Genomic DNA, 135709 nt, shown 5'->3' on the forward strand with positions numbered 1-135709 from the left:
ATACAACATGTCATCCTGTTGAAATTATCTCATACAAACAAAAATAGTTTTAACGGTAGACCTACTAAAATCCGATAACATCTTACTATAGAAGTTTATGCTGCACCAGGCCACCCTCCTGATCTTATAACAAAGGCTTTTTCAGAGCTGTCAGAGTTGGACTGTGCTGGGGACCTCAACTGTATAGACCCTCACATTGTCATCACATCATAGATTACCTGGTGAAAATAATAATCCTTCTAAACGAGCACAAACAACAATTGATACATGTGATGAGTTAGGTTACATGGACCTATGGCGAACACTTAATCCTAATAACAAAGAATTCACAATCTTCTCGGCAGTGCACAAAACCAGTTCCAGAACAGATTATCTGTTTGCTCCAAAAACAATGTTGTACTCTGTCCTGGCCTGCGATATCAGGAGTGTTACAATATCGGACCATGCTCCCGTTTATTTAAAATTTACACATGGGGAATGTTCAAAAAGATGGCGATTTACAGTAATACACATCTGTTAAATGACCCACATTTTATTTCTTATTTCCAAACTGAGTTCCAGATATTTTATACTAGTAATAATACACCAGAGATATCCCCATCCATTTTATGGGAGATGTGTAATACTCACGTGGCTTACTGTAATAATTCCCAATGAAAAAAGCAAAAAACATAAGTGTCTAGAGAGGAACAACGGAAACTAGAAAATTTCCTCTGGGAAATTTTGAGAGAGCCACGGAAGCTACAGCCGGTTTTGCCATCTCTGTCAATATGGGAATCAAACCCACGATCTTAAGGTCAAGACAGAACTGATCAGACAGACATGATCATCATCTTTCTATAAGCACTGATATGGAGGAGCTGAGAACAGTTTCAAGAGCTGGTTCTACAGTCTGTGTGTGTGTGTGTGTGTGTGTGTGTGTGTGTGTGTGTGTGTGTGTGTGTGTGTGTGTGTGTGACTGACTTGACACATGTTATGAGCTGCATCCTGTGTCAGTCTGATTTAGCGTGTGTCTGTTTATAAACATCAGGTGGATTGTTTATGAAGTTAAGGAGCTCTGACCTGAGGATCGGAGGTTTTCTGTTTTTTACACTCAAAACTCAAATTTTATTGATCGAGTCTGACTGTTAGCCTATACTATAATCCTATGGCGGCCGTTATTACAAATGGTAAATGTTCTCCTACTTTGCACCGGGAAGGGGCACACGGGAAGGATGCCCCCTGTTGCCATAGCTGTTTGCGATTGCAACTGAGCCGCTCGCAGAAACCATAAGAACTCATCCTATTCATGGCATATCAATTAATCAAAGGCAGCATGGAATCTCGTTTTATGCGGACAATGTTTCATTGTTTATTACAAGAAATATCTGTTGCCTCAGTTCTTAATGTTATCAATCAATTTAGTGAATTGTCCGGATATAAAATACATTTTTAATAAATCAGAGGCAATGCCATTGAGCCAAGTACATCACACTCTACCCCCTGGGTTGTCACCCTTTAGATGGGCTACACAAGGCTTTGTCTATCTTGTTACTCCTGTGCTTCAAAACAAACACAAAATCAACTTCCTCTTTACCACTCTCAACTCTGGGAAAAGTCTCTCTGATCAAGATGAATTTTTGCCCAGATTACTTTATAAGAGACAGTGAATAATTGGTTACAAATATTTATCTGGAATCATAAGAGACCACGACTTAAATTTGCAAAGTTGCAATTACATTACATCAGGGAGGGATGGCAGCCCCTATAAATTTCCAACTAGCTTCTCATTTTCGGTATCTGGTAGACTGGATACGGAATGACCCAGACTCCATCTGGCTAGATATTGAAGCATTCAGTCTGGGTAAGCCACTAGCAGTGGCTAGTCTCCCTTTCATTCTGAATTGGAAAGATTCAGAGGTTGCAGATGGTAATTTGATTGTTAAATTTACTTTAAAGGCTTGAGATATGATTAAAAAATGGGAAAAAAGAACTAATGTGCTTTAGCCAGTCACCCTAATACTAAGAAATACAGATTTTCCTCCAGGGATGATAGATAATGGGTTTTCTCTGTGGGAAAATGCAGGTATATTAAGACTTTGAAAGACTTATTTGAAGCTGATAGAATGATGTCATTTGATCAGTTAAGGTTGAAATATAATCTACCTCGAACAAACTTTTTTAGGTTCCTGCAAGTTTGAAGTTTTATTCAGAATCAGACTGGGTGTAGGCTACATTTAACTTGGAAATGTCACTAATTGAACAATTACTGTGTCATTGCCATGCTATGAACATATGTGTGTTAAAGGGATAGTTCACCCAAAATTCAAATTTCACTCATTATCTACTCACCCTCATGTCGACTAAGGGCTGGGAGAAGTTTCAGAGTTATCCATGCCTTCTCTGAGTTACAGTGGGGCTCCGTGCAGCACTGCATGTCCATATGGCGGTTGCGAACGGACACCACTTTTCTTCGTCCAAAAAGACACACCAAAAACCATCCAAATACCTCCACACAACTGGCGCAAATCGCACGAGATTTGGACGGACCAGGAAGAGGAGCTTTCGCTACAAATAAGCTTGAAATATAGACTTATTTAATTTTTATCAGAACAATATCTCATGTTGGGGCTTCAATACAAGGCGGACATACAGACGAGCACTATGGAGGTACTTGGATGGTTTTTGGTGTGTCTTTTTGGACGAAAAAAAGTGGTGTCCGTTCGCAACCGTCAGGACATGCAGTGCTGCACGGAGCCCCGCTGTAACTCAGAGAAGGCACGGAGGACTCTGAAACTTCTCCCAGCCCTTAGTCGACATGAGGGTGAGTAGATAATGAGTGAAATTTGAATTTTGGGTGAACTATCCCTTTAAAGCAGAAGTAAGCGATCCGGTCGTTTTGGCTAACTTCCTCTCAGCATATGGAGTTAGCAGTCCCCGCCCTCGTCCCTACGTCACCACATGCACGCGCATCCCTTGGCTGCACACACAGAGAGGACCGCCCCTTCATGCCGTTCTCTCTCCTCATTGGATAAAGGTTGTAGGATACAAGGAAAGTTTTCTCCTCAGCTTACAGCAGAGCAGAGTGACTGACAGACCCGTGTTTGAGACCAAACACTCTATATAAGTGATTGCTGTCAGAAGATATAACTATTTAAGACTTATATTAACACAAACATTCCGCTTACTTCTGCTTTAGGAGATTAGTTAGCTACCTATATACTATATGGACCTGTGCCCACATTCAGGATTTTGGGGTAAAAGTGTAGTCTCAAAGTTAAATAATAAATGAAAAGCTGTAATATGTAATGTGACGAATGTTTAAATAACAATATGTTAAAAAAAAAAAAAAAAAATCTGATAACAATACCCAGCTATCAACACAGTCCGAAAATCGCAATGGTGGCCATAGGCTACTGTATACAAGTCAGTGCCTGTTGCAGTGTGCGGTGAACCGAGGGTGTTTTGCCTTTCCGCTCATTTCTCTTCTCTTCACAATGAAGCACAAAGCCGTTAGTAAGTGAACTGCTTCCCGGCTGCTTTTCTAAAGGCAGAGGGGGCACGGCAGCAAACAACAGGCACCGGCGTTCAACTCCCGATTCCAACAGGAAGTGCTGAGGGGTTGCTATGCAGCTCTGCTCCCCATCTGCAAGAACTCTGAGTTGCCTGTTAACAAATGATGTGTGGTGAGGGCAGTATGGCAAACTGTTTGAGCAGCCACTCCAGAAGCTCTACAGTCAGAATAGATCAAGGGCGGGATGAAACAGAGAATGAGAGAGCGTGATAGTTTGTCCTTGGCTGCAAAGTGGTGTTAAGTTCATGGCCTCGTCTCCATCCTTTCTCTTTGGGTACCTTGTTCACATTTCACCTTTTCTACCTGTGTCTGTTTCTGATTTCATTTCTGCTGCTTTTCCTGTGCCAACGACTTCCTTCTTGCTTTGTCATTTCCTTCTCTCTGTTCTCATTCACCCCTCTTTCCCTTCCTGACCTGCTGTTTCGCAATCCATTATTGCTACTTCAGCTAAGGGGCTTATGTTTTCACAAATTGTTTGTTTGTTTGCCAGCAGGATTACAAGAAAAGACACTAAAACCATTTGCACCAAACTTGGTGAAGGGACAAGGCACAGGCCAGAGTAGAACAGAACCGGTTCTGGTATTGGTATAGTTTTTAATCCCTTTCCTGAGCATTGTAAAATAGAGACTTTTTAAATAGTTTCATCAAGTTGATCAAATGTGCATTATTTAAAATAGGTTGATATGGATTTTAAGACCTGAGGAAAAGGATTGGTTGGGTCGTTACTGCACTTGCTTAAAGCAGAAGTGAGCAGAATATTTGTGTTAATATAAGTCTTTTCTTTCCTTGTATCCTACAACCTTTATCCAATGAGGAGAGAGAACGGCATAAAGGGGCAGTCCTCTCTGTGTGTGCAGCCAAGGGATGCGCGTGAATGTGGTGATGTAGGGACGAGGGCGGGGACTGCTAACTCCATCGGCTGACAAGAAGTTAGTTTATTGTTGTCACAGTACCAGAATAGAGACCCCACATTTTAAATGGATAAATACTTTCCAATATGTAGGGAAATCTAGGGTGTAACAATAGGAATTATTGTTAGGAACCTTTGTTTAGTTCAGTGACACACGGACATGTTTTGGAGTGACACCACCTGAGTTACCAGACTGAGCTGAATTACACGCTTAAATTTAATAAAGTTTGTAACCCAGCAGGGTTAAACAGTAAGAATAGTGTGCGCTCCTTGTGAAGAAGTAACAGACTTTAACATAGGGAACAATATTAGGAAGCCGCTAAATAATTAAGCCAATTATTAAATTAAATATTTTACACATTTGTTCTGTCCTGTGGGAGTCATCTGTAATATTCCATCCCTCCACTAGATGTCCTTGGACCTTCTTCCTGTTTCTGTATTAACCTGCTCATGTGTTTTTCATTCTCAGTTACCTGTGTTAGGCCCACTTACACACCTGCTCTTCTCTCCTCATCTGTCCTCTTTTACTTCTACCAGTCAATTTCACTACTTGGAGTGCATTTGTTCACAATGACAAACTTCACTAAAAACTGTTTGGAAAACAATCAACACTTCCTCTCCTCAACAACCTTGGGGACATGGGGGAGGAAATGCATCATCAAACAAACCTGTGAGTGAGGATGGAGGATACATAGTGGTCAGTCCTGAGGATACTGAAATATTTCACAGGACAACTGAAAAAGTTGACTTTTTGGTGGTAAAAGAGGAAAAGTCAAAAGATAATTATAGCTGCTGCGCAGCAATGGTCAGGGCAAGGCAATTTTAAGCAAAATTAGGAAATTTTTAAAGTGAAGGTTCCAAAGCTGTAGCACATATGGATGATTTGTTATGAATTTTCAAAGTTTTGAAAGAGGCTTGCGGTAATGCCACCATCAGACCTATTGTTGAGGACATCTGGCATTTTGATGAGTCATCATCCTTGCTGGGTCTTGAACCCACATCCTCTCACACAGAACCAGTTCCTAACTCACTGAGCTAATTGTCTGGAAGTGAGACTACTAAGGTAGTCATCAGCCAGGCAGCAGTTGTCAATGCAGATTTCAAAAATTGTCAAAATGTCAGAAATACTGTCATCTAAACAAAAATCTGATAATACATAAATTGCATCCGGATAGCTTGGAAATGTTGGTGATTTGTTTTTAACAATAAGTGTTTTGCTTCATAAGAGAAAATATGATGTTTAAAATTGCCACTCTTACATTGACTGCAGTTATTCCTATGAGAGCAGAATTCAAAATGTTCTCAAAAATTCAGTTTTTGAGATAAAACAAACTTCATCAACCAAATGTTTTCATGCACTGTAGGCTCAATTTTTGATGAATCAAAAATCTGTGTGAATCGTTTGTGTAGGACAGTCTGAAGATGCTCTCAAGCAAGTTTGGTGTCAATTGAGCAAAAATTGTGGGAGGAGATAGGTAAGTTTTTGAAAAAAGTGATGGACTCCATAATTTGTAATGAGTTTAATCAGCAGTATTGGGGCTACATTTTGTTGAAAGTTTCAAAACTGTAGCATGTCCTGTTGGTTTGGTATTCAAAATGTTTGAATTTAAAAGCTTATTGGTGATGTGATGTGCTGTGACGTACTGATTATCTACCACGGCTTAGCTAGTGGCACAACTTCAGAATGATAGAATAGATCATTGCTGATGAAAGGTTGAAGCTCTGTGTTTGTTCAATTTGAATTTGGAACAGTCCAGTGGGAAATGAGCCAAACTCTAGAAACAAATTTCAAATTGCTGTTTGTTTAAAATAAATACAAAGTCAATATCGGATCAGAAATTGCACCTTTAAATCCTGACAATCAACATTTTATCAATGACTCCATCCTTTACTCCTCTACTGATTAACACAGTGGTACACCCACCAAAGCTCTTTGATAACTGAGATTAAAATAAACACCAGATGAAATGCAAGATGCGTCCTGACATTTAGACAACAGATACAGTTAACTTCAAGTAGTGAGAGGAGGAACGGAGACCTTGTAGCATCAAGACACTGAGTTGGGACACAGGTTGTGTGAGTTTTCCTCCAGTGAGATCAACTAAAGAAAATCAATGTATACTGTAGCTCACTTGTTATCAACTCACAAATCCTTCAGTTCATTGTCCACTGTTGCTTCCAAACCCCTGCATCTTCTCCTCCTCTTCTCCCTCTCCTCCTGGCCCTCCGCTTCATTTCACCTTCTTGTCCACCCCTCAACCTCTCCTTCCGCCGCCATTCTGGCACGGTGTGATGTATTTGTTTACAGCACAACTCCTCCCCATATGCCACCACAGTATTTTCATCTCCTCCTCTTCCACCACACTGAAGCCAGTGTTTCAACTTGCCTTCCTGTCGCCAACAAAGCATCTCCTCTCTTTGTTGGTGCCTCCTTTTAGAGAGGGAGGCCGGCCTCCATGTTAATTGTGCATTCGTTAGCATTCGCCTGCCGCAACTTACTGACTTAACTCCTTAAACTGTAGCTGAAGTGGTGTGTGTGTGTGTGTGTGTGTGTGTTTGTGTGTGTGTGTGTGTAAGTGTGCGTGAGCAATGTAAACAATATTGTTTATTAACATTCCCCATCATGTTTTGCCCACTACTAAGATTTTTTTAAGTTCAGTAAAGATAAACAGCCTCACAAACTAAACTCTAACATTAACCCTAACCCTACAACTCTGTGAGGCTATTCTTTGGCATAGACGGGTCAGCTTTATTTATTGCCTTTAAACACAAACAACAGATGGGGCAGACTGGAAAGTCCTTATTTTTTCTATTTATTTTGTCACAAGCAACTGGGTAATTAAAAAGTAAGGTAACTCCAATAAGTGAGGTAAGCAGCTATACCAGATTATCCTCTGAGCAAAATGTCAAAAATGTGGAAAAAAGGCTGCGTGCCACTGTTGCAGTGTTAAACCTGGCTAAATGGCACTGGTTAGCTTTTTGAAAGAAATTTGAAAAAGTGGGGTATTGCCATTCATTGCTACAGCAGGACAACACACTTGCAACCCCTCTCAACATCCATTACTTTCCATTATGTATAAGTGCAACGCTACGCAACGTGCGTATTGGGCGAACCGGTAGCCTACTGCTGTCAAGCCAGGAGAAATGCCAAGTACACAGTCACCAGCAAAGAAAAAGGATATCTGAGTGACGCACTGACCACATTTATTTTGTAAAGTCTATGTTTTTGTTTGTTTGTTTGTTTTTTAGGAAAATTTTACAGACTCCACCTTTAAATTATTGCACATTAAAAAAAATGGATAATGGGTTAATATTCTCCCAAATTTACCCATGGCTCAAAGTTACTTTTGATACCTTTAAATCAGTAAAAGAACCTTTAACCATTTTTCAACTCAACTTACACGGTCTCTTGGTCACCTCACCTCTGCACTCTCATAGCTATCTATCTCCTCCCTCATCATTCTGGCTGTTGGATTAAATGCCTGTTAAAATAAGCGGGTAGTTAAACTCATAGCATCAACTATAGTAATTAAGGTCAAGGGCTGAGAACTTTTCACAAGCTACTTACTTAGTAACATTTTACAGAGCATTAATGTACCTGGATTGCAGTTGTTAGGTTCAAACCATGATGAAGAACTTCTCAGCTGCAGAGGGTGATCACAGCAAAACTACAAAATTCAATGCATTCCCTCTTTAGGTGTAGACAAAAGCAGGGAATTTGAGAATCTGTCATAGCCGTCACTTCCCTGTGCCTCCTCCTCCTCATTCATGTCGGCATGCCTCTGTGTGTGTGTGTGTGTGTGTGTGTGTGTGTGTGTGTGTGGGACTTCACTCTCCACACCTGTTGTCAATCACGATGTCAAACTCACTGTTCAAATACCCCCGCTGTCTCTACACTCAGGGTGTTCATTGTGAAACATTTGTGACAGTGCGTTCCCTCAAACCAGTCTCCGCCTGCATAAACTGGTGTGTACTAGAGCAAATTTAATGTTTGCACACGAACAGATCTCTGACTGTCAACAATGGAAAACCACACGCATATAAACATTTCCAGAAGTGAATACCTGCTACATATCTCATACAAATCAAATCAAATTAATAAAACAAATCATGATATACGTAGTTTTTACAGAATAAAATTGAAGTGAGATGATGAATCTGAGGCTCAGGCAGACAAAGAATTGGTTCAGGCAAAATAAAGGTAAGTCACAACAACAGCAACAGATGAACTAGATGACTGAATGATTTGCTGAACCGGGGAGTGGAGGGAAAATATAGAGTAGTTAGCACAATACGCAGCAGCTTTTGGAGTTGTAGAACTGATGAGTTGCAGTGTGAGTTGGCGAGAGCAAGCACCGAAGGACAAACACACTTATGGTGCGTTGTAATTGGAAGTCGGGCTCCAAGTTGGAATTTCAATCTGGATCTGGATCATTTTGTATTGAATTTAATTAAGATACAATACTATCACATTACCATACTTTATCAGATTGCGTCATATTGTATTACACAACAATGTTCTATATTGTTATGAAGGATGGGAGGATATGTCTGTTACTCTGACTGTATGTGCGGTGTGTTTTATGTTTGATGCCTTTGAAAACGAGTAAGATTATTATTATTTGTTCAAATAATGGTTTGTGAGACTGTGATGTTTTAGCAAGTCTTTTTTTTTTTCACTTTTTTCCCCTTTGTTTTCACCCAGGAATTCAAAAATTTGAATTGAGCAATTTAACTATTTCAAAATACATGTGTGTAGAACTGTAACATTTTGCTAAATGGGTCACACACCTGCAGTTTTTACTGGGTTTCCTCTCACCCCAGAGTATAAATTGTAGCTAATAGTACTCAGTTAACTCCTTTGAAGTAGAGGCGGTTAGTGGGTGGGAGGTGTCAAATTACCACAGGGCAGGTGAAAACAGACTGTGACCTGAATCCTGTCTGTCCACATTTTAGACAATTAAGTCAATTACAATTCCCAGCTCAACCAAACGTAGACATATAAAATATATAATAATAATAATAATAATATAATAGGCTGAATATTTTATGACATATTTGGATACACGCATACCTCTATTCCTTTCTGTTATTTGATACATTTCCTTATACATCCTGATGCTGTAACGTTAAGTTTATGCAGTTTCTACATTACAGTTGCAATATCTAAGTGATATTGATTATTAAGTTGCAGTGTCTTTTCAGGGGATGAGAAATCCAGTGTAAAGGCTTTATTACATTGCAGTTAGGTACTGTTTACTTACATGTAAGACAAGTTTAACACGTGTGTGAGGAAGCTGAGTAATTCTCTTTTCTGTTTACTTTAGCTTCAAGCGTGAGCTCTCTTGGTCTTGTCGCACTTTTACATCTGCCTATACCTGAGTCAAGGTGGGTTGCGCCATGGTGGGTTTGCGCATGCGCACGCGCACGTCCTCCTCCGTTCATCAGTACGATATAATAAGGGCAGGTCGGAGAGCGGAGCCTGGTTTAGTGTACAGTATCTGGACCGGACCGAGGCGGCTGGAAGCTCATATGTAAGGAGAGGAGATGGGGGACAAAGAGAAAAAGAAGAAGGATAAAAACTCGCCTAACAGCGACAGAGTCACTCTGAAAAAAGAAATTGGACTCTTAAGCGCCTGTGCTATTATCATCGGTGAGTGTGTGACAGCTTTTGATGTAAAGTGTGTGTTCATGAAGAGCCGGTCGATGCGGTGTACAGTACATACAGTACAGTTACAAGTGGAAACGTGTCTGCGCAGACAGTTGGTGGAATAACTGCAGTCGCTGGCAGATTTGCAGTTTCCTCTGTGGCTTTGTTTAAGTTACAGTTTCACGGCACACTATGAGAGTCTGCCACAGCAGGAGTCAGTTTTAGTTCGGGTCCAGGTCTGACTGTGAGGACGCTGAGGAATCACTTCACTTCACTGTCCTCACAGTTTATGAGCGATAGGTCGAAATCTGCCATAAAACAAACCGCCAAAAACGCACGGATGGTCCGTTTTACGCACGGATGCTCAACCTCTGATGTCTGAGCCCAGTTCGGACTTTTGGGTCGAAGGTAATGTGTGGAAACTGTTGCATCAGTCTCTGATGATCTGAATATGGACATGCCTACGTGGCTGGATCCTCATGTGTTGAACTTGAAAAGAGACAAAGCGCAGCCTCCATGTGGTCTCTGTAGGACAGTTAAGCGTGACGCTCTAACGCTGCCGGGGTTCATCATGGTTCAATTTCTCAAGTAGCGCTCTGAGTAAAGCAGAGCATTGATGCTTTTCCCTCCGTTTCACTCATCCTATAAACCCACCCAGAGTGAGAGTGGTCGCGTGCTGCAAGACAATTTACTGTAATACAGCCATTGTATGCAGAGAGTAGAAGACTGGGCAGGAAGTTGCGTGGTTGCACACGATTTCCTGTATAAATGTATAACTGTGACATGTTACGGAAACAACGAATCGAATCGAGAGTATATGCGCTTTATGAGCTGTTATAATCTGACACTGATACAGAGGATTCCCCAAAACTGCATCTGCCAGATTATAAATGGCCCCTGTGACCTGATACATCCAGCATCTGGTCTCTGTGTTTGTAAGGCACAGTGGGGAAGACTATTGACTTAATGCAATTACATGAATGTTGTCATCATGATGCAACAGGTTACTGTGTGACAGTCTGTTCTTGGACTTTGTTCATCATCACACTTACTTTTTACATTTCATAATAAACACGGAGTGATAAACTGCACCTTTTAAAAGCAGGGCAACTCTGCTATTACATTTCTGCAAAGCCTGGCTGAGTAAGAACAATACAGCAATCTTTGTACACCCTGACATGCCAAACACATTAACTACTCTCTGTAGTTACAACTGGAGATGCACATGTTTCTGACTTTTAAGCACCATCTTGTTTCAGCTTGTATGACTGTGTGGTCATACAACAGCAGAGTCACAAGACAGACATTGTTAGTCCAAAGCTAGATGTCATGGGGCATCAGGAATGTGCCACTGAAAACATAAAAGTATTTCCATAGGTCTCTCCACTGTGCCTCTGTCGATGGGATCACAAAATGATAAGGTTATAAACCACAAGTAGGCGGACCCCTGCAATCTGGTAATCGAAGCCAGATGTGGGTTGTTGTGGCCTATAGAACTGGTGTTTCCTGCTCACACAGCCTAAAGTTTCCATACTGGATTTATGTTGAATGTAAGAAAAAAGTAGAGAAAAATAACTCACTAGGGGCATTGCTAAACTCAAAGTAAACTTACTGTTCTGATAAGCCTCTGCAGTCTATCAGACAGCTTCAACTGTTAACTATTTGGTTCGTGTGAAATGAATGCTGAAATCACTCAGCTTAGTTGTGAGCACTTGCCAAGTATTTGGAGCACAGATGGAGTAAAGCCTGTGCAGTTAATACAACACAAACAACTTGAGTCATGCCACAACCCACCAGATACAGCCTACTCACATATCCAACACCCCGCACACCCCACTATTGAAGCTGACAGTGCACATGGCTGCTGCTGCTGCACTGCATGCAACTCTTTCTACTACTACTACTACTACTACTGTACCACCACCGCTGCTGCTGCTGCTGCTGCTGCTGCTGCTTACCTTTAAGACTCAACTCTAAATCAAATATATCAAATGACAATTATAATAATCTAAACTAAACACATAGCTGGCTTAGGAGGATTTGCCAATATGACTCAGAGGCACAGATAAAACAGTTCACCTTTGTTATGGTTTGGCTGGCCAAAGCAAACAGTAGCAAACAAGTAGTGGGCAAAGTCAGGCTGCAGGACCTGGTCAGCCAGATTAACTGGGGACAAACAGTTAGGCAAAGCAGACACAAGCATGGCTGCATTACAAAGTGGTAAGCAAAGCAGACAAACTGACTAGTGGAAACGTTACACTACAAGTACCTGGTGCTGATCAGTTTAGGGGAGTGGGAACAGGTGAGGTGGTTAGCTGGGAGGAGTCACGTGGCCGAAGAGCAGGAAAAGCCAGTGTTTCTAGTGTTTTTTGCAGGGGGCTGTAGCTGTAGAGTCTCCAATGACAGGACTGTTAATAATATGGAGGAGGATTTTCAGTAAATTCCTATATTATCCCAGCCCCACCTCCACTCAAACTTCACTCCAACAACCACTTCCATCATTCCCTGCCTTGTTAGACTTGTAGGACCGAGTGAACAGATAGAAAGATACTGTGTTTACCACCATAACATTTTACCACACAGACTTCCTTATAAAATGACATAACACTGGTTTTGTCTCATTTAGTCTCATACTGGAGGCGGATGGAGAGATCTTTCTACTCTTTTCCATGAATTGAATAAAATAGTGATTAGTCTTAGTCAGTGCAGGGAGGCTGAGAGGGTCAGTAGGACTCTGATTCACGCTTTCAGCTGTGATGCCAAACTTTATGACATAACAAACACAACATAGGCATTATGTAACCGCTCTGCATCTCACCACAGCCTCCACAATCAAATCTGACAGTGATAAATGCTCTGTCCGGACCTCCTCCTTTGCTGTGCATCATTAGGGAGCATTCAGAGTCGATTTAACGCGGAGGCTGCGATGGTGCGCCTCACTGGGTCTTTTTTTTTTTTTTTTTTTTTTTTACAGCTATTTAAGCTGTTACCGTGGACAGAGTCAAACTTTGTCCCAAAGTTGGCCAAAAGGATGAAAACACGCAGGACAGTGCAAAAACAAATTGTGCTTAGACAGCTGTTGTTAGTTTTTGTTTTTCTCTTTTCTTCTCAGGGATGATGACGTATGAGTGCCAGGATAGATTTGAACTCATGACATGGTGGCTTTTAAGTATGTAACCTCTGATCATCCCTGTTTAGGGGGACAGCTGAGACAGGACCCCAACAAGCCATGTTTCTACACAGGGTCCCGTTGACCTAACCAGTTCCATCTGAAATATAATAATAACTGTGTGTCATTACATACCCGGGACAAATTTTGATTGTTTGCTGTGTAATTTAGCTGTGACTTAAAATCATACAAGCAGCATAACGAGGTAAACACATTTTTCTGCACTGTCGGTTTCCCTCAACAACAACTGTCATAGGTCACTTAACTGCGTGGTCATCAGGGAGCCAATTAGGGGTCTTGGGTTTCTTTTTAATTAATTAGATAATTATCAGATGGCTTCACAGAATTTGGGCATCTTTGGATTTTTGGCAACAAAAGCTTAATTAGGCTGAAACAATCATCCTACTTAGACAACTACAACACTCTGATGCTTGATTGATGCTTTCTCCTTTAAGTCAGTTTGTTATTTGTTCAATTTATTATGATAAGACCTCAGTCACATATTTCAGTGTACACTGCATATGCATATTATCTGTACTCTGGGCATAGTGAAGCTTCTTTTTGCTCTCAGTGGAAAACAATGACTCATGCAGGTGCAGCGTTGGGGTTGCAGTGTCTAACTTAACAGTGCGAAACCTTTTCTTCTTTTTTTTTAACACAGACACATTAGGCGGTTTTACAGGTATGATGGTCTGTTGCTGGGAAACAGCAGTGATAAAATTGAACTATACTGTTATTTTAATGATCATTAAACTGTATAATTGCAAAGGGGTGACGTTAAAGAGATAAAACAAGGATTTAATTTGATGTTTCTATGCAGCAGCACAGGAATAATTGCTGGCTCTTGTCAGCAGGTTAAAAAGTTGAATGGAAATAAGTCAAGTAGAAGCACTGTAGTTGACACGTGTTTTCCTCCACTGAAACACAATACTGAGGAGAGAGAGCACAGCTTCAGGCTATGAGGCGTGTGTATGTTTTTTTCTGTACAAACATCTCCACATTCAAACCAAATGCCAGACCTGAATGCCAAAACTGGTTGTTTTCCAACTCAAAGAAAGGAGGGGAGGTCATTTTATTGAAGCTTTGGTCTTATAATTGTTGTAAATATATAATTGTTGTTTTTTCCACTTACACCACCTGTCTCTCTGATATAAGCATTCAGAGTTCAGTAGAAAAAAAATATCCACTAATATCTACCGTTTGGGTGTTTTGACCCCTGACCCTTAGCTTTTTTATAAGTGTGTTACAAGATCGTACAAGTTATAATTAAACAGTGGGTTATTTTTAGGTTGTACTATTCATTTAATAAAACAAAAGTCAGCTGAAGTGAATCCATAGAGATTTCATTTAAGTGGGTATGATGTTTTAACAAGCCTCTTGGGATTTCTTGGCTAATTTTGTTTTGTTTTTTCTTTATCAAACTACGGTACTATATTTGAGGAGTTGATGAGCCTCAGATAAAACAATAGATTTATTTAGTAGAATAATAATTGATTGGTTGATTGATTTATTGATGAAATGAAATGAAATTAAAGTATGATGGTTTAAATTGTAACAGCAGGTAGATTGAGTTGAGTAAAGATTGAGTTCTGTGAGTATTGAGTAGGGTTAAATTATGTATGACAAGTGTTAAATTACCTTAATCTTTGTTTTTCTCCTTAGGTAACATCATCGGCTCTGGGATATTCATCTCTCCTAAAGGAGTGTTGGAGCATGCAGGCTCAGTGGGACTGTCACTCATCGTCTGGGTCTGTGGAGGGGGGATCTGTGCCCTTGGGTCCTTGTGTTATGCGGAACTGGGTGTCACAATCCCAAAGTCTGGGGGAGACTATTCATACGTGACAGAAATCTTTGGAGGGCTGGTGGGGTAAGCACTATTTTTTGTCCAGTCCATATTTTTTCCACATAACGATATCCAGCCTCTCAGCACTAGAACTAACTTGGTATGAGTTGCGCTGCAACAATCCTGGATCCATACACAAGGACTGCCTGTCTAGAACCAGCTCTGACGGTCTTGTGACTTTCATGTGGTCATGTGACATGTCAGCTGATCACAGAGTGTCACTGTAAATCTGGGAAGGTCAAACATGCCCTGCACAGCATGCCTGGGGAAGCTTTAGCCTTGGTGGCTTTGTCCAGCCCAGTTGTTTGTACCTGTAAAACGGGCCATATTAAAAGTGTCACATTAATGGAACCAGAAAAAGACATGAAAATGAATGAAACAAACACCAATGAACCATAGAATTAATTGACCCAACCCTCCCAAAACTACAGGGAACTACACACTTGATTAGAAAGTTACAGTGAGCAAAGAAACTTTGAATTTTAGACTCCAATTGCTGACAGCAATAGAGATGTTATAAGTAATAGGTAATGCTGTGCAACACATATTTGTAAAACCACTGTCCATTATAACATTGCAGATATACCCTATTGTACCTATTTAATGGCACCTTCCTTCCTTCTTTGTGGTGGTACATCCCTCCGTAATATCATCCAGCTCACTTTATCCCACCATAAAGCATTAGGCATCACCAGAAAACAGCCTCTCCAACACTAATCGATGTCTTTAACACTGAAGTTTAAAAATCCACTTAATTAAACACCAAATTAAGTTGAACTCAGTATGGGTTTTGGATGCATATATTATTATAAACAAAAATCTGGCCTGGTCATAAGGGGCTCACATATGTCAAAAGAAAAAAAAAGAAAAAAAAACTTTTAAAAGCCATAGGGTTGTTGACAGTGAGTCACCTGAAGTGAATCCATAGAGCTTTAATTTAAGTGGTTATGATGTTTTAACAAGCCTCCTGGGATTTCTTGGCTAATTTTGTTGTTTTCTTTATCAAACCACATTAATCTATATACAGGTACTATATTTGAGGAATTGAGGAGGATCCTCAGATAAAACAATAGATTTCATTAGGAGAATAATAATTGATTAAGTGAGTGAAATGATAGTGTGATGGTTTAAATTTTAACAGTAGGTAGATTTTATTAGTGAAGTTTGAGCTCTGTGAGTAATGAGTAGAGTTGAATTATGTATGACAAGTGTTAAATGACTTTAACCCATAAGAACCCAGACCCATTTATCCTTGAAGGAAAATTAAGCGGGGTGAAACACAGACCAAGTGGAATGCATGGAACACATTTTTGAAGTTTTTTTTGAAATAGCGCCACCTATTGTCAGAGATCTGGAATGTTGCATATATGTCACATCGGGCGTTTTTGGTAACTTAAATTTTCACTTGAAAATAAATGGGCTTTACATTTTCTTTTGCTATGTAACACAAATTTGACCTTTTATTTGCATTTCCATAACATATATCAAAATTACAAATTTGCTGGTTACTATTAACACCTTTTTAAGACAAGTTTCACAACAAAAAAGGGCAAACACTATAGAAATGCGAATATTGCCTCATATTGAAGGCTTTAACCAGTTACTGAAGCCTTAAAAGCTGTGCAACCACAATTTTCTTTCCAACTACAAATACCTTGGCATCTGGATGGACAGTTGTCTTAATTTTAAGCACCATATCACCACCCTCATTGCTAAACTAAGAACAATACTGGGCTTTCGATACAGAAATAAGCACCGTTTCCCTACTCACCACAGGAAAAAAATTGGAGACACTATTTTTTCTCTGTTTTAGAGTATGGAGATGACATCTATGGAAGAGCTGCTAGTTCCACTTTGATTCCCCTGGATGCTGTTTACCACTCAGCTTTACATTTCATTTCCAATGATTCATATAATACCCATCACGGCACTCTTTATCAAAATGTCGGCTGGTCATTTCTGACAGTAAGGGGACAACAGCATTGTTTTTTATCCATTTTTAAAGCCCTGTCACAGTTATTGTCTCTTTATTTATCATCTCTGTTAACTATGAAATCACAAAACATTGGTACCCACTCACAGAACTGATAGTTGGGTCATATTCCATTCGTCAGAACTGAGCTGGGTAAAACGTCCTTCTCTCACAATGCACCACATGGGACCCTCTCTCCCATCACTACAGCAGTCCAGAACCCTTGTCTCAAACCTGGTTCATGACTGTTTGACTGTGTTAACTTTTCTTATTTGTTTCCTAATATTTTCTTATGTAAACTCTCATTCTTCTTTGCTGTATTTGTTGTTCTGTATACAACATCTATTGCACGTCTGATGGTCGTCAGTGCATCCTGAACACTGTATCCTATTTTGTTACAGAAAATACAGCAAAAAAGCATAATTACATTAATATGGGACCAGCATGGGATACTAAAATCTTGTTCATTTACTGAGAAGAGTGTCTCTGCTAAATCTGTGGTTCAATTTCCGGACTGATATATCATTTTATTAAATATTGATTGAATTTGACATTATTTTTATGTTAACATTTTTAAATTATGTTTTAAATTGAACAACATAGAGTATATTAATTCAAAATACCTGAATCACCTAATTTAATTGAGCAGTTCTTTCCCATTTTTCTCATTGTGACATAGGCGTCACATGGTATTTTTTCTGACTTTTTTAAGACTAAGGCCCGATGTGACGTATGTGTCACAGCAATATTTTCTTAAGTTGTTTTATATGAGTTTCTTCAAAAAATGAGGTCAGAACAGGTTTAGTACAACAAGGGACATGTTATAAAAGAATTTGCATTGTGAAATGGGTGGTGGCTTATTTTATTGACAGAAAGCAAGCTTTTTAAAAGTAGCTGCCTCTGTGAAATGTGCCAACTCTGCTGGCCACCATCTTGGAAATGTTGTCATGGATAGAGAGATTCACAGAGAGTCATGTGACTGCACCAGGATGTTGAGTAGATGTCACTTAGGGACTTCATGAGTTAAAAGTTCAACATAAATATGTGTAAGGGGCTTTCCAGGACACTTGAAGGCAGTGTGACACCCGTGTCACCGTGGGTCCTTATGGGTTAATCTTTGTTTTTTCCCCTGAGGTGACATCATCTGGTTTGTCACTTCCACCCACTGTATACTCTTTCAAAGTGACAGTCAACACACAAGAATGTGCTGTGACAGCTTCATCATATAACTTTCTATTTTTAAAGATAATTAATAAAGTGAAGGACTGTTTATTATCATGTGAGAAACCAGGAATCTCTTCTTTGTCTCTTTGTCTTCTGTAGCTTCCTGTTGTTGTGGAGTGCCGTACTCATCATGTACCCAACCACACTGGCCGTCATCGCACTCACCTTCTCCAATTACGTCTTGCAGCCAGCCTTCCTGGATTGCCTGCCTCCATACATCGCCACCAGACTCCTGGCCACCATTTGTATCCGTGAGTCACAAACAATTCGAAACCCTGTGAATTTTCTTTAAAATTTTAGTCCAAATTGTTGTATTTTTGTTGTTTTGTTTTGTTTTTAAGCTTTTCTACAGATGATTAGTGAATCAGGGTATCACAGCCTCACAGGCCTTTCTCTTTTGATTTTCTACACATCAACTGTGCAGGAGAGGATTTTTTTTCCAGGGCAAAGACGCGGACACTGGATGCTTCTTTTCATTGAATTTAAAGTCAGATGCCACAGAGTGACTCTTCAGGTCTTTCCAATTCTTTCAAGTGGGGAAAAAATGATATACATCCTTCCCTTTGAGGTTTCAGAGATGCACTCGTTTTTGTACCATATCAGCACAGAAATACTCACTGTAAATTCTATGTAACATCAAGTTTGGCCTTGCATGAAAGTTGTGAGATGAGAAGAACTGACACTCATCAGTGTACAGTATGTAATTCAGCCTGACAGCTCGAAATATTTGACTTTCGACTCGAGGAATGCAGCATTAAGGCGTTGATGCGGTCTCTGTTGTGCTACATTTGTGATGGCGAGGGGTACAGCTTACAATGTGAGGAATAACTTCAACTCGCTGCAAAAACAAAGCTCAGTGAAACTCCAAATAAGTCTAAACTAAAACAGCAAACTCACAAACCAACTTGACGGAGCACCATGAACCACAGTCACCAGCTGCAGTCTGAGACAGAGATGGAAGAATTGGAGATACGTAAATAATAATAATCTCCACAAGACCAAAAACTGTGATTGGTTGTGACAACGTGTGTAAACAGAGGGCGGGGATTGTGTGTAGCTGCAAGCAGACAAACATCTGAGAGAAGCATCAAAGCAGTGGAAAGATGCATCATAATCATAAAGTCTGGTCAGGATTTTCAAAATAAAATCAGAGTTGAAGAAGAATGCAGAGATTTGAGAGTGCCTTTGTGTCAAGGTAATCATATCCACAACTTATCGTGTGACGTTCGACTTTGGGGACACTCGTGACTCATATCGTGAATCATGATTCTACTGAAAGAGATTGTCAAATTTGTGTCATCTGATCTTTTGGCCATATCACCAACCCGACATTGGTCAGAGCCAATCAAACTGTTCATGAGTTTTCCGTCTTTGTACAAAGCTCAGCAAACCATGTCCTGGAGCTGTATAATATTCTGAGAGTGATGCCTCTCATCTTGTCTAAGATTACAATGTTGAACTATTCCTTTAAACAAACAAACAAATTAAATAACATGTATCATGTTGACGGTATGAAGCTTTGCTCAACATGTCCAACCTGACAAGCTGGTGGATTGCTGCAGTCTGCCAAGTTTTGACGGATCAGCTCTCCTGATTGACGAAAGAAAGTTTGCATTACATGCGAAGGATCACACGGGTGCACTGATACTCCGACTGCCTGGGTCAGGTTTCTCGTTGGCCACTTGCTGCCTCTGTCATCATCACATCTTGGTTCACAGTCACACACTTCACACTTTGCGTACGACACTTGGGTCACCTGACCATGTGACCTGACGGACTTCTAGTGAGGTAACATAAGAGCAAACATACTTAGTTTCCTATAGCAGCAATTACAAGCAACTGATCCTACCAGAGGGTCTAGGGTAGAAGGTCAGCGCAAACCGGCTGAATGTTGAATGATGTTAGATCACAAGGACTTGTTCAGACTATGAATGAAACAAAGGTCCCTGTCAAAGGAAATATATTCCTCCTAGTGAATAAGGCCTCTTCCCACCTGTTTCCACCTCTTCCCACCTGTTCCCACCTGGGTCTGTGACCATAGGGTAAGGAATACGCCGCAAAACGACAAAGGCTAAATCAAACTCTTCAATCCAGATCCAGTTTATTTAATCTCACAGCTTGAAGATGTTATCATACTGTGACAGTCCACAGTGTCCTGATGGCTGCCACTGTCATTTGATAATTGCTTATGAACGCTGCGCTCTATTTCCAGCCGCTGATCTGTGCCTTCCCTTGAAATGCTGGAGTAAAGCAATATGTATTTAAATAGCCAGTGGCAAACGCAGACTCTGGATGACAGGCCAGCCAGTTTGGTCTTGTCTGAACTGGTTGGAGAAAGGGAAAGACAGAACAGGCTGAGCTATCTATGCGTGCATGTGTCATGGGAGGGTGGGTGGGGGTGGTCGGGAGGGGGTTAGCATTTTCAGAGCGCACCTCCACTATTTTTGGAAACAGAATGTTACAATTGCCGCCCAGCCAGCGACTGTGTTTATGTGTTGTACTCTTGAGTGTTGGTACGAGTTTTTGTGTGTATGTGTGTCAGTATCAGTGTCAGACTACATAATGGTGCCAGCCTCTGAGGACGCCGCTAATGAGAGGGTGTGTCTACGCCATTGTGCATTGTTTTGCAGTGGTTACCGTGACGCTCCTGTCACTGAGCACCATGGAAACAGGAAATGGGCAGGACACCTTGCACATCAATGATGAGGGGATCCAATTGGCCAGATGACATTCTGGTTGGCTGGTTGATGTTTGCTATTGGCTGTTTGGTACCGCACCCCCCATCATCCTCCTCCTCCTCCCTGGTCCACAAGCATCACACTTCAGACCTTCAGTCACAGGGACATTGTGGTCTTCTCTGTGAGACCAACAGTTAAGCCAGCTCCAGTCTTTATATCTGAAACCTTCTCAGCGAAGAGCCTCCACAGAGATCTGGTACTGCTGGAGAAGATATTCCTCTGAATCCCAAAAGAGCAATGAGTGAAATAAGCTGATGGTCAAAAGTTTGCTAAGTATTTTCTCTGTAGCTCCATTGCCACCAAACACCATAAGCAGATGCATGGAAGCCATTTCTCTAACAAATCATTGGTTTTTGTGAGTTAACTTTTAGTGAACTTGCTATGCTGCCACTGCACATGTGGTGATGACTGTTGTAATCACCAACAGTCTTTTCTGAGAGCAGAGGATGGATAGATATTTTCAGTCAGAGGCTGCACGTTCCTTCAGCCTTAGGTTTACACAGCACTGAACGCAGCGAGTCGCAGCAGTGTATTGTGTTCACCATTAAAGGGATAGTTCACCCAAAATTCTAATTTCTACTCACCCTCATGTCGACTAAGGGCTGGGAGAAGTTTCAGAGTCCTCCGTGCCTTCTCTGAGTTGCAGCGGGGCTCCGTGCAGCACTGCATGTCCATATGACGGTTGAGAACGGGGCTCACTTTTCTTCGTCCAAAAAGACACACCAAAAAACATCCAAATACCTCCATAGTGCTCGTCTGTAATGTCCCTCTTGTATTGAAGCCAGCGTCAGTGCAAATCGCGCGAGATTTGGACGGACCAGGAAGAGTAGTGCTGGGAGCTTCCGCTACAAACAAGCTTAAAATACATATTTATTACATTTTTTTCAGAACAATTTTTCATGTTGGGGCTTCAATACAAGAGGGACATTACAGACGAGCACTATGGAGGTATTTGGATGTTTTTTGGTGTGTCTTTCTGGACGAAGAAAAGTGAGCCCCGTTCTCAACCGTCATATGGACATGCAGTGCTGCACGGAGCCCCGCTGTAACTCAGAGAAGGCATGGAGGACTCTGAAACTTCTCCCAGCCCATAGTCCACATGAGGGTGAGTAGATAATGAATGAAATTTGAATTTTGGGTGAACTATCCCTTTTACGGTCCTGAACAAACTCATGACGATGAGCCATGCAACATAAACTGAGGACACCATCAAGTCAAGTTCGTAAATTGTCCACAAACAATCAGGAAAAACTGGAGATCGGCGTTAAGTGTCGTGACTGTCAGAGATGAAATGTAAACTCCTTTCAGCACTTTGGACAATGTTTTTCTGAAACACTCAGGGAGATTAAGTGGATTAAATGTTGTTCTGCACTGCTGACTCTGACTGAGGCCTGTTATGTCAACTGAACTTCTCCCAGTGAAGGGTTTATGAATGTGAGTCAGCCTAGATATGTGTCCCCTCTCCTTCCTCCCCTGCAGGGAGTACTGCGTGAGAGTCACAAGTGGCCGAGGGGCGCGCGTGTGTGTCAGTGTGACTGTGTCTGTGAAAACCAGACAGGTCCAGTTGTGGGCTGGATGTGTTCATCTAAGAATAGGAGCACTGAACAGCCCAAAGTACTGTAACGCCTCCAAAACACCCATTTCAGTAGTTTTATAGAATAAACCCGTTTGTGTTGATCACTTTTACAAGACAGAAAACACACTATGCACACATAAAAAACAATAACACAATGAATGTATTGCTTCTTTGAAAACATGAAAGAGTGAAGCTGGTTTCATTGACTTGGGCATCATAGATTTCACATCAGACCCAACAACCATCAGAGGACTGACGTGTCAGTCACTTAATTATTACTGAGGAACAACATCAGCATCTGTTGTTCATTCCAGCACAGCAGGATGTTGGTTTGAGTCACCACAAATGTGTCCCACGTTATTGGTGGTACAGCAGCAGTAAAAAGAGAGAGCAGTCATGGGTTTCAGCCAATTGCTGTCCATGAGCATAAGGAGGTTGTGGTTTATGGTTGATTGGCACCCTACACTGGAAAACCTGTTTTAAGGTATTTTTGCTCCATGCACTTTTAACTTATTTTCAATTTTTTGTGTTTCTTTTTTTCTTCTAAAAACAATATTTTAAATTTTACAAAAGCTTTCCACGACTGACCAGAGAAGCTGAGTTTGCTTGACACACACGCGCACTGTATCATATCATTCCTTTGTTTTACAAGATTTGCCTCTGCTCCGCTTGTTATCATCAATGACTGAGAAAGTAAAAGACAATAAGTAAATGCACAGCAGAGACACGAAGGAAACAGTGTGCGGTATGCAGGCTAAGACCACATACAGACATCATGTGCAAATTAATTTAATTCAATGTTGGCAGATTCCTATGACCACGCTGGACTGGTTACTGTATATGGAGAGCTGCACAAAACTCATTTACAATTTGATTGAAGGATCATCGTCTGCCATCAGACTAAAAGCTGTGTGCTGTTATGAGAATCCTTTGCCTCATGCATCGAATAGGATTTTGATCTCATTACATCAAATCTTGTCTGTGTATGTACCATAGTAGCATGGCTTACATTAAAAACATAAAAAATGTCAATTATGGAGCTTTAGGTCATTAGTCAAAACATGTCTGTACACAGCTCTGTGAGAATCTGTCATTTGGGAATTATGGCAGTGAGCCTATTCAAGTTGACACTCTGGTTTGGTTCATGCCCCAGAGAAAAACTGTTAAGTGCAGTTAACTCTTGGAAAAAATGCAACACTGGGTGATTTACTTATTCATTTATCAGTTTTTGATGGGGGGGTTACTACCAGTTCAGTGATTCCAGTGACCAGATCCTGGCCTAGGAGGCGTTCCTGAGGTTAAAGCCCCCTGATAAATCTGTGCAGAGTTGGGATCAGCCTCCATTAAAAGCTAAAGCAGCAATAAGTTTAGTATTCTAGTGCTGAGGCGGCCCTCAATAGAAATCATGAGGCAGGACACAGATTTACCTGCGCTGTCACATTCAAAGCTCGCTGGCACCTCCTTCCTGTCAGACTCAACACAGAGGGAAGCTGGGGGAGGTGGTGGGGGGTCTGGGCTCCGCAGGAACACAGGAACGGAAATGCATGTGACACTCCTCTGGTAATGGACTATAAAACACAGTGGTGTTGTAGGGGGAGAGAAAGCTCTGCCCAGTGCCACCGAAAGCTCCTGCCAAAAATTCACACACGTGTGTGTATGTGAGTGTGCCCATGCCAGCGGAAGCAGTTTGTTCAGATTTTCTGTGGTGGGAGGGGATCCCGGTGATGGATGGTATTGTTGATAACACCTCCGACCATAGATGCTCTCTCTCTCTCTCACTCTCACACACACACACACACACACACACACACACACTGCTGTACCGATCCTGAAGGAGAGTGTTTTTGTGTAAAAACTAAGGCAGAGTGAAAGATAAGGAGAAAGTTTAGAAAAATATAGATTATATAAGATAAAAAGTGGGAAACAAGACAAAAGATAAGATACGGAAAACCGAGACTGGGTAAAGAAAGATGGCGAGTCACACACAACCCTCATTCTGAACCACTTTCTAATCTGAGTGCTTGTGTGAAGCACAGTGGGTGGATAAAGGCCAGAGCAGGGTTTTATATGTATTACACAAATTCCACCTCCTTTACTGTAATACTAAATACTGGCAGGTCACTGTAAAAACACAGACTATGCATTAATGTCACTTTTTATGGACATGCCCTGTCCTCACAGTTTAGTGGCAAGCAAGTGAATTGTGTTAGTGCAAGTTACAAGGTGTGTGTGTTTACACATCGACCACAATGTGCATGTTGTCATGGTGAATGTGGTCCTGATGATACTTACTGCAGCAGGGAACTACGCATCCTGGAGCAAAAACTCTGGGTTAGCATCTTTAAGGTCTCTGTCGTTGAGAAAGACTTCAACCTACCACAGCCTACAACTGGGCAGAAATGTTTGGATTTCATGTTAAAGCCAATTTCTTTGTTTGACGTTGATACTGACTGAGGAGAAACAACGACTAGAACCTATTGGTTCATTCACAGTATTATGTTGTTTATTAAGATTATTTAATTTGTGCATGAAAAATGATGATTAACTAACAGATCTATTGAAGGCTTCCAAAATCGTATTTCATATCTTTCAATGTTATATTTAACCCTGTATGTACCCTCATTGTGATGGTCAGCCACAATGTGAATACCAAGAGAGGTCTGAGTTAGCAAGAACTTTAACAGAAATTTAAAAAGATGCATTTTGCAAAAGGTGCTTTTTATACAAGTTAACTGCATATTTCTATTTATGGTTTTTCGGGGTGTGTTGTGTGGTGTAATGTGTACAGGAGAGCACACCCTATACTAACACTTTGCAAAAGTTTTCAAAAATGTTTTCACACATTACTTCTCTGTGCGAGCCAACTTACAATTCCTGTTGGGTTAAGCTCTCACTTGTGAGCTGCCACTTTAGTTTGAGGGCATCTAGAGAGCCACTTGCACTTGCTCCATTTGGCTCACTTGGAAATTGGCCAGCCCTTGTTATTGGTGGCACTTGCAAACACGCAAAACTGAGGGCCAGTGTGAGGGACAATGGCTTAGGGAGCGGTGTGTGGGGCAGAGGCACATACACACACACACACACACACACACTTTGAAAGTAGGAAACAGGAGGTAGGAAGCAGTGATGTTCTCTCTTTTACGTTCGTGCTGACACAAGAGGAATGTGTGAACAGTCAGAGGCCCGGGTGTGCAAGTCGACCATGAAGTGACAGGGTCAAAGGTCTGCTTTAGTTGTTGCTTTCTCAGTGCAGAATAATTGATAATTTATTGCAAAGAGGAATAATTACCTTGGCTATAAAAGTTCCTTGCAGAAATATTGAGTAACACAGGGTGAGTGTGTGTGTGTGTCACATCATGCTGCCAGGTGTGTTAGAGCGCCGCAAAGAATAATAGAAACCGGCACTCACATCTGAAAAAGTATGCAAAATGTATTGGGATAAGAAAGGACATGTGCTGTCCCACCATCTGGGATAGTTAGTGTGAAGTGTGAAGTGTGAAGTCTCATTTAATGTACGTAAGAAACTGGCCACTCAACTTATACTCCCAATTATAGATTATTGTGATGTTATATATCAAAGTGCCCATAAATCAGACCTTGCCTCACTCAACATAGCCTATAACAGACTCTGTAGATTTGTCCTTGGATGTCCTTTTCTTACTCATCACTGCACAATGTACACTAGACTCAACTGGCCAACATTGAACATGAGAAGACACATGCACTGGTTACAGCTGATATACAAATGCATTTATTTTAATTACCCATCCTATCTACAGCAGTATCTTATACCATATACAACAAGTTATCATATCAGACATTCATCGCAGCCCTTTTTTTCTGTTCCCAATGTCATTAAATCATTTGGTAGAAGAGCTTTTATGTTTAAAGCACCTGCAGATTGGAACAACCTTCCTGCTAATATCAGATCCAGTTCCTCTCTTGGTATTTTCAAGCATGCTTTGTCTTCTCATCTCATGGTGACCTGTTCCTGTTTTCACTGAAGACGCATTTCTGATTTGTTGATCTGTTACTTATCATTATATACTGTCTTTTTAGTCCCAGTGTTGACCTTTGTGGCCCTACTATGGTTGTTTTGTTTTGTTTTGTCCCAATGTAGTTACAATAACTGTGGTTTGTCCTTGTTTGTACTATTGTTCTTGTCTTTTGGTTTGCTTGTTTTGTTTGTTTATTTGTCTGTTTGTTTTTCTATATTGTTGAGAACATGTTTGTCTGTTGAATCTATGTTTGTCTATGTGTTTGGACCCCCTCGAAAACGAGATGATACATCTCAAGGGGTTTTATCCAAATAAACAAATTTCAATAAAGTGTATGTGAGCTATGACTAAGTGAAACTTGGAACAGATTGGTGGTGAATCAGGTCTGGCACTCCCCTTCCATAGTGGCAAACAAGAGTGAGCTCATGTTGCTCTGACTCTCGTCTCATCCATTTATTCCTCCTCTGCATCCACTGGGTGCAGAACAAGAAAAAGCCATAGAACTGATATTAACCATATCGTTCCAGCTGATCATTTACTAAATAAGTATATATTTTGTGCTCCAGTGTATTGGAGGCTGCCAGTTTAGCTACTTCTCAAGTATGTGTGTCTGTGTTTAACACAGAAATGGTTTAGGTGCTGTCTGTGGTGAAACTATCAGATGGTTAAACAAAAAAACACTACCAGGATCAAATCTAATCAGCCTTCGTTAAATGTTTACTTTCTGGCCTATACATGTTCTTTAGAATGTTTTGCAAATTTATCACCAGGAAAAAACAAAATATCAGATGGACAAAGATATTCAGACCCTTTGCTAGGACACCTGAAATTTAGCTCTGGGGCCTCTTCATGACTTTGAGTTGTTTCCACAACTTGATTAGAGGTAACCTGTTCATTGGATGATATAGAAAGGCACACACATGTCTATAGAAGGTTTCACCGCTACAATGGCCCTAACCCTATGAATAGGATCAGAGCAAAAAACAAGCCACAGTTTTAGACAAGTGGAAGAGTCAGGACTCAATCTGGCGGCTTGGCAAGGGCCTCTGTATGAGCGGTCACCAAGAACCTCATTCAATTCTCAGAGCAACAAATGGTGCCACCACAGATCTGCAGTCAACTTCCAATCTACTGCATCTGACAAACCCCCAAAAAACATAGGGTCAGTGACAAATAATGGTTGGCAAGATGAGCAATTCAGAAATAGATGTTTTAAAAGCATGCCTCAGATTTTTTTTAAATGTACATTTTGTATTCATGTTGTTTTTATGTCATTTGAAATGACATTTGAACAATGTTTTAACAAAAGTAAGATTAAATGCCCCTGAAAATGTCAAATGGTGTAACCACAAAGGAATGATAAATATTGAATATTTTATCCACCTACATTGGACATAGACATATCTAAAAACACTTCTTTTTTAATATAATGTGTGAAAAATTATGCAAAACTTTGTCAAGAAACATAGTGTTGCATTGCAAACATGAATTACATTTATTCCCTATTTGAGTCCAGATTTACTTTCTTGTAAAGTCAGATTTATGAAAAAATATTGGTTACACCTCTTGACATTGGGTTCATCACGTCATTGGCCCAATTAGTGTATAAGCCTGTTGATGTTCCCTTGAGGTTAAAGGTGTATATTTCCTCTCTTTGTGTATTTATGTGTGGCTGTGCAGTGTTTCTGACCTGGGTGAACTGCTCCAGTGTGCGCTGGGCAACGAGGATACAGGATGTTTTCACTGTCGGAAAACTCCTTGCTCTGGCTCTCATCATCGTGGTAGGACTCGTCCAAATCTGTAGAGGTAAACACAGACACATGCACAAATGTAGCGTCACTAGGCAGAAACACTGAAGAAAACAATACGGATTGATCATACAAAAAACAATGTATATAATTAATAGTTATTAGTTTCAGCAACAGAACTATGACATAGTTCTACTCTAAAATGCTCCAAATTAAATGTATATTGTGAATAATATAGCCAATATGATAAAAAAAAATAAAAAAAAGGTTTGTGAACTTTTGATTAATGACAAATACAGCAAACTGGTGTGCACAGCAACACTGTGTTGATGTTGGTGACCCCTGGTGCACATGAATAGATATCACACAAAAAGCTATTTCAGAAAGTGAATAAAAATACTTCAATACTTCTGGTATAAAGTCTTGTAACAAATGGGAAAAGTAACTTTAAATTATAACTCTTGGTGATTAGGTGTGGGTTTTACAATTATACCATGAAGGCAGGAAAATATTTGAAGCTCGTGAACCATTAGTGCCACTTCCTATTTGAAATTAAGTCTCTATACTCTGACATAGAGTCTCCACATAAGATGCTCTTAAAATGCATGACTACTCTACTCTTATATACAGTGTGAGCCAAATCTCTTTACTGCTTTATCTACCCATGATTTCTCTCTCCTGAATCCAGGTCACTATGATGCCCTGCATCCCAGTGTGGCCTTTGAGTTTCGTCAGGACCCCTCAGTGGGGCAGATAGCTCTGGCCTTCCTCCAGGCCTCTTTTGCCTACAGCGGCTGGAATTTCCTCAACTATGTCACAGAGGAGGTCGTGGAGCCACGCAAGTATGATACACACGGGAATACACTGTGTTTTTCAGGTTTCTACTGTTTTTCATGAGCTTATATACAACAGATACAACAATGGCCCACAACAACTATTTTGTCAAAGTGAAACAACATTTGAATTATCCTTACTTACATTATTGTTATTTATCTCATCAGGAACCTGCCTCGTGCCATTTATATTTCCATCCCACTGGTGACTCTGGTCTATACCATGACCAACATTGCCTACTTCTCCTCCATGACCCCTGAGGAGCTATTAGCCTCCAATGCTGTAGCAGTGGTAAGCATCACTTTACTTCCCTGTACACCTTACAAGAGAGACATTTCTATAGAAACATAATTAAACAGTAGGTCAATCAGCCATTTAACCAGTCAGTCAATAAGAAAAAGGTTATAATCAATCAAACCTTTTCTTTCATACATTTTAACCTTGTAAGTTCCAGTCCAGTCTTTTTTGAAATCAATCATGAATCAACTGAAGGGTCGCAATTGTGTTGTTCCAGACATTTGGGCAAAAGCTGCTGGGGATGTTTTCATGGGTGATGCCAATCTCTGTAGCACTGTCCACCTTTGGAGGAATCAACGGATATCTGTTCACCTCCTCAAGGTAGTCACACTACATGCTTAACCTTCATTTTACTGTTTTTTTTTTTACCTACTATTGTGTCCTTAGAATAAAAATAAGTGTGTCAGGGGTCACTCACATGTAGTACGTCTGTGTCTGTCTATTTGTAGATTATGTTTCTCAGGGGCCCGAGAGGGTCATCTGCCCTACCTGCTGGCTATGATCCACCTAAAAAACTGCACTCCCATCCCAGCCCTGCTGGTCTGTGTAAGTTCTCCACTGCCTGTTTAATCTACCTTGTCAAGCTCCACAATAACAATGTGCTGTAATATACACAGAAGCAATACTTTACTGGAAAGTACAGACCAATATGGTTAAGTTTTGCATCTTTTTAAACTAAAGTTTTACATATGACTGACATTGTGCCTGTGTTCATGTCCCACAGTGCACTGCCACAATACTCATCCTGTGCATTGGAGAAATGCACAATCTGATCAACTATGTATCCTTTATCAACTACCTGTCCTATGGGGTAACCATCGCTGGCCTCCTATACCTCCGCAGGCAGAGACCCAACCTAGCCAGACCCATAAAGGTACAGGACCACAGATCCACGGCACGAACAAACCTTCATTTGGGGCATATTTATTCTATGACCTTGTTGAAGACATTTAACCCTTACAGTTACTCTGCAATGTTCAATGTCAAAACTCTGTTTCACTTCCTGTCTCTGTCTTTAAATTCCTGTTTTATTTATCCTCTACATAAATCCAAAGGATGCAAAATAGCAGCAGAACATATAATACCAAAGACCAGACATGTAAATGGGGAAAACTCCATTCATACAGATGTATTGGGCACTGAATTGTACCAAAACTATTATATCAAACTGAGTATACAAAAATAAATGGTCAGCTCACCCTCACTTAAATTTCCTTTAATAATCACACTTCCTCAAGAAGTAACATGAACTGATACTTTGGTAACAGCCAAACAACCAACAGCTGAGGAGGGCAGCATCTTTGATTCTCTTTTAAGCAACAAGCTAGCCGGGGAGTTGCAGGCTAGTAGCAGCTAAATGTTAATAATTAAACAATACTTCATTTGACTTCATTTCATCCCAACATTCATAAGGTTATTGCACAGTTTTCTCAGTTGTTTAGTGTGCGATATGATGGGCAAAACAAATCCAAAGTTTTCATTCTCCCATTTTTAAAAATAGTTATTAAATAAACAGTTTTCAATAATTTTATCCGTTTTATTGTGTGCAGGTGAACATGTTGGTCCCCATCACCTACATGATTTTCTGGGCTGTGCTGCTGGGCTTTAGCCTGTACTCTGAACCCGTAGTGTGTGGCCTGGGTATGGTCATCATGCTGACTGGAGTCCCTGTCTACTTTCTGGGTGTTTGGTGGAAGGACAAACCAAAATGGATCTACAGGCTAGTTGGTGAGTTGTTGTTTTTTCCACTGTAAAGACATAATGAAATGATATTTGAAAGAATGTTTGAATTTTTTGTTGTTGTTGTTGTGAGTTGCGATAATTAAAAGGCCTTTTTTTTTTTTGCAGAGAGAATCACGTTCATGGGCCAGAAGGTGTGTTACGTGGTGTTTCCTCAGGAAGACCCTTCAGAGACTGAACCACTCACTGCTTCCAAAGCCATTGACTGAGCAGTGCAGTCAACCAGGAATTCCCCCTTTTACATCAACAACTGTACTTCCAGTTTTTGCATTGCAGTCTCTCATGTTGTTTGGTCATGTTGTGAATGGTGAAGAGATGGTTTTGCCACTTTCTTGTGTAGGTGCAGCCCGAATGGGGTTGCAATGAAGTCCCACTATAAAAGAAGCAGATGGTCATGTTTAGGGCATTAGCATGTTAAGCCCTAAAGCTGGGGCATGTGTTTTTATTTGTTGGTTTGTTTTGTACTGTGTATCCCTTCTCCTTACCAGTTTGCCAAGTTTTCTCTTCCACACAAATTTTCATCTCATCTTCACCCTTCTACTCACTCGAGGAACTTCCATCTGCCATTTTATGCTTCATTTTCAAGATCTTTTAGTTTTATTACCTTAGATATTTGTGCTAATGTGCCTTATGAAGTCTATGTGTTGGTAAATAGTATTGGTTTGTGCGGGTATTTTGAGTGCATAATAACTTAAGAGGTAAGCATGCAAGCAGTTTCAGCACTTAGCAATACTTCTCTACTAGTGCTGCTATCTTCATCTTTGTTTGACTAATTGCTCACTCGATGTTTACTGTTCGTCAACTGTGGATGAGTATTTCTCTGCGTCTCTGCCTAGCTACAGTACCTGGCCATTCCGTTTACTTTACAACCCGTGTTCTCTCTGTTTGTCATTACTCTCTCCGAGAGACACTGCAGGTGCCTTCGTGATTTTATTAGGAGGTGTCTTCCACAATGACACTTATCCTTTCCAGCAATATTTACATGGGAGCAGCAGAGACAGGAGAGTCACCATTTTAGACTTCTGCTTGAAGAATGGCCGGTTCTTTCAGACATGAATAAGCTGCATTGTAAATAACACATGATGACAGGTAGTTCTTCCAGGTTTTTAATATCTCTCTGGTCTCAGTGTTGAACATGCAAGCCACTGTTGCTTTGGAAATGTTCTGATATCTGGGAATGCCACTGTGAACTCCCGTTCTGAAAAGGTGCTTGACCTGCCAAGACAGTGATTACATTTCCCCATCTCTATCCTGCTGTTGTGATACAGTGGGCTACTTACCATATATATGTGTTGTGGTAACAATAGCAGAAATCATATTGACAGATAGTTGGATGGATGGTAGTGCATGTTTACTCACGCATGGGCCTACTCCCACTTCCCCAAAGACACATCAACACTGCAATGACACCTCGTCTAGTGACATTTTATCGATCAACTGACTTATTGTGATACTATTATGTGTTGAATTAATCATAGTCTCATTGACCTGCATGGCAACTCTGTTGTCTTGTTGATATATTTACTTATTTTTGCTCAATTGAAATACCAAGTTGCCTCCAAATTGTTTTGGATCTCCTTACTGAATTTATAATACCACTACAATGACACAGTATGTCTTTTACTGTGATATAATCAGTGTTGATATGCATTTGGGTAATCTCTTGTAGCAACTGAGCTATGAGCTGTTTATGTTGTGCATAGAACAATACATATGGTGTGAACCAGCATATTGAAATGTTTCTAGTCCTGCAGGTGCTGGGAATTTCCCCCTGCATCAAATCCACAGACGCACACTTGCACACATGTCTATTTGCAATGCCAAGGCGTTGGTAGTTCAGTTGAGATCTGTAAATAATGTGTAAAGGAAAAAAACTGTTACAAATGCGCCACGGACTCCTAAGATCATTCCCCAGACATGTTGTGACACTGTAAAACTGATGGGTGTACCTCTGTGTTTTGTAAAAGACTGTAAAGTTGTACAAGAATAACAATGTAATTGCTTATTAAATATAGCAAATCATGAAAGCATGACATTTTTGGGTTGGTTGACACGCCTTTTGATTTTTTTTTTTAAGTAGGCAGTCTTGTTGAGATTAAACTGTTCTCTAAAAAAAACATAAAACTATTCTTATCAAAAGCAGCACAATTTCACAATACAAAAAAAAAAAAAAAAATTACATTCAATTCTCCAAATCTTCTTCTGAGCCATTTAAAAAGGAAAGACAGTAGTAAAGTGTCTTTATGCAGATGAGTTCAGGAGTGGCCTTTAATGACATTTATCAAATTTTGGACAATGCATGTCGGAGATATAACAAGTTGATGTTCCATGGCAAGGGATCAGAATTCACCAGCCTGTTACACAAAACCACATGGTTGTCAAAATGGAGCTTCACCAACTTGTTGAGGATCATCTGGCTGTGAAATTAAGAGGATGAGTTTTTGACTTTTGACTTATTTGACTTTTCAGTTACAAAAACCTGCAGTAAGAGAGAAATTCCCAGTTTCCAGTCCAATTGTAATTGGCTGTCATAGGTCAATGCTAGAAACTAAAACAGATTCAATCAAGAATATTAATTTTCCCTGTTCCCAAATTACCCACTGATCCTGTGAACTGATCCAAGACCTGTGTCTTTTCTGTAGATGAGTGTACCATCGCCAGCACAGACACACCTCAAGACCAGACACTAGTCACCTCAGGTTAGGTTGCTGTATTAGGGTGCTGGCCACCAATCCACAGGCCTGGACTGTTTGAGTAATGAAATACATCCAGAAGTGCTGTGATTCCAAGATGTGAGAGGATAAAGCCTGTCCCTCGACCAGTCCCTATGATCTATCCATACTTTTGCCACTCTTACAGCCTGAATGAGACAGTCTGAGCAAATACCAAATGAAATAGTAGCTAAGTCATCCTGGAATTCAGCAAGAACTATTGCTGCTGCACTTCTGTATCTAATCATGTCTCTTAAAATATCCCATGGTTCATTCTGCTGGTGCATTACAGTACAGTATCAGAATGACTTGCAGCTACTTACAACTACACTATGACATGGGTTTCCCCCAAGCGGTATGGCTTCCCCTAAAAATGAAAAAGTAATGAAACTAAGAAATTCATGTATATCATGATGAGTCCGTGCAGTTATAGATTCTTTGAAACATTATTTGTGGTTTTGAATGAATCATGTTTTCCACAATTAGCCACATATTCATCACACATTCACAGGTTTCTTCATGCATCCTCCTTCACTTGACTTTGCTGTTAACAATAACATAACAGCAGTGCAATCACCACCTTACAACAGGTACAGTATACCAGAGAGATGGATGACTGTCCAGTACAATAGCTTCAGAGTATTTGTATTGTGGGGGACATAGCTCCATCTTGTGGTTATATACAGTCCCTACATCCTCTATAAACACCAGTGTAAAAACTCTTTCTCCTTCCAGCTATTATCATGACTGAAATGGAGTAAAGCGTTAAAGAAGGCTCTTCTTTTGCAGTATTATTCATCTGATTTCCTCCTGTATTTTTTTTTTATTACTATTATTATTCTTTCTTAAAATACGATCAAACCATGAACAAGGAGCTGACTCTTTCTTCATCATACACATTCATTACAGACAACTACACTGCAACAGTTGAGTGTTGTGCCTCTGTATTTTGGAAACAACTTGAGTTTAAAGTTGCACAGTGAGAACAATGTCATTGCTTATTAAAAAGAGCAGCTTTTGAGATGGGGTGAGAGCCTTCACATGCTATTATACTATGCTAAGGTGCACTACAAGATTTAATCTTGTAGTCACTTATCCAACCCCTTATCTTGATGCACATCAGTACTTTAGCATTGTTACTTTAAGCAAGTTTGCATGCTAACATCTGCATTTCGCAAATTCAACACGCCGCTACAATTACAGTTAAATTAGTGATATAATATTGCAAATCAAAATGATATTACTTTATTTTGCCCACTGAAAACAATTCAAATGATAATCAGCTTGAAGTTTATTAACTGCAGGCACAGGAAAACATAGACTAATAAACAGAAAGCTGTTATGTAGGCTATCACACAGGGCTTTGATCAGTAAACCCCATGATGCCATGGTGGTATTTCTCTTTCAGCATCAAAATATACAAATATAGATCTCAAAATGTGAGAATGCCTTTATACAAACACAGTGTATGACAACCTCAGCCTTTGACAGGGGAGAAGCTTCAAAATCAAACAGCAAGGAAAAGGAATCTGACTAATAGACAACCTGGTTCAGTAGAATTACATTGTCCGATGGCCTTAATCCAGTGTATTTACCTGTGTCAGTGTGTACATAAAACACAGCATAACCACATTGGTACTTATTGGATACAAATTTAAATTTAGAGATGCTACTAAATCATCTCCTATAATATCTTGTTCGTGGTCCGCACGTGCCAAAGACTGTCATAAATATAAACAGAAATTGTGCAGATTATCATTTTAAACATGTAAATACACTCAATTAAGGCCACTGGAAAACATTTCCTTTTCCCTAAATCCCCTGCTATAATAATCCCAGAGACAAGATTCCTGATGCAGTAGTGCACTGTAAGTCCATAGCAGTTCATTGTTACATGTCATATCATAAATCTCTTAAATCTAATCTCTTCAAACATGTAAACCACAGCTGTGATTCATGAAAGCATCCATGATCATTACAATGGCAATGACAGTCCTTTAAGGCATTAATTACATCTCTGCACATCACAAAGCAAGTTTGGACATACCCTACTTTAAAACTACAGCTAACTACTTCACTTCAACTCAAATATGGGCTGTCAAGCTTCAAACTGAAATGTATACAAGTGATTTGTATTTCTCTGAATGTCAAAGACCTGCTCGGGAAGGGGTAATGGAGACACCTGTAATGGCACATAACATGTAGCAGCTGTTTTACGGCAAAACTTCTATAAGAAGGAAGCACATGAGGGTAGAATGGCACGTTCAGTTCATTTAAAGGAAAACAGCAGAAAAGATGGTGTATTTAGTACCGACACCTAATGCCAAAAATCCACCAGAACTTGGCTTCTAGTTGTCACTCATTCTCCGCCTCCTACAGTGGTTATTTGACTTCAATATTCTGTATCAATATCCTGCAGTAAAAGGGAGAATTTCACTGATTTCAACAAATATGAAACAGGTACATTCTTGAAGTCCAACAGTGATTAGCAAAAGGTTCCCTTGGTACCTTGGACGGACAAGCACTCAAGGTGACCTGGTTTCATCAAGTTCAGTATTTGTCAAGGCAGAAAGAGAAACATGAAAAAGAACTGAAGTATAGATCTCCACAGAGGACTGAAAAATATCTGTCTTTGCTTTAACATCCACAGCAGAGATGTGATTTTTCCACTGAAATAAAAACCAGCAGTCTAGATGTCTGCAGTGGCTAGTGTGCAGTCAGCAGTACTGCAGAGGTACCACTGAACAAGAAGAGGACAACTTGACAATCAGTCTGTGAGGCTTCTCTTTCAAATATTTCCTGGATATGCGCGCAAATTCATTAGTGCACTGAATACAAATCAGAGCACACGGGTGGATTCATTCAAGCGGTGAAAAGACAGACTGGAGAGGACAGGTTAGATTTGATTTAAGGAGGAGGAGCTGGGCAGAGTAACAATGTGTTCATTAGTAAAAACTAATGCGATATGATGACAAAAAACTAAATAAAATAAAAAAATGTTTTGGTAAAGGGGTCATAATGTCACTGAAGACTTTCACCACTGGAAACATACACGCAGACTGAATACTGACAGAGGTTTGGCATGGTTAAATGAATAGTTTGACATTTCTAAATCGCTGCTAAAAAGCAGATAGAATTTCCGAAAATGTCAAACTCTTGATTGATTCAGTAGATAAGTCTGCTGATGTTTTGTATTTTTATTATTGTGAAAAAATGGTAATGTAACGACCAAAACCATATTTATTGGATAATTATATTTAATGGACAGGAGTCGAGAGAGAGACAGGAAATGGGAGGCAGAGAGGGGGGGAATGACACGCAGGATAGGGCCGCTCGGCGCAGGATTCAAACCGGGGCCACCTGCAGTGAGGACTATAGCCTCAACACATGGGGCGGCTGCTCTATCAACTGAGCTAAACACCGCCCACACTTCTTTTTACATGGTAAGTAAAAGTACCCAACCTGATTTTATGACTTGTAAAGCATGTCCATGCCTATAGGAAAGCACTGTAAATGTGCTAGCTGAATAAACTCATATTCCTTTGCCAATAAATGCGCAATTTATTCCTCTACTCTGTCATTTTAGAGATGTGCAGGTGCATATGTATGCAGGTGGAGTTGACAATTACTGATAGATGAGAAAATGCATCTCTGGTTTTGGCCTTTTCATGCAATTTCTTGACAATAGCAAAAATATAAAACATTTCCAGCTTTATCCTGTATTGTGACAGCCAACCATGACCATCCAGATATGTCATTCTACTATAATCACAATAACAAAGCTTCACAGAATCAAGAGGGGCCAAGACAAAACAGAGGATCATTAATCTGATAAATTCATATGTGGTCACTAAATAGGCTTTCACGGTTCACAGTATATAGCGGTGTGTAATGGCTTTGGGTAACAACACAAAGGCTGCTTTGGCGAACATGTTGCCAATATCGTGTTGGTACTCGTGGCCAGAATTTAATGTGGGGCTCATGAAAAGTTCATGTCCAAACTGGTTAAATGGGGAACTCTGTTTGCTTTTTAATCCTCGGACTCTATGCGAATCAAAACATTTGCAACACACACCATAAGCACGACTGATGTTGGTTTCATTCACCATACTTTGTGCATATGCAGATTTTTAAGCAAGTGTTGAACGGGCTAAGTTAAGTGAATTATATTGTACTGGGTTTGATACTGTACCTCCTCCGTATGGCGAGCTAAGGTACAGGTCTGACCTCTGGATCTGGTGGGGGCACATTTCAAGGACACTTTAGCAGCGCAGACATTGTCAACAGCAGGTTAAGACGGATGGATTAGCATCTTTCTATATTTTTCAGGATGGCGTTGTTTCCTGCTCTGAATCTCCTCCTTCATCACTAAAGGTCCTGAACCTGCAGAGCCTGCTCTTGCTCTCCCTCCTCTCATCCCTGCGTCCTCTGTCCTTACTTGGCACTTCCACAACAAAGTGACAGTCACTCTCCTCTGCTTTCACAGAAGAGGACAAGGGCTCAGTGGGTGAAGTCACCTCTGGAACCTGTGGGTGGGCTTGGGCTGTTGTTGTTGTTGTTTGGGAGTTGCTGGGAAACTCAGAGGGTGAGACAGGGGACAGAGGCCCTAAAGGAGAGTAACGTCTCAAGGAAACGCCTTTTAGGTTAACTGCAAGCTCCAGAACTAGTTTCCTAGATGTTCGGGGGTGGCAAGGGGGCACAGTGGCTTCCTGTGGGACGGGAGGAAGTCCATTCTGTGCTGGAGGGTCACTCTGACCAGCAGTGGGAGGCTCAAACTGTGGAGCCCTGGTGCCTTCCCTGCTGATTGGTGATGGCTCCTCATCCTCTGGACTGTCCGCCGACTGCAAGGAGAGAGGCGAGGCGGGGCTCTCCGGCGTGCAGGGCTGCAGATCCGTAGCCCCCGAGCAGCAGGAGCCTCCACCGGCTACGCTGACCTCATCCCCGAGGCGCTCCGCGTCTCGGGCTTGAGGCCCCTGCTCCCCCCCCCCCACCGTTCGGTAGCTATGGAGCCCCAGTGTGATCTGCGTGTGTCCCGGGGGATCCAGCAGCGGTACGTGGCCCCTGGTTCTTCCTCCGCTGTGGAACAAGCGACTCCACAGATGCCCGAGCCGCCGTCGAGAAGAGGAGGAGGTGGAGCGCCGCGTGGAGTGTCGTCTGATCTGTCGGCGCATCGCCAGCCGCAGGTTCTGAAGCATGGAGGCCTGCGGGAGAGGGAGGGCAGAGGGACACGCAGAAAAGGCTGTGATTCTGTTTTCCATCTTACTGTCGAGCACAGTTTACCAGATCAAGTGGCCACTCACAGTCCTATTCTTGCGCGGCTGCAAGGCTAACAGTAGCGGAAATTCAATTCAATTCAATTCACATCTATTTTTGTCCTCCTGCTCTCCTGGTTCCAGACACAAGGCTGCAGGCTTGGTGGATCATTGTGGAGTTGGTTCATTCAAGGCAGCCATGTCCATACATTTAGTTTTTAAGGCCTTTTCCTGTGAATAACCTAATTATTTTTCTGTTGTGTACAGAGCGATATTACAAGGATCCATTTTGCTGCTCAAATGTAATCGCATCTCATGCTATGTGCAGAAGCAGCATTACAGCACAAGAGGAAGTGTATTCATTCAGTTTAAATAAAAGGCCAATACTATCCAGATGTTAGCATCATGAGGTTTTTACACTGGCCTTTGAATTATTGCAAAAATAACCCTCTGTGACAAACAGGTCATGATACTTACACATTTCTTTCAGGAGGATATTCTTCACAAATAAACACCACCATGTATTTTGAAGACTCAATTTCAACACTGTTGCAAAAACAGTTTGTCAAACCTGTATGTTCAAAGCCAGTTTCACATAAGTAGCACAATAACATGTCCCTGTGTGTATAATTATGTGAATGCACTACCTGGGTGGGGCTGTATACTGGGAAATCCTCCACTGGGGGGATGAGACCCTGGGCGATCAGCTGACCATAGGAGGGCGGAGCCTCCCTCTGAACAAATTCTGCCTCCATGCGAGTCATCTGAGTCTCAAAGGCTCTACGGGGGGCGGGGCACAGAGCAGACCAACAGCAGGTCAGAGGCAAGAGACACAAGTGTGGAGAGAAAGTTGGAGTTAGTGAGAAAACATCTTAGTATGACAAATGCTGTAAGTTATTTAAATCACAGCAGCATCAATAATAGAGTCAGGGACAGTGTAAAGTGTCTTTGAAGTGCTTTGCAATAGTACGTTTGCAGTAAAAAGTGCTGAACACACGCAGCCGGAGGACTCGTGTCCTCACCTGTACTCTCTGCTCCTGAGTGAGTGGAGTTTAAGGGCACAGCCGAGGGCGATGACCAGCAGCAGACTGCAGACCAGACTACCAATCAGGGCTGCAGTGATGACCTTCCTGGGCACCGCAGCCAGGCAGTCCCTCTCGTCGCTCCCGTCCAAGCAGTCCTCCTGGCCGTCACAGCGCCACGTCTCAAAGATACACAGGTTGGTCCCACAGTGGAAGTTTCCAGGTTGGCAGTCGAAGCAGTTCTTTTCATCCGACCCATCCGGGCACCTCTTTTGGTTGTTGCAGCGCTCTGAGGCCGGGTAACACACCCCGGTGCCGCCCTCGCAGGGAAACTCCCCATCGGGGCACGTGGGGCAGGCCTCCTCGTCACGGCCCGACGGGCAGTGCCAGTAACCGTCACAGCGCTGTCGCTCCGAGTAGCAGCCCTGATCGCTGCCACAGGGGTGCTCTCCAGGAAAACAGTATCCTTTGACCTGGAAGGTGGAGGAAAAAACGACATCACCATCTAGACAAGAATGAATTCATGCCACTTGAATGATTATGTTCTTTGCACCAAGACACCAAGTTTCTTTCCCTGAACCAGACTATTTAGAAAACAGGTGATTACAGATGGGAAGGTGATGATACAGATGATGAGAAGTTTAATATGTATTTTAGATGAAGGAAAGCTTTGTTTTCTCAGAGCAAAATACAATATACAAAATATTCCTGAGGATAACAGAATATTAATGTGTGAGTTAGATAAAGTGGAAACTGAACTCCATTTCCTTTTGTACTGTACAAAATATGAGGATTTGAGAGACGTATTATTCTGTGAAATCTACCCTGAAATATTTTGCTGCACTCATGAGCACAAACTTAATGGTTGTTTAGTTTCAATGTGTGTAAGACTGCTAATTTTATTTCCAAAGCATCTTTGATCAACTCCTTTGAAGCTTTGTATTTGTTTTCTCTTCTTTCTTTCTTCCAAAGATGATCTGACTGCTCTTGAGGATCTGGTTGTTTTAACTGTATTTTCATTTGTTTGTTTCATTGATGTGCTGACGACGTACTCCTGGTTTGTTTTCTTGGTGTCTTGTAAGCCCCTGTGTGTTGGGCATGGGGATGTAATTTACTTATTTATTAATTCATTCATACAATAAGCCCAGATTGAAGTACCTGGTATGTGGCGTTGAAACCATGTCCAGGGCTGTGAGGCTGGGCCATGTACAGCACGCTCATCTGCCCTCGGCTCGACTCCAGCAGCGCCAGGCGCCTGTTGTTATGATACGACAACACCTGTAAGAGATGCTCCGCCTGCTGCAGCAGACCATCGTACACGTGCAGTGAATCTCCGGGCCCGAGCTGCAGGTCCAGCTGCAGCACGATGGGTTTGGGGTCCTGTGTGTCCAGCAGCCAGGAACACCTCAGCTCCTTCATGGCGCTGCGATTGGCCCGGAAGAAATCTGGGGAAGCAAAGGAACCGTAGAAGTTCCCCAGACGTTTGCCACAGGTGGTGTCGGGGCAGCCCAGCTCGTCGCTCCCGTCCGGGCAGTCCCGGGCTCCGTTGCAGCGCAGGGCGGCGGGCAAGCAGCGGGTGGACTGGACTTGAGTGCACGGCAGGGAACCGAAGGGACAGAGGCCGGGCCGGGCCTCGGTGGGAGGGGGGGAGCAGCTGCGTTCGTCTGTGGCATCCCCACATTCGTCCTGACCGTTGCACTTCCACGAGCGAGGAAGACACTTCCCATTCCCACACAGGAATTCATCTGACTGACAGCTGCTCTGACCCAGATGACCTTTAAAGGAGAGGAATAATCAGACTGGGGCCACAGGAGAAAAAGAGCAGACACAAACTGACAGGGTAGCATCACGCCAGGCTCAGCCACACACTCTAAAATGTGTAGGCCTATACATTATGCACTTTGCCAAAACGTATGCGCTTTCTTGGCACAAAAAAACTCATCAGCAGGTGACTGCGGTTGTAAATGAACATGAACGCAAAACATCTTAAAGAGGCAACCACTCCAAAGATATTCATTTGGATATACTGTCAGACCACTGGCTGTATTTTACCAGTCTTCAGTTCGGTCTGGCAACTAGTCTGCACTTGTACATTTTAATACACTCCGTCTGAATTACTGTAAATTTTGACCCAGTGTCCCAAGCCTCGACTGTGGCTATTTCTGAGCCACTTTGAAAGGCACTATACAATTCTTGAAAACATACAGGCAGACAAAGAAATTAAATTCCTATTTTCTTTTACATTAAAGCAATATTTTTGTGTAAGACACCCTGACTCTAATTATAGTTGTTGCACACAAATGTTTGCAAAGTTGCAAATGAAATATGAAATTGCAGCAGCGATACTCATCACTCAGACGTGCCAGGGAATTTGAAAAAATGCACCTCTCACAAATGACAATATGTATCAATGTCTGATCAATGTTAACGTCGTTGATTCATTGACTCACTGATCACTGAGTTGACGTTTAAATGTATATCAATGTATTGTTGCATCCCTAATAATAATAATACAGCGGAGCAGCCTTTGCCCCTTGTTATTATTGAGAATATAACACATTTGCAACACAACATGAAACATGAAACATGAACATGAAACATGAAAAATACTGCAATGATGAGACAAAGGGACTTATGGGAGCGTTATGTAGTAATAATTTAGTAACAAATTACTGCATGAGGTCAGTCATGGTTTCTGACTGTTATATTATTTAAACTTGACGTCACTGTCATATTTTGCCTTATGAAAGTGTACCAGATAAAGCCAGATGAACTCAACCTCCCGTGACCAGCTTACCTCTGATGTAAGAGAGGCGGAAGCCCTGGGCCTGTCCGGAGCTGTTGGCATGAGAGTGGAAGTAGAGCCACACACGCCCCCTAGTGGAGATGACAGGTGGAGGCAGCATGGTGCCGCACAGCCTGGATTCCCCATTCCACGTCGGGGTCAGGAGGAGCCAGTCTCCCAAACAGTTCCCCGACTCGGCCAAGTCAAAGTTGCGGAAACTGGAGCAGAGCATTGATCGTTTCAGGTGCTTTCTCAAAAACATACATCAGGTGTGTGTGTGTGTGTGTGTGTGTGTGTGTGAGTGAGTCTACCTGATGGTAATGACCTCCCCCTGACCTCCCTGGATGTGCCAGCTGCAGTTGACTCCAGGGGGGTAGTTTAAAGGCCAGGCAGGGCTGTAGATCACACCCCTCCGCTCCGTATGGACCTCCACCCGCTCACTGCAGCCTGCTGCTGGGGAACAGACAGACAGACAGACAGACAGACAGACAGACAGACAGACAGATAGGGGGAGATGAGTCAAGTCTGAAAAAGCTTTTGTACGTGATTATGTGTTTCCAACAAAACACTTTCCTGCAGGAAAAATCATAATTTTATTTATCATGAACATCCTTCATCCTCCCTTTGTGAATAAACAGATGGCAAGCAGAGTTTGCTGCAGAGTTTGGTTTTCTAGCCAGTTAGGAAGGTAGCACTTGTCCTTGGCTTCACATGCACACATTCATTATTCAAATTTCCTGGTGCTCTTAATCAGCAGAAATTAAAATGAAAGAGAAAAAAGCTCTATCCTGTATTTTCGTAATGGTCAACAAATCCCATGAAAAGGCTGCAGCCAACAAAGTCCACGTCTCAATGCTTTCTGACTCATTTGTTCTCACTGTACATCTGAATCATGTAAATGATTAAAAACTAGTCACAAATATATTGATTTAAACCTTTTTAAGCTGTAGTTTTTGTTGCCAAAACAAGAGTAAATTGTAATTATGGGAACTATTTTCAGCTGCAGGAGGAATAAAATAACACTCAATCCTTTGCTGGTTGTGGTCTTTTCAAAAGGATGTGTTGACAATGACAGAAATAGAGAATATAAAAAGACCATACGTTTGTAAATCTATGACTTTTCTCCACACGTTTTATGTAATCATGAGGAGTCCTTGTCATCTTGAACGCTAAGGAGGGAAACTAGACTCCTTTACACCAGAGAGATATCATCTGTTCCTTTATTCATGATGGACTAAGAGTTATGCAGGCTCAGCAGGATCCATACGGCTACTGCCAGAACACTACACACACACAAACACACACGCACACACACCACTCACTCTTAATCCTTTTTTCAAACATACATCCAGTGCAGACTTTCTTATGACCCTAAGGAACAGCAGTGCTTTAAAAAGGATGTGACCACATTGCAAACGTCTATATACTTTTATCCAGCTTTACACAGCTCTCGGTTTTTTTGTTTTGTTTTTTTAACACTGGTAACACATGGAAGGGGCGACTCAAAGACTCTGAGATCTGTCAGGTGGCAGGTCAATGTGTGGGAGGACCATGAATGAAAAGGAAAATGTGCATATTTGTTTCGCAAAATGTGTGTGTGCCCCTAAATTTTCTGCTTGCACTCCTAAAATTTTAAGTTAGGGGCCACTGTATTCTTAGTAAAAAATGTTAGTCTGGAGCCCTGCCTGCAAGACAAATGACCTCATTGCCTTTCAGGGGAGCTTTCTGCTGATCACATGGGCGCCAAATGAGGGCCAAGTAGCAACAGCAACAGCAGTCACACTGGCAGCCAAGGCAACAACATCACCTGCTGCCATCACACCATGGCTCCGGGGAATAACACAGTGTGAGGTGGCCAAGAGGAGCACCAGGAATAGGACACAGCGCAGGCAATGCAATGAGTCCTGGGATGGGGGATTTTATTCACTTTTCCAGTGCTGAGAATGAGAATATAGAGCTACACTGTTAAGAATTTTCCTGTAAAATAACAGTAAAGAACTGGCAGCTGGGTTACCATTATGATACTGTAAAATTTACAGTTTTTTACTGTCATGGAAATTTACAGCTTTTTACTGTTAATGAAGAAAACAGTATGGGACTGTTTTTTTATTATAAAAACAGTAAACAACTGGCAGCTGGGTTACCATTATGCTACTGTAAAATTACATATTTGTTACTGTTACTAAAAACTACAGTTTTGTACTGTATTTGAAAATTACACTGTGTACTGTTTTTTAAGATTACTTTAACAATACTTTACAGTTAACTGATTTGTTTAAAAATACATTATCAGTCTTCACAAAATCTACAAACTACAACAAAATAGAAACAGAGCAGCATGTAATTGCAATATGAAAAAAGCACAGCTTCTTAATACACTTTGACTTTTATTTCAACATGAATTTAGAATCTCCACATTCAGACCACATTCAGAAACCTTCTTTAAAAAAAGACGTTACAGACAATTGAGCAATAGATAAGTCATAAATTTACAAAGCTCTCAGATGTGTCTGCCCTTTGTATCCTCTTGTAATCTGCTATTGTAATGTGGTCTATGAACATAAAAATCAAAGAAAAGCCACAAGTCCAGAAAAAAATATCCAAAGTCCTGACCTCAGACAGTCAAAAATATGCCAGAATGAAACATTCAAACAGTTGTATGTTCAGAAACAGACACAAATAACTTGGCAAGAATAACAGCAAGGGACTTTCAACTCTGTAAAGGAGAGAGAAAGAGGGTGAGATTGAGAGGGAGAAAGAATTAAAGCAATGAGACAAGATGGTCTGTGTGTGTTATGGGATTGAATAATCTCACCTAAATGAAGTCCTGCTGAAATTCCATGAGTCTTTCAGCATGTGGATACAGTACATGTGGTTTGACTGCTGTCATCCTTTTGCTTGTGGTGCTGGTGCCCCATCCAGCCTTTGGTGCCTCTCAGGGTTTATGAAGCACCTGCAATTAATAGTGTCTCATCAGACAGTGGGAAAATCATTGCACATATTCATTAACAACACAATACAAAGCAGCAAATGTTAATTTAGAATAGCATGCTATTGAAAAGATGAAAAAAACACATGTTATAGTGAAAATACCTGACGTTTGGGTGAATTCAAGGGCACAGGAGGCATCTTCCTGGTTGAAGATAGAAGGTGGAAAATAAGGTGGGTTGGATTCCCTCACATACGACATGGCCCTCGATGCTGACCATCCAGCGCTGAAGTTTCCTGTTGTTCACCTGAAACTTGACCAAGAATTGCCCTGGTAAATTAAGATGTGCTCACTGCTTTCACCTGCACATTTTTGCAATTTGCAATCAGGCAGACAACACTACAGGTCTAATATTGCTGTGACTTTTCATGTACCCCACATAGGCAACTGAGGTGCATATACCTGACAAAGAAAAGATTATTGCAAACTTGACCATGATTCAACAAACAGGAAGCACCGTGCAATATGAACAACAACTCACAAATACTTACTGTGATCAGTAGCGCAGCAGCAAATAGTCTTCAGTAGGCCTATGTGTAATGTCAAAGAAATATGTCAAAAACTGTACCGTAAATGACGCTCAAAGAACTCAGCAAACATCTTATGGATCATGAGCCCCCATAGATTCATTAATTAATGGCAAACATGGTAACAACAACAGCAACAACAGTGGTCTTATACTGACTAGAAAAAGTACTAAAGCACTAAATTTCTGAGCTAAAATTTAAAATCTGGAATACCTCAGAATGAACAGACCTCTTATGTTGTGGTGTGTTGCACCATTAAGGCATTATATGAATGCTTCATGAATTCACTTCATCTATCATCTGTGAAAATTTAGCTAGCTACCGAATCATTCTGTCATGACATGCACATTTGCAATAGGCTGATGAAAACAAACTGAAAACACTGCCAATTTACTTTGTACCAATTTACAAATGAAATAAAACTGCTACTCACCAAATAATTTGCTAGATGGGGGTGGATGAAGGGTCGACAAAGAGAGGAACAGATCCGGCTTCACATGTGTAGTTTCGGTTAAATTTCCCACAATGCAAAAAATACAACATGATACCGTGACTTAGATGGTTTAGATGAAAGATTAGCGGTTAAGTGCTGTATATTAGGAAAACAGTATAGTTCCGTTAAAAGAACAGTAAATTACCTAAATTTAACAGTTTTTGTTTATTTTAACAGTAGAATGATGTATTTAAAAATAACAGGTTAATACTGTTGGAATTCTGCTGTAAATTCACAGCTTTTTCTTACAGTGTATGAGTTCAGTGTTTTAAGCATCTCATTACTGCTTAACGCTTCAGTAGAGAGAGTGAGACACAGGCAAGAAGAAGCTGTCGGACAAGCCTCTTAATTAACCATAAGCATAGAGACGGAGCTTTAGCTGCATCGTCTGACAGTGACTGTCCGACGATAACGCACAGCAGAGAGTCTGCTCCATTCTGCTGAGTTAGTGTGTTTGTTTCAAGCTTTCTTGATGAATCAGTGAAGTCAGCAGAGTGAAGCAGGATGGGGGCGGGAGGAAAGATCCAGGGCTCAGTGATGGATATCGACTAACCGGACACAGCTAGCGCGCTCACACACATGAAGCTGGACGAGACTACAGACGCTCTACATCACACCTTTTATGATCATCAAAAAATTCAAGAGACAACGGGACAACTAGTGCAGATTCCTCCACCTTCAGGCTCAAAGTCAGAAAGTGTGAGAACAATGTGATGGTGTCACGTTGGACACAATTCATCTTCCTGTTTGTGAGTGTGTTTTGGTCACACTGTTATTATTATTATTTTTAACTTCACCGATATATATTTGGAGGGAGATCCTTTCTAGCAGCATCAATAGATCTGAATGCACTGCAGCTACAACACAAATTGTGTTTGGAAGACAAAATGCAACTCTAGTGTTTACTCTAGTCATAGTTACTGAATTCAACTGCAAGCTGTTCACAAAAATAGTCTAAAGAAAGTGATGTTTAAGAGGGTTTTTCTTTGGTTTGGGTTTTTTTTTTTTTTTTTTAACTTGTGAGCTGTTAAATAAACATTGTGGATTGAAACAATACATTTCCTTCTGAAATGTGGAGGACATAGGGTATGAAGTACAAGCACCACCACAGATGCTGTACAAAGATTTAATTTATTTATTTAGATTTAATTTTAAGTTAAGCTCTTGTTGTCCTCAAAAAATCTAAACTAAATGGAGCTCTGAAAGTATGTCAGCAACAAACAAAAACAAAACAAAAAACCATGATGTAATGATATAAAGAGATACTGGCTTTACTATAATAGTTTTTTACTGCCTCAGCTAAAATAGACTGAAGCTCATTAAAACGGTGTGTGTGTGTGTGTGTGTGTGTGTGTGTGTGAGAGAGAGAGAGAGAGAGAAAGCGCAATAGACAGAGAGAAACTTTGTTCTTACAAGTACTTTGTGTGCAAAGGTGCGAGGTCAAACAAGTACTGACATGCGTTTGAGATAGTGTGTGTTATGATGGTTTGTGCAGAAGCTCCCTCCTCTCTCTCTCTCACACACACACACACACACACACACACACACACACACACACACTGATCTGTCTATTGCTGTGACAGCCTTCTCCTTTATTTTCATACCACTAGAGAGAGGAATATGATAATGGAGAAGAAGGAGGAGGAGGAGGGGGAGGGGGAGGAGGATGGGTGGTGGTGGGGGTGGGGGTGGGGGTGGAGGGTGACTGCCTGCCTGCAGAGGAGCAGTGATGTAATGCTGATAGCAGCATCACATTTGTGAAAGAGCATCCATGTTTCCACACTAACCCCCCGATCATTTACCCACCGCAGATCAATACCCACCGCAGGTTCCTGTGCACTGATAGGCTCATCTTCTCACTGCATCCGATCACAACAATGAAAACATCCAGTCTTCATCCACCGTATCACTTTATCAAAGTGACACAGGAGGAAGCAGCGGGTACAACAACATCCACTATACTGCTCGGGGTGTGAACGTGAGGTTGTTAATAGGAGTCTGTCTGCTGTGATGCTCAGTGTTCGGAGGCTAAAAATAAATTTAAAAAAAAAACACACACACACACACACAACCGGTCCTCCTGAGAAAATGGCTTCGCTTGCAACACTGCATTGTTTACATTAGGAAGAGCGGCCCCCAGATGTGTGACACAGATGTGCACAGAAAGCCATGTTCACATCAGAGCAGTGTGGATGTGGATGCATTGTTTTGAAGCTCACCTGCACAGAGCAGAGCGGAGCGGAGCCACAGCAGTCCGAGCAGCAGCTCCCTCTGTCCCATGGTCCGACGGGGACTTCTGCTATTATCTCGGGTACAGTGTCCACTGTTTGCTCGACATGTGTTCCCAGGTAAACGCCAGCATCTGGACCCCCAGCTCGGACTCACTGTGCACACCGAGCAGTCAGTCCCCACGGTGGAGGAAAGCCCTGTGTCCTTTGCAGCGACAGCCAAGACACCACAGTCAAGGCAGCAGAAGCTACACGACTTCCGGTTACTGTCTTCTAAGTAAAAGCCACATTGGCTCATTTTAAGCAATATAATCCATTAGAAATAAACATTGCACTGGGTGACGGACTCGTTGTAGCCTATCCCGCAATTCGGGTTACCTAATGAACTAGTAGGCTACTTAGACAAAATATAAATAATGTAGCTCTTAAAAACTAATTGCAAATACAAAATGCATGATTACAGAAATTCGAGTAGGCCTAACTAGTAAGTTATTCAGGTTGTACAAGTTTCAGCCATAACAGTTTTTGCACATCTGGACAGATGTGTCACTAATCCTTTAATGAGAGTGAAAACTCCACCATAATCTTTTTTTTTGTCTGTGAAGAAAGAGTAAAGGCAAGAATGAAAGAAAATTAAAATGCAAATAATTAAAATAAATAAATTAAAAATAAATAAATTAAAGGTGAATTAGACAACTTATCTTGTTAACATGAACGCCTCAATTTTCAGTAAAGCATGACATTTTTAATCATTTTGACTAATTCCAATCAGAGGAATGTGTGCCGATGGATTTTTCACCAACAGTTCATTAATGTAAGTGAGTAATGGTGATCACAATAATATACATTTGAATAAAACTCACAAAATTAAAATAAAAAGTGTAGTGAGGTACCATATCTTCGTCGTCACGTGAATGAAAACCAGATTTCTGATTGGAAAATGGAGTGAATTGGAGACTGAGGGCAAGAGGGTGACAGAAAAAACCCCGGTGCATTTTCAGGTTTATTTTGAAAATCTAATGTCCAATTTCCGCTCACTGTGGTTATTTTCAGTGTGCGGCTTGGTGCACCTAACAGGACAAAGTGGTGCACACAGTTCTTTGTCTCTGGCTCTTCTCTCCGCCTCAAAGCTCGACTGACCGGAACAGACAGCGAGAAGGAAACCGGACACGTTGTTTCAGAGTGGAGACTGACGCCGTTATCGCTGCTGCTGAGGTGTCGATCGCAGAGACGCAGCCTCAGGTTTTTCTTCACCCAGTCCGTCCATTGTAGTCCTGCTGACTGTCACACTGCTGCCATCGTGAGGTCAAATGGGCGCACTGCAAATACATCTGACAGTAAAGATACAGTAGATTTACACTTCCTGCGCTTTCACTGAGGTCGCGGAGTCTGTTCCTAGAGGGATAAATAAAATGATTGTTTAACTTCCACAAACACTTGACAGATGGATTAAAACATTGTTTTCACAAATCGATTGACGTGCCATTTAGACAAGCGGAGGGAGGAATAAAAGGCACCGCTGGGATTCGAACCCAGGATCTCCTGTTTACTAGACAGGCGCTTTAACCAACTAAGCCACGGCGCCGGCCGATGGTAGGGAGCGAAAAACCCTTTAAGAACAGTTGCCAGGGAACCATCCAATTGTTCTTTCTGTTGACGTCACTGTTAATCTGAAATACGGTACTGTTATTATTTATTAGTTATTTTTCTCACTTCTTCTTACTATTACTATATCACTATTATAGACTTTTGTCAAATATATTTCTTATCTTCAAGGTTTATGCAATCTTATCTTTATATGCGTTGCATTGAGCTAATGAGCCATAATACGAATTCCTCTTGTTGTTTATACGTGCAATTTTCAAACAAACAAACACACAAACAAAAGCCCAAAACATCATCATCTCTGTTCTTTTCTAAACCGGACATGACAGGCCATTGCTACCGCTTGCTAGTCATAAGGGCCCGGGGTTTGGGTTGACTTGTTGACATTTTTCATTAAATTATAAATAATGTAGCCTACATTTTCACCTATGTTACCATACTAATGAATTAATAAACTCCTTTACTCGCCACCTGGCTGTGGAAGAATTTATATGCCTAATTTTGTCAGTGATTTGGAAAAAAGTTATATTTTGATTTGTATTATGATAAATATTCAACTTAAATCAATGTATTTAATGTAATTAAATAAAAATCTAGTTCAATCTAGCTCCTCCCCTTGCTCCTACATGTTGACAGGGTCTCTTGCATGCAACCACCGACGGCAATGGCAACAAATTCACATGTTTTTTTTTACAGTCTATGATTCACATAGGCTAGCTGGGAAAGACACAGTAGCAGACATGTTGCTCTTCTCAACCAGAGTACTAGTAGCTTCCGCGAATCCTACGTTGTGTTGGGCACCTCACATCTGTGGCCCCAAAGTTTTAAGCACCTTGTAGATTTTGGTGCTGTATCTTCAATTTCTGGTTGAGCATATCCTTTCATTTTCTCTTTTGCATTTTTAAAATGAAAATGAGTAATGTTACAAACCTTATCCCCAGCTCATGAACATACTCCTGTCTGAAAATTTAGAAAAACATACACGCCAACACATTGAATGAAAACAACCAGAAAGACTCCAATACAGGCAAGTGAGAAAATACTTTTTAATCAATGAATATTTTAAGTGTAAAGATGCATAATGCCTCTCATTTACCAGCCTCCAGCAGTGTAGTCTGGCTGAACAGCTTTTTATTTTTCTATTTACTGAGGTTGCACTGAGTTGAGTGTGATGTTAGTTTGAGTTTACTGGGTGACTGACTGATGATGGAAACTTTTTAGACTAAGAGGATAGATCTAAAAAGGGCATCATGGCATTTTGGGCAGGTGGTATTTGCTGTCAACAGTTATTGAGAACAGTTGGCAATCAATGCTGACAGTATTTGTGGATTAGGAACTGTTGAACTGTTTTTGTTTCCACTGTATCGTTGTCAGGCTCCGAGGCTTAATGTCTGGTTGTCAGAAACAAAAACTAAACATTAAAACCAACCTGCTCGGTTAGAAACAACCACCTATCATTTTGTATGATCATTCATGACAGTGAAGAAAAACAAGGAATCAAGAATATGATATTTCAACAATTTATTCAACAACTTCGTAGACATTTTCCTAAGAAGTGTGCTGCTTTATTTGACTGATGTTTGATAGGTGCCGAACCAAAGCTTTTTACATGCACATGGTCTCAGCACAGATACAGGCTATAGGTTTTTTTTCCTCATTTTGACTTGTCTTTTTTTTCTTCCTTTTTTAAAAATCACACAGCTTTAATACAGCAGCTGATGAAGCTTACCAACAATCGGTTCAATGATATACACACAACCAATTTTCTGATTGAATTAAAATATAAAGAGGAATAACACAAGTAAAAACCTACAAAGAAAATAAAGATGTAAAAATCTGAAACAAATCCTATGACTGATGCTGAGTGGATCAGCCCATGAATACACAAGTCCAAGGATCTGCACGTCACATTACTCAGCTGCTTTATCTTTATGCACATTAGTTAGTTTTTTAAATTAATTATTGTAAATACTATGAAAACAAAATGCAAGTCACACACTCAGCAAACAAGAAACATTCCTTCCTTTGATCTGGAGTTCGCATTAGTAGACAGGAATGAACTTACACGGGTGATAGAGGAATGAAAGGGTGGGGGGTTCACCTTGAACACCAGATCATGGTCCATCAGGCATGGTGTTCACTGGGGCAACTTTTTTTTTTCTTTTTCTTGATAAATCTTAAATACTTAATCTAACTTTTACCTGAAGATATTGTTTAAAGTCTGTTTCAGGTGCAGTGTAATAATGAGCTTCGGGCTGCCCCAGTGTAAGTTCCTCAGACAAAGATCAAAATAATCCAAGCAGACAGCCAACAACAAACAACAAACACGTCCAGGTGCTTTAACTCACTGTATGTGATCTGTGTCTGAGGAACGACCACGCCTTTTCCGCCTTACCTACCTCCTTGTTTACTCTGCAACTCATACATTTTCGTCCAAAGTAGTACATGGATCATATGTGTGTTTGAGGGAGAGTATGAGATTACTGGTGGGCACACTGGACTCCTGGCCCGTGGTGTCCGCCCTCTTCGTCGGAGCTGTCGTTGTAGGCCTCTCTGCGGTTTCCTGACGACGAGCTCTGGCTGTTGTCGTATTCCTGCAGGTCGACCTCCTCTGTGTCTGCAGTGATGATGGGTGGCTCTGACCGCGAGGGCAGCATGTCCTCCAGCTCCTACATGAGGAACATTCATCACAACGCAGCTTTAACAGACGGTCTCATCATGTTGCACAACTGTGTAGAAGCGTCAAATGGCTGCGGGACTGAGAGTGCACCAGCTTCAGGGCGAATAAGAGTATTACTGCGTAGATGCAAGTGCTCAATAAGTAACCCATTGCTGGCCAGAACTGCTCTAATCCCCGAATTGAATTACTAGTATAAATTTAGCTTCAAGTCTGCCCTGTGCTGGCCTCAAGCCTTCTCATTAAAAAAACGTTGTGAGGAACACGTGAGGTTCCTTGCTTTAGCTGATCTGCACCGTAGCACAATCACACATAATGATTTGAAATCAAATTAAATTTAAAATAGATATTTAAAAAAAAAAACTGTGCAGGCTGAGAAAAAATACATTATCCAGGAGAAATTAATCAAATAGCCTGACTACTTTCAGTTCTGTTTAATCCACAGAATATTTTCTGAAATAATTTACAATTATTTAAGGTCAGTGGTGAGTAATGTGTCATACCGCAAGTTTCTCAGGGCTGATCCAGTTGTTGTCGGGAAACTGGACATCAAACTTGACGTAGAGATCCCCTTTCTCGAAAGGGTTTCGGTACTGTGGCATGCCCTCTCCTCGCACCACCCTGACTGAACCTAGAAAAGAGTGTGTAAAACAGACAAACATTGAAAATAAAACAGGGTTTATGCACAATATATGCACTTAGCATATATTGCACTTAGCAGAATAAATTATTCTGTTAAGCTAAGGTTTAATTATTTTTAATTTCAGATAACTTTAGTTTTTAACTTTAGTAGTCTAATGGCGCTTTTCCACTACACAGTCACGGCACGGCTCAGTAAAGGTGCTTTGTAGGGGTGTCACGATTTCGATTTTTTATTGAAATCGATCGAAATTACGTCATGGTCTCGAGCATCGAAGTCAAAGAGAGGATCGACGACCCCCGGTCTGTCACATGACTCTCCGTATCAGCGCAATCTCGTTTACATTACATTAAGCCGACATCAGGAGAATAATGAGACACGACGGTAAATTAATGAAAATAAAATTATGATAATGTACAGATATAAATATATTTATTTCAAAACCTTGGGGGCAATTTTGGCCCCTGGATCATGATTTTTGGGGGCATGTTACCTTTATATTGTAAATAAATTATTTAAATTTGACCATTAGTGCCTAATGTGATACATTATGGAAATTGCATCACTTATATGTATCCCATCTTTTGAAATAAGATTTACTGTACAAAATTTGATGAATGAAACCAATGATTGTAGACTAGACTAGTCTGAAAATGGCATAGGCCTCTGTACTGTAAGAAAAAGAAAAAAAAAAATCGAGAATCGAATCGAATCGTGACCCTAAAATCGAAAATCAAATCGAAGTGCTTTGCCATTACTGAGTTCTCTAGTTCCTCCTCAGTGGGGGTGTCACGGGGGCGATGGCGGGGCCGCACTGTCTCTCTCTCTTTTCTGTCTCTTCCTCGATCACGGACCACAGCGTGGTTTTCCACACAGCAGTCGTTTAACTCGGGTGAAGGAATAACAACAGTCTCGACTCTCGGTACAGATCAGTGGTCGCTGTTGCCACTGTGTTTTTGTAATTTCCGGTTTTGATTCTCATGTCGGACATCGCGCTCGCGATTCTTCCAGTGACGACGCTCTGCCCAATCAGTGAAAGGCTGAGGTGCTGAGGTGCTGACCCCACCCCACCCCAAAATGCAAAATGACAAGTGCTACAAATGTGGTTTAATACTAAACAGAGCTGTTGCCACTGACTTGAATTAATGTTGATTTTGTCAGATGCTGAGCGATTGGAGAAAAGGGATGTCATCACTGCATCTCAGCAGTTTCAGAGTGAGTGCATGTTAGCATGCAGTGTTTGTGGGCCACGACTGAATCACCACAATTGACCCAGCCCACAAATTTTCTTTTGTGTGTGCGTGCGTGTGTGTATGGGGGTCACACAAAAGCAACAAGAGTCTTACCTGGTTCAATGACTTTTCCAGCAGGGTACTTCACAACAATCTGTCTGCCGTCTAAGTGTTTCAGCATGAACTGGAAGCCGCACAGCGCCTCCACCAGCCCAATCTTGTGGGTTATGAACAGATCATTGCCATCTCGCTTGAATGTCTGAAAATTCAGAGAAAATTTGACTGACTGATTAGCTTTTAATGACTCTGGAGATAATATCAAACATTCAAAATATGATCTTTGTGATGGCCTAAAAAATATTCCTCACACAGTTTGTCAGTTACAGGATGAAGTAATTTCAGTAGCACATATTTTTCACCATCAATGAACGCAGCATCTGCGGGTGGTGAAGCAGTACTAAAACATTGTGGCAGGGAAATTAAACAGATAATTTATATCTGAATTTAATTTTTTAATTTAACTCATCTTTGGTTTGTGAAAGCATAGACTGAAATCCACGAACAACACACAGACAACTAACTTTGATGGGATATGATCTAATATGTAGTTGAAGCCTCTGTCTCATTTCAATGTGTTCATCATAGGAGGGGCACATCACCATCCACAGTGCTGATCCCTTCGAGTTAATGCTATTTCTATTTACTGTTGCCAGCTGTAGTAACCTACTTTGCTTCCACCATCCTCTGACATGCTCTGACTTCAATGATAACAGCCTCCTGGGAGAAGCAGCCAGGGGCAACGCTTCAGCTCAGCCTGCTGTTCCAGTTCAGCTAAGATTACTTTGCATTGTCAGAGGCGTCCTGACTTGTACAAGCTAATGTCCCCTTATGAGGAAATCCAATTATGAAAGGCAGGGGCAGCTACCTGTGACAATAAAGATTCAGCTGTGAGACAATGGATGCCAAATATGTCATTATTGCAACAATGCCCAGAAATGTTTGTCCCATTTTTTACAGATTGCTGTCCGTCCGTCAAGAATTGCTTCATCTCAATATGATTTTATGTCATTTAAGTCTTGATCATTCTGTTACTTTAGATATAAACCAGCATTGTGTAAAGTGCTTTAAGAATCTATCCTGGGATATTAAATTCTCCTGCATTTAATGAATAAATACTGACATTTTGCTGCATATAAATTGTCAAGTAGACACTGCAAGCTAATGACATAAATTACATTTTCAGGCTACAAAAGTGTGGTAAATTTTCTTTGACAAACGCAATAAATGTATATCTATTGAGGCCTGTGTATGCAAACCAGTTTAGCAAGAATTGTTAAAAAAAATAAAGTACAACCTACAAGGGCATCATCAGTATACCGTATTTTCCGGACTATATGTCGCACCTGAGTATTAGTCGCATCTGCCTAAAAATACGTCATGAAGAGGAAAAAAACATATATAAGTCGCACCGGTTTATAAGTCGCATTTATTTTTCAAACATTTAATTAATAGCCGGGTGTCATATAATGACCAGGCTTTGTTTAAAGGCCGGCACCTATAGCGCGCGCTGCTGTTATGCATGCGCGTTTCTCTGTGGTGTGTAGCCTATGTGTGTGTGAGGATGCGGAGATGAATGAAGGCGATCGTCCCAAGGGGGAGGGGGGGGGCGGGGGTGGCGGCGGCGGTGGTGAATATCGCTCCTTTTTTTTTTTTTAACACGTTAGTTTAGGCGGCAGCGCTGGAAACCCTGTGATCAGAAACCCTTTGTGGACTCTGTGAAGACGCACGGGAGTGAAGCTGACCTCTCCTCTGCTTCAGAGAGGGACAGCCTTGCACTGTCGGACCTGGGTCTCTGCTCCGTGTCCGGAGCCCAGTCGGGACCGGAGCAGAGACCGAAGACTGACCGCAGAACACGCTGTGAAAATACTCTGAATTGACGGAGTGAAGCGCTACGGCGCAACGGAGACAGGTCAGACAGCGCAGCGAGGAGAACAGCACATGAGGAAGATGAAGATGAGCCACTGAATGAGGAGGGATTTAGAAATAAAAGCCGCGCTTCCCTCTTGTGGTCATAGCGTAGGTTTTTTTTTTAAATATATAAGTCGCTTCTGAATATAGGTCGCATGGCCAGCCAAACTAGAAAAAAACCGCGACTTATAGTCCGGAAAATACGGTATGCATATTTGAAGAACTAAACCTATAGATATGCATTAACCGTCAGGTGCAGAGTCTTAAATTTAGTACAAACATGCACTTTAATTAACTTAACTTCAAGCAAAGGCAGGATAGGAATTTAATTCTAGTCTCCAATTCATCTGCACTGTCAGTCTTGACAGAGCATTCGGCATCTGATGACAGCTCTTAGCTGGTTAGACTGCAGCAGACTGAAGAAAGTGGAATCCAAAATATCTTGTAGCCAGAGATCATCTCTCCTCAATAAACACAAACTGAGCTCAAGCAGCGTGCAGTCTTTCTTCCGTTCAACCCTTTTTGTATGTTACTGCTTTATTGGCTACAAGACTGCCATAGTCACATACTATCATCCATTATTTTTGAACACAAAATTACTTTTGTGAAAGCTGAACTGCTTCACTTCTGCACAACAGATCTGTTACAAGTCAAGTGAACATCTGACAACATGCAAAGGACGCTAATGCAGAACTCAATCTTGGCCATGTTCATTATGGCACAGCACCATCAAGACAACCTGTTCCCCATCATTCAGTCAGTTGAGAGGTATGAAGTACCTCCAGCTGGATCTGACAGCTGAGAAAAAATACTCATGTCATGTATCTGAGAGTAGGGCTGAGCGATTATGGCAAAATCAAAATCACAATTAATTGAACTTTTTGCTTCTATTATGTTTAGTGATGATTACAGTGCCAGCATTGTTCTACACACTAACCATTGGCCTCAGCAGAAGAAAATCTCTCAAACACCAAACACTTTCACAAGGCAGGAGTTTCCACTAAATTAAACTTTTTTTCTCACCCAGATCTTAGGTGGCCAGGTGTTAGGCTGCCTGAAATTGTCTGGGGAAAAAAGATCTAGTGCACAAACTGACCATGAGGCATGGGAAAAAGCACAACTACTGAAAGAAGTTAACAACAGAGATGACAGCTCTGAAGTCTCATCTACACTTGACATCTTGTGCTGCTTTTTTGTTGAATTAGTTTTGCACAAGGCAGCTCATTAATATGCACACTAGCTGGGCAATTCTATGACTCCTGAGTCTTCTTTTTTAGGCGTATTTCAGTTTTGTTATGCAAGACCAACAAAGAACTGACAAGAAACACATTCCATTGCTGTATAATAAGCTCAGCCCCTATACAGTTTATAGCACAGTAGTGTATACAGCCATCTTCTGCAGCCACATGATGAAGCAGGCACATATGAATGCACAGAGCAAATAAAAGCATTCAAGAAAAACTCTAAATCTTGAGTAATGCCTAAAAAGTGTTTTCTGAGGTACTGACCGGCTGAAACCAATGTTTTAGGAGGCCACGAGAACGGGACAGAGACGATTGTTGGTGCATGGTGATGAAAAATCCAAAACAATATGCTTCCAACTCTGGCCACCGCCACAATAGAGGCATAAATATCCTCCCTCGACAGAGTGCAACAGTAAGATGAATACGGCTACAACATTCGTAGACTGGCCCACATACCTCATTCTCCTTCTCCTGCAAGACAAGAACTATATCCCCTGGCTCGACGCCAGGTGCCTGGTCGGCCTCCCCTCCGAAGGTAATTTTCTGGCTGTGCTTCATGCCTTTATCCACATGTACCTCCAGAATCTTCACCTCCTTCACCACCTTCTTGCCCTCACATTTTTTACAGCGGTCTTTCTCACTGATGACTTCACCTAGGATAGGGTCGAGAAAACAAGGTGAAGTGGACCTTATGACACAGAGGAAACGCTTGAATATGGTCTAGGTCAGTGTTCCTCTTACCTTCACCATTACAGTCAGTACACACAGACTGCATCTGTTGGACCATTCCTGGGGCCAGTTGTCTGATCATGATGCGCATGCCACGCCCCCTACATGTTGTACATTTTTGGACAGCACCCGTCTTCCCTCCTTGCCTGGACAGATACACACCAACAGAGAGCTTAAAGGAAAGCCATGCAATCGACTAAATCAAATATACATGAATGAAGACTACAACACCATAATGATTACACATCTTACCCATTACAAGTGCTACACAGTACATTCTTGCTAAGTTGTAGTTTGGTTGTTTTCCCATTGTAAAGATCCTCCAGTGACACCCTGTAAAAAAAAAAGCGCAACATTTACTACAAACTGAAGTGATACATGACAGCAGCTTCAGCATAGCATTGGCTTATTACTGAAGTAGTTTGTGCATTTCTGTGCAAGTTTCCTCTTACTTCAGTGGGTGGACCATGTCCTCTCCTCTCCGCCGACCGCCATTCCTCGCACGACTCCCCTGGCCACCCATGAAGTTAAAGAGACTGCCACCAAAGATGTGGGAGAAGATGTCATCCATCCCTGGGCCACCCCCACCTCCTTCCCGCAAGCCCTGCTCTCCATAGCGATCATAAAGCTCCTTCTTTTCAGGGTTGGTCAGCACCTCATAAGCAAAGCTGATCTCTTTGAACTATGTTTTGGGAGATAAGAAAACAAACAGCAAAAATGAACAAAAAAATTACCAGAATAGTAGAAGCAAACGGGATATTAGTGCAAACAAAACAGATGTTACAAGCCCAAACAACTTCTATACAGCTTGATCTGCCTCAAAAAAAAAGGAAGGAGAAGGTTTATGAGAAATAAAAATCCATGTCAGGTTCATACTGGGAATAAATTACTATTGAGCATACTCAAAAAAAAAAAAGGGCCTGGCAAGATTTCTCTAAATCTTACAACTCGTCTATGGTGACATGATAGCAAAAGAAAGTAAAACTAAAAGGGAAAGTAATTAGAGCACTGTCAGCATTTGAGAAAAACATGACAAATATACATTAAAGTTTTAAGCTCTAGGCATTTTAGCTTCAGACTGTGGCTCTATACATTTATTTGTACCATTTTACATACAGTATTTTGTAGTCTACAATAACAAATTTGGTTTGGGAAACAACTACCCATCCACCCTCCCAATAAAACAGGTTTTGTTTTATTTGTTTATTGTTATGCCATAGTGTACTTTAGGTACAAACCAAAATGCCTCAAATTGTATACAGTATGACTGAACCCTTACCAGCTTAGGGTGAGGCAACACTCATTAACACATTTTTTCAAATTCCATTTAGACAGAAACAACACCAGCTATCCACGACTAATCTAATACCTACCTATGAGGCCTAATTCCTGATCGGTTTTAACCAGAGGGCATTTCTCTTTTATCTTACCTTGTCACCAGAGTTTGGGTTCTTGTCGGGGTGGTATTCTTTTGCCAGTTTCCGGTACGCCTTGAAGGAGAAAGAAGACGACGCCTTGTTAATCAATTTGTTTGTTGAAGAAAAAAAATCATTATTTGCTGTAAATTATAACTTACACCAACGTGAGTAAAAGGCACGTGAGGCAACCTTATCTGTCGTTTACGAAATCACATGCCAGTGACGAAAGAAACCTAGTGTTTCGCCGGCAAAACACAGTCCGTTCCTGCATTTAATCTTTTACGTAACGTTAAGTTTGCCTTTGGTGTTTTCCTGTAAATTGTTTGTTCCCAGAAGTGACGACGGTTACTCACACACACCCGGAATTACCCCGTTCACAAAAACGGCAGCTCAAAATGTCTGACAATGTAATCGCTAACGTTAACGTTTAAGTAAGCGTGTGTAACGTTATACTGATTAGCATCCCCAGCTAACAGGGATGTGACGTTCAAATAACACCAGTTAGCTAAAGATGATTGTCGTCCGATTGGTCAAATAAACCCAGCAAAGGGCCTGAAACTAGAACTGCGTCGTTAAATATCGGACATCATAAACGTTTATCTTAGCCTTGTTATTGTGGCAAAATGTTCATGCGTGTATGTTAATGATACCTGCGTGTAGCTAGCTAGCTGATGCTAGTTGGTGATGATTTGATGGTAACAATTTGATGTCCTACTAATGTCCCCCGTTAGTCATAAGATTACTCGACAGGTTTTGGAAGTGAGAAAACATTCAGGCTTGGTTGCAATCAATACGCTTAAAAAATGACCCTATGTTACGTGATGTCAAATGGGAACATTAATCTTAACTTGGGCTGGCGTTCACTGATGCTAATCCTCGTATCTCTGGTCCAAAGGTTAAAACTAAAGTCAGCTTCGTGTCAATAACTAAATAGTTACACTGCCGACATAAATGTATCCCACTCAGCTAGCTGCTATTAGTGTCCAGCTGTTGAGACACATGAACTACAGTTTTCTACAACCTTCGCTAGCTCCGTGACAAACACCTTTAGCTAAAGCTAACGTGAGGTCACAATCGTTAACGTTACCCCGACCTCTCACTCGGTTAACGCCACTCACGTTAGCGGCAGTGTCTAAAATAGTAAAATACACAGGTGCCCGCAGCGAGACATATGGGCATCATCTGGTATCACTGAGCCCATTATCGTTAAACAAACCGCGGCGTCACATGAACATCCAGGCCACTTAGCTTACTGGTTTAGCAGGCTAACCCGGTTCACGGCTAACGTTAGCTCGCAGCGCATAGCAACGCATTTCCTGACAGTGACTGGTTTCAACAGACACAATAAACGGACATAAAATATAATTTCGCTGTTTGTCCGACCTTTCTTGTGTACTTACCTTTTTCAGCTCATTCTCGGTTGCGGATGGAGAGACTCCGAGTATGTCATAAAGCTTTGTATCTACAACATTGGCCATGGTGTTGCTGTGGATGTTGCTTCAGCAGGGAGGTGGATGGACAAAGAGAAAGAGCCGGTGAAAAATGTTTTGCTCGCCTCGTGTCTCAGTTTCCGGAAAGTTAGACGCCCTGTGTGCCCGCTGCTGCCTCCAGGTGCCGGTGTGCGGCAAGCGCACGGATCTACATCCATGGGCAAACACTACATACAATTTTATTTTATTATTTCAAACAGTACATTGAATTCCATTATCGATAAAGGCAATGACCTACACATTTAAGCAAAAAAACAACAACCAAAAAACAGAAGAGATTAACATAGTCTGGATATGTAGGCTTAGTTCTTCCTTGTAAAAATGTCCAATTAACACAATTTCCTAGATAGCTAATTCAAGATTTATTTAATTCCCTTCAAATAAAAACATGGCGCTCCATGTGAATGCACCCTAAATAATGTTTTAGTTGATGAAAACAGAACCCATGTATTTATTTTTTATTTCATTTTAGGTAACACCTAACACCCATGAGGTCATTTTGACCTACATTACCCCTTAAAAAAAGGTAGCCTAAATAGCTGAGAAATAGATTAAGAAAGAAAAGAACAAGAGGAGGGAGAAGGCTGAAAGAAAAGAAAACAAGAGAAAAGAAAAAGACAGGAAGAGAATGAGGGAGAGTGGAGGAGTAGAAGAAAGAAACTCCTCCCCTCCCCTCCTCCCAATCACACCCCAAGACTCAACCCCTCCCTAACCTGCCTCCCCAATTTACCCCTCCGATTACCCCCCAAGATCCCCTTTACCATTACCCCGGAATATAATGTCAATGTTTAATTATATTATTGTCTACTATATGTATATTTTTATAACAAATATATTAAAAAAACAAAAAAACATCAACTCATCGTGGTGGAGTGTTTGTTTGTGTGTCCCTGTGAACCTGAGGCCTGTTGTCTGGAGCAATGTGCTCCTGCAGGGTCTCCCATGGCAACTTGTTCTCAGGTGAGGGGCCAGACTAAGAATGGTTCAAGAAGACCCCATGAGAAAAGTAAAAGAGGTCACCCTGCCCGGAGGAAGTCCAGGCCTGGACAGGGGTTTCATGGTGACTGGTCATGCCACGGTGCCTGGTCAGGTAGCCTACAGCCTGAAGAGGCTACATGGCGACCTCCCCATCCTGTGGACCCACCACCCACAGGAGGAGCCACTGGGGTGGGGTCCCACTGCCAGATGAGTGTCAGTGAAGTCAAGGGGCCTCTGCAACGTGGACCTGGGTGGTAGAGGCTCTGGGAATGTGGAAGGTCGACCTCTCTGACCACGTCACCCACTCCCCCACAGCCTGAACCTTCTGAGCAATACACACCCAATAATCTCAACATTTCTCCAAAAAATGATCCTGATCATTGAACACCGATTAAATAAAATGTGGAAAAGCTTCAACAGACAAGACTCTCTTGAAAGTAAGCTTGAGCAATATTTGATTGATATCTGCCTCAGCCTGAGGTGCAGGCCAGAACCACAGCTGAGACCAATTGATTAATCAGGGACTCCTCTGATATCTCGCAGTTAATCAACTTCTGATCCCGATCTCCTACTTGTGACCCCTATCACACACACACACACACACACACACACACACACACACACACACACACACACACACACACACACACACACACACACACACACACACACACACACAGGGCTTCTTGTGTCAGTCCTTAAAACACAAATCACTAAATGCTAATGCTGCTTTGCATTAACAGTGAATGAGCTCCCTGCTACCTTTGACTGAGGCCAGAGTCTCATGACATGAACGTCATTTTTGGCTGAATAAACCTAAAGTTTGAAGGTCAAAGTAAACATTCCCACACTGCATATTTCTTATAATGCCAGTGGAACTTTATGTTATGTCTCTCTGCTAAGCTAAACTACCTGCTCAGTTACTATCACTGCAGAGACAAAGATGTTTATGGTGACTTGAGTTGAGGAGTGTTGTGCTGTTTGTAATTAACTCAATTACCTGACAATACTCATACTGAGATAACCCTTGAGAGCAGGTATCCTCATGGTTTACAGCTAACAGACACCACACTAACCACATGTCAACTATGTATGAGTAAAAATCAGCGGACAAGCTGTCTTCTTCTCTGAGGACCTAGGTCCTCTCCATCAGGTGCGGGTCCAGAGTATTTTCTGGTGGGGGGCACAGGGGGTAACGACTCGGGGGGGGGGGGCACCCAAAAGTAACAAAAACGAAAGCTGCAGTTAACCAGAACAAGCATGACTCAAATGGTGAAATTGAGAACAATAACAATCTTTCTTTATTTACTACACAAAACACTACTATAGGATGTTTGCTGTACAGAGTTGATTGAGCGCCTTTGAAGAAGTGAGTGCTTATAGCTTTTTTAACATAGTGGTGGTGAAAAACTTTACACAATGATTTACAATTCCACAAGTCAATGACCATTGGGGGACACAGGGTGGCCAATCAGATTGCAGGGGGGGGGGGGGGGTGCGCCCCCCTGTGCCACCATGGAAGACCTGCCCCTGAAAGCAGTAGTGTAGTAGTAGGCAGTACGTAATGCGGTTTCGAATACAGCCTTTTCTAAAATCGTCAGTGACTGTGAAAATCGTGTGGTGTGTCCCCAGCTCACATGTGTAAATCTCTTAACACCACGCCAAACACCTCACGGTTTGGTGTGTCTTACCTCAATGCAGCATCTGCAGCTCCAGCTCTGCTTTTGGTTACAATGAAAAGAAAAGCTCACACAGGGAGGTGAGTAAGCTCTCATTTAATTCAACAGAATGAAATTATACAACCATTGGTTAAAATAACAAATGAGTCCCATATAAGCTACATGTCTGTCTCTTTAGGGAAACAGTTTGTGCTTGTTTTAAACACTCAGTTCATGGGTAAATTGAAAAAGTACATTTCTCCTGGTAAAGGTGGGGGTTTGGGGAGCGGGATGGTTGCTATTTTTTAATTTCAGTCCAGGCCTCACAACCTAAATGTTTCATACTCCATAAACGATTACTTATTGCCTGAATGCCCATTTGCTATAAAGCTCACAGAGCAGAAATAGTCTTTTCTTCTCTATTTCCTAACAAAATAAGACAGTCTCTTCATGTGCTCTTCCTGAGGAGAGACTGAATGGAGCGTTCCCTCTGTGTACGTGTGAGGTAACCATGAAAAATACATATTATTGTAATATTACATTATTACCACTGTCATCATCATCATCATCATCATCATTATTTCTGATCATCATCATCATCAACAACTGCAACTTCATCATAAACCTCATTATCATTAACACCACATCATGGATAAGTCATTCATAAAATCATCTGAGCAACATTTTGAAAAAGATTAGAGTTAAAAGCCAAGCATCATCATGAGGCTGGATATATACTGGATTTAACAGTACAGTACACTGACAAAAATAAAGACTCAAATAAATTATTAGAAGACACACTATATATCATATCTGTGCATGTCAAGTGAATAAATGTAAAAACTCAGTCTCTCCACCTTCCTCTCTCATGATATCTGAGTGGTTTCCTGGTCTGTTAGGCGACCAATCGGAGAGCAGTGTGGATCTGCATGCGAGAACATTCTCCTGTAAGTCTCTGATGGAGGGAGGGATTTAATGAAGAAGACTGGAGAAAAGACGTCTCCATGCTTCCTTCATTTGAAATCCTTGGTGAAGAATAGAACCACTGGTGTCTTCAGTTTCTTTCTTCCTCTGGTCCCTCATTTCTTGTCTCCCCTTCTGCCCAAACCCCCCAATGAGACTATGAATGGAAAAGATCTTTAAGTGCTACCCACAATACTATAAACACTGCTTGGAGAGCAATGGTAGAAAAAGAAACAGGAGAGATCAATATAGGCTTGTAGTCACTCTCCTGTCCTCTCTTCTTCCTTCTCTTTTCTGGATGAGTAAAGTCCAATGTCTGCATGCCTTCTCCTTCTTACTCTTGACCTAGAAGTCCATCGACATGGAGCGCTGTTGTGGATCGACTATGGTGGTGCTGTTACGAGCACTGTTGCCACGGACACTTAAGGTTCCGCAGGCTCCTGCCATCCCGCCACCGATACCTCCAGCGATGCCACTAGGTCCCGCCATGGGAACTCCTCCGGCCATACTCATTCCTCCAGGCATGGCCACTCCTCCCGTTATCCCCACTGCCCCTCCGATACCTCCTCCTGCTATCCCTGATGGTCCTCCTACTGCGCCTCCGCCTGTGGCTCCTCCCCCCATCGCTCCTCCACCACGGCTGTAGATCTCACACGGAATCTCCTCCGTGACGCGGTCCTCAATGACCTGCTGGTCGCAGTCGTGAGTCTGTGAGTGCTGCTTGTAGCCGTAGCAGCTCTTCTTGTAGCTGGCAGTGGAGTTGAAAGTCTTCATGGGCGGAGGCTTGGAGAAGTCGTTGTGGTAGGACAGCTCCATAGAGCTCAGGGTGGTGCGGCTGTGCTTCATGCTGCCGCCGCCGGTGGCCACTGAGGCTTGCGAGCCGCAGTGGTGCTCGTGAACGCAGCGGGACATGGTGGAGGAGCGCCGCAGCTTGTGAAAGCTGTCCAGCTCCTCAGATAGGTCAGCAAGATCTGAGGAGATCTCCTTGTCTCGCAGAGAGAAAAGCTCGTAGTGGGGCGGGTCGAAGACCTCTTGGAATCCGGCCTTGTTGAAAACACCAGGCCGGCGAGCTACGACCTTAAAAAGAAAAAGACCCAGTTACACAATGAAACTTTGGGATCAGGAAGCCACTATTTCTCACACTGACAAACAAAAGGAGTAACACAGTAAGTCTTAAAACTGTCAGAAAACACAAAAAATGTGCTGCTTTAAGGCTCCAATTTCCTCAACCTTTTAAAATGAGTGATATACAATATGTATGTTAGAGTTGGTAGAGTTTTGTTTGTGACACATTTCTGTATTCTCCCTTTGTCTCTACTGTTCGTGCTGGGATTGAATAAGCAGGGCTCATGATTTAACAATGTCTGAACTAGAATCCGAGGGTAGGATGTTGCTTATGTTGCCAAACAACATCTGACATTGAGCACAGCTGATCGATACACAGAAGGATTGTTTCAGCCAAACTTTCCAGGACTATGTGCGACTCTGGTATCTCACACTTTTCCTGATGATCAAAAAGTCAACCCCAGAGGATGAGTTACCTTTTTCCTTGGCTGTTTCATTTGAACCAATATAGAGATGATGAGAAGAACCAGAACTATGCCTGATGAGACACCAATGACAGTGCCATGGGTCTTAGTGATCTGATGGAAAAGTCCCTTAGATCGCTTCTCTGTGAGGGGGAGAGGTGAGCAGAGCAGAGGAGACAGGAAGACAGAATTAAAAAAGGAGACAATGACAGAACAAAAAATACATAATATTGAATCTTAAAACTAAGTCAATCCTAAATAATGATCATCATTTAATTTGCGAGCAGTTGTCAGGAAGAGCACAGTCACCTTTGCAGTGGTTTTCATCCCATGGGTAGACACAGTTCTGAACCCCATTGCACACCAGGGAGTTGTTAATGCACATGTTGCTGTGACAGAAGAATGTATTGGCTGAGCAGGGGGCTGCAGGCAAAAGACAATATACAGAGAAAATGGAATTAATCAAAAACAAGAGAAAAAAAACAGCAAACAGAGCTGAGTAAAAGATGACTGCACTGTGAAAAGGACCAGAAGCTGTTTTGATGATAGTAAAACAATAACAGCAATAAAAGAGAAATTATTTGGCTGTAGAAATCAGTAGAAGCGTGTAATAAAACATGAAATGTCCTATTGTTTCTCCAAACCCTTGAGGTTCTAATGGAGACAGATCACACCCGGTCATACATCATCATTTCCTGCAGACACTACAAGCAGCATCAGGGGGTGATGAAGGGAGGAGATGTCAGCTCCACTGAGCTGCAACCTTCATGTCAAGGGAGTATGAGAGAGGGGAGAGAGGAGGAGATGGGAGGGAGGGGTAGTTGGTTGCACAGACAGTTCGAAAAATAAGAGCAGGAGGAGAGGAGGAATATGGAAAAGATGAAAAAAAGGGCAGGCGGGTGGGGGGTTGGTTATGTGTAGAAATGGCTTTGTGCCATCACTGTGTGCAGATGGTCAGGCAGGTGCTCTGAGACGCCACATATTACAATGACTGTTAGTGTATGAAGGCTTAGGTGGCAGAGACAGAGATGCCTGGTAATTGATGCTGGCTGCCCGGCTCAGGAGATCCATACACTGCCAGTCAGAAGGAAGAAGAGGAGAAGGGAGATGTAGATGCCTGGGTCTCGGTAAAGACCATTTGGGGGCTACAGTAAAAGCTTTGGGAAATCAGGTTTTTGATGTACGGCTGGAAATGAGTGGAGAGCGGCAGCAAAACTTATTTCTTATGTGTCATCAAATGCTTTTTTTCCTCCTGTTTTCAGCAGGTCACAGGGAATCAAACCAAGGGCATTTACCAGCAAGAAATTACCACTGTTGACAGTTCTTATTTTCTCCACCTTGATGTAGTGGAGGAAGGACAAGACTCACACACAGACCTCCGAAAGCATGTGAAAATGAGTCTATCGGCAGTAAACCATGTTTATTAGTTTGAATAGCCTTTTGTGCAACTGATTGGGTCTTTGATGCCTGTCTCATGTCTCACAAAAACAAAGCTTCTAGACATTTTAGTTTCTGAAAGCAGCCTCTGAAGAGCAGGCAGCTGTAGATTATTTATACAAGTGTGTGTTGTTTACATTAATTTTCACAAGAGTTTCACTAGATGTAATTGTGTTAACTGCTATCAAAATAATACTGTAGAGGGCTTCACTTATATGGCTGAAAATCTCAAGTCACAAATTCGCCCACAATCTGAATAATACATGTACTGTCTATAATGAAGCATAGATGGAGATGGTGACATTTTCCAGGCCCTGCATATAAACGTTCTCTTTACCATGACCATCAAGTAAAAACCATTATATTCTTACATTTATGTTTGCCTTTTCAATGTCAACAAAGGGCATCACAGCACAGTTACTTGCAGATGACATTCACACAGATAAAACTCACTCCCACGACGAGGCTTTATGCAAAGCGTTTGGTATAATATTCGTTTAATATTCAACCTCTGCCTCCTATGGCTTGTTCATGTCTCCCTACCATCCTTCCTCAGCATCTGACAAGACTTTTCTTTCTTTCTTTTTTCAGCCACTCAGGCTTTAGCAGCTGCAGAGTGCAGACACACTCTTTGAGTCTTTATCACAACTGAAACAGATTGTGGTCTTCTCCAGCAGCTCCACCCCTGCTCTGAGGTTCACTGTGACGAGGACTCTGAGCCTCCACTTCTCTCTCCTTGCATGCTTTCTCTGCCACAGGGTTAAATAACTTTGACAAGGGAACATGTACATGTGTGTGTGTGTGTGTGTGTGTGTGTGTGTGTTGGGAGTGTCCTTTCCATCTATCTCCCAGGAAGGCGGCAGACAGGGTCGCTCCCCTGACACTGTGATCACTTCCAAACTGATTATGCATCTCCCGCCTTCAAAATGCAGTTTCTCAGTGGGTGTCAACAATGATGCAAACTCCCAACCCCCACACACAGACATACACACAAACACATACCTCACATCTTAATGTATGCTGTGTGTGTGGGGGGGCTTAGGAAAGTCTTAATATGTCTGGTTTACATGTCCGAGGGGCCTCTGGTGGAAGATTAGAGCACATTAAGGATGATGGAGTGCAAAAGGCATGAGCTCATCTTGTCCTCTGAGTGACAAAGATTAATGATTCCCCCCGACCTCTATGTAAACTTTGAGTCTCTGGCTGACTCTGACCAAATAAAGTTTAGGAGTCATTCAAGAGACTTCAAACTTCTCTAAGATGAACTATGTGATCAGAATTAATGAGGATCCAAATGGTCTTAAGGATTCTCAGACTAAAAAAAAAAAAACACTCTTGCTGAATTTAAAAGGCCATTAAGTTCTGACTGCAATGGTTATGGGTTTGCTGATGAAAACAACATTAGCATTCACCCCAGGGTTTCGCAAGTGTGCAGGAGAATGTGGCAATTAATATCTCAGTCTATTCAGGCATTTAATGAAAAAATTACGGTGCGCAGAAAAACAGTTTCCTGCATGGCAATTTCTGTTACTTTATGTGGAGCCTTAAACAGCGTTTGTCCCTTCTTTGTCCCACAGAAATGATGAGGATTAATATATGATTACTCATACAAGATCTGTTAACCTGCCTCCGCTTATTTTTTTCCACCAGAATAGAGAAATTAATTCCTATTTTCCTGTTGTAAGTGACCCATAATAAGCGCAGTATCATGTTGTGCATGCATATCAATAAATCATTTGATGCTTTATCTAAAAATGTTGGAGTAAATAATTGGTTTGGGCATATCTGTGCCATAAACACAGCACAGTGTAATTAGCTTTTCTCATTGAAATGACACTGAGGTGTCTGTTAGTTAGTGGCTGCTGATGCAGATACAGTGTTTCCGTGAGTGGATAATGTAGCGGCTGGAAAGTTTTGGGTGTTACATTAAAATATCAACATGTGGTACTTTCATGTTGTCCAAAGTTAGTTACACAGTCACAGGCCAAACTGTAACAAAGATGTGGACTCTCATCTCAATTTGGATCAATAATAAAAGTATTAATTCAAATCTTTTTCTATATTTCTCACTGTTTTTTAAAACGGCAGGTACTCACGGTCAACAAAGGAAGTGAAGAGCATGCGGAAGCGACTGAGTCGGCTCTTCTCGTCGGCCCACATCCGCACGACTCCCACTCCGTTGTCCAACATCACGTCATTGGCCACGGTGCTGCAGAACTTGGCCTTGAGGTTCTCGATGGCGCTGCTACCATCGTACACTGCCACAAAGTTCTTCTTGCACTCATTAGAGTGCTCCATCTGGTACTCCATGAAGCGCAGGTAGATCTACAGGCAGGAGACGGAAATCAGTGTGGAGGCACATGAACAGCAGACTTTAACCTCACAGCTGTCTAAACATAATGAGCAAAGGTAGGCTTTAAGAATACAAATACATGGAATTGCAAATGCATCTATACATTTCTAAGATGCTTTCAGTGATGTGACAGATTAGAGCTGCGACAGCAACAGAATTAAGAGTTTAGAAGATGGATAGAAGATGCACCGACAGAGAATTGAATCAGACACCAACAAAGTATAACTAATCTAAGTTGTGGTGCAACTGTGCATTATTCATCTACTGATAGCTGCCTACTTCATTAATTGAAAGCATCTGTCGTGGTGCTGCCTGCTCTGTCTCCCTCACCCTCCTCGTTTCTCATAGCTGTGTCTAAATTCAAAGAAATGCTGCAGGGACTGAAGACCAGCACCTCCACCAAAAAAACGAGGTAGTCTGGCTTCAGAGTGAGAAATTATTCCACCAAGAAGCAGTGGTCATACATCGAACACAGCAGCAAATACCAGAGGAAAGGTTATGTGATGCTGAAGTTGACTGTGTGAGCAGTTGGCTTATTTCTTAACTGTGATGATTAATAAGGATTGACTGGTGTCTCTTTCATGGTAAACATCTTGCAGTAGAGTGAAACAGGTGTAGGGGCCAGGGGATGGAGGAAGTGGAATCAAACTCTCGATAAAGCTACGACTAACAAATGGCTGCTAAATAGTATTACTTAATGGAATGTGTATCAATAATTCAGTATCATTTGCCCTTTAATCCAATAAGTATTTTTTTTATCTTGAACATAAATTTAAACACCCATTGTCTATTATGCATGTGACACATTTAATGTATCTTTTAAAAACATCAATATCACTCTAATGTCGGACACTTTGCACACTGCTTCTGGTGTCTTGGTTTGAGTATGTAAATGCCAAGAAAAACAATGGACTTTATTCTGGTATGATGTATTTCTTCAGATGTATTGGCTGCTTTTTTGCCTTTTTTACAGATAACATTTGAATTGAACCACAGCGGGACAAGCACATGTGTTACTGATAACATTAATAATGGCTGTGTTCAGTTTAAGTGTCTCAGTTAGATGTGGCTGTGTAACCGGTAGCCAGTGCACAATACCAAGACCCTGAGACCTGAGCAGCTAACAGTAATGTAGTCCTCATGTTTTACTAGGCACACCTGTGTTTCCTACTGTGACATCCAAACGTTGTGTGTGTCTGTGCGAAAAAAGCCTATTACAGGAGTGTTTCTGCATTAGAGGAGCTTAGTGCATCTGTTGCCTCTGTGCATGACATGTCACTGTGACCAGTGACCTGGCACTTTCTTGTTTGCTCATTAGTTAACCTTCACATGTTCATGTAGTATACTCAGCTTCCTCTTGTGAAGTAAGCACAAAATAAAGGTCTTTAACCTGTGCAATCGGGTCTTGACCACGGGGAGGAGGGGGGCGACTTAGGGTGACACAGACGGCGTATTTGGACCATGCAGCAGTTTAAAGTAGCTGCTCTTCCGTTGCTGCTGAATGTGCTGCTGCTCTGTTTCTTCTGCTTCGTCGAGCTAATGTCTGACTGGGCAGCTCAGAGCTGCTGCTGCTAAATTCAGATCCTCTTCATTGCTGCACATGCAGGACCAGTGAAGTGACTGCAGGGGACAAATCTGTGTCTGTGTCAGAGAAGTTCTGGAGCGTGTGTGAGTCATGCATGAGTGTTTACATGTGTATATATGAAATATTACTGTGTATACACGTGCGTGGGTAATTGCTCACAGAACGGTGTGTGACAGAATAGTATGCACTTTGTGAAAGTGCATGTGCATCTGTCATTTTATGCATAATCAGATGTGCATTAATTTGTGTGTGTATATGTATGTGGGTGTATATATATGTGTGTGTGTGTGTGTGTGTGTGTGTGTGTGTGTGTGTAGCCATAGCAGTGTTGCTGATGACTCATTTAGTCACGAGGGATGAAACAGAGCAGCAGTGAATCCAGGCCGGCCAGGTTATGGTTGTAAATTCAATGGAAATTTGGATATCTACTCATAAATATCAGATTGTATGAGAACACATCACATCAACTTTCACTCTTGGCATGAAAATGAACTTACAAATCTCTAGAGCTGCACCTTATAAATAATACCTATTTGCCTGCATTACTTTCCCCCACCTCTGTGTATCTGCTCTGCTCATATCCATTATGTATTGAATCACAATCATAACGTAGATATGACCATTCACATTTGCTTGCGACGACTGGAGCCGACAATGCTGGTAGAGGCATTCACAAAAAAATATTCAAATCAGGAAAACCACTGCATGCTTTTATAGATAAGCATCTGCTTGTTTATTTAATGACTTTCTTTGGAGCAGAGCAGGTCAACAGTTATTTCTGCAACAACTGCCGCTGTGCACATTAAAAGTGATTCATACTTATTTATGAGTGCTGATGACACAAAGTTACTTCCCAGTGATTTGAGGTCAGATGAAGGGAAATGTTTTGATCATGTTGAGACTGGATTTTTCTACTGAACCATGCACTAATTCCACATTTTCTGTTAGGGTAAGAGCAGGCTACAGAGTATTCAAATGTAGAAATAATACCAACGTCAAGGTGATGTGCTGAAACAGCTCTGGTGACAGACAGCTGGAACAGAGTGATGAGTACAGAGTGAGTTTGGAGTTGACTCCACAACTACTTAGATATTCTGACCTGTTCCTGCCCTTTTTTTAAATTCAGACCGTACACCAAACTTAAACTCTGCTCACACAGTAACGCTCAATGAGAAATAGCTAATCTGATTTCTTTTCTTTTGGATATGCATGATATGCATATGAATTGTTGTGTGGTCGAGTTCAGTCTTAAAAATGCAGTAACTCTATCCAGTTGTCTGCCATTTACATTGACTACACTCATTACAGAAACACAAAGATTTTGACCAAAAATAAACCTTCAGAGCACTGCGGGGGACATGCAACAAAGTCCTCTGTGCCTTCCAGGGAAATGAAATGCAAGAACATGAGTGGGAGGGACGTTACTGATGGTTCAGATGTAAAATGTTTAAAATTCATGCTACTTTACTGCATCTGAGCCAGTGTCAGTGATGAATTAAAGTCCTTGAGTGCTTATGTAGTGAGATCTCAGGATGATTGGAGGTTTTTTCATAACTATATTACTGTAATGAAGTGAAGGTATAAGTTTGTCACATACTTTCAAATGGCTTTGAACATGACTCAATCGAATAAAAGCCTGATCTAGACTCAAGCTGTATCTATGATAAAACGGAGATTTAACCTTCACCTTAATGCCTTTCTACTGACCTTAGACTGAGGAGGAGCCCTGATGGTCCAGATACAGTCCAGAGCATCACCAGGCTTCACTCGTTCTTCCTCTTCCACCTGACTGGAGCGAATGATCCCATCCCATCCGCCGATTTCAAACTGACAGTCTGTAGAGACACAGGAAATGTGTAGGAGCGGTAAGAAGAAAGAGAAAAGGATTGAGAGAGAGAGAGACAGAGAGGGATGAAAGATAGGGAAGGTGAGAAAAGGGTCACAAGAGGTACATGGAGGAAGCAAAAATAAAAGAAAAAATGAGAGAAAAGAACAGAGGGAGAGAAGAACGAACAGAAGTGTAGGATGAGAAGAGGAGTGTGACAGACAGAGGGACAGATGAGGGATTTTATTTTAAAAACTAAAGGATTTATGGTGGAATTGAAGTGGATTAGGACAAAGGACAATAAGAAGACAGAGGAACAAAGGCATGAAGACAGGAAGGGAAGAGCAGGATAAAAGAAGTGTGTGTTCTTTCATTTATATTGGTGCATGTGTGTGCATGTACATCCTTTCACTTCATGTACAATTGCATCCCTGTCAGGGTACATTTGCGTGTTCAGCGTTCACGTCAGAGGCAGCAATAGCCTCCGGTAAGCTTCTGAGCACCGAGGAGCTCTTCAAAAGGGATCGAACACAAACCCACGAAATGCTGCCGTGCTTACCTGGGATGGGGTTTAGCAGTCCGCCCACGTGCAGATGGAAATCAGGGTCTGAAATGATAAGGTTTTGGGAGGCGCATGACTCTCAATCCACACGGCATTAAAAAGGTAAGCAGAGAACAGAAGATAAGATCCCATTAAGACAGACCAGATAGAGCAGAAAAGGGTCTTTTTGAAGCTAATATCTGTCACTTGATGGGAGATGCTGATTTCTAGGCATATTGGGTTCAGGCTTAGCCTCTGATGTTGAACACGTGCCTGCCGAAGAGCAGGTAAAGCAAAGGGAAAAAGCCTGTATTGTTAGTAAAACTGGAAACCCACTGGGTGGCCTGTGCATGTCCAGCGTGCTACTGCTTTACCGATAATGGACACAAACAACATCATCAATGCAGACAATGATGTCTGAAGAGTGCTGTCTTCTTTTTCACATGAGACCCGGTTCTTATTTCTGTTACTTAACGCCTTTGATGTGTACAGAGATGAGTGGGAGGTGGGGGCTTCTCTGGGCTACTGCTCCCTACCTGCAATAAAGGTGTACTGGATACGGAAGCCAAGGCCCTCCAGCTCCTCATCGCTGGTGAACTTGATCCACATGAAGCGTCCCGTCGATGTGACCAGGCCCGGGTTCTTTCCCCCGCAGAAGCGATCAATGAGCGGTGAGAACCCAAACGGCCCGTCACGGATCTCAATGTGATCGAAGCGGCACTCGAACGAGGGCTCGATGTAGTAATTCTTATCAAAAGCCAGCTGAATCCTTTGTCTGGGGAGAGCTTTGGTGTACAACAGAGAGAAAGGAAACAAAGGGGAAAAATCTATGAGAAGAACAAAATTAAATCTTGCTGATATAGGACAAAGCAACATCTGGATGGGGTTCTAAAGCATGAATTAGAAGTAGAGTTCATCTGATGTTCAACTGCTTGTGTGGAGCAAACTTTTAGGTTGAAGTTGGCTCAGAACTGGGTGCAGGGTGCTGTCCTTGTGTAACTGCCATTTTCAGACACTGATAATATGGTCTTGTGGCTTTTTGTCATTTGGATAATATCTGACTTTCATTGCAAGTGTTATTCCTAGCTTCACTGAGACTTGATGGGATATTAACAGAAGATATTACAAGACCAAACAACATTTAGAACCATTTTGCATCACTGAGTAAGAAATACTTATGTGAAGGGAAAATCGTTTTCTGTCCTCTAATGGGTATTGCTGACAATTTTTAAAATGTAGCCTACTCTGACCAACATGAGCATGAGGGATGATGCATCAGATGAGGAGGTTTTTTCCCTCACACATAAACGTACTGTGGCATTTTCTGACTCTGGTGCTCAAATTCCTCTAAACTTTAAAAAAGTAAATGAGATAACGCCAATGAGATACTTGCTCTCCCTCAACTTCAGCAGGATGCTGTCCAGGTGTTCTCCCAGAAGAAATTATCATTAATAAAGTGGGTGCTTAACGTAATTACTTTCCCCAGACGCTGTTTTTGCTTTGGTTTGTGCTTTCTAATCATGGCAAATAGCAAAATAGACAAATAGACAAATTCTGCACTTCCAATCTAAGCAAAAGCAGAGAAACAAACAGAACTAGCTAAACACTAAAACTGTCTTTTCAACTTAAATACAAAAGTGCACATTGCAAGCATGCATCATGCAAATTTATGCACGATGCATAGACACAGCCTGACATGTCAGCGCTGCTGCCTCAGAGTCAGTGAGTCCAGAACACTGCAGTCACAGCACGAAGCAAAGTGCACATCAGTCATGCAAATCCACAATATGTCTATGGAGCGAGTGGTCAGAGTTCATTAATGACATCGGCCTGCCTCCCACACAGAGGACGGACAAGTCATGCCTGCCTCAGGAGATGAATCATACTGAATAAAGATGCTGGTGATGGGGAGGGGGCTCTGAATCATCTCAAGCATGCATGGCCAAGTCAAACATGTCCGATTAGAGAAAAACAGAGCGTGGTCAGGGGTGATGTGTGTGTACAGTGGAGTGTGTAACAGAAATAAAATAATCTCTTTTCTCTGTGTTCTTGTCTTTGAATTTAAGCTCAAATGTTTCCTTTCTGCTCGAACAAGCAGCTTGTATGCCTGCACTCCCTTCCCTGGTGAGTTGAGTCTTATTCTCTCTATAACTTTCCATCTCTCTCTCTCTCTCTCTCCGTCTCCCTCTCACACATGACACAGCTTGATACAGAAAGAGAATTAAGTATAATCGCTCGATCTACTGAGCTGATGAACTGGGGGACATGACACAATCAATGAGCCTCACTAACCACAAATTATGATTACAAAGCTATCTGATTAGCACTTCTGCCAAATGTGAGCATCTCTCTTGAGAGGCAGGATGAAAGAGTTCAACTCTGGAGCTTGGACACAAATACGACTAAAGCTATTCAAGAGCAAATAATAGCAAATGACAGGTTCCATCTGTCGCCTTCCCAGACCAACAGTGATGTACTGCTGCACCTCCCTGTGATGGAGTCACAGCTTATTCACCAACAATAGGTGTGGGCTTGCTTTGTCCACAGGGGGAGCCCTTGAGCCATGTGAGAAATCTATTACCCACCACGGCAAGAAAAGTACCAACTCACATCTCATCTGTATGAAAGCCTGTGCTTGTACAACTCATCACTTTAGTTTGAAAACACATCAGAGCTCGCCTCCCATAGCTGCAATTGATGCTCTCTCATATGGAACATGCCACTAAATTAGTGACGGGCGTAATTGTTTATGGTAAACAATATAGTGTTGACAAGGATGCTTGAAATTCAGGCTTATACACCAATTCTGGAGCAGATGTTTATCTCTTTTATGTTTCATTCGATAGCGATAGGAGTTGTTTGACCCATCCTGCCAATACCGGTGAGCACAGCACTACTCTGATTAGGCCAGAAGTCAGGGCTTCCCACAACGAGCCACTTCCCATCATTTTCAAAAGGCTTTAACTGCGTGGTGAAACAGATTCAGGAAGGCTTGTTTGGAAAATGTCAATGTGATTGCCCGCCAGCGGAAAAAAGAACGCAAAATCAGAGGCTTACATAAAACAACGTCAGTCAGACTAATGGCGTTCACTGAAGGAGGCAATATGTTGAGAGGCCAAGGAAACCGTGTCAGCTGTTCTGGTAACAACAGCTTCCAGATGCAGGAGATGAAGTGTTCATTACCTTCAAGGATGTAAACGCACTCCTTGTTGGGTGGGTAGGTGTTGGGGTAGTTTGGCGATGTGAACACCCCGCCGTTGATGTTACGGACCCACTTGCCACAGTCATTCTGGTTGGGGCTCTGGCCGGCATGTTCGCTGGGGGAATCTGAAGAGGAGAAAAGGCAGAGAGCAGACAGACAGATGGGTTATTGAGTGGTGGGATCAATGCAGGGACGATTGGAAAGCAGGAAGAGTGAAAGGATGATTGGAGCAAGAAAAGCAAAAAGCAGGCAGGGGATAAAGAAGGAGGAAAGAATCAAGAAAGGACCCATTTGGTCTGATGATACAAGATAACTCCTCCTTATATATGACCGGTTCATCTGGGGGAAACATCAATGGAAGAGAAAAGTGTATGAGCTCTGGCTTACCTTTAGTTCTCTGTGCCAGAGCGAAACCCTCTTCTATTATGAAGAAGAGTATCCACGCTGTGAAGCAGAGATATTACACATTAGTCACAGGTGACACAACACTGAATTTATATCTTGGCGTTCAAGGATGAAAAAATGGGAATCACTGAGGAGTCACAGAATAAGTATGTGTGACCAGCTGCAGTATTGATTTCCCCCGCCCATGATGAATCCTGGGCACAATATGGATCAATACATTTTTAAGTAAATCTCTGACTGAATTGGTAAATTTAAAAGAAAAATGTGTTGCTGAGGAAAGAGGAGTGGAGCTGGGAGATAGAGATAATCCAGAGGGATGTATCAGTGTAGGCATGTCTTTTTAATACTGGCGGATGTTCAGAGCATCATCATACATGTCAATACAAATCACTCATGAAAGGGCGGTGAAATGGACCGAAACAGAGGCTGAGCATGAACATTGCTGAGGTTAACGTTTCAGCGTTCAGCACACAGGAGACAGACATTTTGATATGGTTTACTCTTTTTATTGTAACTTTTCAGCATTCTCCTGCTTGAGTTGAATGCACTATGGCTGCAACTAGGATCATATAAACTGCTATATGTTATTCATAGCAGTGATAAATGCCCCTACATTTCCATTAATATCTTTAAGTAGACTTTTTTTTGTCTGACACAAATATTCAGGTTACTAACGAAATACAAAGATGAGCAGCTTATAAAAATAGTTTTCAAAAATAGTTAAGTAATTGTTTAATCTCTATACTGGCAAATATGAATAAAGAAAACTGATTTCATGGATACTTGCAGAGGAGATAAAGTATGCTCTTCTCGGATGTTGCATTAAAGTGTAGTGAAGTAGTCACTCACAATGTTTAAAAGTAGCAGTGATGGCTGTAATAGCAGTAGTAAGAAGTGGTTCATTAAAGATAGTTTCAAACCATCAACTCTCAACCAAGCCATGAGACTGTAACCCGCTAATCTGCAGCCTCTAGGCACCAGAAACATAAAGCATTAGTAGAAAAAACAGGATTACAGGCACCGAGGCTTACAGCACTGATGAGAAGACAGGCATCTGGGCAGAGCATGGCTACAGACAATAGGTGAAATATGTTGTATTACAATGATATCTGCACGGAGGGGCGAGCATGTTACAGCTCTAGACACTGCCTTGCTCTGATAAGCCGCTGTAGACCTGATCCCCACTGAGTTCATAATAGGTCGGCCTGTTCACATCAAATTAGAGAGTGAGCGTGAGCCTGGCACGATGCATAATGGAACGAAGGACGGAGGGCTGAAGGGAGACAGAGAGGGAGAGAGGGGGGTGGGGGTTGTCTAATGAAGAAGAATGCATGGTTAACATAAGCAGTGAGCACAAATGCACCAGTGAGCATGCATGTTTGAACTGACTCATTTTGAAGTGTGCACACACACACACACACACACACACACACACACACACACACACACACACACACACACACACACACACACACACACACACACACACACACACTGAGCCCTCGAGGCTCCTGGCTCTTCATTACCTCTATCTCCATTATCTTGCAAGGGACTATGGTAGGTAGGGTGTGAAACACCACAGGCCACCCAAACACAAGTAACACAGAGATGGCGTACGTTCACACTGATGACTTTTTCACATTACAAGCCTCACCACATTATTGTGTAGATAGCAGCACACAGTGTAATCTGCTGCTGCCCACAACAAAGCTTCTCTACACCCTCAAAATCATGACTCTGGTCTTCTCTTTAAGGCCTTTTGCTCAGAAATATTAACGACACAGACTATCTGTAAGAACAGTATTCATTAATCTGTGTGTCTAGAGACAAAACGTTACCTTGAGCTGCAGCAGCAGAAATGTGTATCAAGCATATAAATATTTAAATAAAGTTATTAGGCAGAAGTTACATAATTCATGTAGGAATTTGTAACATCTTTTGTAGCATTATAAATAAAACACGAACTAAATAAGAGTTGCAGCTATTCACTTGCACCACTCAGACCCTGAACGTGCACGAAATACACGATCCACCTGTGAAAACACAACTCCTTACAAAGGATAACACATGTTACAAAAGGCATCACTCTCAGTATTTGTCTCTCCGCAAATCCAATGTTTCAAGTATTCATCTTGAAGCAAGTTTCATCTAACCTCTGCTCCTCTTAAACAACGACAGGACATCTGACCGCAGGTTGCTCATGTCATTTCACATCACTTCTCACTTGGGATCACGAGCCAAATTCAGACTGCAATCTGCTCTATTCTCTTAAACTAACAAAACTGCAGAGGGACACAAACACACCAGTACGACTCAAGACTGAGTTAATATGAACCTATTTTATTGCATAATATTCAGACCATGAGCTGTGGCCTTAATTAGGTCTATATGGCACAGTGTCGTACCAACTAGGCCACTGGACAATGGGCGAAGCGGTTAGCAAGCTACAAGTGATGAGGTAGCTACATCCATTACACTACGACAAAGCTACAAAAACTAACAATAAAGTCACAAACTCTGAAATGACTATTCGTCTCGTGTCTGCTGTAATTAAAATTGCGACATAAAACAAGTGAAAGCCCGAGGGTAGACTACACCTGTAGCCACTCACAGTAACAACCCTACAGGCTGTAATGAACAGGTAATAGTAAGTCAACAGTCGTGGTAACTAATCACTGACAGTTACAACCACACCGCTCCTGCAGTGAACCACCTCCCGCCACAACACCAACGACGCGTCCCTGAAAGTGTAGCCGATGCCAACCTGGCCCTCTGCGTTGTTACCTCGGTACAACTGCCCCCAGGTGGGGTTCGAACCCTGGTCTCCTGCACGGCAGGCGACGCAGGCGATACAAACCGTTTTCCCAAAATCTCAATGAGCACTTGGCATCCGGTTTGCACGTCCTTTCTTATGGGTGAGAGAGTGCACCTCCGTTACAAACGCATCAGGAGGTGTCGCAGCTGTTTGCTGCGGCGCGAGACCGGAGCTGGAGTCTCTGGCAGCAGCAGCGCGCGCCAAGTGTTTCGCTATGGAGTGCGGTGCTCAACCTGTACGGTGTCCCTTCCTCACCCCACGGAGCACGAGTGGATCCTAGTTGTGAGTAGCGTGAAGTAACACGAGAGTGTTTTAATCACAGAAAGCAGCTTAGCGTCATTTATAACCAAACGTGCTCCTTTATTTGTGGGGGCACATTTCTTGAGACAAAGTGTTTGTGACAGACCAGACGGGTTTACGACAAACGTATCGGAAACACTTCATGGCCCCTGACGGCTTTATCGCCCCTGTATGGATTTCAAATAGTGTTTGACCTTAACTGTCCATTAAAGCCGTGATTCACAAGTAGACTGTCCTCACGTAGCTGCACGGTCCGAGCCCAGCACCCACTCCTTGCGGGGAAACCTCCGGCTCTGCCCCTTTTTACATGACGCTTATTTAACCAGCAGATTAGGATATTAATGAAACCTGCAAGACTTTGGTCAATTGTTGATATCATAACAATAATAATAATAATAATCTTTTTTCACAATGACTGGGCATTTGTTGGTCCAAACCAGACAGATCCAACTGAACCCAGAAGAACCAGTCTGGGACTAACTGGATTTGAATAGAAGAAGGTGAAAAGACATGTCAGCAGATGGTACTGGGACTTGAACGTGTGGATCGTAGAGCACTGGTTAATGGCGATGTGTTGGTAACGTGGGCAATAAAAGAGGAAGATTTTCAGGAAGGAGTTATAAAGGGGGTAAGTTGATGCTGAGGACAAATAAACAGGTCTGAGGACAGAAGACAGTGGTCAGTTTGCACAGTTGAACCTGTGGATCGTCTCATGTGTCTTTAGAGACATAATAGCCTAATGAGGACTGGGTGCTGGAGCTGTTCCATAGTGCGCATTTTCTAATCTCACGCCCCCTCTCACTGCTTTGTGATGTGTGTTTAAATATAAATCAGATGCTATTCAAACGCCCACTCTGCTGAGGAAGAGACAATGCAAAAAACGATAAATACATTTAATCCAGGTTTAATGTAAACTGTGCATCCTCTCTGCTCGAGGCTGTCGGACCTTGACGCGCGCCACGGATGCTCTGGCACCTCACACGAGCTCCAACTCACCTCTGTGCATTTCCTCTCTCGGTGTGATTCCAACTCAAAAGCACCTTTCTTAAAAACGCCCTCCTATTCTGTCCATGGTCGGAATCTTTCACAAAATCCAACTTTTCTCCGCCAGCGGTAAATCCATTACGCAGAGAGCCCACGCTCCCGAAAGAAGACGGTGGCGTCCGGCTCCTCCTAAAAACGGTGAATCTGCTGCGTGGGGATCGGACAACGATCACTGTGGCGAGCCTCTCAGCCAAGGCATCGTTAGTGTAAACACAGTTCTCCAGTGGGACCACAATGCAGATGTGCACATGTGGAGATGGACCAGGTCCAGGCGGGCGGACGCGCTCTAGGTATCCAAAAGACGCATGAGGATGGATGGAGAGAAACAGAGAAAGAGAGAGAGAGATGGAGGAAGAGTGCGTAGAAGAGAGGAGGGAGAGGAGGAGAGCTGGTCTCTGATCTCCGTCCGTGTCTGAACTAAGAAATGTTCCTGAACGAGGCTCATTTAAGCCGTGGGCGCTGCTTACATCAATGAGTGGCTCGTCATGGGTTCCGTCAAAGCAGGCACAGTTAGGAAATCCCGCTTCCGGTCACGCCTATCAAAATAAAACATTACTGGGCGAACTTGTTGCAACTTGTACATTTGTTTACAAAGGGAATCCATGGAGGAACAACACCACTGAATTTTATAATTTGAATTATTATTATTTGTTAATTATCAGGGGGATTGCCAGTGCAACAAGCCCTTTTAAGATGTAATATGTTGTAAATATATGGAGAAAGCAGGTTTATTCTGAGTTTCTTCAGGATAAATAAACTATCATGTTGACTGTAAGGCCTCAGACTATGTCAGACTTATTGGTTTTGTTTCAAGTCCACTGGCTAATCCTAGTTAAAACATCTAGCAGATCATAATGTTGTAAAACTCAACTATAGTGAATTCAAAGTGACTCAACAAACTATTAACCGAAAGATTCTCTCAGTTAACATCATTGGTCTTAGTAGAATAATTATGTAATAAATTACCAAACTGTCAGATAAATTTGTCTTAGTTCTTCCTGTACACCTTCGAGGTTTAGTGATACAACTACACATCAGTAGCGTTTTTGTTTCCTCATCACATGCTTTTATTTTTTTAAGGCTGAACCTACTTGTTTCCTGTTCTGCTCAGGCTTTCACCATGTAACTTAACAGCAGCTTGTAGCGTACCACCCCTCCTTGCTCTAAATGCCACTCTCTCTCTTTCTCTGTGTTTGTCCCCGAACACACACACACACACACACACACACACACACACACACACACACACACACACACACACACACACACACACACACACACACACACACACACACACACACCTATTAACTACCAATAGTGCACGCTAGTGTGACATACCTACTTTGCTTCCCTTGTGTTCTCCTCAGAGAGTCTGAGACAGTGCTACACTCATTTGCCATGCAGGGAGGGTTACCCACCCCCATGCATTATTTAGCAGGGTGGCTCCTGGGATGGGGTGCTGGGCCCAGAGGGCTGCTTTAAGGGGGCTCCAGGGGTCCCGTGGAAAATTAAAGGAAGTTTAATTTCTGTGCTGCTTCACTTGCTATAAATTTTGATAATGAAGAGCATATAAAAATGATGATTATTTTAAGTGTAAATCTCCCTCTAGCCACCCTGCTACAAAATAAACAAAGGATGTTCTTAGAAAGGAGTTTAATAGGAAGAACTATTCTAAGTGGTAAATTATGGGTTTGGGACTTCATGTGTATCTATTTATTTCACAAAGCTGCTTAAAGGAGAATGCAACATTAACAAGATGAGAAGTCTAATAAAGAACATATTAACCAACCCAGGGCTGATTCAAACAGGAGCAACCTTTATTCTCAGCCTCAGTAAGTAAACACATGGAGTAGCTTCAACATTCATTTGCAAATCAAATCCACAAAACAAAATAAATTACTCACACCCACAGTTAATCAGTAGTTAAAAAAGTGCAAACCATTTAGAAAGGCATTAGCTCATTCCTGTGAAACATCTATCTGAACACTATCAGAGTGCTTGGCCCAATTAGCTTCAGATAGACAATTAAAATTAAACCTACAACTCGAGTAACTCTCTTTAGACTCTTCTCTGAGCCTTGATGCAGTAGTAATACACATTTATAGGATGCAGCTCAGAAAAACTTGTTTTTTTGGCACTCCCATGATGCACTGTGATACAATCCAAAGTGAAAAAGATGGATCTGCACTCAGCAAACCTAAAAGGCCATTCATCATTTTTGGTGAGATTGGTCGAAGGGAATATCATGCAGCCATTTCTGTTCACTTTGTAGAAGTTGCAGCTGCTGTTGCCGTCGCAAAGCTTAGCTTGATATTAGAATTCAGTTCAGTTCAATTTCCTACATGTATGTACTTTGCTTTTTACAATATGTAAGTCAGATAAAAAAAAAGAAGTGAATAAACTCCACAAAGACAATGGACAGTAACATACACATGGATTTCAAATAACATTACAAATGTCAACACTTCATGCTGCATCCACTCCAGTGAACCGGTAGAAACAAACAGTTGGAGTAAGCTGTTGGAGCTTCTAACAGAAATGTAAGTCATTTTGTCAAACCACTAATAACATCACTTTTGATGACTCCGCCAACTACAGCCAGTCCAAAGAAATCCCTGCTTTAAACTTGTCAGAGATCTCCATTAGGATTTCTCTCTGTGTCTCCACGGTCTTGTTGCAGCTCCTGTACTTCTAACACTGGAATGAATAAATGAAATGGAACATAAATATTTCACATCTGACTCGAGGACTGACAAATATCAAAAAGAAACGTTTTGGTGCAAATGAGGATCCATTTATTGGCCCTTGAAATGTGTGAATATGTGTGTGTGAGGGAAGCATAGAGGGGACGGGAGGAGGTGGAGGAGCGGAGGAGACGATCTTCTCCTATGATGCAGCAGCTTCCTTCACATGGCGTCAAAATGGAAACGGTGGGCTTCCTGCCTCTTCTCTCGGTCATCCGCTTTCTGATCAACACATGAAAACATACAGACAAAGAGAGAGGGAAGATGAGATATATGAACAGTCAGAAATTTTTGGTCAGTCTGCGACATAACTCTTTAACATCATCTGCAGTGATGACAACATTAATATGTAGATTCTGTAGCATGCACGTGACCATGTTACCTGTCTTTATTTTATCCACACAACCACTGATAACCTTTTCTCTACGTTAAACACAGGACTAAAACCAGTGACTGAACTACAATGGAAAAATCTGTTGCATTTTTCATGAAAGCATAAAAACGACACAGTGGGAGATGGACGAGTGAACTGCTCTGCAAACTTATTCAACAACTTCTAACATCGCACTATAAAACATGATCCACAGCCTGGAAACACATCTTCAGATGTTTGTTTTGCTGCTTCCCCTGTTGCACACATAATGAACAGCATCTCATATTTTGGTAATGTCTTTGGTAATGCCTTGGTAAGTTATTTCAGTTTCATTTGCTTTTGTGGAAAGAAAAAGCAACAGATTGACGGGGTAGATTCACATCCAATCCCAGCTAATAATGGGAAATAGAAGGGGTACAACCTCTACAGATCACTAGTCAACCACTCGGCTAATGCACAATCCCAGTTTTATACAGGGACTTTGCTATGGGGCTGTTAAGAAGACCCATCATTGTGTTGCCTTTGCTTGTTCCCACTGGACCAATCAAAGGCAGCACATTACAGCCCCTCTGCCTGGTTCTAGAGCATGTGAAAGTTCAGATTAGAGGCAAGACATGTGACACAACAATGCCGACTCTCCCTTTCACACACGTCCGTCCATCTTTGTAACTACCTCCAATAATGTCTTACAGGTAACAATGTGAAACCAGTGTCTCTGGTCACCTTTGATACAGATTGGCAAACCAGAATAAAGGTGCCACATTCCTGCTTTGAAACACCGTGTGTAGAAAGAGCGGTAGACTAGACAGCCAGCCATTCACACTCACATTCACATCTATGGGCAATTTGAAGCCAGTGAACCAGGGGAAAATGCAAACTGCACACTGTGGAGAGTACAGCTTGTACAATAATGACCACTGAGCAGGAACCACTGTCAGTGTGAGGTTTGGTTTAAACAGACAGTTTAGGATTAACAGCTGGATATACAAGGGACTATTTGATCTGTTGAAATTGCAGAAAGACAAGGACAAGACGTTTAAACGCACAACAAAACTGAGGACGTCTTTACTTTTTTGTCAACTACATTTAAATCAACAACTATCAGACGGCTGACATGGCATTTAATTACAGATACTGTGAATATGAGCACAATGTATAAACCTCAAACCTCAAGCTGTGAAAACAGCCCAGGTTTGGGCAAACAAGCTGCCAGTAATACAATCAGTGAAGATTTGCTCAGCAACACAAACAAGTTGAATGTGTTGAGGTCATTTACACTCAGATACAGTTGTGTAACTTCACTAATTAAACATGGTCACATAGTTAGACAACTGGACCCGATGGTAGAGGAGTGTGTTTAGCTCCCTTTGCTTGTGCATTAATAAGGACAACAACCATCAATAAACATGTGCAGAGGTGTTTCAGTTCCACTTCTGGTGGCGGTGTCGGCCTTTAAATATTTGATCATGGTAAAAAGTTGCCTCAATTATCAGTCATACTGGCAAATCCTTTGTCTTATACAAGCTCCAGAGAGAAGATAGACATCGTCACAGGGTCTCTCCTTATGTACACATGTAAAGGCCTTTTAAGGATAAGTGTTTTTAAAGGGATAATACATGTGTAATTCTTGCCACCAGGCCATTATCATCATCTGGGCATGGAGACAGACAGGCAGGTGTGATGACCAGGGGCGGCAGCATCCAGCTAAGCTGAGAACAAGCTGACAGAAGTTCAGCATGGACCACCTCACCCCCACAACACCCCCATTCCCCCGGGGCCTTGTCCACGTCACATGCTCCTTATATTCCTGCTGCGCTGAGGAAAACCTTCAGACAACAGCAGCGCACGTTTCATATTTTCTGTGTGCTTTTTTGTCCTCTGAGCGGCACATGGGCTGAGGGCCTGTGGAAACCATTTTGTGATTTCAGCGAGGACAGATTGTGTAGATCCCCACAGAGCATTAGTGGGAAAGATGTACAATTCTCTGAGAACACAAGACGGCGGCGGCTGATAAGCCACAGATGAGATATCAACAGTCACGTTTAAAGTATACTCCACCCTAAAGCTCTCGCAACTCCCTGCAGACTTAAAGTTTGTAGTTTATAGTTTTCAACAACAGAAAACAGATAAATTAAGTGTTTCTGTCTCTGTCGTCTCACTGCTGCATCTAAGCTGGAACTAACTTACTGCTGCTCGGTGCTTCATGTTTTACTATAAACAAGAGTAAGCACGTGCTGAATAGAAATGTGATTTTATTGCCATAAATGATGCATGATACCTACATTTCAGCAGTGATACAGAGCCAAATGAATACTTGTTTGGTACTCCCCTTTAAAGGGTTATTCACTGGATTAAAAAAAAAATTAAATTCTATTTGTATAGCAGCAAATCATAATACATAGCATGTCAGAGCGTTTTACAGGTTGAGATCAAAACCTCAGTTTATTACTTAGAGGAAGAGTCTGTAGATTTGTTTGTCGCAGTTGGTAAACACAACATTCAAATTGTGCCCCTCCACTCGGGCTCAACTGTGCATCCTGCCAGCAATTGTCAGGACGGGACTGACCCATGTTCAACTGCTGCTCACATGGAGCCCTTCTCCACTTTGGCCTTCAAAGTTTTAGCTTGAATATTTGCTACTACCACCAAGATAGCAACTGGACGTATGGACTGGACACAGTCAAGCTGGGAGGAATGGTGGATACACAGTTACCTGCGCTAGAGCGTCTGACCCATACCTGGCCTTCACCAGCGACGGGAGCCTCACGGGCTATGCTGCGACAAGTAGGTGGCGGAGAGCCGCCACGGGCCCAGGTGGAGCCGCTGGGAGAGCTTAAGCGCTTCATTCGGACTGTATTTTCTTTCTTTTCTTTGCTGGTGTGTGTATCCACCATTTCTCCAGGCTTGATGGCATCCACTTGCTATCTTGGTGGTAGTTTTTATGCAAGCCCACAGCACCAGACGCTGAACTTCACCTGTGCTATGTCATTGGCTGGGAAAAACACATCAACTCCCCACCCAGAAACATCCCGGTTTCATTCATATAAGTCCATATTCAGTTTCTGAAGAAAATCCTACAGACTCTACTTTAATATATGAAAAGTAAAATAGCTCAGAGCAGAAACTTCTGATATACTGTAGCTCTATATATGATTAGAACAATGGATTGTTACAGCTGCATGAATACTCAAGTCTATGTTAATACAACACTCACATGGACATTTTGTATGTACCCTGAGATAAACTTAAAGCAGAAGTAAGCGGAATATTTATGTTAATATAAGTCTTAAATAGTTATATCTTCCGACGGCAATCACTTATATAGAGTGTTTGGTCTGAAACACGGGTCTGTCAGTCACTCTGCTCTGCTGTAAGCCGAGGAGAAAACTTTCCTTGTATCCTACAACCTTTATCCAATGAGGAGAGAGAACGGCATAAAGGGGCGGTCCTCTCTGTGTGTGCAGCCAAGGGATGCACGTGAATGTGGTGACGTAGGGACGAGGGTGGGGACTGCTAACTCCATCGGCTAACAAGAAGTTAGCCAAAACGACCGGATCGCTTACTTCTGCTTTAACTTTAATGTTGTAGCCGAGCCAGGTGGAGCCATTATTACCTTCTCTACTCTATTCTTTACTTCGCCACTAAAAATTTAATAATAACTTTTAATTCCTGGAGTTCACAATGACTCTGAAAAGGAGATACATCATTTTATACCACGGTACATTGTAATGAGATTAGATAAGGCCTTGGATTAAAGGAAGGAAGTATATTACACATTGTGAGAGGTTGTCATTTGTAAAAAAAAAAAAAGAAAAAAGAAAATTCACATAATCTGGTGTTGTGACAGAGCAGTCAATAATGCATTTAGATTTGTTATAGCCCCCCACCCCCCACTAATTGTTGCAGTAAAGCAGATCATGTTTTTGTATGAAAAGGTCTGAACCCACTCACAGTGCATCTGAGAGACTTTGAGATGATGGTCTTCTTTTAAAGTGATGGCCAATCCCTGCTTGATCTGGACTAATTTGCTGCACACACAAAACGGGCAGCAGCGCATTCACTGCATTTTTTTTTTATCCCATCAGTTTTGGTTTGTAATCAGATCTTAATCTGCCTTCCAAGATACCAGCGCCTCATATTGATTCACGCTGTGACTGTATATTTTTTTTTAAGAGCTTCACGTTTTAAGGAGCAGATGGATTGATGTGATGTTCTTTCCTTTGGATAACCGATCCACTGGGCTGTGCTGCTGTTCAGTCTAATTGACAATCAAGGGGATTCTAGCAAATTGTCATCTTGAGGCCTGAATCATCATTAAGCTACAAAAGCATTGATTTGTGTCCATCAAAAGGTTTCAATGACACAGTGGTGGGTCCGTGTCTCAAACCAGGTGTTAAGCTACACTGAGGCATGATGTAGTCTCACTGGGCCCTAATGTCAACCAATTAAATCTGGCCTACATGGGGATGATGGATCTGAGCTGAGAAGACCGATTACACTCTGCTCCATTACATATCTCTCCATCTATTTTAAATATGGCTTTCTCTTAGATATCCATTATTACCACAGCTGATATTTCATTACAGACAAGTTCACAGGAGCTGTGTAAAAGCCCTTTTAGCTTGTTAGGCAGGACATCACGTCCTTGCTTCTGCCCTCTACCTGACTTTGTTATTAGAAGAGCAAATACCAGAGGCGGCTGCGCAAACACACAGAAATGCCAAATGTCAATCAGCGGTCTCGACCTGACCTTACTTGGTGCTCCTGCAGCAGAAGAAGTGGGAGAAGATTAGATATGAGGGAGGTTGTTAGTGATGTTAGCGGTATACAGGACTCATCCTCACTTTTGATTGTGTGGATGGAGCAACCTATCTATCTCTCTATCTCTCTCTCTCTCTATCTCTCTATCTCTCTATCTCTCTATCTCTCTATCTATCTATCTATCTATCTGAATATACCACTCTGGCCTTTCAGTCCAGAGTTGTTGAGGACAGTCATACTTCAAATTTGTTATGGTTTTAACAGCTGTCTGTAGCGTACCATAGGTCAGTTCATCCACACACGCAATACTGCTGAGCTTCAGGGTGCAGAGAACAGCTGTGCCACAGATTTACATTGTCTCAGAGAGTTAAATCAGAATGGACACATACATTTTGAATGGCTCATAGGAAAACCACAATGTTGTGAATCTCATTGTGTGTTTGTTTTTGTTTTTAGGTGAGGTTAGGTAGATCAGTGTAAGGTGACTGACTGGTATAGGTGGCACAGGCTTGGACAGACATGAAGCTCTGTTAGTAGATTTATCAGTTTAACAGATGAGCAACTGGTTTTGAAAATCCACATACAAAAGTGTGTACATATGGTAGAGGTAAGTCAGCCAGCCATAACCCTACATTTCTGTTGTAAACACAGCAGAGAGCTGCAAATAGCGCTTTGCAGAAACATTGAAATACATTTACAAAAAAGTTGAGTCACTGTAAAATGTTTTCATCAAATAGTTGAAGTATTGTTACTTATTTCAGTGGCAGAGTCTGTTGAAGATCTTTTGAAAGACCCCTCTGATGAAATTCAAGAGTTTAACTTTTTCAGTGTTTTTCAGATAATATCGACTGACTTAAATTATATTATATGAAACAGTCTTATAAAAGAGATTCATATTCAGACAGTTGCAGTAGAGGTTCATACATCACAAACCTAAGGAAGCAGTCCTGTCAACAGACACAGATGGGCTGGTGCTGGAAAAAACCCAAACCTATTTGGTACAGAGAGCGACAGCTGACATTAGCACAACCACTAACACTGTGCCATGGTTAGCTAACAAAGATACTAATGACACTAACTGTGCTGACATGTCGTTAGACTGTTAATCTGTGTGTGGGTCTGGATGTGGGTCTGTTTCATCCCCCAAACATCTTGATACTCTGATGTCCTTCCTTGTGGCTGCAAACCCTGAAGAAGCCAGGTTTGATTTGAAGTGAAGTCTGAGCTTCTCTTTCTCTCCTCCTCCTCCTCCTATCCACCTGAGCCTGCTCGTTGTATCCAGACACTTGGATAAGTCACCAGACGGGAGTTTTTTCACGTGCAGTGTTGGTTCAGTTGAAGCTAATGCTTACGCCCACGTCTCCCCAAAAGAGGGCAATTAGAGCGCTTTTGTTTCTCTGTGTGTATAATGATACGCACACACACATTCACACATATACACACAGCCAATAAGCACACACACTCGCTCGGCAGATGGCTTGGAGAAGATGCCAGCAACTTACTGCACCACTCAGCCCAGCAGTCAGCAGCATCACCACAGTGTGTAGATGAAAAACATAATAATCCAAAGAACAAAAAAAAGTTGAACTGCGAGAATCAGTGTTGAATAATGTTTTTGTCTGTGTGTCCCCAACCAGACTGTGACTGTGTGTGTGTGTGTTACTCAAACAGCAATGGGAGCAGGAGGAGCTGATGCACAAAACACACGTGAAGACATGCACTGACTCCCTGGAGGACGTATTTACGGCCGTAATGAACAGCAGATCCGCCATGCTGAAAGGACAGAAGCAGGCAATTACAGTTGAACGTCCTTCCAGGTTTTGGCCCGGGCGGGAAGAGAGCGAGAGAGAGAGAGAGACAGAGAAAGTGTGTATGTGTGGCTCAGTGGGAGGCTAGAGGACTACAGGACAGGGACAGTGAGACCCATCTGCTGCTGGTTGTGACCAATCTGCTCACACACACACACACACACACACACACACACACACACACTTTAAAGCAGTAGATCATCAGGAAGGAGCCAGCGTCAACTGTAAAATTGTGTGTCTGTGTGTGTGCCCTGACCTTCTCTTGCCAGTGAAGGATGCCAATAATGACGAGGATGAAGACGCACACTCCGATCAGTGCAATGGCCGTCAGCAACACACTGTTGCTAGGAGTCAGGTACAGTTTAGCGCTCCAGCTAAGGAGAGAGAGAGAGAGAGAGAGACAGAGAGAGAAAAAAAAAGCTGACTTGCCATATGTTCTTTTGTTTCATCGTAGTTTTATTTGACAGAAAAACAATGCAATTACCAAATGGCACACATTAGTGGAGCTCATGTCCTAATTAAGTTAAAATAAATAAAGGAAAGAAATGAATATCTCTTTCACTCTGCTGTCACACTTGAACAGTGACGCTCTGCTCGGTCTCTGGTTTCCAAGAACTTCTATGTAATTCGGCTTATTTGTATGTATCAAATTCATCACCTCACAATCTGCTGACTTATTGTGTATGTAGAAAGAATACCGATGCACCTGTTTCTTTTTTTCTAGTCAGATCTCGTTTCACTAGTGGTGTATATGTAGGTGTGTGTGTGTAATGATCTGGGGGAGTACACCGAGTGTTATGAGGCTACTACGGAGGAGGGTGCATGTGTGTGTGTGTGTGTGTGTTTGTCTGTGTTGAATAACCATCTGGAGCTCCTCCTGGCATTTGTGATACATGTGAGCCGGGGTTGTGAGAACATGACAACACATGCTGCGAGGTGAGAGTGCGAGTTTTGTAAAAGACACACACCACGCAAACGGTACAGAGCTGCGGGAACATTCACTTGAAGAAACGGCATTGGATGAGGTGTTTTGGAGCGTTAAAATTGTTTCCATGGCAACAAGCCTCAATAGGTCCTCCCAGAATTAAAAAGAAAAAAAATTACACCACTGTGAACTAGGAAAATGGGCACATGTGACCCGTCTAGGTGTGTACGTACCTGCGGGGTTTGTCATGTGGGTAGGGGATGACGATAAGCTGAGAGTTAGGAATGATGGCCGTCCACTCCTGCTTCCTTATGTCCTGGAAAGGACAGAGAAAACAGAGATTTACAGTACATAACACACACACACAGACACACTCACAATATGTATGTTAAGTCCTCTGGGGTAGAGTAAAAGAGTCCTGTGGTTTCCCTTAGCTAGTGCGGAGTGGCTATTTTAAGCAGCGCCTACCTGCTACTTGAAATAAATTACTGTCACTTTGGGCACCAACAAACTTTCCTTGGTGCGTGTGTCTTTGTGCATATAGGCGTGCATATTTTGCATGTGTGATGAAGTGTATCTGCGGTTGTGTGCGAGAATTCAGTCGTCTGCGGAACAACTTATTATCTCGGTCTCTGTCCTGATAAAATATACATCGCCTTTTTCTCATCCTGTAACTTGACTCATTATGGCAGCGCTGACGTCTGCTTTGAAGAAAAATTCATGGGAGGAAAACTGGAACCACTGTCTGAGTGTCTGTGTGCGCCATCAACATAAAAGCACACACAAACACCAGCTCTGAGGTGACCTGGGGTAGGCTAATTGCTGCCACAACAATCTTTTCAAACTACCCAGTAATGACTAACTTGATTATCGCCCATAATAAGAATACGGAGGAACATGAAATCCTGTTGATTGTATGATTTCATGTGACTGGAGCAACACAAAAAAAAAAAAGGAGCCGTCACACTAAATCTGAAGAAACAGGTTGTGAGAGATGAAGGAAAATATTCTGTGGTGAGATCATCTAAGGTGAAGATACACACAGATTCAACACTCGTTTACACAAACTCATGAAACACAGTGGGGACGTCACTGCTCAGACGTGCACCCTCACCGTGCGTCCCCAAACACATCTGCCTGCAGCTCGTCCACGCTCTCACACAACGGGTTGTGGTTCTCACGTGTGTCCTTTATCACATCAGTTACCTCATATTCACATCACATAATTAAAAACAAATCTGAGAGTTTGGTTTTGTAGGTGTTACGGGAAGAGACTCTGCAATCAGATTTGAGCATCAGGATTCAAACTGCACTGAGTTCAGAAACATTTGCTCGCGGCGCTGCGTTTGACAGCAGTTTGACTTTGGACAAGTTCAAGTTTCATTTTTAGCAGTTTGCCACCTTAAGGCTCAGCATCCAATAATGCTATCTGACATAAGATACAGACAAAGACTGCATTCACCCTCTGCCTACAATAGGGTTTGATATCTGGGGAAGCCCAGCATCATCATCATTTTCTGTTTGCTTTCATCTCCATGTTTTCCTGAATATAATTTTGCCTTGTGTCTTGATTTAGCCTCCGCTGACACATCAAAGACGGTGCTCGGGCTTTTTAGGGGTTAAGAGTTCACAGAGGTCAAGGGATGTGAATAGGATAGGCGGGGCAACACATTAAGGTTTTTTTTTTTATTATTAAAAGCTTGTTAGCTAGGATAAATTAACATTTCCAATCGTATATTTGGTATATCTGACTGCATGTGCCGGTGCCACTGCTCTTTAATTATGGTTCTCCCTTCTTCATCAATTGAGAGGAACCACATCTTGCAGCTATTTTGAATAAGCATGCAAGAACGGAGATGCTTTTTACATAACGAGCACATTCTTGCCGCCAGTCATTGTCGCTTAGCTCTTGGAAAGCGCTGCCGTCGGTGCAGCAACCGGCGGGGGAGCGGAGCTGGAGTCGAGTCAGCCTCCACTACTGCTGCCTGGGAGCAGATCCGATCTGGCTGTTTGGAAGAGAAAAGTGTTCCCAAGTCTTCAGAGAGAAAGAGAGACACTCTGGTTCAAAGCCAGGGAAACTAGCACACTAGGAGTGAGTGAGGGAGATGGATACAGAGATGGAGGGTGAGCGAGAGAGTGAGAGTGACAAGTAGGGGACTGATTAGTGAAGTAAACCACTTTGAGCAGCAAAGGGAATCCCCTGGGTGGAAGATAAGTGAACAGGAGGAGAGAGAGACTAACAGAGAGAGACGGGGAGGGGGAATAAAAGAGATGAATGATTGGACAGAAGACGGAAGATATCCAAGTAGATTTTACAAAACCTCTCTCTCTGTGAAACAGCAGGAAGGAACTCTCAGTTTGGAGGAGAAGATTGCAAAGGGCACAGTGGGGAGGACTGTGAGAGAACGGGAGCGGGGCAGATAGAAGGACGGAGAGAAACACAACAGAAATGAGAGAGAGACAGATCAAGAGATTTGACGAACCAGCCGACCGAGCAGGGTGGCCTAGCAGTCAGGGTTTCTGAACCTTCTCTTTCCTAAAGAGTTCCCCGAAGCTTCTCCTCCTCATTACAGGTAGATCTGATGGAGTTACTCAACTACCCGGTCCCAGTGGATAAAAAAAAGAAAAAGAAAATCTACTCTGCATAATGGGCTGCATCTTTAGGCATTCATTAATTCACTTTGTGCGAGGAATGGGCGAGGAGGAGGAAAAACGGGGAAGAAAAAGATCACATTTCTTTGCATAGGGAAAAAAAGGGAGTGTGCGTAGAAAGGGGGACAACAAAGCAGCTTGTTTGAGCTGAGTGTTCTCGGTGCACTACAGTTTCTAAGCCGTGGATCGACCAATCTGCAAGTCTAATCAGCTTCTTGACGAAGACCTTGGTACCACACGGGAGGGGGAGAAAAAAAGGCCCTGTCGTGCCTAATATTCACTGTGACAAGTGCAACATTTGTGTGTGTGTGTGTGTGAGAGAGAGAGAGAAAACTGAGATGGAGATGAATGCTGAGAGAGGGAGAGAGCTGAACTGAAGAGAGCTGACATTTGAGGTAGTGTAGTGTAGAAATGTGGCTGACATATAGATTAAAACTGTAAAACCCATCAATTATTTACGATATCCATAGAACGCGAGCTTGTAGAATGACAGAAGACGCAAACGGACCGCATCCTCGTCTGCTTGCACGGCGCTGTTAAATAAAGATGTGTTTGAAGTGAGAAGGTAAAAGCGGCTGTGTTGGTATTTCTGTTCCAGCGAGGAGCTTCGCTGCACCTGCACCAACTCCCTGGGTGATGTCATCAATCACCTCATACAGTACGAGCAGGAAGTGGAATCCATCTGCCGTAAAACAACCGGCAACGGGCCTTCATGTTCATCCTGCTAATATTTTATATTTACTTTTGTTCGGGGAACAAAATAAACAAATAAACATTGTTTGCAGCACCAGAGAAAATATTAAAGCTTTCAGTGAGAATTCAAATGAGTGAAGCTGTTTTAAAAAGAACCTGCGAGATCAGCAGAGAGAGAATTAACATCGTCCATAAATAAACAGCAAAGCAAAGAAAAGTGGAAAACCGGAGCAGGTTAACAACTAATGAGTAGTGTGTCTTGATTGTTTATGTAAATACATCTTGATCATTTGTGCACAAATAAGTAAAAAATTATTTGAACACATGACTATTTGACAACCTAAATACCAGATATTATTGTATTAATTTGTTTCTTGAATTGGAAAAAGAAACTTAACTAAGCGCTAAATATTTTTTGAAGATTAGGTGGACAGTACACTGCTGTTTCTCTTCAACATTTCTAATATGATAAGAGAATTTGAAGAGGGAATCTGTGAATCTTTGCAAGACACCCTTTAAATGAGCCTTGTAATCCTTGGAAGAAATGAGCAACATCCAGCCTTATTATGAAATAAAGCTCGAGCTGTCAGAGAAAAAACAACCATTTTGCTCTTTGCCTCAAACTGCTTGGATTTCTCTCAGAGAACGTGGTCCATCATTTTCTGTTTTTCTTGGAAAGTTTTCTAACATCTCCATCCCGAGGCTGTTTCTGCTCCTCTCTCACTGCCACTTTTCAGCTCTCACTTCAGAGACATTGAATCTGCCACATGTGTCATGTGCTGTTACGCTGAGGACAGATTGGGATGTTCAGAAATGACTTCATCTGGCACTTGAGTGGCACTGTAGATGCTCTGAGGTACAGGTTTATGAGGTAAGTGTGTTGAAAGGGGTTTTTACTTTAGTTCAGGTTCAGTTTTAGTGCCCTGTCTTCCTTTTTCTCAGTCTGCTGTATCATGCACACGCCTCTACAAAACAATCTGCTCTCAGATTTTCTCTCAGGCCGAACCCGCTGCAGACTTTCTGAAGGAGTGCTGAGAGCTGTCAAGGTAATAGAAGAACCCTCTCATATTTGCTCACCGCCTCTCCGGACGGCCGGGGAATGCCGACAAAAAGGTGATCCAGGAAGTTGGCGCTGCGTCCGAGGCCCAGCACGGTGTAGGGCAGCTGGAGGGAGAAGTGAGCTGACTGGCTCAGCTGACCGGCTGCAGAAAGGAGAGAAAAGATACAATTTATAATGCATATAGTTAACATGTAGGGTGAACATATCATTTTTCCTTTCACTATAGCCATGATAGCAGCACCACATGGTTAAGACTGAAATATCTCAGTGACTTTTTGATAGATTGACCTCAGATTTGGTCCAGAAGCTCACGGTCTGCAGAGGATTGACTGGACTGACTGTGTTGATCTTCTGAACTTTTCCTCTGGGAGCACTAGGAGGTTTTCAGTTTTCTCTTTCAGCTGAAAATCTTGGCAACTGTGGAGTGGACTGTTGGATTTGGTACCTACAGTATGTCTCACTCAGAGTATTTTTCAAATGACTTTGGCCGGCCCGTGACTTTTCATTTTGTGCCGTCAATGGGTCCTTGTTTTTGGATTGGATTTTTGGATTTGTGTATGACCACATAGCAAAGCTTTAGCACACCAAACTACAGTAGAGACAATAGTAAACATTATACCTCCTTACATCCTCATAGAGCTGCTTGTGTGACCATAGACTATTCATACATTTGAACTGGACACAGAGGCAACACTTTAATTTCTACTATTTATGCACTTGGCTGCCCTTTTTCTGAATATCTCTATCTTTACTGGGTAAAGAATAAGTGTCAAACTTATTCTTTACCCAGTTCACATGCCACAGAAAAAGAGACCAACACAAAAAGATGTTAAACAGTTATACAGTGTTTTGGTTTGCTCATCTTCATTCATCGCTTCCTGATTTGTAAAGCTCATTGAATCGTAAACAAAACCCCTGTTTTTCTGACTGATCTTATGACAGCGCAGCTGCGAGGGCCCTGTTTCACCAAAGAGACCATTAAAGTTTTAGCTAATGTAAAGCAATCAGCTCTGAGCTAAGCCATTCTGAGTGGAGAGATATGTGAACATAGTGAGAGAAGTTAACACACGGCACAGGAACGATGGAGCCAGAGGGAGTGCAGCATGAGACCTTGAGTTCTGATGTGAAGAAGCATCATAAAAGATACAAATCAGAGTGAGACACCTCAGGCCAGTCCAACACCTCTGCCTGTTTCCTCGCCCAACCTTCCCCCTCTGTCTGTCCTGTAGTGTCTCCCTCCTTACTTACAATTCTCATCCAACCTTTACTCTCTTGTTTCCTCCTCTGTTGCTCATCTCTCTCGTCTCCCCTGATACATCACTTCGATTTGGCCTTACTCATTTTGCTTCCCCTTCTTCTCCTCCCTTCACCCCCCCACCCCGCCTCTACCCCTTCAGCTGCTGTATCTCGCCCACGCCACCCAACTCTGCCAAGTGCAGCCGACATAAATCAACCTCTACGTGGTAAACAAAGAGAGGAAGGGAGAGAGAGGGAAAAAGAGAGGGATTGAAGAGGAGAGAGAAAGCCTCGAGGCAGCCAGTGATCAGAACTAATGTGGATGGACTGCGTATTGCAGGCCGAGAGGAGCATAACAACAGTATTGCCTCTCTCCCTCTCTCTCTCTCTCTCTCTCTCTCTATTTTCTTTAATCTCAGTTCAGTATAAAGAAAAAAAGATTTCCCCACTTTATCTTTTGCCACCTCAGCTGTACCTTGGTCAGATCAGTGCTGCTCAGTCTGCCTCTTCTTTAATGTTCTTTCATGTTATACGAATAAAGCTGCCATTTTAGCTCTGGATCATCTCGTGGAGGGGAAAGAAATGACCAATGGCCAGTGGGTGAAAATGACTATCTGACTCACGTAGAGCAGCAGTGGCTGCTGTATGGTGTCTGTGCTCTAAACGCTGGTCCATAATGCTGCAATATGCATGCAGTGGGTCTGGATGCAGAATATAGCATCGACTTTTGCCACCTACTAAAGATGGCTTGTCATAATTTGTCTCTCTCTTTATCTTTCTAAATTTCACACGCTTGCCTCTGCTCTGTGCACTCTATTTTCCCAGCTTTTAGTGCAGGGTTGTGGGTTTGTGAAGAGGCAGCATAATTACCTTAATCGCACACCGCTGATAGCTACCGAAAGGGAGAGAGACAAGAATATTGGCTTGCCAGCATATACAGGAGGAGCAGGACACAGTTTAGTGGGCATTGACTTGTTCCTGGGTAGTACAAAGCCCAGGCTTCTGACAGACACTAAAGACGAATCCTGGGGTATCTGACATTTACCGAGAGGAGACCTGCACCAGCATAGTAAAGTGGAAAGCCATGTTCTGCAGTATGACACACAATGTACGTGATTTTAAATCATAATCTAGACGGTTCACTGACACGGATGGAAGACGTAATAAAGCAAAGATCAATTTTTAAAGAATTTATGTTGACAAGAGTAGCTGGACAGAATAATTTCATCAAAAAAAGCAAAAATAAACAGGGAGGTGTCAAACCTAAACATAACTGAACCCAGAGGAAAAAAAATAAAACTTGAATTTACATTTATATATTTGATATTTATATTCAAGAAGAAATTATATGAGCTTGTTTCAAAAGAAAGCCTTCAAGGACTTTACAATACGCCTGGTTATAACTGACCTTACTGAGCCCTCAACACAGGAAACACAATGTTAGAAACCCTGATCCAAGTCATACACGTATCACCATCAGGACCGCTGTGGATGCAAGTAAGCCTCATGTGTGTGTCCCAAAAACAACGAGACAACAAAACTGTGATGCAAAATTAAGAAATGTGATGCAGCAACAACAGAGACTTTGGTTGACCATCATTATATCTCTGTGGATGGACTGAATTAAATCAAAAAAAGGATAAGAGTCATTTCTGTTAACAGTCTTGCTCTCTTTGTGCTCACAGATAAATGGATCTGACCTGGGGGTTTTTGCAAAAAAGTAGAATTAAGATATCCAGGATAACTGAAAAAGCGAGGCTTGACAAAGCCTCATCGGTGAATCCTGGTTCAGTCTGTTGCATATTTGCTGAGCCAGGATGACTGAGGGCAGATTTGTCAAACCAGGTGGAAGTGATTCAGATCTGAGCGCGTCCCCAGCTTTCTTTAACAGACCACTGTATTGATCACTGACTTACTGATGAAACAGCGGAAAAGACACGCGCTGCATCAAACTTTTCACTGGGCGAGCAGCTGCTGGAGACTCACAAGGAGGTGATCGTTTCATTTCAGAAATACAAGAGAAAAAGCCTGACAGTCAACTGAATGTGTATGTTTTCAAAAAATATGCACTTTCTAACACTGAAAGGTAATCATTACAATTCAGTAAGTCACTTAACATTTTTTCCAAATAAGCACTTGTACACTTGTGTAGCAGGTTAAATAACGTAAAAGAAATGTGGTCTAATAATAAGTATCACAGTTAATTGATATTCATACAGAGTAAACATGACTGGACAAAAGAGAAACAGGCAATAAATCCAGGTCAATTATAAACTGTGACTCTACTGTAACACGTATTTTATACAAATTGAGATGATAAAGGTATGTCACATGCATTTTAGTGGCAACTTAAACATTTCTGATGGTGCACTAAATTGTGCCTTTATTCAAATGTTCCGTGCAGTGATTTCTGACGAGTCCAGAAACACCCAGAAAGCCCTCCTCACTATTCTTTGTTCTTGTACATATCAGATTGACACCAAACTGAATATATAATAATAAGTTAAACCTGGTTGTTAGCCTGTTTGGTTGAAGGCAAGTTGCAAAGAATAAATCTCCATGGAATCAAAGCTGTGTTTAAGTTTTTACAAGTAGGTTTGCCATCTGTAATACCACGAGTATCAAAACCTCCTTCACCCACTCCTGTTTTTATGATGCACCATGAAGTAGTCTTTATGGTAATGTCATTTGTTTTTTGTTTGCTATCCACCAATCAAATAACAGACAGACTAAAGGGCACTGCCTGAGCCCAGAAAGGAGCGGCAGTGTCACAGCGTTACTTTGAGATGAATCCAGCAGGGGAAGCCGTTTTAAATCAGTCCATTGGCGCTCAGTTCTCTGAACCTCGTCCATTGGGCTAGGCAGAACAGGATCTTTGAGGGGATGGACCTTTAATCCAGCCTTGGTTTGATGTTTTTGACAGACTGCTGCTCCCTGTCAGTCGGCGAGAGGTGGATGGCTTGCGCCCCGGCCACTCACCAGGGTGGAGTGGGTCTGAGAGTTTGTGTGTGTCTGTGCGTATGATGGAGGATCAAGCAGGGTTACGTCGCAGGCTGGAAGCCCATGGCTTAGCATCTGCTGAGCACTGTGTGTGTGTATGTTTGTGTGTGTGAATGTGTGTGTCTGTGTAGACCGGCTAGGAAATGTGGCCATGGCTGGAGCAATGCCATTTCACAACATGGGGAGGCTGGATAGAGGGTATTATGCAGAGCAGTGTATTGGAGTGTCTCTGTCTTGTTTATGTGTGTGTGTGTGTGTGTGTGTGTGTGTGGTAGGAGGGGGGTCTTTGAGTGTTTCTGTCCTATCTCCCTATAGCACAGCCAGTGGAGGCCTTGGCAGAGAATTCCACCCTGCACACATGACTGACAGCCCACAATCCATCTCATAGGAGACAAAGCAAATTCAGAACAGCGCCAACAGTCGCCACGCACTCGCACACACACACGCACGCACACAGGTTTCTAGAGAAACTGGTTCTCTCTGTCAGAGAAAAATAAAATATCCTCAATGACGTATAAGTAGCTGCTCTCCTCATCTCTAACTGACCATTTTTTCCCCCCGTTGCTGTCAAATCCCAAACCTGAGGTGAGTGTTTCTGTCCCTCAAAACTCTGGTGGACTGAGCCTGATTATCACGGTGCTGAGCCCAACATCCCAATGACCGTTACCACTGTAACAGGTGAGACTGTCTTCTGCTATTATTAGTGCGGCATCAAAAGGAAGACATGGCTGATGTCTGCCGTTTTACATTTTTACCTTCATTAAACAGCTTTGGAGTAACTGATGGTTTAATAAATGGCTCAACTTGTTACGTGGGAAAATGGAGGCTCTCTGCCTTCCATGTGCGACGTGCGTGTAATTTATTGCGTCTTTTGACTGAAAAACAACTTTGCAAGATCGGGGCCGCTGCCCCGGTGTCCCAGCTCTCGTCTATGCGCCCCATTACCTGTAATCTCTTGTTTATGACAGATGAAACTACACGTCGTAACATTGTATATGATATATAATGTTATGTACCGCTCTAATACTTGATTTCTTGCTGGCTTCATTGTAAACAAAGGCACAGGAGAGTTAGCAAAACAGCGGAAAAGCGACTGGACTCACATAGTTCCTCTTTCAAATATAAATCATAACTTCAAGCAGCTCTGTTTAAAGGTTTTGAGGCAAAACAAAAAGACAATAATGGTAAAAAGGGAAATGAACAGGCTCCCTTGCTTCTACAACAACTGTGTGGGCTAAAGAAGCCTTCAGAGCTGATATTGGCAGGATTCCAGTGTCTTTGATCCACACACTTAATGAACATTTATCTAAAGTCTTTTGGTAATACAACAAACTTGGAAGCTCCAAAGATCTCAGTAATTCTGGACCTGAATGAAATGCAACAATGATGAAACGTTTGTTGTGAGACACGGGTAGATGTGGACAGAACATGTTCTGTTGTTGTGTAAACTGCATAGAGAAGTTTAAATTTTGTTAATCTTTGCAAAGCCACTTGTCGGCAAAGAGAAAGTCAGTTTCATCAGCATGACAAAGCAAACTGCAGCACTCTAGAGGCTGTGCAAAGACCAGGCTAGATAAAGTTTGTAATAATATTAAATTATATAAATTGTAAATACATTCAAATGCTCTGACTCTGTGTTGCTGACACCGACTTAGTTTGCCCTTGCCTTCAAAATCTCAATGCTAGTCTGAGTCTTGCTGGATGCTGTGTCTGGTGCTTCAGTCAACATGTGAGCTATTTTAATTATAACTGCTTTTAATTTACATTGATGAAAATGTGTACTTAATAGCTGAGTTTGTGAAATGAATACAAAAAAGTCTGGAATCACTGAACTGCCATAATCAACTGAAACAAACTAAGAACACTGCATATGCCCGTGACACGGTTGTAGATGAAGCAATGTGGACCTGGGATATATTAATAATATATAATATATATATGAATCACATTTTACCTTCAGTGGTTAATATTATTCATGCCAGGTGAAAAATAATTTAGCTTACTGTCACATCACAGTTCACATTTCTCTCACAGCAGGATGCCAGATAGTGAGGACAATATCAAGGGTTTTGGGATATTGAGGTTCTCCATGATATTGAAGTTGACAAACTTTACTTCCTTCTGGGCACGAGGAGGCAAAATGAAAAAAAAGAAAAAAAGAAAAGAAGTGAGAAATATTAGAGAGCGACAGGACATTAGTGCCTATGAGGGAGCCGCAACATCCTAATGTGTCTCTGTGTGTCCATCTGCTGAGGCCTGATGACACGTACCCTCGTGTAAAACCATGTCCTGTCTGGGGGTTTTATCACCTTTGTGCAGACAAGCAGGGTGACAACATGATGTGTAACATCAGGCTGAAAGTGAGTCAAGTGTGTTGGTGATCACAGAAAGAGACAGAGAGAGGAATTCTGAGACAATAAATAGATAAACTTGGACGTATGTAAACATGTAACACGTCTGTTTACTGGGTAAAAACCCCTCTGTAGGACAGTGAGAATTAACATGATCCCATTTAATCATTTAGAAATGAAATATGGTCAGAAAATTAGTTGGTGTGCACACACACATGCACGTACATGTACACGTAGACACACACACACTCCCAAGGGCTTCAAAAATGAGCAAAAAATGGTTTCACAGAAATTCCTAGTGCCTGTCGCTATAGAAACCATTTGCTCCCCTGATGGCGATAAAAGAAGCAAATTGCAGCGATGAAGGGAGGAGCCATCAGGAACAGAACAGTGTACATGCACGCACACACACATGCAGTGCGTTTTGCCTGGAGAGCCTCCTTGAGTGTCCATACACTGGTGTCAGGCTCTGCACATTGATTTGGGAGGGGAAATGTGTGTGAACTTATATGTGGGAGTGTGAATGTGTGTGTGGTGATGTGCTAGAGGACCCAGAGGGCTTTGCAGTTCGCCATCGCCATCTAGCTTTGTCCTGGCTGCCTCTCTACTGCACCGAAGCATGTTGACACCTGCGTCCACACAACACCCGAAATGACACGTGTGTGTCTGTGTGAGAACAGACAGACAGCTGTCATCGCCCTAGCCTGCCACTACTAAAATCAAAATAGCAGGTTCACCACATTTAAAGCTTCCCCTAGCTTCCTGTTCTCCATCCATGACCATGAAGCATCCACTCAATAATATCCTACAATAAACATGAAAGTACACAACATGACAAAAAAGAAGTAGAAGCTTGATGGTAGGCAAAAATAATATTTTCTCTGGCACTGTTGAATGGCCTGTTTTATAAATGTTTCCTTCTACATTTACCGGTGCAACCAAGATTGTCAATGTATCAAGCTGTGGTGAAACTAACTTGGAGTTGTCAGCAAAGACTCAAATGTACAATAAAAACAGTGTTTTTGTAAGCTAGGTTTTCTCATACATCAGTCAAAAGAGAGGTTGTTCTTTTCAAAGCTTTATATGTTTCAATGGATTTTCTTCTGTCCTCTTCATCATCTTAGTGTTGGTCGTGCTGTCAAATTTGGCATCAGCTGACAAGACACATCAACAACAACATGCTATTGCGTCTGACATATTGGCATGTTGGTACAATGTTTCCCAGAGTCCTGCACGGGTCCGATTTTGGAAACCTGCGCCCGCCCTGCTGCGGATAAGGAGCTTCCTTTTTTGGGGTGGGGGGTGGGGGTTAGGGTTTGATATAATGATCACTACCGGAAAAGCAAGTGGAAACTATTCAGTATTCATCCTCTGGGCATGAATGTCTCTAGAGAACTTGATTGGAATCCATATGTTGAGATGCTGCAGAGCACTGCTGGCCTGCCTAAACACATGTTGAAGTATCTCCTTTAGATTAGTTGACTCTGTGAAAATGCACAACATTTACTGAGAGACATATAAGCATCTCGTTCACTGAAATACAAGGAGGTTTACAGACGGATCAACAGACAGCTGGACAACAGTGGTGACAAATTAAAAGCTGGGCAGCCTTTGGACAGTATGTGATACCGATGAAGTGCAGAGGAGACAGATTAGAAGGTGAGAAATGAAAAAGAAAAAAGACAGATAAAAGCAAGAGGGTAGGATGTGGAGGAAAAAAAAGATGAGGAAGGAGAGGCAGAGGAGGGAGGCGAAAGAGTGAAAAACAGGGAAGAGAAAGAGCATGCTAAGCCTGATCAATAGTAATTCTCCACTCTTTTTTTCCCCTTACCACTTCAATATTTCCTTCTCTCTCCCCTCCTCTCTTCTGATCTCTGTGTTCGTCTCCTCCCATCTTCTATCTTTCCCTTTCGTTCCACTATTTTCACACCTCTCCATTTCTCTATGCTTTCAGCGTTGTGCTCTGCAACCTCTCATTTTTTCCTCTTCCAACCCTTTTCATTTCTCTCATCCACCTACTCCCCTATCTCGCTCCTATATTGTGGATTCTGTGTGTGCTTCGAGCCAATCGTCCATATACTGTGCAATAAAATGGTTTGAGAATAGGGTAACACTCACTGTTGACCTGATGAGGTCTGAGAACAGTTGAGTACTGTGGCCATAGATCAGCGCGATGTTAAGTGCAACAGGCTGACTTTTACGACACTGCTCGCGGCATCAGCATGATGCAGCAAAAAACCAACATGAGTGGCTTCAAGTGAACGAACAAGTCAACACAACTCAGTGCACACACACACAATCTCCATTTCAATCTGTATCTAACATTGTTTTGGATCTTCTAAATGTCTAAAAGGTTAAGATATGATAAACATGTTTGTGGGAGAGTTGCTGCAGGTGAACGTTTGTTTTTTAAAGGTTGTGTATGCATGTACAATGAGTGTGTGGTGTGTGTGCTTTTTCAGTGTGTGTGAACGAGCCATTCCTAATCCCCTGAACTCATTAGCCTAATTGGACGGTCTGCAGAGAGCTCCACATTGATCTGAGTGTGTTATGATTCTCCTCCCTATGAGCACTCACTCTTTTCTCTCTCTCTGTAGTTCCACTTCCTGTCACTTCTTTCTCATGTCCCCTCTCTCTCTTCCTTTTTTCTAGGGTTCCTTCTCTGTGAACAATAATCTGTGGCATCATTGACACATTCGCACTCTCTGGACAAAGCCAGCTAACAATCTGCAGCTTGGTGTCATTATAAGCCAATTATGCTGGGTTCAAAAGAAGTGAATGTAATAGAAAGGTTTTCATCTAATATGTTTATGTGAATGTGTGTCTGACGAACCACATTTTCATAAGAGAAGAATTGTGTCTTTAAGTCCAAGTACTGTTTTCATTGCACAAGACCTTACAGTTCTATGAGTGACTTTCAGTGCTTTGAAAATTTCTTGTGTAGAACAAACGTTCCCCATAAGTTCCCAGAAAAGCTACTGCTTTGATGCTTAGGTCAATAACCTGTAATGACAATTGACAACATAAATATATTTGTTTGTCCTTATGGTGCATTAAAGGCTATAACAGCTAAAAATAAATGCACAAAATTAACTCTTCTTGAAGGCAGTTGATGGAATACAAACAAACAAAAAAATACCTTAATAATTGTGAAATAGAAATAGAAGTGCGGAACCACCAGAGCCCTTTTGAGAAATTGGACATGTGGCCATGATGAGCGACTAGGAAAGTGGTCTTGGTTTGGAGTGAAAAAGAAAACAGTAGAGTGGTCAGTCTACCACTTATACAGAAGAAGAAGAACCTACATGATTGACCATCGCAGCAGCAGTCCATCAATAGAGAAGCAATGCAGAAATTAAATAACTAAATAAATAAATCACCTGGCTAATACCATAATACCTGCGGTAAAAAAAATGGTGCTGGCAGCGTCATGCTGTTGAGATCAGACCCTCCACAACTGAAAGCATGAACATGTCCTCAAGGCTATAATCAAGCTTGAGGCAGTAGCACAGGCAGAGGGAGCACTCGGGTACAAAGACATTGTCTGGCTTGTATGCCAGCGCTGACAGGGGCTTGAGAACTTACATCATAAGTCCAAGAAAGGACTGTTGAAGAAGACTCATCCCACAGAGAGGGATCAGAGCAAGAGGCACTGTGCCACTCTAAAGCAGTAAGTCTGGGTTGTACTGGCAAAATGGCTGACTATGAAAGCTGAACCCTTAAATGAAGTGATATCTGGAGGCATCCATTATTATGGCTCCAATTCCTTCTCTGGTCCATCTATGACACCCTCCCATTCCTTGCAAATCTCCATAGATGGTTGCTGGCAGAAAAGCCTAACTGCAATCTGTGCTGGCAGAAAGGTACGCTGGAGCATGAGCTGACATCCTGCCAAGTAGGCCTCACCCAAGAGAGATACAATTGGAGACATAACCAGGTTCATAGAGAACTTGCAATCATGCTGCTGATGGAGATGGAAGGACAACAACATGACCAAGCAGAAGCCTATGTCCATGAGAAGCAGCTGGAACCGTACCGCAGACATGCCGAGCATTGCAACAGAGTGTGAAATGGCTGCTGATGGAAAATGGATCAAATGACCAAACAGTGTACCATCAGCAGGGAGACATGACATCCTCCTGTGGTCATCCAATGATCCCAATCAGCATCATATAAATGGCAGTGCCGGAGGAAAAGTTCAGCGCCTTGACAGCTGACTGCTGACAGCCAGACTGGTAAACAGTCAAGGTGAGATTGTCAAGGCTTTCCAGCTCAGTGGAAATGGCAGGTCTTTACTGCTCTGGGGGGCGACAGGGTAGATACACAGAACAGCCGTGCAGAAGATCTCTGCAGCTGCAGAGCGAGTGTCCACTGACACAGTGACTGATCACCACTGCAGAACCATCTTGAGAGCGCACTGAGTAAAGGGTCAAAACACTTGACGACAGATGGCCTCGGCTGAGGATGTCAGTGGCGTAGCAGCTTAACCCCTGATGCTGCTATGACACACTGATAACCAGACAGACTCAAAGCTCTGCTGCTACCAAAGGAGATTCTATTGAATTTTGAATCAAGGGGGTGAGTACTTTTATACACGACAGACTTGTTTCACTCTTCATTTAGGGTCACTGAGTTTAGATTAGTGGGCAAAAAATGCTATTTTATCTTTCTTTTTTTTTAAAGTATATTTTTTGGGGCTTTTTTTCCTTTAATGTACAGGACAGTTGAGAGAGAGACAGGACATAGGAGGCAGAGAGGGGGTAAATGACACGCAGGATCGAGCCGCACGGCGCGGGATTCGAACCGGGGTCGCCTGCAGTGAGGACTATAGCCTCAATACATAGGGAGGGTGCTCTACCAACTGAGGCCACCCCGCTATTTCATCATTTTAAAATTGTATCTAAAACACTATATAATGAATGTGTGAGTAATTTGTGGAGTCACAGTCTTGGGGAAAAGAGGTGTGATGATAAAGCAAGAAGTAGCCTAAAACACAAGTCATAGTGAGCAGTTATTCATTTTGGAAATGCATTAAGATATTAGTGACATTCAGATTATGATTTATTTTAAAGAGGAGAGAGGCTAAGTCCAGGTCCAGTCCAGTCACAAAGCAGAGAGCCTCCATTCTCACTCGTAACAAGTCACAAGTCATGTAGTTAACTATCACAATTACTCTGGAGCTGTTTAATTAAGGCAAAAATGTAGCATAGCCACGTGAAAAATCCTGCCTAGTTCCTCTTTAAACTGAAGAATTTCCCCAAGGTGACAATGTACAAAACATTTGAATCATAGCTCAATAACAGTGCAAACAAATTTAGAATTGAATACATATTTAAAAATCATTTCCTGACATCATATCATAAAAGAACATCGAGATAGTGTCTCTGATATTTTGGTTATGGAAAACTGGATTGCAGGAGGCTGAAAAAGTATTGCAGCTCATTGTAAATGATGTTTTTACTCTGCTTCATCATCACTCCTGATAGTGGCCAATAAAGCAGAGGTTATTTTCCTCTTGTTTTACCTTTAAAGACAGGGTGATTTGTTTTACTGTCCTGTGAGTCAGAAGCCAGACATACTAAAGGTGACAACAAACTCAATTTAAGTGATAAATTCAGAGCAGTGGGATTACTTTAAGCAAAAGGAAGCCATTTTTTCTGGCTGGGCTGACCGCTGCTTTTAGGAGAAACCTGTTTGTGAATGATTGGCAGTTATTGTTTCTGAATAATATCTGTGCTTGTGATAAGAAAATCTGGCCTCTCATCTAATTATAATCTAACTTTTGTCATTTAAAGTCACATGTTACTTTTGAACACTGAACACCCTATTTGTCTAAAGATAAATGGTCTTAGATGACCATGTGTGGGTTGAGACACAGAGGTGTTTCTCCTCTGTCAGCGTCTCAGAGAGTGTCCACGGAGGAGCAGAGAGCGAGGAGTAAAAAAAAGGCTGTTAATGAATAACTACAACTATTCATTTTCACCACCCCACCTGTCTCTCTCCCTCTCTCTCTGTCTCAGCAGGAGTTAGTTGATAATGAGGCGTGGTGTTGTCAGAATCACAGTCCACGCTCATCCATCCAAGCTGCTTAGTAAGGGGCCGGGCACACCACTGTCTGGAGCGCATATGCACACACACACCCACACACACACACACACAAGGTCACGAGGAGACAGATGTCGGGGTACGCAGTGCACTCGTGCATACTTACATGCAGCACAACTTACTGTGTATAGGCTGAAGAATATATGTGAGTTTAGACAAATACAGACACACACACGTACAGTGCACATAGATTCACATGCAGTATGCATTACTCACACAAATACACAGTGGCACAGACACACAAAGCAGAGCTATGGCAGTGGAAAACCTTGTCAGTGTAGCTGTTGACCTTTACTTGTCAGATCTGGTAGTGACATTATCTGAGTGTATATATAGATACATTATGTTCTGGAAGTGTAGTAGTGTGTGTATGTGTAGTATGTACTGTCCTTTAGTTCTGCTTTTCTCCACGTCTAAACAATCTCTAACTCTTCTCTCCATCCCACCACCCCCCAATCTCCTCTGACCTATTTCCTTCCTTTTCTTTTTACCACTCATCCCTCTCTCATCGCTCCATTCTGTGCCTCCTCAGTCCTTGTCTCTATCTCTCAGCATATTATAATCTCCCCTTTCCTCTCTGTCTCTTCCTTTCAGGAGGGTGAAGGGTAAGTGAAGATCGTTGGGCCCCAGTGGAGAAGCCCAGACATTGTGTGTGTGTGTGTGTGTATGTGTGTGTTTGTGTGCACCCCATCATTGCTCATCTCTGGCAGTCCTCGCTGGCTGTTCCCCGAGCTACAAGCTACAGAATAAATACACTTTAAATCACCACACACACGCAGACACGCAGACACACACACACACACACGGGCACACACCCACGCACACATGCACACATGAAGCCTGCTCCTGGGCAGCACTTTGCTGCTGCTAAATGAGGGGTCTTGGGAGTTGTGCTGGCAAAGCCTTTGGCTACTCTCTCGCTCTCACTCCGCACATGAGTCAAACCCAAACTGAAAAAATAAGTTGGAGTTATGACGGGCAGACTGTAATATGCCAGGATATTATAATGTTAAATAGATGGGATTCCACTTACTAAACTTCACTGAACCAGGAACATAAAGGCACTCTGGAGACCTGGAGATTTCCTCCAGAAAAAAAAAAATGTATCAGCTGAACGGACAAAAGGTCAAGACATTTGCTCTCTGAACTTAACTGACTGCATCACGGTGAAAGATAAGACACCTGCATTAAAAGTCTTTAAATGATCTTTGTGTGCAACATGGATGACCTACTCAGAGGCTTCCTGTGGAGCATCAGACACATTTATAAAGCACTGCACTGATTGGATGAGGTATTTCTGGCCCTGCCTGCCACTCCTCCCATTACAACATTTTAAGACCAACGTTTCTACAGTAAAAGCTCACTCAGATGCTGAGATGTAAAATTCTGAGTTCATCCTGGTGTGAGGAGGTAGATGAGAAAGGCTTATTTAATAGATGCCAAGGCGACATATCAGTTGAAGAAAAGGTTTTCAGCTCATTTCAGCTTCATGTTTAAAAAACAGACCAAACTGCAGAATATACCCAAATATACAGTATACAGTTTGTACCAAACATCTGGACAGAGATAAGTAGACCCCCCTGTTCACTCACTATTGGTTTATCAAAATGTTGCAGGGAAGGTATTGTAGTTATTTCGACATGACAAGGTTTTCCTAGTTTGTATAGCCTGACTGACCTCTGCAGATTAACATCAATACAGTTCAGCTTCTTGTGGATGAACTGTAACACTGACCGTATGGCAGACTCCACTAATGCTCTTGTGACTGAACTGAACCAACATGCAATGGAAAACCTTTCTGGAAGAGCAAAGGCTACGTGTTAATGCTCAGAAGGTGGGTTTCTACATACCTCTGGCGATGTAAGACTGTAAAGCACTTAAAGGCTCAGACGCAATGAAATGTTTACATATTTAAACAGCTGCCAATGTTTCAGGCAATTCTACAAATGATCTCTGTTGAGAAATTCAAAGGCAGATGAACATCACTGGACCCTTTCCAGTGTTGCACTTTTGTGCGATTTTAAAACTGTCACCGCCTCCACATTCAGTGGGCTTCTGAATCACCCTCCATCTTCTCTGCAGTGGGTGTGGGTGCAGGTGGTGATAACTCTCCCCTGCCCTCCCTCACTCTCCGCTGTTTCTCTCTCTCTCCGTGCCCATTGATTCAACTAAACATTTTTAAACCAGTGGAGTGTGTGGCAGGGGAATGAAACTGTGTGTTTCATCATGGTGTGAGACAACTAAATACAGGCTGGCTAGTGTTTATATTTTGTCCACTTGCTTTGGGCTTGGACTCAGAGCACCTAACTGAAAAGTCTGCAGCCACTGGAGGATTCGTTTCAGTGCTGTTTCATAGCCAGGAGTTTAAAGCTGTTTTATGGTGGTGAAATAATAATGATATTAAACTGTGATCTGTCGACTAATTCTTAAAATATGTATATACTCCAACTGTGCCAACTGATAAATGAAACAATGGAATCTGACAAAGTGGGATTATGCTGCACACAGAAAAACACATGCACACACAGGCTATATATATCCCTGACCTCAGGCTGTCAGTGCAACTTGTCCTCATCCAGCTCTCTGTCCTTTCCACAATGTAACATCAACTAGGTTAACTGTAGCTAATACAGCACAGCAGGGCTGTCCTAAATGCCTCTACCTACATCTCTATGCATCCATCTATGGATCTTGTCTTCCTTGTTATTGTGAAGCAGTATTACATGGTTCAGGGGCTCAATGGTTGCAAAGATTTCTCGTCCTTTGGAGACACAGTGAACCTGCAGGTTACAACATAACAATCAAAAATACGAGTCATAATTCACACGAGAGGGTGAACTGGCACCAAAACACACTACTTACAGTGTGAGACCTGCTTAATACCCAGAAGCACAGAGCACAGCCAGATGTTTACTTGACAGGACTGATAACAATAACAGAAGGAGCAGCCCTCTGAGAGTACATGAAGCATGGGATTGAAATTTTAAAAAACACAATTTACTTCCAGTGCTCCTCATCATCCTGTCCTACCCAACTCCATGCACCATCATCATCGTTATTGTCATCATTTCAAAAAGTCACAAACATAACCATAGGCGATGCAGTCCTGCAAAACAAAACTGAAGATCTTTTAAATCTTAAATTGCAACTAAATCACTGGTCCTGGAGATTTTACCTCAGACTTATATCAGAAGGAAAAAATGAATAAGTTACAGCCTGTTGAGTGCTGCTTCACTGAGGAAAAGTTCTCCAGTATTTTACAAGCTTTTGGTGTGTTTTTCTGTGATAGCCTGCCGTTTCCTCAGGATTCATATTTGATTGATGGACAAGCTGATTGTGGATGGAAAATATCATCTTTCCTATTCAATATTTAGTTATATTACAACATTTTAGAAATACAAATGTGAGTGATGCCCTGCTTTTGTAGAACTAACAAAGTAAGTCAGCCTCTAATAATAATAATGCTGAAAAATTATTTTAAAATGCAGATAAAAATGTGTGAACTAGCAAATCACCCCAGAAGCATCATGGTGTGAGGATTACAGCCTTATCAAAGTGATTCATTTTCCTTTCAGTTACAGCAATCTTTAGAAAGACCTTCATGTCTTTTCTTTAGCTGCCCTTTCTGCCTTAGCCTTTGTATTTGAGGGATAGAGGCTATTCTCTCATTTATAAAAAAAATAAAAAATAAAAAAAACAAGAAAATAAAATCAATACACCCTTCTTCTTTTTTTCTACTTTCTTAAGATCCCCCAAAACGAACCCTGCAGTGTTCAGACATCAGACTCGGACAGCTGTCACTGTTAGGCGGTTAAAATTTTAGAAGAAGCCTGATGTACAGTGGATGAATAAAAACAGGCAGGGACATTTTTTTCTAGCTGTCATGTAGTCGGGGTGGTTTGGCATAAAAAGCAAAAGCTACAAGAGAAAGAGATACAAAATAACAAAAAAACCAAAACAAAGAACTTACCTGAGGCGTTTTTCAGGTAGCCGTTGGAGTCCACAGTGGTGTACATGACATAAGGACCTGGCTGGTTAACACCAAAAGGCTGTAAAAAAAGAAAAAGAAACACACATGCAAGCATAAATAAAAAAGCTGACAAATGTTGACATCTTACAAATACCTCTTCCCATCAGCTGTCTGTCAGCGAGGGCAAAAGAAAAAAAGAAAAAAGGGGCTGGGTGACACAGAAAGACAAAAGCAGGAGAGGGTAGACAGAGACAGGCATGTTGTCGCCACGGTGACCTTGAGCACTTTTTCTTTTTGTTTTATTTTCACTGGGTGACATGGCAAATGTCTGACTTAGCTGCCTTGGATCTGACTGAGCATAAATGAGAGTGACGGCTGTGTGTCTGCGTGGGTGGATACAGAGGGGTTGTCTTATCTCTTCATTACGAAAGGATGTCAACTAATGAAGAGATCTGATGAGCCATCCTTCGCTTTAAATCATCTAATCAGGAGACGGTTACGCGCGGAAAACATACACACTGCAGCAGAGACTTGGCCCTTTATGCTGTGACACTCAGCAGTTGGGTGAGAGAGGAATAGAAATGAGGTCAAAAAAAGAGAGAGAGAGAGAGAGATGGGAGAGGTAGAGAGGAGCAGGCTAAGAAAGACAGCAGAAGAGAGGTGTGACTAAGAAGGAAAGGAGCGGGAGAATAAAATGAAAAGATAGACGGGGGTTGATGGATGGGAGAGGAGAGGAGTAGAAACAGCCACGAGCTCCACTCGTCTACTGCATTTATCATTCCCTTCAGTTCGACAGCAAGCGAGTGGAGGAGCAGACAGACAGAAAAAACCAAAACAAGTCCAATACCAACAGCCTCTTGTTGATGCCAGACCTAATGTATTTTGGAGAGGGCTTTCTGCTGCTGAAAGGTTGTGTAAGGGGGAATCCTATTGGCCACTTTATTCCTGTCAGATTCCTCCATCCACCTACGCACCTGCATCTGATGCTGGCTCTTCAGAATGAGCAACAGGTGCTTAAAGCAACAGGAGGAACAGAGCTGAGTGACAGGAAATGGACTCAAGTCAGACTCATAATGTGAAGCACTTATAGACTCAACATGAAAAACAATACAGACCTCATCAGCAACTAGTGACTTCACTTGGACTCGAGTCAGACTGTGACACCTTAAACTACAAAGATGTGTTTCCCATCTTTATTTCTAGTGAACCAACACAGCCTCATTATTTACAGGCACATGCTGATGTTCTATTTGATCATTTCTAGTCACTTTGCCACAGGCCAATACTTTAACACTTTAACAAACCACCTGTTCAACAAGCATCTTGAAAAGTGACACGTTGAGACCACAGCAAGCTGATTATGCTTATAATGAATTGTTATGAAGAAGTGACAGTGAAAGCTGTAACAGTAACTGCAGGCAGTGAATCACAGCAGCAGCAGAGGACCGACTGATACTGACTGATGCTCCTCATTCCTTCTAAGCTTCACTCAGTATTTTGATATCAGGTGTATCATTTATTTCACTGACATTTTAAATCTCTTTTCATTCTTACATTATTCAGTTCATACTTGACGTCACATCAGAAATGAAAATGATTACATTAACGATGTGGAACTGTTGTGCAAATCAGCAATAACGATAATGTTAGTGGACAAACTGCATACTAGTTATTTTTTGACTGTGAAGAACGGGGTCATGATATCAGTTCTATGTAGACACGGGATGGAGTGTAACATAAAATCCTTATTAATGCCAAATGACTAACATTTATGTGCCATCGGTTGCTTGCACAGCAATTTGTACTGCAGGTGTATCTCCCGGCGTCGTCTTGGAAATGTGTCATACCCCTCATGCCGTACTGAAAAATCTTTGCTAAAACTAAGTGTTTTATGAAAAAATGGTCCCATGTGACTGCTACATGTATATAGTGCACAACATAAGAAGGCATGTTTATGATACAAGTAAAGCATGACACACACGCTGAAGGTCTGTTTAATGTACTATATCAGCTGACCCACCTTCAGTAGCCTCCTCCTGTCAGGCTGCTACCAAGAAGGGAAATTAATGTGTTGTTGCTGTTTTAACCTACTTGCTAATATACAAAGCAAGAGAGAGGGTGAGCAGAAGAGATGAAAAACTGAAAATCAACTTTTCATCTGTTAATTACTGGATGTTATTCACTGTATACAATGAAGTATACAAACTATCCTGTGAAGTGGAGTTTGACATGTCAACAGTGAGCACTAGTGTGACAGCTTTCTTATATGAAAGGCTTCAATGTGAGTTGAAGACAAGTTGATCGACCCTGTCATACGGTAGGCCTACATGCATTAGCTGTCTGAAATGGGTATTACTCCACAGTGAATCTAGTGACTACAGCCATCAGATAATGTCATGGAGATGAACATATTTTATTATAGGATACTTAGCCAAATTAACCTTATGAGGGACCCAGCAGCAAAATGAGTATGGCAGATAAAGTGGTGCAATAGCTTTGTCGGATATGGATTTCAATAGTCTTCAATGTGCTTTTGATGTAAGACATTTTTCTCTGAAGGAGCAATACAAAATGTCTAAAATGTAACCATTTGCTGATACCTCTCTTTCTGTGTATTTTAAGGATGTATTGACTCGGCTTCTTTGATTAAGCTTTTCTTAGCGAAAAAGAAATTCTTGAGTGACCAAGCTCAAGCTGTGGCCTCTATGAGAGGTCTTACTCAGCTCAGTCAAAGGTTCACATGCACCAATCCAATACCAGTTGGCCTTGTCATGGCAGTGCAGTACAACCAAGACACCCAGCAGAGACCACATGGTCAAATAATAGTATGAATAATAAATACCCACAAGCAACAGAACTGCTGTTAATTAAACAAAGAGATGGGTACTTTTGAAGAAAATGCAATTGATTGCGAAACGTATGAGCACATGCCAAACAACATAGAGCACTTATATAATGAAGGACTGTTACGTGCTGACAATAACAAAGCAGGACAGCTGGAGGAGAATGAGCAGGTGCAAATCAATCTATCTCTTTATAGTTTTCATTTTATTCTAGTAAAAGGTAGATACTTCTCATGCAGTTCATCCTCCCCTTGCATGGTCCAGCTGCAGTTGTGATATTTCAGCCTATTCTTCTGTTTCTCTGCTAAAAAAACTGCTGAATACAGATTCTGAAGAGGATAAAGTTTTACACATGCGAACGTAAGTGCCATGTGCACACAGAGTAGACAGAGACACACACCTGGCCAGACCGGTCAATTGTTAGGACAGATTTGAAACTATTTTATCACACAGTACTCTATTTGTGACTGCTCCATTAGAAAAGTGGACAAACCAAAGGACAGATTTCTTACCTTTACTTCTTCAGGACAGTCGTTGGAGCAGAGGCCGCTGAGCACTGAGAAAGATAAAGATGCCAAGGTCAGATGTGAAGTTCAGCATATAATGTCCAGCACACTGACACACACTGCTGTTTCTGTGCCCTGAGGCAATCTGTATCAACATGTATCAAACATCAAGCAGTCAAACTCACACATAGAAATAAACTTTGTATACACACGAATCAAACTGCACCGTGTCCACTCTTGTGACAGCTAGAACATAAACACTTTCATTTTTGTTAACTGTGCTTGAGTGTTACCTAATGTTTGCATTGTATATCATACCATCTAATCGGCTCTTCTGTTTGTGAGGTGGACAAGACATTAAAAAAATCAAAGAATGGAGAAAGGGAGGGATGGTGGGAGGGAGGCAGTGATATAAATAAATTGCTAGCTGTGAGAGACATAAAAAATAAATGTGTAAACTATTAGCACTGCGTGTGCGTGTGTACGAGCACACTAAGTATTTCACTTATTTGTCTGTACAAGCGAAGCGAGGACAAAATCCGCTGAATTGCTAATCAGTCATTAGAGAAGTGACTTTATTAGCATACTAATAGGGCTCTGGGTCTAGGTTGCTTTGATTTGCCTGATGGAGTCACGCTGAAGCCCAATACCCCGTTAATAAGGTCTGCACCCAGTGCTGTAGTAAACAGCAGTAAACTCAGTGCACCTATTCAAAGGGAACATCACAGTGGCCCTGGTCCCATTGTATAGACAGCGGGGCAGATAGAGCCTCTGCACTCCATCATCATTAACTTTCCACACAGGTTAATTACAAATATCTAGAGCATCAATGACCCATCTGAACACAAGTGAGCAGTGCAGCACTATTTAAGACTTGACAGAATGTCAAAGCTGTTTCATATACGGGCTATTGTACTAAATAAAAGTCATTTGTGAAATCTTTGTTGTTACATGACAAAGATCAAACTAGTCACAATCCAACATGCTTCATAACTCCCATATTGTTTTTGACCACATTTAACCTTTCTCAACACCTCATCACCATGGTTCTGCCTCCACACCTTTAACAATAGTCAGAGAACTGTGCTGTACTTAAATCAGGAGTGCTGTTTGATAGAAAAAACACGCTCCCGTTTCAATTCAAGTGTCAATTCTTGACATCTCTCAGATGCTACTGTCAGCACAGAAACAATACTTTTTTACAATTTTACCCACTTAATTTCTTTTCTCTTTTGCTCACATTGTGATGTGAAGGAAGCCATTCACAATACACAAACCTTCAACTTTATGCTTTTGCGCAATCTGTGACAATCACCTTCAGTTTCACTATGATCTTTTGAACTTACAGCTACGAGTAGCAACGGAAAGAACCAAATAACTGTACAATCCTGAGCCTGAGCTGTACTTTGTGTTCAAGGCTAATTAGCATGCTAACACCCTAAACCACCCTCTGGTGAACTTGGCAAACATTGCACCTGCTAAACAGTTCCACCAATAGCTGTTGTAGTTGTGTAGTAGTGCTTGGGGTTGTTGACCGCATTGCACCATTTTCTTGTACTGTGATTCCTTTATATGGCAGCCGTTCTGCCACCACGTTGTGTGCATAAACAAGAGGATTTTTGATTTCAAAAGAAATGGTGTACGTGTGGCAAAAGCCTATTTTCTGCTTTGAAGTTCACAAGCTTATTAAGAATATGTCTCAAGTGGCATTCAGATGGAGCTCCCATCAAAGACAAACATGTATTCCTTGACCGTTGCTGACCACACTGCAAATCAGCTGCTGCTTGTTTTGATATCATTTAACATGACTTTTCAAAGCACATTCAGTAATCACATTGGTGCTCTGGAAAACTGAGTGGTTCTTTATGCTACAAAATGTTTTCAAAGATATCAAAAGAGGCCTGCCGTGATGACAGACTATTCATCATTTAATGAGAACATAAAATCTTCAATTATGTCTTTATACTGTATATTCACCGACTGCAGAAACGTGAGGCGCGGTTAGTCGCTCAAGTTGCTTCTGACTATTGTGGAAGCTGGAAGTCGAGTTGAATAAACTGATTGACAAATAGAAATCATTAGGTATTTGCCTCTGAAAAAGATGAAAGCCTTTAGGAGCCCAAAGGAGCTCTGACCTGCTGCAGCAAAATGGTCAAAAAAGAAACAGCGCTTGCATGTAATTATCCTGCTCATCAACTCTGAGCAACTACGGCATCATCACATCACAGGCTTTGGACCAAAGTCATCTGTGAAGGACACAGATGATCAATAAATCATAGGGATCAGATTATTCATCACTTGTTTGAATCTCATGCTGTTTGAGGTCAGGCTACAGGCACCACTGTCACCGACACTGTAAATCAATGACACAGAGGGATTACACTGCCATTTGTTTGGAGTCGGTCTCATTTGGGATTATCTGGAGAGAACATTGCGCATAGGACAAATGCTACAACAGGACTCCTATATCTCTTCTGCTACAAGTTTTGTTCAATACTCTTTTCGTTTCATTTTGCTGCATTGTAAATGTAAGAGATCACAGTGTAGCTATCCTCAACTCAGTTGTTTTCTCTCCTTACTGTATGTGTTTATGGCCAACAGGTCAGTTAAGAAACCATAAATATGTGAAAATTCACCTCCCAGAAGAGTTTCTGCTTCTCCATGGGCTTTAACACAAACTGTGAACTCGTTAAAATAACTGTACATCCTGATGGGAAATGTCTCCTCAATTTATAAACCGCCACAGAGAAGGAGAAGGATGTCAGTGCATGAAAGGGCCAACGGGAACAAACAATGTCATGCAGCTTGAATACAAATACTCCGTATAGCAGGAGGCGACTGTCAGGATCGTCTCTTTTATTAAGAAACAAGCCAGAGGAGTTTGCTGGAAATCTAAATGAACATATTTGAGGGGAATTGATTTGCACAGCAATCTGTGTCTTGGCGACAGAAAACAAAACACCAGGTTTTTGTGAGCTTTTATTTTTCCAGTCTTTATGTCATACAGCTAAATCACGCTTGGAATCCCAATGGAAGTAAAACTGTCAGAGCAGCCGTCTCTCATGCTAAACTTTCTGTCTGCTGTTTAGTTAAATATACAACACCTAATGAAGTCCAAAATTAAAACCAGAGAGGAGAAATTTTTCATCAAATATCTACTCTAACCCACTAGATACTCTTGAATGTTCAGTTTGTGAGGCAATGGAAACATTTATAAGATTAATTGCAAGAAGGGAACCGCATGCTTAAGAGTTTCACGACACAAATTCAGTGATGCATAAAAAGAAAGAGAAAGGAAAGATAGACATGAACTGCATGAATGCAGAAGTCCTTCACAACTCAATGGGCACCACGTCGCTCCAGATGAGTCTGTGTCAAGGAAGCTATTTGTGTGTGTGTGTGTGTGTGTGTGTCCAGGCTGTCACAACATTCATCAGAGAGAGGAAACGAGAATCTCGTGTTTCTTCTATGAGGCCGCTTTGTTCTAGATTCAATCCCTGGTTGACATGTATGTAGGTATGTACCGTAACTCCTCCATGGCTAAAACAAGATCCCTGGAATAGCTCTCACACAATCTCTGGGCAACAGAGATACAAGTCTTGCTGATACAAGAGCCACACACACACACACACACACACACACACACACACACACACACACACACACACACACACACACACACACATATTAAGACTCATGGCAGCTCTTTCGCAGGACTAACCTAATCGAGTGGAGGACAAACCTGGTCTGTGTGCGGGTCTGTGTGTGTGTGTGTTTGTGTTTTCATCAACGACTCAGCCACCAAGGAGCATTCCATCAACAGTCTGCGCTAAAGTGTCAGCTCTTTATTTTCTTGTCTGGGTTGGACCGCCACAGCGGGACCAGTCCTGTAAGTGGGTGCGTCCCTGACTGACGGACTCAATGAGTGATAAAGTTAGGAAGCTGGCCGGCCAAATGCTGCATGATTGAGTGTTTTACAACGTTGTTTGGTATGGCTGAGGTCATTATTCTTTCAAAGGATTTGGCGTAAACAAGCAACTTTTTAGAACCTTCAGCTCTCTTTCTGTCTCCTGCTGAAAAACTAACATCCCCAAAGAAGGGATTAATTGGCCTTGTCAGATAGGCTTAATAAGCCCATTCCTGTTATTATTATTTCAAAGTTTTAAATGCACTGGCCGTCACACATTATGAGAGACAACACTCATTTTCCAAAAAAACAAAAATTGAAATAACAACTGAGATGTCTCGGTGACGTCTCTCAGCATCTTGTGCCATGGTCAGTAAATCAGATGTGGCCAGAGCTTGGGATTTGAATAATATGGTGGATGCTTTTGCCTGATGAGGAAGAAATATCCGTTTTAAAAATTGCAGAGCTCACTGTGTGTTTTTTCTGTGTGCCTATTTTAATGATAACCAGGCCAGGCTCAATGATCAGACTTGTTTTGCTCATTAATATGTGTTGCATGTTTGACCATGTGTAGTTTTAGTGACATCTTAGCTGCAGCTGCCAGTTAGTCATAATTCATATTTAACTGGGGACCATTTGGGATGATCACCACCAGGTCTGATGCCTGTCAAGATGTTGAGAGCAATACAGATACAATATTACACAGTAGTCTACACAGAACAAACTAATAGGCTGTGTGCCATAATGTTATTGCTGCTGTCAAATGTTAGAGGTAGCATAGCAGAACGCTGGTGGAATAAGAGTTTCCTTCAACCTCATCTATGAATCTGGATGATAATGTATTAAATGAAGAGGGTTAGACTTTGCCATTTTTTGTATTCTGTCCTGTTTCTGTACAGCAAAAGCTCCCTAATTTACTGATAATAAAGGTGTTAGTTTCGAGTGTGTTGGAGGTGCTGACAATAAATAGTGCTAGCTGTAATTTTAAGCATTCATTCATGGGTACAAGCAATAATTTAATCCGACTTTCTAATGCATGTCAGGCCAAGGCTTGAAATGTTGTGGAAAAATAAGCCTGAATTAAATTTGTGCTTTCATCAACTGGCTTTGCAGTGAACATATTGACCTCTTGAATTATTTTGTATTTGAATAAAAACGAAAATACTCTAACCTTGATAAAAAAAAAAAAAAAAAAACGACCTATGGTCTTTTCCATTCCATGCAAGCAAAGAAGGAGAACAGGAAATCAACATGTTTTTTCTGCTTTGTCAGATATAAATTGTGTACATAACCTTTTGTGTAGCATTGTTGTGTCGGATGATTATTATTATTTTTGATGCAAACACAACATTTAAAGTGTGGAAGTTTGAATTTGCAGCAGAACATGTTTCACCCACTGTTACTGAAGAGCACCGTGAAACCTTCATAGTTTGCAACAGATACGCTCTTTGAGAACGTTTTCTCCCGATAGAAAAACACAGTAATATAGTCGTCTGGGTGCAGAGCGAGCTAATTTCATGGGAAATAAATGTTTGTAACTGCACTCTTAAATAAACAATTCTCCATGCATGCGTTTTCACTCAAAATTTGTTTCTGTTTATATAATACAGCCTGTAATTGCAACTTCATTGGCCCTCTATAAAAAGAAACTATGGGGAGCCATGGTAACCACATGCACACGTCACAACACAGTCCTTAGCTGTTGGGTCAGATGACGTCACATGCACTGCACACATATACACACAAACACACACACACACAAGGAGAAAAATGTGATGAGCAGACCTTGACAGGGGAACATGACATACCGTCTTAGCGCTAGTGGCTACGAGTCAGCCGGAGCCAAACAGACACACACTGTACATGCAAACACACTGACACACAAGCACAACGACATGACAACTGAGCGACATTTGCTCTGAGATGCTCATCACTTCTCATTGTCCTCAGGATGCTTTTGCTGACCGCAGGGCTGCTCACAGACATGCATGGGCACAGCACATGGCTGCATCCACACACTGCAGAGTGACTGACAGTGAACTGACATCCGCTTTTAAATAGAAATAGCAGCTCCAGTAATGACCACCTGCTAATGGCTAAGTAATCCATGTTATGAGGATAATCTACACAGTATCTCTACATGTGGTGTGAATGTGTTGTACGTGTGTGAGAGCCTCTGCACATTAACAGTGGTTCTGCTTTTCTGCCTGATAGACTTCTGCAGAATGAAACATTTAGATTTTATTACAAACGCTCTCCAATAAAGAGCTGTCACTTAACAAAATGTCTCCCATAAAACTGGTTGCCTCATCAGTGCCTGACTAAAAACTAAAAGAAAATATCCTTATTTGCCCCTAGTAGACATTATGGCTTTAATGGCGACTGTCTGGTCGAAGTGTAAGTAAGATGAGGCACCGCGCTGCTGTTTGGATCCCAGAGGGAGCGTCTCCTGCTCTGTGTTCACTTTGAGTAACATCATTAAAGTGTTGTTGTATGCTCACTGTCCCTGAACAGCTGGCAGTGGCTTCCACTGTGTTTCACTTTCAAATGAACACTACAAATGCAATGTGACCACCACATTAATTGGCCATATCAATTAGAATAGGGCTTAAGATCCTCACGGAGGCTATATGTCTAGAGAATACACCTTTGCTCCATCCAAACATAATATTACAGCTATGAATCACATTTAGCAATTTACTGTGGTCTCAGCTAACTTTAATACCACTGTTAGCAGGCGGAAAGGTCTGCAAATCTAGTACAATTTTATATAGAAGCAACCAAAGTATTATCAAGAGAGAACACACCCCCTTCTTTATCATTAACTGATAAAATAATTATTGTACACATAAAATACTGAGCAGTCTCTTGTCCTCCTCTGAGGCCAGCAGGTGTGACAACATTGTAAAACTTCCTACAGCTGTAAAAGATAATTGACTGGCTTGCATCACTGGTTCATAATGGCCAATGCCATTAAAGCCTTAAAAACCAGCCCACAATCTTCCCCTCTGCTTAGTGTAGCCAGGCCCGACTCGGTGGAACTGTGCCTGGGTCAGGAGTGTTGTCAGTGGCCGCAGAGTAGAATTAATTTGCAGGCTATTGGATTAGCCTTCAGAGCCATAAATCAAATATCGTGCCCAAGTCTAATTCAAAATTAGGTGCTGCCTGTTGTTTTCATCTTCTAAACTACTACCCATAATTTGCTAATTGGTCGGCCTTCCAGCTACCTCAATTCTCAGTGGATGGGGTCCACACTAATAAAATTGAACCTGATAAAATTTGAAATTGATTTAAGCTGACTTCTCTCAGGGTGTATCACTGGAGCCTTGCTGCTGCTGTTGGAAAGATAAATGTTAAAGTTCCCACCTTAATTACAGCGAGAAGAACAGTGACCATCAACTACAAGCTGCTTTTCTCACTAAGGGTAGAACCTACAACAGTAGTAATAAATAATAATAATAATATGCAGTGTTTTTGTATTGGAGGGCTGCTTGTGGTCACATTAGCAGGCCGAGCTATTACAACATCCACTGTCAACATAACCTGGAGCAGGATACTATTTTAACAAACATGAGAGCAGGCACTCCCACTCAGCCTTCTTTGTGTGTTGCAGCAGAAAAGAAGAATTCCCCAAAATCTGAATATGCAGCCTCCAGTTAAATCCTCCTCCGGACGACAGAGCCACACTGAAAGACTTCATGTAAATCTCTGCGTTGTCATTTGAATGAAATGAAAAGAGGGAATAAAAGGCAGCACTGACTGACAAGACTGAGGGGGGCGGAGAGGAAGCAGGAGGACAGGAAACAAGACGTTTGTCGAGGAGAAACAAGGCGGGAGGCAGGGTGAGAGGTGAGAGTGGGATAAAAAACCAAGGCTGAAAGGGTTAGAGGGGAGGAAATGAAAGAGGCTAAATAAGAAAAGATGGGAGAACAAGAGGAGAGAAATGGAAAGAGGAGGAGATGTGGAGAGAGGAAAGGAGAGAGCTGGATTTGATCTGGGAGGATAAGAGATGAAAAAGGAGGTGAGGGGTTGGGAGAGGAGAAGGGAGTATGTGGGCCTGAGAAAAGCTCCCAGATGTTTCTCAATGCAGCTAATCTGCATCCTAATAAGTCAGCAGGAAACTAATCAACTCATATAGTTCTGCCTGTCAGTCTCTCTCTTCATCTCTTTTCCACACACATACTCACACACACACAAACACACTTTGAGATGTTCATGAAGAGATACCCCCTCCCCCCTCCTCTCACCATCTCCCATCATTTTATCCTTCTTTCTAATTTTGGAGTTTATGATTTCTCCCATCTCTTCTCCTCAGCAGTAATCATCGCTCCATCTGGCCGCCCTGCAACAAGCTTTTGCATCATTGTTTCTTTCAGCTTAAGATTCTTACAGAGTCGTTTTCAACCATCACAGCTGATAACGAGTCTGTGGGAATCCATATGGGTATCAGACATATTGAACCAATGCAGCAACAGCAGACTGAATGTGATCTGATATAATGTGCACTTGGCCTAGCTCAGGTCGTAGGAGGAGATCTGTCACATAGGTGTATCGATTGGTCGTCAAATGTCAAGACAGCAGCAGGTCTTCTCCATCTGAGCAGGTTGGAGACAGACAGTATAGAGGAGGAAGGAAACACAAACGCCGATGTGTAAACAATCATTGCGCAGTTGGTAATGCACCATCAGATCCTTGTAATTCTATCACAGGCCGTGCTAATAATAGGCAGGAGACGATGCAATGCTGCTTTGTGGGCCCCTTTATTGGCACCCCCCCCCCCTTTTTAAATCAGGAAAGCAAACAAAATTGTTTCACAAAAGCTTAGGAACAACTTAAATTTTTTTGATTCATATGTAAAGGCTATCACCCACAAGAATAAAGAGCATGTCACAGGAACATCATGTGAAGAAGACTGCAGCAGCAGTCGAAATTATTAAGGTATGTTACAAAAAGTATAGCCTTTACATATGAACTCAACAAGAAATATATCAAAAGTAGGCTAGATGAACGTGTTTGGACTATGAACTTAATAATTTTTTAAACTGTAAGTTATTTTAATAAATCACTCGATAGAGACAATATATTGTCCTATAAACACATACATTTGTAAAGTAATATGTAAACATATGGAGTCTGAGTCACGCACGCAGGGACGCAGGCAGACATGCACCCTTCCTTTTCTTTCCAACCATCCCTCTTTAGAGAAAATGATCATAAATGGAAACCTCAAATGTAATTCATGATTTCTATCCTTAAGAATGGGTAAAATTAATCATACAGATTCAAGACAATATCTTTCATGATAAGAAAAAGGACAGTCCGCACACCAGCAACAGCTCCAGAGCAATAATCTATTATCACCAAAAAGGGAGTAACGTTTCGGGTTAGAAACTGTCTGAGGAAGGGTTTCTAACCCGAAACGTTACTCCCATTTTGATGATAATAAATTATTGCTCTGGAGCTGTTGTTGGTGTGCGGACTTTCCATTTTCTTATCATTTACTTGTGTTGTCCGGCGCCCAGTGTTTAGATTTAGGGATGTGTGTGCTTTTTCTATTTTTTCAATATCTTTCATGTGACCATACTGTCAGCATCCTTCACTCAGCAGCCACGATAGAAATTCACAATGTCTTTATTGTTATCACTGTCTGCTGTGATATACTGTGATCCACATTTAGTCCTGTTGTGTTCTTTCAAAGTAGAGACTAAAGATCAACTGAATCAAGATGTCACAGCTTCTGATCTTAGACTGATCATGTTAATCAATATGCACATACTGAATGTATGTCGTCTTGATGATGATTATTGCAGCTACATACATTGTATGTAAATTTCCTCCTTTCAGTTCATTAAATTGCTGCTACATCTCACATGTTGATTTATCTGCCGCCTTTGATTTAAGGAGAGCTGCACCCGAGTGGAATGCCATTATGCACGGCCATCACTGCTGTGTTTACCTTTATCAGTCCAGTGGACATGCACATGCACTTGCCAAGAGTACGGCTAGTGTTTTAGATGCAGTGCGCGGGCATGCAGCTGACAGTGAATTAACAGAGTGAGTGAGTGAGTGAGTTAATGGCAGAGAGTGAGCAGTGGTGTAGCTGTTGTTAGTGCAGCCAGAGGTTTGCTGAATAAAGCAGACCTGGTAAAATGTGAATGTGCGGATGGGACAGAAAGAGTTCCCCAGAGAAGCAATGGGGAAAAACACTCCTATTTTTGTTTACACCATTACAGAGGTGTTTGATTTATACATGTTGCACTATATATAGATACAACTACAAAGCTATGTCCACCACACTAATACAAGTATGAGAGCATTTTAGTTGTCTATCAGAAATAATCTCTATCCTGTAGTGACACAATATAAAAATCCAGGACCTTTCATTCAATGTCAGTGATGAGCACACCCCAGTTCAGGCAGAGTTTGCAGTAGTTTTTGCCAAAAAAAGAAAGAGGATTAAACTGAACTGTAACTATACACTACATTACATTCAACCAACCACTTTGAGAAGAACCGTCATAACAAAATGACATACAGTCCTGATATGTCTTTTTTCTCAGCTTTCAGGTATATATATTTATTTTTACAGAATGGCACCATAGCTGCCAAGGCTTCCACTTGGCTGCAGCTCCACTCTGAAAACCTCTAGCTTCCTGCTAAATAATATATGCTCCTATGGCAACAGAGGTAAGGGTCTTGATGGAATGTGCCAGTGAGCGAGCTGCTGCATGTCGGGCTCACAGGAGGATAAGATGTCAGAGCGGTGCAGGTTCAGGTCATCTCAGTGTGAAGAACCCAGCAAGAGTCCAGGCCTCTGGCTGGCAGAGAGACAGGGCTGCTGTCTGAGGCCAGCATGTGATGGATTTATCCCAGGAAGTCCATGTGCATCCTGGGATCTTACCTTTCACTCACAAACTGCACACACACAAACACCGAGCACGACACAAAGTCGATCCTTGAGCAGGCGTTGTTCGATAATGCTCAAGGTGGGGGGGGGGGGGGGGGGGGACATCCTCTTGAGAAAATGGGATTCCACATTAGAGAGCAGAGGCCTGGGTAACAATACAAAGAACCCAGCACTAGACAGCACAGTGTGTCAAGTCTGAATAAGCAATTCACACATTCATTCTCACTTATTACAGTCTAACGTTATGAGCTGTGCTATCAAATATGCCTGAAAAGAACGTTAAATAAACTATTTACCCTCAGGGGTTTGTCACGGGGGGTGCGAGGCTATTAAGCTGCATTTGAGATCACATCCACAAGGGAGATAAATGAAATGTCAACAGAGTGTATCACTTGACAGATACATTTTTATTTTGGTTGCTTGTTGTTCGCTCGCAAGTCAGTAGTCAGCTAGATGCAGAAAATGCAACACTGAACATGTATGAAATATTAACAACCTAAAAATGTAATAACTGAAGAAGTTGTTGTGTGTGTTTTTCTGGGCATTTTGGTGTGGGTGTGTGTGTTTTGTTTGATTTGCTGCAGTGAGAGAAGACATGGATAAGAAGAGAACAGCTGTTTAAAGAGATGCCACAGAACAAATTCATGTTCCAGCAGGGGAGGGGGGTGGGGGTGGGGGTTGTCAAGGTCACACACAAAGAGACAGTACACACAGACTGTCAGGATAACTGCTAACACTATTTTGTGTTTATTATACACACTTGACACATGACTAAATCTCTAAACCTCTGTTGAATTTAAATGACCCATCCCAACCAAATTCTGTTGTACAGTAACTACCCGATTAAAGTCAAGCTCCTCTACAAGATGGACTGTATTTGGAATATGGATCATATGCAATTGGGGAAAATATCCAATTGTGATTTATTTTCTTAAGAAGCCGTGGCTATTTACAAACTGTCTGATTAAAGCAACACAATGTAACTATTTTAACTTAAAGTTAGTTTCACGATTAGTTCTACATTAGCGCCCGGCTAGCTTGGTATTGTACATGTAATTTTGGTTGGCTGGCTGGCACCTGCTTGTGAGAGCATGTATTGCTTTATGGCAACATGTCACATCAACACCTCGCTATAAGAAGCTAGTTAGCTCACTATTCTCAGTAGGTTCGTCATGGTGGATGTGGTGAACGGACCAAAGAAGGCATTGTAAAAGAGGATGCAAGGAATAGACAGCAACTGGACTGGCTTTAACTTGTTGGTGAGAGCTCAGAGTAAAAACAGGATGCAAGCATCTTGTTGCTGGAATAGGAAGTAATGTCCTTAATGCCCTTACTGGTAATGTAGGCTTTGTTTTTTCGGCTGGTTGTGTAGGATTTAGCTTGCCAACAAATAAATGTGTATTGCTGTTTATGAGTGGGGCTCAATTTGCGACATGCATTTTCAAAAAATCCAGTAAAGGGGATTTACACTCTGCAACTGTAAAGAAACCCCAAGAGAAATAAAAATAAAAAAATTCTGCAGGGTAGTTTTAACAGCGTTCTGGCTAAAAATACTGTAAGTCACCAAAATTCAGACATTTACAGTAAGACGCGATAAGGTGAAAAGAATAATACATTATGTTTTAACTGTCAACAAGGACATTTCTGATGACTGTTCACAAACCAGAAGGACAGTCATTCACGCAAACACGACAGGTGATTGGGTCGAGTGTGAGCTGAGATGATGAGATGCAGAGATCGGTTGGTGTTTCAGATCGTCAGTGCTCTACTGAGTGGACCACAACAGCAGGACCACCAGCCCTGGAACTGTGAATGTGAATGGGTGACAGGGTTGAAATATCATAGTGCCCTAACTGGTCAACATGGATGCCATGTGACTGAGCTGGAGTTTCCCCATTGGCCGTTGCTCTTTCATAATGAACTGGCACAAACCGTTTCTATTTAGGGTGCGTTTACAGCCTGCAGTGTTGCCAACTAGCAGTGAGTGACAAATCTAGCGAGATCTAGAGGAGAGATGCCAGTAATGCCCTCTTACATGTCTGCTGTGTTCAGTGAGTGGCAGAGCAGCAGCTTGTTGCCCAGACAAAGCCTATGCGCTGTGTGAGAGAGACAAAAGACGAGATAGAGAAGAGATATCCTGCCGCTTTGAACTTCCTCTCTAGGCTATTTAGGTGAGTGAAAGCTAAAATTAGACCACAATTGTTATCTTTAATTCATGTGTTTGGTATTTTTGTTAGATGATGTCATGGATATAAAGATCTAGATTTTAGCAGCAGCACTAGAGTCTTATTAAGATATATTTCAGATACTATTTCATCCAGTTCCATTGTCTGACAACATAAACATATACCATATAAATGAGAACAGCGTTATTGGAAATCCAACTGTACTACAAAACTGTATATCTGAGCATGCAGGTAAGGAGAGAAGCAAACACATAAAGGGTTAAAACCAGCTGCCAAACATGACCCTATAATATCAGTTGTCTACAACAAATATTTGGCTATAGTAATATCATACAAGAATTTGTCACAAGTGCCAAAATTTTAAATTTGGTGTGAACCCCTTCAGGAATTAGCACAAATTAGCTAAAATGACAGCCAGCAACATGAACGATCACATTCTTTCTCTTATAAATAACAATATTAGAAGCATACTTTGTGAATTGAAAACCGTGGTCCTGCACTTTAAATATTCCAGCCCCAGCATGGACATATGACAGTATATACTGTACTGTACACGAGTATACAGTAGGATTACAACAATTACATGATGTATTCCACACATCTCAACTGGACTTGGAAACCACTGGGATCCTGGATTTATCTCAACCTAGCACTCAAACCAGTGTCCCACAAATGCTCGAGTGCATGCCAGGACTTGGGACATTGGAGACACCGGAGACCCTTTTCATGGCAGACATTGTGACTTGTCAAAGCAGGAAAAAGCACAGGTGTAAATAATAGTAACAATGGCTCCATTATTGGCCATGCACAATACCAGAGCCCTGCAACTGGTTCACCCAAATGAAATGCAGCCACCTGTGCTGTTTCCTCATCCTGCTTTAACAGGTCAAAATGTCTAATTAGATCTACTCCTTGTACCCAAGGAATCATGAAGCCTGAAGTTTGCAGTCGTTGCCATGAAACCACATGTGCTCCAACAAGACTCCTGGTAACAACCCTCTAGTACACAGTGCTACGATCAGTTAGACCAACAGGATGTCATCCAGCACTGGTCCCATCATTAGAAGCAATGCAACATTCATCACTGCTCCCATTTCACTAGTGTATCATTCAAGTGGCTGACAGAGTGGTCAGCTGTCTGCGGTATCAAAACAAAGACCTACATTTTGGGTCAGACTATTCATGCTATACTGTTATATACACTGTATGAATAGCATGAAATGTTATATACTGCACAGTATACAGTATATAACAGTATTAGCATGAATAGCTGTTTACTTGCTGTTAAAGAACAAAAAAAATTCTGTTCGAAAAAATATTCTGAATTCAGCATCAAATTTTATTTCTTTGATCACCAAGAGCTGTCTGCAGAGGTTTATGAAAAAAAAATGTCAGTGTTAAATCTTGTATTTATCAGGTCTTTTCTCCTACTGAAATCTCATCACTTTCTCATAGTGACTCACTGCAGCCTCTGATCTGTATCAATCAATCAAGCAATCACCACCACCCGCTCCCTGTGAGAAACCACAGTCTGCTGCAGTGAAACCTGACAAATATCCCTATTAATTTGAATTTAGCTTAATACCAGATATGACTTCTTTTTGCTGTCAGATTTTTGTTTTGGGATTTTGTCTCATGGAAATGAACTTTTTCTGTCTGTTCATCATTACACACAGTACCAGAGGTCTATTTATCTACCACTGCAATAAACTATTTACTTAAATGTAGTTTGGAACTGTCTTGATTCTCAACAATACCATTTCTGAATAACATGAATAAACCTGGTTTGTTTTGACAAGTAAAACGTGCCTATGTGAAGGAATATGCATTAAGAAGGGGTTATTTTATGAATATGTAATAATACACATTGAATATGTGTTAGTAATTCTGTGCTGGTGTGTGTTTATTAGGCATGGTGATATCTCATGCGTATGTTTCTGTTTCTGAAAGCAGAGGAGCAAGTGTTACCCCTCCCTTCCCAAAAGACAAAACAACAACCATTTGCCAACTGTGCAGAGACAGAAATGAACAACGATACTTTTTCTACTAATGAGCAGAGCAGAATGACAGATTAAACTGTGCAAAGGCCCACCCTAGAGTGGAACTATTTTTGCTTTCCTCAAATGTCACTAGGTACTAACGCTGTACCAACATTTTGACTTCAAAAGAGCACGTCTTGATTTCTACTCAAACATGTTACAATAAAAAAAAATGAAAGGAATAAAATCTATTAACTGAGCGGGAGAGTGAAAAAAAAAAAATGCTGGATGCCAAAAATGTATGAAACTATTTCTGAGCATCAAGATCAGATATTGAAGCACAGCTGCATCTAGTCAGGCATTATTTGTGACTCAAAGACAACATACTGCTCAGACGACATGAACCGTTTCTGTAGAATTAGTCAACATTTACTCATCTCATTGCATAGACAGAATAAGGTTGGGAAGGAAGAAATAGAATGAGTTATTTTTCTGGCATTGCTGACATCTTCATCAGATAATCAAAAATGGAAAGTGAAAGATGACATGATGAAAGGGGGGGAGGGGGATGCAAATAAGATGGCAGTCTGGCTTTGAACAGAGCTATTGTGGCTTCATGGTTTCCGCCATTTGTGCTAAGTACGAAAACAATACATCCTTACTAATTAATCACAGTTTTACAATGAATAATAATGAATAACCTTGGTCTCATTACTTACTTATTATTACTTGTTCACAAAGTAATTTGCAGATTCTCGGCCAGGCACTGTTTTTTTTAAACCAATGATTAATTTGACACACCAGGACACACATGTAAATAGCAGCTCATTTGTGCTGCATTAATATTTTTGCTAACCTTAATAATCTGTATATGCTTTAACAATAGAATCTGGGAGAGAAGTCTGAGCCAATATTCAAAATGACCTTTTGGGAGAAGGTGCATTTACAACAGCCGTTTTGTGCTGACAGTAGCTATTTTAATTTAGGCTGAAATAGAACAAAAAGCTCAGACTATTCCCCTTTCTTGCCCCCAACTGAGAAGCTCCAGGCTAAAATATCACACTAATATGACAGATAATGGTCATGACCATCTGCTTTCTAGGTCTGGGGAATAGGGCTGCTCATGTTCAGTGATGATTTTAATTGGTGTAGCAGGCATTGTTATAGTAGAGAACATACACTTGGACATTAATAATATTTAAATTACACTTGTGTGTGCAATATAAAGAGGACCATTTGGGAGGAAGAAGGCCTTCTCTGACTACATGTGGTCTTATTAATAGACTGGTATGGGTATGTGGGGTGGAGGGAGGAAGAGAGGAAACAGGGCGTTCACTTACCCATCACTTTAACAAAGTAGGCATCAGCTTCAAAATTGTTCTTTAAAGCATGGATGATCAAGTCATTTTTGCCCGCTGCCTGGCTCAGAACCAGCATGTCTAATATACCCTGCAAATGAAGACAGGCATGCAGATAAGGGACAATGAGAGCATGGTGTGTGTGTCTTCTGATGTACATTTTTATCCCTCCAACACACTGGGTGACTGATCCAACATTATCTCATCATCTCCATTCTTCCTCTTTTCTTTTCTCCTCCCTACATCTCGCTCCCATTTTAAAAATCTGTCTCAAGGGGTGGGGAGAGAGCGAGGGATAAAGAAAAAGAGAGACAGGACAGAATCCAACAGACAGACCACAAAGGCAGCAATAATTAATTCCGATAAGGCAAGCAGATATAGTAGATTGCACTACAGACACTGGACTATATGCAGCAGAATCTGTGAGCAGAACATATAAAACACAAAAAGGATGGTTTTGACAATATATGCATGTATGAAAACAGGTGCATGACAGTATGTAATTGTGTTCGAGTGTATTTTTAGGTGTTTGTACTTCAAATAAACATATTGTTGTCACTGTGGATAGATATATTTTGAAGTATTCAAAAAAAACAGCACAGAACCTGACTGATGATAAATAAGTGCCTGCTCTTGTAAATAGATGAGCTGGCAAAGATGTATTTAAGCAGGTTTGCACAAAAGCTAGTGTTCTTTTAACTGCATTACTGATTGCAAACAGGCACTGCATGCAAGACAAGAAAAATGATGCATTATTTTGCTTGTGTCAATTTGTGAAACTTTATGCATAATCAAATCTAAACATCAGATAATGTTTACATACATTTTTATATTGGATTTTATATTTAGTCATAATATTGAAATGTCAGGTATCACTGCTGATACACTGCTGTAGACTGATGTCTACACATTAATTGGATAAGTAAGAGGTGATGTAGAAGTGATGGATGTTGAGAGGAGAAACAGACATAAAAGGCACAAAGTAGAAAGAATGAGAGACAAGGATGGTACGCTGAACTGTATGTACGTATGTGTAACTAAAGCAAAAACTAAATTACACAAACTCAGCAAAAATGACTTACATCCTCGTAGATGTCAAAGAATGTTGCCATCACTGCGTTTTGGATGGCTCCCAAATCTGACTGGTCCCAGTGGATGTGGAACATCCTCCCTACACTGTGGCAGCTGGCGTTGTTACAGGGCACGTTCTCCAACAGGAAGGCCTGCTGACCACTGGGGAGAGAGAGGAGAGATGGTGATAATGTTGAGTACCTCAAAATAGAAGATTGTTTATGTCATCAGCTTTTTGTCATTTCTCAGATGAATTAGGTCAGTGTGTTGTTGGCTCACTCTTCGGTACGTCCCTGCTAAGCAGAACATTTCACAGTTCAGTTTGATGATTTGGTTTTGGATCACAATGGTGAGTCAGATATACATATACTATATCT

The 135709-nt window shown here is 41.8% G+C and overlaps 5 protein-coding genes, 1 long non-coding RNA gene and 1 other non-coding gene across 8 annotated transcripts in view; 2 read left to right on the top strand and 5 right to left on the bottom strand.

The window, feature by feature from the left end:
* Positions 1 to 9947: 9947 nt before the first annotated feature.
* Positions 9948 to 33285, top strand: slc7a10a (solute carrier family 7 member 10a). The gene is made up of 11 exons (XM_085767259.1): positions 9948 to 10116; positions 14945 to 15149; positions 18421 to 18572; positions 28314 to 28439; positions 29070 to 29223; positions 29383 to 29506; positions 29730 to 29833; positions 29962 to 30058; positions 30237 to 30386; positions 31063 to 31240; positions 31361 to 33285. Exons 1-11 carry the CDS (start codon positions 10011 to 10013, stop codon positions 31459 to 31461), a joined length of 1497 nt encoding a protein of 498 aa, XP_085623385.1. The 5' UTR covers positions 9948 to 10010; the 3' UTR covers positions 31462 to 33285.
* Positions 30408 to 30723, top strand: LOC146989990 (uncharacterized). The gene is made up of 2 exons (XR_015034721.1): positions 30408 to 30537; positions 30686 to 30723. It is a non-coding gene; the product is annotated as an uncharacterized LOC146989990 (long non-coding RNA).
* Positions 33286 to 38093: 4808 nt separating the features above from the next.
* Positions 38094 to 49463, bottom strand: lrp3 (low density lipoprotein receptor-related protein 3). 2 transcript variants are annotated; one of them, XM_085767245.1, is made up of 7 exons: positions 49251 to 49463; positions 43334 to 43472; positions 43035 to 43240; positions 41396 to 42012; positions 40238 to 40710; positions 39863 to 39995; positions 38094 to 39164 (listed from the first exon to the last, which is right to left on the bottom strand). In XM_085767245.1, exons 1-7 carry the CDS (start codon positions 49309 to 49311, stop codon positions 38289 to 38291), a joined length of 2505 nt encoding a protein of 834 aa, XP_085623371.1. In that variant the 5' UTR covers positions 49312 to 49463; the 3' UTR covers positions 38094 to 38288. The 2 variants fall into 2 exon arrangements, with proteins under 2 accessions (XP_085623371.1, XP_085623364.1); XM_085767238.1 differs by having other exon boundaries at positions 43334 to 43469; positions 49251 to 49459.
* A 1307-nt stretch (positions 49464 to 50770) lies between these two features.
* trnat-agu (transfer RNA threonine (anticodon AGU)) lies at positions 50771 to 50844 on the bottom strand. The gene has a single exon. It is a non-coding gene; the product is annotated as a tRNA-Thr (tRNA).
* Positions 50845 to 52370: 1526 nt separating this feature from the next.
* dnaja2a (DnaJ heat shock protein family (Hsp40) member A2a) lies at positions 52371 to 62292 on the bottom strand. Its single transcript, XM_085767296.1, has 9 exons — positions 62173 to 62292; positions 60785 to 60844; positions 59807 to 60036; positions 59607 to 59687; positions 59367 to 59500; positions 59082 to 59278; positions 55528 to 55672; positions 54045 to 54172; positions 52371 to 53533 (listed from the first exon to the last, which is right to left on the bottom strand). The coding sequence occupies exons 1-9, from the start codon at positions 62248 to 62250 to the stop codon at positions 53345 to 53347; spliced, it is 1242 nt and encodes a 413-aa protein (XP_085623422.1). The 5' UTR covers positions 62251 to 62292; the 3' UTR covers positions 52371 to 53344.
* Positions 62293 to 64999: 2707 nt separating this feature from the next.
* Positions 65000 to 83350, bottom strand: neto2a (neuropilin (NRP) and tolloid (TLL)-like 2a). The gene is made up of 10 exons (XM_085767307.1): positions 82850 to 83350; positions 78721 to 78777; positions 78315 to 78458; positions 75668 to 75916; positions 75150 to 75197; positions 74473 to 74600; positions 70924 to 71152; positions 67700 to 67813; positions 67403 to 67533; positions 65000 to 66938 (listed from the first exon to the last, which is right to left on the bottom strand). The coding sequence occupies exons 1-10, from the start codon at positions 82857 to 82859 to the stop codon at positions 66207 to 66209; spliced, it is 1842 nt and encodes a 613-aa protein (XP_085623433.1). The 5' UTR covers positions 82860 to 83350; the 3' UTR covers positions 65000 to 66206.
* Positions 83351 to 84693: 1343 nt separating this feature from the next.
* itfg1 (integrin alpha FG-GAP repeat containing 1) overlaps positions 84694 to 135709 on the bottom strand; it is a 149605-nt gene continuing 98589 nt past the window's right edge. The window contains exons 11-18 of the mRNA XM_085767318.1: positions 135344 to 135494; positions 134244 to 134352; positions 117931 to 117974; positions 114576 to 114654; positions 97931 to 98055; positions 93742 to 93824; positions 92840 to 92957; positions 84694 to 85863 (exon numbers count right to left, since the gene is read on the bottom strand). Coding sequence (XP_085623444.1) covers positions 85804 to 85863; positions 92840 to 92957; positions 93742 to 93824; positions 97931 to 98055; positions 114576 to 114654; positions 117931 to 117974; positions 134244 to 134352; positions 135344 to 135494 — 769 coding nt within the window. The 3' untranslated portion in view covers positions 84694 to 85803. The remainder of the gene's footprint in view (positions 85864 to 92839; positions 92958 to 93741; positions 93825 to 97930; positions 98056 to 114575; positions 114655 to 117930; positions 117975 to 134243; positions 134353 to 135343; positions 135495 to 135709) is intronic.

This window comes from Trachurus japonicus, chromosome 3 (assembly GCF_045865225.1).
Source record: "Trachurus japonicus isolate A0001 chromosome 3, Traja_1.0".
NCBI classification, from domain to species: Eukaryota; Metazoa; Chordata; class Actinopteri; order Carangiformes; family Carangidae; genus Trachurus; species Trachurus japonicus.

What these genes read in the sequence shown, in the direction of transcription:
- slc7a10a (XM_085767259.1), top strand. Translation starts at nt 10,011, where the DNA reads ATGGGGGACAAAGAGAAAAAGAAGAAGGATAAAAACTCGCCTAACAGC. An exon ending in GAGGTCGTGGAGCCACGCAA is followed by an intron (nt 29,224 to 29,382) that starts GTATGATACACA and finishes TTATCTCATCAG; the next exon opens with GAACCTGCCTCGTGCCATTT. An exon ending in CCTCCAATGCTGTAGCAGTG is followed by an intron (nt 29,507 to 29,729) that starts GTAAGCATCACT and finishes GTGTTGTTCCAG; the next exon opens with ACATTTGGGCAAAAGCTGCT.
- lrp3 (XM_085767245.1), bottom strand. Translation starts at nt 49,311, where the DNA reads ATGGGACAGAGGGAGCTGCTGCTCGGACTGCTGTGGCTCCGCTCCGCT. An exon ending in CCGCCTCTCTTACATCAGAG is followed by an intron (nt 42,013 to 43,034) that starts GTAAGCTGGTCA and finishes TCTCCTTTAAAG; the next exon opens with GTCATCTGGGTCAGAGCAGC. An exon ending in GTTTCAACGCCACATACCAG is followed by an intron (nt 40,711 to 41,395) that starts GTACTTCAATCT and finishes TCCACCTTCCAG; the next exon opens with GTCAAAGGATACTGTTTTCC.
- dnaja2a (XM_085767296.1), bottom strand. Translation starts at nt 62,250, where the DNA reads ATGGCCAATGTTGTAGATACAAAGCTTTATGACATACTCGGAGTCTCT. An exon ending in CTGTGTAGCACTTGTAATGG is followed by an intron (nt 59,501 to 59,606) that starts GTAAGATGTGTA and finishes GTATCTGTCCAG; the next exon opens with GCAAGGAGGGAAGACGGGTG. An exon ending in TGCAGGAGAAGGAGAATGAG is followed by an intron (nt 55,673 to 59,081) that starts GTATGTGGGCCA and finishes CTGAATTTTCAG; the next exon opens with ACATTCAAGCGAGATGGCAA.
- neto2a (XM_085767307.1), bottom strand. An exon ending in TCTGGCACAGAGAACTAAAG is followed by an intron (nt 78,459 to 78,720) that starts GTAAGCCAGAGC and finishes TCTCCTCTTCAG; the next exon opens with ATTCCCCCAGCGAACATGCC. An exon ending in GGATGAAAACCACTGCAAAG is followed by an intron (nt 67,534 to 67,699) that starts GTGACTGTGCTC and finishes TCCCCCTCACAG; the next exon opens with AGAAGCGATCTAAGGGACTT.